The 144,179-nt window shown below is 31.6% G+C and overlaps 2 protein-coding genes across 2 annotated transcripts in view; both read left to right on the forward strand.

The window, feature by feature from the left end:
- Window positions 1–1,113: 1,113 nt before the first annotated feature.
- On the forward strand, window positions 1,114–83,856 carry LOC135951083 (lipase 3-like). The gene is made up of 6 exons (XM_065500661.1): window positions 1,114–1,336; window positions 67,444–67,621; window positions 67,713–67,924; window positions 67,990–68,139; window positions 68,251–68,409; window positions 83,064–83,856. The coding sequence occupies exons 1-6, from the start codon at window positions 1,166–1,168 to the stop codon at window positions 83,781–83,783; spliced, it is 1,590 nt and encodes a 529-aa protein (XP_065356733.1). The 5' UTR covers window positions 1,114–1,165; the 3' UTR covers window positions 83,784–83,856.
- A 56,680-nt stretch (window positions 83,857–140,536) lies between these two features.
- The window catches only part of LOC135950416 (uncharacterized), a 6,659-nt gene continuing 3,016 nt past the window's right edge, over window positions 140,537–144,179 (forward strand). Inside the window, exon 1 of the mRNA XM_065499960.1 lies at window positions 140,537–144,179. This exon is cut by the window's right edge and continues 9 nt beyond it. Within this exon, the coding sequence (XP_065356032.1) occupies window positions 140,537–144,179 (3,643 nt within the window).

A 144,179-nucleotide genomic window follows, 5' to 3' on the forward strand; every position in this document is an offset into this window, starting at 1 on the left:
TTTGTTATGAGCAGTAATATATCTACTTTTTCTGCCGGTCAAAATCATAACAAGTAAAAATGTTAAGTTTTGCATAAATTTAAGCATAAAACCTCATTTAAAATCAAAATTTCTAGAAGTTCCCATGTAATTTGTCATATTTTGTTTTCATTATTTTCAAATCTGTTGTATCTATTTAATAAAAATTGTCAAGATCAATCAATTGGCATAAATTAAAAATTTAAAACCATCTAGCATCATAAAGATATTGTACATGATGATAATGATTACGATGATTATTTAACCCAACAACCCAGTTACGATACTAATTCAGCTACAACATTTGAAGCAAACATGTTGCATTGGCAGGTAAACAACATCAAACTACAGCATGTATGAACGCTAGCTAGCACAGACAGAGATCTCTAAAAACAGGTGAGACTTAAAATCAAGCTTGACTTAAGTTGAACAAGCATATAAATGTAGTCGATGTTGAGCATTCAAGACGAGCGGTTTATAAACTAAAAAATTTTGTAAAAAAAAATAAGCAGAAAAACGCGCCAAAGAAAACGAAAAACAGCCTTTGAATGCATTCAATTTGTTTTGTTTGTTATTTAATGTTTTGAGACTAAAATAGAGAAAATTGTTTGTTAAGAAATTTAGTTGAAATAAGGCTGGCAAAGAGAAAAGTAAAAAAAATATTAAAGAAATACAAAACAAATAAAGGAAATAAACATTAAAGTGGGAAATAATAAACAAAACATTGCCACCTATTTCTGTTTTTAAAAAATTAGGCAGTTTCTAAATATAAAAAGTGTTTTTTTGTGAATTTTTCGTAATCGGGCTGCTAGAAAAAAAGTTTCGAAACTTGTGTCTTTGCAAATATTTTACCAATAACTTGCTGCAGTAAAAGTAAATGCCTGCAGCTCGCTCTGCTCTTTTTACCCACCAACTAATAGTGTAATTTCTTTAGTTTTAGCAGCTATTTTTTTGTTGCTGTTGTCTATGAACATTTTGCAATACTGCAACAAGCCATAAAAAATAAAAGATAAATAAAATGAAAATGAAAAATCCACCCAGCTGTAGTGGCAAAATGTGGAAAAAAAGTGAAATTATAAATCGTTTATTTGGTGCTCGTTGTCATAGTGGCCTTTGGCCAATTGCCATTGTGTATGCGGTATTTGCCATGCAACTTTTTGGTAGTTCAATGGCTTTTACCATACTTTCGCCCTTTAGTTACACATCTTTAAGTTTTAAGAATCTTTTAAACAGTGTGTTGCTCTCCAGCAATGCCAATTTGGCGGGCGGTGGACGTAATCTCAAATCAGATGTTTTGGAAGATGCTTCACTGATAACGGTAAGTTTTGCAAAGTGCAACTTTTGAACTTTTTTCTTACAAAATGAAAACTTATTGTAATAAAAAAGAAAACTTATTTCTGATTTCCAGTGAGAGTTTGTTTTATAATTTTCCCTGTTTGTTGGTTGTAAAAAATACAACTAAAAAATAGTGTGTGTATAAAAAGAATTGGAACGTAACCAATTTGACTTAATAAAAAAATTAGTCCATCATTATATTATATCTTCTTTTTAATCATAACTTGCTATATAAAAGAATTTAGAGTTTCATTTTCTTTTGTGGTTTTTCTAACATTTCTTACGATTTCAAAATCATTAAGTTGTCAAAAAACAATTTTGAAAAATTCTTGTACAGGTTTCAATTGTATTGTTTAAAGCCATTAACCTTTCAATGTTTTGTTTTAAATGTTTTTCTTCATAAATTGTGTGCATTTGTTTGGAATACACTCAAAGAAAAGTGTTAGTAAGGGTTTCAATTCCAAAAAAAAGAAAACAGGTCAACTTAAATAATTTAACACGTTTAAATTAAACTTGTTATTTACTTAATTAGAGTTTCAGGGTATTTTTAAAAGGTTCTTTGGTAAAAAGTTTAATGCGTAATATTTTGCATAACGATCGCCATGATTCATATGTGAAATAAAAGGAAACTAGTACAAACAAATAAAACCCTGAGGGATCTTCTCAAGTTGGTTCGAATTTCATGTTTATACCAATAAGCATTTTTACTTCAATTCAAGTTGAAAGCAAGTCTAAATTAAGCCTTGATTTATAGTCAAACAATTGAATTACAGTTGTATTACACTTTATTTCAATAGCATTCTCCACTAAAAAGAAAACATAAATTCAAGCCATATGTTTTTTGTATGAATAATATTTAATTTTTCAAGTTTAAAACATTCAAGTCAAATTACAAGAAAATGTTCAAGTGCTTGAATTTTTGGGTGTTTGGAGCTTACTGGGTATTAGCTCTAGAGATTCATAACCAATAATCATTTTTACTGAAAATCAAGTTGAAAGCAAGTGTAATTCAAGCCTTGCATTATAGTCAAGTAAAAAGGAAACATAAATTCAAGCCATATGTTTTTTGTTTGAAAAATATATTAATTTTTAAAATTTTGTCAAGTTTAAAATATAATTACATTTGCATTCAAGTCAAATTCCAACAAAATGATCAAGTGCTTGAAATTTTTAATATTTATAAAACCCATTAAGTGTTTGCTTTATCAGTTTCCGTTGGAACTGAGGCTGGAATTAGAAACCTTTCCCAATAAGCATTTTACTGGTATTCAAGTTGAAAGCAAGTGTAACTCAAGCCTTGATTTATAGTCAAACAATTGAATTACAGTTGTATTACACTTTATTTCAATAGTATTCTCCAGTAAAAAGGAAGCATAAATTCAAGCCTCATGTTTTTTTGTTTGAAAAATATTTAAATTTTTCAAATATTTTTCAAGTTTAAAATATAATTACATTTGAATTGAAGACAAATTCCAACAAAATTTTCAAGTGCATGAATTTTTGGTGCTTATTGAAAGTAATTAAAAAATTTTTGATTTTTATTTAAAGAATTTATAATTTTTTAAAAAATTTTTAATTTATTGACTTAAAAATACGATATTTCTTTAACTTTTATTTTGAAGCATTTGTACAATATAAATTAATTCAAAGTATTGGCCATTGTTATCTATGACCTTTTCCTTTCTGGCAATATATGTATGTATTCCGAGCCAAAAGAACTGCTCATCTTTTAAGGCCACGAACGAATCAAGCCAATATCGGATACTCTGTTCCAAAGTGAAGCGTATCGCAGAGGCCGCGTTCTGCTTCGATCGAAACAAATAGTAATCGGATGGAGCAAAGTCTGGACTATAAAGCGGGTGAGGAAAAACTGCCCAACCACTTTATTCTAAATAGTTTTTAAAAAGGTATTGCAATATGTGGCCGAGTGTTGTCATGATGGAATATTACAGTCTCATATACATATGTCTGCATTTTGGCCAATGCTCGCTTTAAATGAATCGGTTGCGTTCGGTACACGTTCCCTGTGATGTTCTGGCCAGATATGAGCAGCTCATACAGAGCAATAATAGAGCGCCATAGATATTTGGTTTTACTGTCGATTTGGCTGGTTGGCCAGGCTTCACATACGATCACTTATTTCTGGTTTCCTATTTTCCAGCTTTCGGGTGAATTCTGCAATATTTAAGGAGTAATTCCTCCAATTCTTGGTCTTCAAACATTTTTGGCTGGCCTGGGCGATCTTTGTCGACCATGTCAAAATTAGCACTTCTGAACCGCACAAACCATCTCTCCAGCATTGTAACCGATGAAACACATTCAAGCTTCAAGCTTTGGTGAGCAATCGGTGTGTTTAAGCGGCATTTTTATACCCTTCACCTTCGTGAAGTTTGTCATTCCGTTTGTAATTTACACAATATAATTTTCCGACCCTATAAAGTATATATATTCTGGATCCGTATAGATAGCGGAGTCGATTAAGCCATGTCCGTCTGTCTGTCTATCCATCTGTTTGTTGAAATCAATTTTCTGAAGACCCCAGATATCTTCGGGATCCAAGTCTTTAATAATTCTGTCAGACTTGCTTTCGAGAAGTTTCCTATTTAAAATCAGCAAAATCGGTCCACAAATGTCCAGGACAACCTCGACTTTTTTGACCTATTTTCTGGATATACTAAGTCATTAATAAAGACAATATGGATATCTAATGATAGATATTTCAAAGACGTTTGCAACGACGAATAGTAAGTTAGACCAACAATGGGTCAAAATCGGAAAACATATTTTTTAGCTCAAATTTTTTTTCACAAAAAAAATTTAAAAAACAAAAAAAAAATTTTTTAATTTAAAAAAAAGATTTTAAAAATTCGAAAAAATTTAAAAAAATTAAATTTAAAAAAAAAATTCAAAATTCGAAAACATTTAAAAAATTTCAAAAAAAATAAATTTTGTTTACATAAAAATATTTAAAATTTGTATTTTGAAGCATAATTAGGTGAAGGGTATATAATATTCGGCACAGCCGAATGTAGCCCTCTACTTGTTTTATTTTTCAAATTAAAGAAGTAAAGCAAAACTTCCCGCATATGACGCTGTATTGGCACAAAATTCGACATTTTCGATGCAAATATATACTGTTCTTTACACTAAACCCTTCAAAATGATATATAACTTATTAAAAAAAACCGCATTCAAAAGATAAATCTTTCATTTTTAAGTCATACCCAATTATTTTTTTAAAATTGTAGATTTTTTGTGGATTTGAAAATTTTACATATTCAATTTAATATTTAAGAATTTGTTTGCATCAAATGAATTTTATCATAATATTTGAAGGTCGAAAATAAATGCTATTTAAATGACCTTTACGAAAAAAAACAAGTAAGAAATTTATACCGAGAAGATGATTATTAACAGTTTTATTTTAAAATGTATATTGGAGCTATAACTAATTATGGACCGATCGTTATAAATTTTGGTGACTTGAGTCTTGTAGAGTCTACAATGTGGACATATGGGGCATTTCATGTCAAGTGAACCAACTTTTGAAATCGATGTCTTCCGATCGGGATGAAATTTGCACCAAGGTTAGAACAATTTTTCAACAAGATCGGTCGAGAACTCTCTGAGTTAGAGGGGGTCAAAGTTTGACATTTTGGTGAAGCAAAATTTAACTTATTACCTATTGTTCTTAGCAAAATGTGTCCCAAATAGTTCAGAAAGCTCAATCTTTCGTAAAAAAAAATTAAAAAAAAAATAAAAAATGTTTAATATTTTTTTTCCGAAATCAAAAACTTTTTTTTTCAAAATGGGCCCTTTTTTTCTTAAAATAAAGCTTAGATATTTTCCTTGAACACCTATTTGGTCACTTAGTGGGATGCGGGAGGGATATCTATCAAAATAAATATTTTGTAACTCAAAACATACAATTTTTGACTTTTTTTGCAAAATCAAAAACTTTCTTGACTTATTTTTTCAAAATGGACCCTTTTTTAATTTTTTTTTTTAGCTCAAACAAAAGCATAGATATTTCCCTTGAAGACCCTTTTGGTCGCTTAGTGGAATGCGGGAGGGATATCTATCAAAATAAATATTTTTTAACTCAAGACGTACAATTTTGACTTTTTTTCAAATTCGAATTTTTTTTCATGGGCCCTTTTTTAAAAATTTTTTTTTAGTCAAATGCTTAGGTCCATTCCTTTAAGATATTTTTGGTCGCTTAGTGGGATGCGAGTGGGATATCTATCAAAATAAATATTTTGTAACTTCTTGATGTTGAATTTTATCTGAATACCGACATTTGTAAGATATTTATGCTAGTTAAAGTGATGTTTTATCAGAAATTTTTGTTGATTATTACAGCTATGATTACTTTATCTTAAGCCTCATTAAGTGAAACAACAAACAATTTCTAAGGTGTCATTTAATTAAATAAATTATTAGAAAATGATCATTAAAAACAAATTTATTGACTTCAATGACTTTACGTTTTTTTTTTTAATTCTCAAATAAAATTACATTTTGTTTACTTGTAGTCATTTGCTGCATTTTCTTTTATAAAGGCCACAAACTTAGAAATTATATTTTTTCTATAAAATAAAAAAATGCTAAACTACATAGTACTCTTACTATTGATACTCGATATACATATATCTATATATAAAAAAGGTAAATATATCGCGTGTTAAGCTCAACTTAACCCTCTTCTTTGCTGCGGTAATAATACTATAGTAGTAACAGCAAAGACTTGCTGCATTGACTTCCTAATAGAATTCACTCTATGAGTACCCAACACAATACTATTCATACCGGTAAAAGTACTTGTACCTTGTCTAGCAGTAGCTCCAGTAGTTTACAAATTATATTTGCTAGATGAAGTTTTGTTTTTCTTTACTTTTCATTACAATATTAAAGAAAAATAACAAAAACCATAGTTGTTTTTCTTTACTATAACTGAACTAAACTGAAGTTCAGTTCATAATAATATGGTCAATGAACTTCTTGTCGTTTGTTTTTTTTTCTTCTTCTTTTTTGTTTGAAAGACAAGTAGAAAAAAATACAAAAATACAAAATCCCAACAATAACACATAGTAAAACTGAACCAAATTGAACTACAGCGAGATTATATTGAACAAAATCCATATTAAAAAAAAAGTGTCATAAAAAAGAAGTTATAAATACAACAGGTAGAAAGCAACATGCACTGCATGTTGTCCATGAGTCTCTCTAGAGGTAATAAAATAGTGAAATGTGTGAAATTTTCTGACAGCAAATGTGAGAAGATTGTATATTAAAATGGCGAAATGAAAATGAAGCCATAATGAGTGGAGTAACGATAATATTCAAAATTTATATTTTTATATGATGTTAAATCAGTCATTAGTTTGATTTTATTAAAGTAAATAAGTTATTGATCGAACTCCGTATCTTATCAGTAAAAATGAAATATGACAGTCAACATAATATTGTTAAATAAACTCGTAAAAATTTTGAAATGGTTATGGTAAACATGTACAAGTATAGTTTTTCTCTGTGTGTATCTATATTAGGGTGGCCCATAATAAACGAAAGTTGGATTTTGGCCATTCTCACCCCCAGTTTGCTGAACATTAGTAAACAAATCATCCTGAAACATTTTATGTAAATCGGTTGGGGTAAAGACGTGCAGCAAGCCCTCTGAAGTTTTGAGATGCATTTACAAGGGGAAAAATGCATTTTTTCAGTTTTTGTAAAAATTTTGCCATTAAAAAATTACTTTTGCAATTTAATGTGTACGCAATTTGCAGGTTAATGAAAATACAAGAACAAATTTACATTAAGATTTGAGGAATGACCTATTCTAAGCTTAATTAATGTAACAGAGACAAGTTTTGTAATAGAAAAATGAATAGCGCCGCAGTCGAGAAATAGTTTGTAACAAAAATCGCGGCGATTTTTGTTACAAACTATTTCTCAAAAGTTTTTTTTTTTTAAAAAACAAACACAAACTACGAAGAGTTTTGCTTGTCTGCAGATACACCCAGAGTCTCTGCGGGAATCGAACCCGCAACCAACACTCTATCGTCTAGTAGTCCCATTCTAATGCTATTAAGCTGCATTAAAAATATTTTAAGTCGATCCTAACGGTTTCTAGTTGTAACACAAGTTTTAAAACTCTTAAAAATTTGTCAGCAAATCATTTTTATGAAAATGAAATAAGGCCCAAATAAAATGAAATAAAGCCCAAAAATATTTTAAATGAAGTAAACTCCAATTTTTTTTCTTTTTGAATTTACTTCATTTGGGAGTTATTTCATAATGAAATAATTCCCAATTTAAAAATGAATTAACCCCCCCAAAAAATTAAATAAAGCCCAATTTTAAATTTTTCCAATTTTATTGGAACTTATTTCATTTTCCTAATTGGGCGTTATTTCATGTCGCCATCGCACCCGTTTAACAATACTGTATTAAGTCAAAAACTTTTAAGTGTTCAGGAGAGACAAAAAACTGTCTTCCTAATGCTTAAGAAACTATTCTTTAACGAAAATTCAGCAATATTGACAAAATCAGTCAATTCTTGTATTCCGCAGTTATATAATTCTAATGAATCAGTTTCTCATCAAAACATGTTAAAGCTTAGAAGATCGTTCTTGAAGAAAGGATATCTCTAAAAACACAATTTAAATTTGTTAAAAATATTGTCTAAATAAGAGCCATTGTATGATTAACAAGTTAGAAAGGTATATTCGGCTTTGCCGAATCTTAAATACCCTCCATCTGCATACATATTTTTTAGGTTGATATATATGGGAGCTATAGCCAATTACACAGAAAGAATTATTGCTAAAATATTTTCAAACAATCGCCTGTCTGAATTTAATTTTATTTTCTATAAATATTTTAATAGATTCTATTAATTTTTTTGTTTGATTTTTATTTTAATACAACACTTGGGATAAAACAACAACACCAGTAAAATAAGAGTTTTTGTTGTTATCATGTGCATATTAGTCACATTGGGTAATTTCGTTTGTATGTGTATTTTTATGATGTGTGGATATAATTCTCATTTGGTTAAAAATATTTCATATATAAGTAGTTTTGATTTTGTCAAAGGCTTGCAAAAATATGTGAATTGTATGATGAATGGTAAACATCTAAATACATATGCACAATTCACAAATGGTGTCGTAGCGTTGTTGCATTGTATATCATAAATATTTTTCAAACAAATTTTTCGAAACAAAACATTAATAAAAAAAATACGACATACAACGATACAAAGCTACGACACCATTTGTGAATTGGGCAATACTGTTTTAGATATTTATTAGTTTTTTTCATTACTTTGCTTATTCTTTCTTTATTTTCTTATTTGTAGTTTTTTCTTCTTTATTTTTGTTGTTTTTTTTTCTAGCATTAATATTTTTACAAATTTTTTTATTGGTTCTATACCAATTTTGCTTAAAAATATTTTTTTGGACCTAACAAAAATTTTACTGTTTTAAACTAATTTTTGTTTGAAATTGTGTTGTAAATTCAAACAACTTTTTTATTTAATATCATACATTTTTTAATTGAAAAAATATTGATTTTTTTTCAATTAAAATTTTGCAAAATTTCTTGTTTGAATTTACAAATTTTGTGATAGGTCCTAATTCAAACAATATTTTGTCTGATTGAGCAAATTTCTTGATTGAATCAGAAATTTAATTCTTTCTGTGTATAGGCCGATCATCATATAATTAGATATATCGATTTTGGTATATATGGGGATTATTTATGACGAATTTCAAGTTAATAGCGATTTATAAGATATTTAGCTAATTTAAGTGATTTTCGGAAGTGAACTTTATATGGGGGGCTATGGTCAAATATGGGCCGATTCACAAAAAATTTAGTGTTGTGATTTCTTTTAGCACGAAACTTATTTTTGCTGAATCTTGTATGGATACTGCAATTCTGAAGTCATTTATAGACCATAGAACCATATTTCGGGAAAAAAATTGTATGGGGGCAAGGAGAAATCATGAACCGATTCTTATAGTTTTCACCAGAGCTAGTCCTTTTATTAGAAAAATAACGTGTGTAAAGTTTTATGGTATTATCTGCAATATATTTACACAAATAACCAAAAATATGTAAAATTGTCAATTTTTGTTTAGGTTGTCTCACATTTTGGTTCATAGCTCTGGTTCTACTGAACCGATTTTGCTAATGTTCAATACCAAACTTCTTAGGACAACAATAAACATATTTTTTGCAAGTCTACCAATTTTGTTTGCGTATTTTGGACGTGAGCGTGTTTTACACAGACACACAGACGGATAGACGGACATGGCTCAATCGACTTAATAAGGATCAAGAAAATATATACTTTGTTGGGTCTCAGATGAATATTTCTCAATGTTAGACATGGAATGACAAACTTATATATACCACTTGTGGTGGTGGAGGGAATAAAAACATATATTGGGTATTACTTAAAAATACGAGATTTTTTAAAATTTTTAGCTTTTGTTTGGATACATATAAATTTATTGAAAGTATTGGCTATGACATTTTCCCATCTTTCTGGCAACATATGGATTCCAAGACAAAAGAACTAATCATCATTTGAGGCCAAGAACGAATCAAGCCAATATCGGATACTCTGTTCCAAAGTAAAGCGTATCCCAGAGAGCGTATCTACATCGATTGAAACAAGTAGTAGTCGGATGGGTCACTATCTGGAATATACAGCGGGTGAGGCAAAACTTCCCAACCACTGCACTCAAAATACTTTTTAACATGTATTTCAATTTGTAGCCGAGCATTGTCATGTTCTGGGTGTTTTTTGGCCAATGCTCGCTTCAAATGAATCACTTGCATTTGGTACAGGTGATGGTCTGATCAGGTTTCAGCAGTTCATAATAGATAGGAACCTTTTGCTCCCTCCAAATGCAGAGCATTATCTAAGCGCCATGGTTGGCCGGGCTTCACATATGATCTCTTACGCTTCCGGTTATCGCAATGGTTCCATTTAACTTGGTTCCTTTAAACTTGGTTCTCAAATATACTGATATTTTTATACCCTACACCACCATAGTGGGGAGGGTATAATGCGTTTGTGCAGATGTTTGTAACGCCCAAAAATATTAGTCTAACACCCACCTTAAAGTATACCGATCGACTTAGAATCACTTTCTGAATCGATTAAACGATGTCCGTCCGCCCGTCTGGTCGGCTGGCTGTCCATGTAAACCTTGTGCGCAGAGTACAGGTCGCAATTTTGAAGATATTTCAATGAAATTTGGTACATATCATTTTTTCGAACCAAGGACCAAGCCTATTGAAACTGGCTGAAATCGGTCCATTATTTCACCTAGCCCCCATACAATGTCCTCCCGAAATTGGACTTTATCGGTCAAAAATGTTTAATTTATATATGTATCTTCACAAATTCCGCTCCAAATAAGTTTTATATACACAAAATTCATGTCAACAAATTTTGTTACGATCGGTCCATAATTAGTCATAGCTCCCATATAGACCCGCTTCCGAAAATCACTTTAACGTGCATAAATCGCTGAAAATAATTTCATGGTGATCGGTCCATAATTGGTCATAGCCCCCATATAAGGCCCACTACCGAAAATCACTCAAAAATATAAATTATTGAAATTTTAAAAGAAAAATGTTTTTGCTCTTTTACTTAGTGTAGGGTGTTATATGGTCGGGCTTGACCGACCATACTTCCTTACTTGTTTTTTTCTAAGAATGTTATATAGCTTGCCAAAAAAAAAACACCGTCGAAGCCCGTCCAATGACTATATACATAATTTAAAGAAACTTCTGGTGAATGTCTTTGTAAAAAAATTGTAGCCGCCAGCACCCGCCTAAATACTTTTTTTTAATTTTTACGGAATGGAATTTTAGAAATACTTCTTTATTTATTATTGATTTTTATATATCTAGACCCTACTGTAACTTGAAAAAAAGTTTATATTGATCTTTTAAACATTTTTTTTGGAATCGGAGATACCAATTCTATATAAAAAGAGCGCCAAATAATTTTGTCCATCTAGATTTTGATTTGGAATCACAGTGAACAGGGGCGAAAATCTCATAAAAAAAAAAAAATTTGTTTAAACATGAATGAAAGGGCATTTTAAGCTTATCAAAACGGAACCAATATTTCCTTTCTATCACTAACCATTCAAAAGTTATTAGGCCTCAAAGTTATTTATTTAACAATAAAATCATAATTGGTAAAACGATAGAAAGGAAATATTGGTACCGTTTTGATAAGCTTAAAATGCCTTTTCATCGTGCATGTTTAAAAAATCAAAAATCCTTTTTTATTTTTTATGAGATTTTCAATTGTATTATTTTTTATGCAAAATCGACTGTTGAAATCAGATTTGCAATATATTCAACCGTTTTTGATCTATAGAAACATGTGCTCAAAATCCGCGTCTTTAGTTGCGTTGAACCACCACAAGGAGTGAAAATTTTCCAAAAAAAAAAGGACGCAAAAACCTTCAGAAAAATTATGATACCCGAAAAACAAATGAAGTGATCTGGTCACAAACGAACTCTAATATTTAGTCTTAGCTCCCATATAAGGCCCGCTTCCGAAAATCACTTTAACTAGCATGAATCTCTTAAAAATTTTGGTATACACATAATATTCTTCAGAAATAAGTTTCATATAGACATAAATCACAAGACCTAATTTCATGACGATCGGTGCATATTTGCTCTAGGACTCTAGTTATTTTCAAACTGGTTGGATTTGTTTGAAAAGAGTAGTTACCCTATCAGAATCTTATCTGAAGTTTTAGCCGCAGATGGTGCAACAGTGGTCCAAATTTTGCCACTTCGGGTATCAAAAATATTTCGGTAACTATTAATGTGACCTAGATTGATTCATATCAAAGAATGTATGAATCTGAAAAAGTCATTCTTTAGATACAATTTTGTTGCTTTCCTATTCATGTTACATAAGAACAAATTTGGTAGGGGAATTGGCCACAACATAAATACTTTCCGATACACTTTTATTACTTAGATCTTGATGGATACATAAAATAGTATACATTCTATTTCTTTTACATTTTAATAACATATCAAACTTGTAACTCATCCTTTATACAACAAAAGAAATTCTTCTAGGGCAAATTTGCTTACAAAATGCACAAATTTATATTTTGTAACAATTCATTGAACATGCTCTTTAACTGTCAAAGACAAAAACAGTAACAGTTGAGTAATAATACATAAACATTTTCAATATACTCTAACTGGATTGCCAAAAATGTCATAAAATGTTGCAACAAATTTACAAACAAACTTGACACTTGACATGTTACAAATACGCTCTGAAATAAATGTATTGATTGCATGTGTTTCTTATTTGCTTTGATTGAAAACTATATTAGTATGCCAAGAAAGGAGTAATAAGTAATAATTTCAATATATAGATATGCCAGTGGCATTACACATTTTAACATACTACACACATGAAATAATCTATTATTATGTTTCAGTTACTTACAACAGGTGTATGTAGTAAGCGAGTATAGTTGTATGTAATGGAATATTCATAGAGCATTTTTGTATCAAAAACCTATTGACCAATATTTTTGATATTCAGTTTTATTTTTTTAATTTTTTTTGATATTTTTATTTTGAAAAATCACATGTACCCCCAGTTAAATAAATAAATGAATAAAAATATGTTCATTTCCTAGATATTATATAATAAAAAAATACAGTACATGCCCGTACAAACAGACAGATACAATACAGTAATAAATAAAATACAAGAAAACAAAAATAAAATAAAATAAAAAATGAAAAAAATAAACACAAAAAGAAAAACAAAATTATTGATAAAATATGCATCAAAATAACTTTTACTAGCTGCACTGCGCTGCGTTTGTGTGTGAGTTTGAGTATCTAGTATCTACAACTATGATTGTAATGAGTTTCCAGCAGTAATATTTACACCCGAAAAATTATCATCAATAAATCCAAACACGCACTAAAACAAATACAATTTATTGCCAAATTATTCTTTGTTTACGATTTACACAGAAAAATAAATAAAAAAAGAAAAGAAAAAAATATATAAATTTAGGTACAACACGAAATGCTAAAATAAATATAAATAAAATTGTATAAATTTTGTATAATTTTTTCGTATTTTTGATGTGACTTTTGTGTGCAAAGTTAAACTTTATTTGTATAATAAATTATACCCTAAACACACTAACATACTTGCAATTGTAGATAGTGGTTAAATTGCATAATAATCCACAAAACACTTTATTATGAATAAACAATTAACATGTGAAATTGAAATTATGTAGACGTCGTACAATATACACACGTACTTTATGTCATACAAATAAACAAACATATGTGTACATATTTGTACACAGGGTCAGCTGAAGGGTTAACATAAGAAAAAAGACCTAACATTCATATTAAATAATAATTTACATAAAATAAAACTGTTATTACTTATGAGTTATTGTAAGATAGATGTGTTCACACTTGTCTTGCCAAAAATTTTATGCTGCCCACAATTTTTGTTTTTGAATTTCGGTTGCAAATCAAGGTTGGCCACCGTTACCGATAAGCTACTAAAATAAATAAATTTTTAATAAATTTGTTAAGCTTTGGAGTAAAATATACAAGGGTGGGTTAATAACTCCGTGACTTTTTCAATTTCCCAACTCTTAACTGAAAGGATAACACTGCTCCTGTCAACAAGCATAAGTCTGTTAACTACTGCCAAAATTTGAAAAAGCTGTGTTATATAGTTTGTGTTTGGCAACCATTGATAGCAGACTACTTCGTGACTTGAGGAGACTATGATAACTCTTCACAATCAATTTCAATGCTAAAGGTAGGATCACACGATTGCCGCAATGCACCAATTATTGGTCTATTTTATACGTCAATCGTGTGATTTCACAACTTATTGGCTCATATGTCAAACCACAACAATATTGTGCTTATTTGGCCCAATCAAATGCAACCCTGGTGCGGCAATGCTTGATAGGCAACATGCACCAATAAAAAAGTTAAAAATACACCAATATTTATTGTGTTCTAGTGCGGAAATCAAAGAAGACAATTAGCGCCAATATTCATTTTTGTAAATGAAATATTCTTTTTGTTAGCCACTCTTTGGCCCACATACATCTTTTAACATTTCTTTATTATTTTTTTTATACGATAATTAAGTCCGACGCAATTTTCTTTTTTTATTTAACAAATAATTTTTTCACAATTAGATTTTTTTACATTTATGCAAACAAAACAATATTTAACATCTAGCACAACAGCTGTTTCTCTGAGTTGCCGTAAACTAGAACAATCGTGTGACTGGAATGCGACAATTATTGCCACTAAATCGCTTTGCGCCAATTTACGACAATCAAATTTATATAAAATGAGGCAATCATATGACTGCAGAGAATTAGATTGGGACACTAACTTTATTGGACTCCTATTCAGCACAATAAAAATTGTATTAAATTGGTACATTGCGGCAATCGTGTGATTCTACCATAACAAGTAAGAGAGCTATATTCGGCTGTGCCGAATCTTATATACCCTTCACCAAATTATACTTCAAAATAAAAATTTTAAATATTTTTAGGTAAACAAAATTTATTTTTTTAGTTTCCAAAGTAGTTTTTTAATTTTTTAGAAAATAAAATTTTCCAATTGTTTTTTTAAATTTAAAAAAAATTTGTTGTTTTTTAATTTTTTTTTAATATTTAGCGAAAAAAACTTTTTGTGAAAAAAAAATCGGGTTAAAAAATATTTTTTCCGATTTTGACCCATTGTAGGTCCAACTTACTATGGTCTTATATACATCATTGCAAAGGTCTTTGAAGTATCTATCATTAGATATCTATATTGTATATATTAATGACTTAGTAATCCAGATATAGGTAAAAAATCGAGATTGTCCTGGTTTTTTCCTTATATCTCAGCCATTTGTGGACCAATTTTCTCGATTTTAAATAGCAAACGAGCCGGAAGAGTTGCGGAGATATTGATGTATGAATCGTGTATGTTAGTTATTTCGGGGGCTTCCGAAAGTTGATTTCAACAGACAGAGGGACATGGCTTAATCGACTCCGCTATCTATAAGGCTGCAGAATATATATGGGGCATTTCATGTCAAGTGAACCAACTTTTGAAATCGATGACTTCCGATCGGATTGAAATTTGAAACGGTTTTAGAAATAGTTTTTTCTGTGATTGGATAGTAACTCAGACACAATTTTTCAACAAGATCGGTGGAGAACTCTCTGAGTTAGAGATATAGATATCCCACTCGCATCCCACTATGCGACCAAATAGGTCTTAAAGGAAAAGACCTAAGCTTTCTTTTGAGTAAAAAAAAATTTTAAAAAAGGGTCCATTTTGAAAAAAGGCAACAAAGTTTTTGATTTTGCAAAAAAAGTCAAAAATTTTATGTTTTGAGTTACAAAATATTTATTTTGATAGATTTCCCACTCGCATCCCACTAAGCGACCAAATAGGTCTTCAAGGAAAATATCTAAGCTTTATTTTAAGAAAAAAAAAGAAAAAATATATAAGAATAATAGGTAATAAGATACATGGATAAGAAAACCACCTGCTTGGACAAAATGTCAAATGTTGCCCACTCTCTCTCGACCGATCTGGTTGAAAAATTGTGTCTGAGTTACTATCCAATGGAACTAACCTTCATCCAGATCGGAAGAATTCGATTTCAAAAGTTGGCTCACTTGACATAAAATGCCCGATATACTTTATAGGATCGGAAATGAAAAATGTAGAAAATACAAACGGAATGACAAACTTATATATACCCTTCTCACAAAGGTGAAGGGTATAAAAACGGGGCTTACTGAATTTCGTTGTGGCCGTATAAGCACGTAAGATTCCAAACCTTCTGGACACCCAGTTGAGATCTCTACACCCGAAATAATTGAAAAACAATATGGTGTTAGCCAATAGGTGATTGAAAATGTGAGAGATAGTGGAAGCCTATGGCTCAGTAGTTCCGCAAGATGGCTGCCACGTTTGCTCACAATCGCGGGTACACACATAAACAGTTTTCATGTACAAAATCCATGAATTAGGCTACAAAATGCTCTTCAGCCCTATTCTCAGGATTAAGGCCAGAGTACCTATTTCTTGAGAAAGAGATTTGAGTCCAACGATGAAATCATCTCACAAAAAATACCTATTTTAATGATCTAGACACATCTTATGTTTTGAGAGTGATAAACAAATTGAAGAAACATTGGACAAAGTACATAGACTTTGGACAAGTAAATCTTGGGTGTATGACTTAAATATGCGGAATTTGTTAACATTTTTAACTGTTATTTTGAAACATTTATACAAAATTAATTTATTCAAAGTATTAGCCATTGTGAACTATGACCTTTTCCCATCTCTCTGGCAACATATGGATTCCGAGCCTAATTATCTGCTCATTTTTTGAAGCCAGGAACGAATCAAGCCAATATCGGATACTCTGTTCCAAAGTGAAACGTATCACAACTACTTGCTTCTAAATACTTTTTAACAGGTATTGCAACATATTGCTGAGCGTTTACGATACGGTCTCATATCTGTCGCATATTCTGGTCGTTTTTTGGCCAATGCTCGAACGAATTATTTGTGTTCGGTACAGGTTCCCTGTAATGGTCTGGTCAGATATTAGCAGCTCATAATATATAGGACCCTTTTAGTACCACCACATACAGAAAATTACCTTAGCGCCATGGATATTTAGCTTTGATGTCGATTCGGCTGGTTGGTCGCCGAATCGACATCGGATTATCGTAATGGATCCACTTTTCATCGCGAGTACTGATTCGGTGCAAAACTGATTTTCTTTAGTAGCGTTCAACCAGCATTTCAGACATACAAAATCGTCTTTCAAGGTCTCTCAGCTTCAATTCGTATGGTACCCAATTTCCCTGCAGTAACGCCTCCTATTCTTGGTCATCAACCTTCTTTGTCTTCCGTTCAAAATCCATGAATTAGGCTACTAAATGTTCCCTCTTACAACCCATTCTCCAGATTTAGCCGCGAGGCACTTAAGTCATTTAAAGTTTTATGAAATTAATCATCTATCAAATTCTGTACACCTCGGACCATAACTGATTCAAGTCCACATAAAAGGCCAAAACTACATACTGATGGTGGGCAAGCAAGGGTTATTAATTTTTAAACAATTCCGAACAATAATTCCGAAAGATTTGTATCCGAAGAATTAAAATTTGGAAAAGATTTGATAAATCTGTTTTACTAAATTCCAAGAGCACAACAATTATCATGTATGAGATATTGGATTAGGGGTTTTCTCGTAGTCTAATTCAACAGGTTCGAAATTGAATAAAAAAATTGAAATTGCAAATGGAATGACAACCTAATATAGGGTCTTTCATTAAGCGATTCCTATCTTTAAATTTAAATAAGACAAAGCGTGTGTGAGATATCATTGAAATTGTTTATTTGTTTGAAAGGCCCATCGATACCACTATGTGTGGAATATAACGACGCGCTAATATCCGCCGCGGCTTCGTTGGCTGGCACGCATCCGAAATTTCCAATTTTTCATGACTCTGGCACATAAATCAGGCTGAATTTGACCGATGATTTGTGGTGTATTCACATAGAGCCAACGCACGATCTCGTTGGCCAGTTCACATCACCTTTACGTGAGATGACCATGCCCACAAATTGTGCTAGCGGTTGGCAGTGGACCGATGACGCCGCCAGCCCAAAATCCACACTAAACAGTGACTTTTTCGGTATGCATTGGACGCTCTTGGATCTCATGTGGATTGTTATTATCCTAAATACAACCATTTTAAATGTTGACGTACCCAGAAATGGGCCTCATTGTAAAATGGGCTAAACTCGCTGAACTTTGCCCATACAGATTACCTATTTTGATAAAACAATTTTATAGCCCATGCAAAGTGGGGAACTGAAAAAAAGTGGAAATAAATCTGTAATTTCTAAACGAATAGCCCGACTTTGCCAGAACAGAACTGCCATTTTTATAAAACAATTTTATCACTTGCACTTGTTGAACTCTATATCAGCCCATGCAAAGTGGGAAACTGAAAAAAAGTGGAAATAAATCTGTAACTTCTAAACGATTTTAATAAAATTTCAAACGGCTATAGAGGAAGTCTTTGTAAGTTTAAGTTTTGAATTTGGGCTTATAACACCAAGGGACACCTCGGGTATATCAAAAATTAAAAATGATGCCAAATTTTTGTTTGAGACCTGATTTGAAAGATTTTATATGTATGGAATCTACTGGATGAGATCTATCTGGATGAGATGAGAAAAAACATTGCTTTAGCCATATATTATCTCTTAAAGTTTACGAGTTATACGCATTTGAAAAGTAAAATTTTATTTTCTTTACCTACCATGGTCTGCTGTTTTACTAATAACGGATTCAATTCTCTCCCGATTTTCTTGAAATATCTTTTTTTGAATTAACAACAAATTTATTAATACTCGTAATAAAGAATTGTTTAAAACCTTTACCGAGTCAAAAGTTGGGTGCATTCAAACTTTGGCATCATTTTTAATTTTTGATATACCCGAGGTACCCCACATTGTGGCTAGGCCCCTCTTGATGTTATAAGACTAAAATCAAAACCGACTCTATGGAAATTTTATTAAAATCGATCTATTCGTTTAGAAGATTAATTTCCACTTTTTTTCTCAGTTCCCCCACTGTGCCCTGGTGATTTACCGAAACAAACAGAATAAATGACAGCCAATTCGACAGATGTAACTTCAACACTATGGCCGCTATCAACTGTGAAAGTTCGGTAGTGCCTATTTTCAGACCCTTTAGTCTGCAAGGTTTTGAAATCTGCAACTGTCTTGATCTTTCAATTACATAAAACTAAACCAATACTTAAAAATTTCTCAGCTAGTGTAAATAGTTTATTACGTATGAAGTGCAGGACAAACATAATGATTGAAATGAATTGAGTTAAATCGAATTTGTATGTTTTTAAACTAAATTTGAATAAACAATTAAGAAAAAATGACAGCAAAATTTTGCAATTGCTAATAGATAAAACTAATAAAAACAAATGACAAAAAAACCAAACACATAAAAGAAACGACACAATACAATTTCAACAAAAATATTACACCTCAAAATGATTGATATTGTATTGAAATGGTCAAAACATGTATGTGCATGTAGTTTTTTTTTTGTCAATTGTTTGTTTGTTTTTCTTATCATTAAATGCGAACATAAATCATGCAACAAACTGTGAACACATTACATTTCTTATAATTTCTTGTGTTTTTTCTTCTCTGAAGACAAAAAATAGCGCAATGTATTGCTTTGAAAGCAATTTATTGTAATTTGTAATGACAGGTAAATGAGACCAAACCAACCTTTTTAGAGATCAAGGGCCTTTTGAGAATTTGGTAAATAAGTTTAATAAAAATTGCTAGTAGATAAAGCAAATATTTGAATATTTTCGTGCCTTATGTTTTACATGCCAGTAATTAAATTCAAATTTCAATAATTTATAGCATGTACGTGTTTTATTGTTAAACTTCATAATCATGCTAATACATACATAATTCATTTATGTATTACTAAATACTAAATATTGATTAATTAAACAAATTAGCGATAAATCTTTAAGCACTTGGATCTACTCCCACACCCGCCCTTACTTAATTTCAAAGAAAACATTTGAATTAAAACCTCCAGTAGCAATAGATTAAAAGAATTTTTAAAGATAAGCATAATTAAAGCATTAAATGAATTACATATAGCCACAAAAGTCATGATTTTTAAATATTTGAAACTGCAAAAAACGTAATTTCAAGAAATATTTGGCAAAAAAAAATTCACAGAATTTGGCATTCATCTTTTCAACTATTACACACAACTAAAGCAAATTAATAAATGTACGAATTTATTTATTTTGCTTCACATTTATTTGAATGATTTTAATCATGATGGCAGTTTTTGATGTTGACTTTTGTCAATTAATCAAAACATTAAGACATACGAATTCACAACAATAAGCCCCAAACAATGACAAATAACGATGACATCAAACAAATTTAATAAAAACAAAAAAATCTCTGGCCCCCAGAGATGACAGCAAAGCCAAGACAATTCAAAATATAAACAAGAACAGCAAAGCCAAGACAATTCAAAATATAAACAAGAAATTAGCTAAAATATATGCCTCAATTATAATAAAATCAAAGAAATAAATGAGCAACATGTGTATGAGATGGTATTATTTTGTTTACACTAGATTTAATTTATTTTCTTGTAAATCATCTCCATTTATACTGGCTAATATATTGTAACAGAAATGCTGACCCTACCCCATTTGACAACTGTCAAAATTAAGGTCATCGCTGTTTTGACAAGTCATCTGACCTTTGGCATCAAGTTGTTTAATTTAGCTTAAAATTGACTCCAATTTTTTGCAATTTAAATAGTTGGATATTTGCAATATCAAATTACCCAGTAAATCATTATAATCCAAACAGTCGAAAACTAAATATAAATTAATACATAATGGACGATGATTATTTGACGAATTAGAATCGAATTTAGTTGAGATAAACTTGAAATATCGAAAAATTACATTTGACTGACTTAATGATATCACTGATTGGTAAGCATGGTTGGCCATGGTCGCTTTGGCCTTCATTTACTGGTCATTGGTCACTGGTATGTTGTGATGAATCCATGTTCTTCCACGGTTACGAAATGGCGCAAAACATTTTTGAATTGCGATAGAACATCGCCAAAGGCTTCTTTGAAGTAGTGATTATAACCGTGTTGGAAGCCGAAGATCCATAGAGCGGATATCTGTCCAAATTTACAGCCTCAGCAACCTCTGGCACTTTCATTCTCCGATCTTCTAATATCAGTCCATGGATTCAATCCATGATTTCTGGTTGGACGACCTCATTTGGGACGATCAGTATGTTTGGCATGGCTGGTACTAGTACAACCACAAAGGAACCACTTTTTTACCATTGAATTGATACAGAGTCCCCAAAGTATTTTTCAATGGATTTTCTTGGTATCGGTGCTTTGTGAATTACTTTGCATTTCAAACATCAATTGAATCCGATCAACAAAAATATAATAGAAACAAACATATTATGTATTTTAGTAGTTGGTCTGTGTGGTAGCTCACAACGCGTAAATAATTAATTAAAAATCAGAGGATGATGTGATATCAAGATGGAGTGCTAATCGAAGAGTACAAGATGCAATCTGTTGTATAGTAATATTAAATAAGGTTAGCTAGTATAGTTCCCGTTATCTCAGATATATGCAGTATATATTTATCTAAGAGCCAATGTCTTGTTGCTAGGCATTTACAGAAAATATGAGAAACAGTCCTCTTTTTGTTAAGATCCGGACAATTGCGACAATAGTCTTGTTCTTGTTTACCGATTGTCGTATTTCCCGTTAACACTGAAATAATCCCTTATATGCCTCTCCGATTACGGTAGGTCAGTTTGGTATCCATCATTTCCACAAATAATTATAGCTAAGTCATTTAGTAATTTACGTGGCTTCCTGATCATCTTGTCTGTCTGAAATACGCTGGATTTTTTAGGATCATCATAGAAGACCCAGGAGCCTACACCTTAACTCACCTTGTCACGTTAGTATAGTATCAAATGCATTATTGATCAATTCCTGATTAAATGAATATAGAACCTTGGATATAATATAGTCTGAAAATTGGTTCAGTAAGACGGGTAGCAGCCACAAGATTCTTTTATGAAGATCTACACAGAGGAAACATATTCGTAGTAGCAACCGAATTCGTTGTCAATCGAATGATTCGGAAGTACACTTAGCATTTTTCGGTTCTATCAACAGAATATCAGTTGCTAAAGCAGAACTTTGGTTGAAGCAACCAAACTTTTGTCACCCCTTCTATAATTTTGTAGCCACAACTGTAAAATTCGGTAAAAATCAGGCAAAATCATTCGATTGGCTACAAATTACAAAATACTACGATCAGTTGCATTCGGTATGTGATGGTTTGGCCAAATTTAGCAGCTCATAATAGATAGGACCATTATGGTACCACCAAATACAGAGAATTACATTAGCACCATGGATATTTGGCTTTGATGTCGATTCGGCTGGTTGGCCGGGCTTCATGTATGATCTCTTATGCTTTGTGTTATCACAATGGATCCATTTTTAATCGCCAGTAATGATTTGGTGCACAAATTATTTCTTTATATATCGTACTAGCAGAATTTCAGACATACAAAATCGTATTTCAAGGTCTCTCATTTTCAATTCGAATGGTACCCAATTTCCCAGCTTTTGGATGAATTCATGGCGTAATGCCTCCTGGTCTTAAAACTTTCTTGGCTGGGCTGTGCTTGTGTCTTCCGTGTCAAAATCATAACTTTTGAACCGCAAAAACCATCTCTGGCACATTGAAACCGATGGAACACATTGCCGATTTGAATGAAATTTAACATGCGCAAAGAGGAAGTATAGTTGAGTTTAAGTTTTCAATTTGGACCTCATGAGCCTACCGGGACCAGGGGTCCCCAAAGTAGGACAACTCGGGTATGTTCAATTTTAAAAATGAGGTAAATTATCTGCGAGTTGTTAAGTTTTCCCTAATTAATTTGCCACTTAAAAACATAAGGTAGACATGTTATATATCAGTGGATAGAGGATTTTGTCTACTTTTCAAAATATTTTTTAATGAAATTTCACAGTTATGTAGATTTTTCTATTTGAAATGGAAAAATAAAAACAAATTTTGAAATTTTGTATCAAGTATTCCGCAATTCCCAAAAAAGTCTTAAAAAATCCCAAAAATGGGACTTTTTGGTTTTTTGCCTATAATATCCACACCAGAGACGGGGTTATCAGAACCCTTTACAACATAATTAAGAACATATTGGGCCATCTAAAATAGGTTACTATATTTTGATAACGACTATGCGATTTGAGAATTTTTGCCGTAAAAAATAGGCGTTTTTTGAATGGACCTGGTCCCCTCGGTATCAAAAATTATTCATTTTTTTTAATTTAAAATATTTGGTGTAAAGTTAGCTTTTCAAGCAGTATAAATTCATTATACATCCTTTTAGAAATTTTTTAAAAAGAATAAAATTACTTTTTTACCAAAAAAATAGCGCAAATCGCCTTTTTTAATTTTCTTAAATTCAAATGCAAGTAACATGATTTAGAAACAGTTCTTTCTTTATTTGATATAAACGTCTGTTGTTATTCCTACAAAAGAAAAATGGAGAAAATCGGGAAATATTTGGAACCGCGGGTGGGTAAAAATGTTGAAAATTGAATTTTCAAATGCGAATATTTCTTATGCTATAAGAGATAATTGATAGCTACTATATGTGCAATTTTTTTTAAAATCGGAACACAAACGAAGAAATAGGATAATTTTTAAAATTGAACATACCGGAGGTATCCTACTTTGGAGACCCCTGGCCCAGCTCCTGGTGGGGTCATGAGGTCCAAATTCAGAACTTAAACTCGACTACACTTCCTCTCTGCGCATGTGGAATTTCATTCAAATCGGAGTAAGGGTTTAGAAGTTACAGATTGATTTCCCTCTTTTTTTCTCATACCACTGTGCGTTGTTGTTTACACTATTATGTTCAATAACTAAATGGGAATAAATGACAGATATGTACCCTTCAAAACAAAAGGTACTTTTTTGAAAATTTAAAAATTTTGGGAAATTGTTTTTTTCTAGAAGATTTCAACCCAAATATTTGTAAAAAAATTTGAAAAAGTACCTTTTGTTCTGCAGCTCCTCATATATTGTAATAAATCCCGCATTTTAAGTCATACACCCAATATAACTTTCTCCAGCTAATTAGATTGTAGTTTAAAGTAAGGCAGAGTTTAAAATTTTTGTGAAACCATGAGATGGTGAAGTTCATTTCAACATACTCGGTAAAATTCCATCACCCCCATAACTAGTATGGGGAAAATTGTCCATCAGCCATGATATTCGATTGGAGAAATTATGTCTTCCCATTAGCTACATGGTTTTCCGTTAAGAAGTTAATTACTCGCAAATTAATTAGAAACTCTGCCATGCATATATTCCCATCGGGCCAGAGCATTCGGGAGCACATCGAACTTTATGAGAATGTTTTTACAAACATTTGAGATTGACTATCGGAATCGATTGGAAAAATCTATCACTTAGTTTGTGGTAACTAAACAGTTTGAACATCCCACCGTCTGATCACGTTACATACCTTGGTATTCACTTAAATAGACGCCTTACTTGGAGTCGTCACATAGAAGACAAGTAGCTCCACATGAAACTAAAATCTTCTAATTTACACTGGTAAATCCACCATCAATCGAAATTAAGCCTTAAAGCAAAGCCATCACTTATAAGGTGGTCTTAAACCCAATTTGGACATGCGCAGAACAGCAAGCAATACCAGTATATATCTCATACAGAAGGTACAATCCAAAATTCTTAGAACCATGACGGGAGCTCCACAGAGACTTAGATGTGCCTTTGGTAAGGATGAATTTGGAAAAACTCGTGAAGTTTATTTGTCAAAATTACATCATCATCATCATCAGAACCCGTTCGCAAGGTTACTTGCTACTGATTTATCACTCATCTGATTTGAGGCTAATTTGCCAAATATGATTCTCCACTGAGAGAACAATAATTGTTTTAGTGAAAGTATTTAATTACTTATTGTAAGACCTAGACATTAAAGACAGAAACAATATCATAATTTGAAAAAAAATCTCTAGAAATTTATACAGAAGCTGTAATATAATTTATAATCTGTGAAAATAAGTTTAATGCCTAAGTAATCATTCATATACATATTAATAATTCATCGTAAAAAGACTTTCATAGCTTATAATTGGATGATATTTTTAGCTTTCGCGATAGTAGGAAAGCAATCTAGTTTAGAAGATCTGATATCCTGGAAATAGAATATACAATTCTTATAAAATATTTCCAAATATAATGAGTTGATGCGCCTAAACCATCCACTTTTTCTCATATTTGGATACGTCTTTGAAATACTCTCCATAAAATTTTCAATGAATTTTTACCCTCAGAACGTCAATTATTGAGTCGTCGTAAAACATTGACCCCGCATTGTCCTATTTGTTTTGGGATCTATTGTACTTTTTATTACAAACATATGTATGTAAATAGCGTCCTTATTAGGTCTTACATTACCAACTCCTAAGTAAATGTCTCATATCTTGCAGTACCATTCAAAAACGTACACCAAGAGTAAGGCCACTTGAATTTAATCAACAAAAAAGTTTGTATTGTTTTCTTTGGCAAAATACAAAACTATATTTTAGTCATTGTTTGTGTTCATCACCAAATCACAATCACAATAAAAAGGCAAAGAAAACAATTGCCATCGTGTTGCTCGTACATAAATTTTCGTTCAGTCTTTGAAAGTTTGGCATGCATGACTTTGAAATATGGGTTACCATACCAAAAAAAATAAAAAAAAAAATTATAATAAAATAAACATAAAGCTAAAATAAAAATATATACTAAAACAAGATACATTTACTCAAAGTATAGGTACAAAAAAAACCCATTATTTTCCCAGTTTTTTTTTAGTTTTTTTCTTTCCATAGTGCCAGCCCCTTTCTTTAATAAAACTCGGTGTTTGAATGCAATTTTATGTTAAAAGTGCATTCATTATCATACAAAACTTTTATTATTGTTTACTGCACAAAATTGTAAACAAAAAATTAAATAAAAATACAACATTAGGTTAGAAAAAATAAGGAAATTGTTTGGTGGTAGAGTATTTTTTTGTTTATCTTTCTTTCTTTCCATTTTACCAGTTCGCTTTTTATCGCTGCTACTGTTAATTTTATTAGTGTAAGTTTACAGTGTGTATTATTATATTGAAAGCAGAGGATAATGGGTAGTTTTTTAAACTGGGAAGAGAAATATCGTGCCTTGCCGAATCTTAAATACCGCTTATCTTACATTTAAATTTTTGCCCAATGTGGGCTTGGTGAAATCATGGACCGATATAGCAGATTTTCAATACCAAACAAACCTAATCAATAGAGAGTATTTATGGAAAATTTCAGCCAGCTAGCTCCTTCCATTTGGGCTCTATCGTATTTTTAAAAGCCGGACAGATATTGAGATTGTCTCCGAATTTAGTTCATAGCTTTTTTTCTGCAAAACCGATTTTACTGAATTTCAATACCGAACTAGTTAAGACAATAATAAACATTTGAGGTGAATTTCATTAATTTCGGTTTTGTAATTTGGTCGTAAAAGTGTTTTACACACACAGACTGATACAGTTATTTCATGACCAGATTATAATAACCTAGAACTTAAACCCAGTTAAATGTTTAACCATTTGATATAGAGTAGAACAAGAGAGGGGTTTGTTTTCCAAACACTCTTCCTAAAATCCCCCTGCCCCTAAACCCATAACCATCACTGTATTTTACACTTTGCTACATGATTTCATGCCAGTATTTTTCTTTCTTTTTTCTCTTCAATGAAAACAAGAAAAAGACCAAAAACTCAAAAACACATTTCGGATTTGCAGCAAGAAAATTAAACAAAAAAAAACGTGTAATAAAAAACCGAAAAATAATATGAAAAAAAACAAGACATAAAAACTACAACTGCAAAAAGAAAAGAAACATCATTTCTTCAGTAGATTTGTTTGAATGCAAATATTATGAAATCAATTCCGCATTTTTGTTTAATTTTTTCTGTAGTTTTTTTTTGTTGTTGTGTCTCCTTTTTGTTGAAAATCTGTTTATGGGTTACATTAGTAACCCAATGACAATTAAAGTTAATCACATTAAATGTTGCAGCAGTTGGTTGCTTCGCGGGATGGATGGCTGGCTGGCTGACTAACAAACTGACTGAGTAGCTGGCTGAGTGGTTTGCTGGATAAGATTGTTTCACTGTCTATTCCATAATGATATTTTCTGGTTGTTTTTTCATGGTTTAATATGATTAAAGAAATGTGTAAATGAGTGTAATTTTGTTATTAGTTTCGTAATTTAAACTAATCGATTTTTATGAGTGTAATAGGAAAATTTTAGGCAGGATTTAGGATTTTAGGGGAAATTTAATTGGATGCGGTTAAAAGGCACAATTTGTTCGATAGGGAATTTTTAATAGGAAATAGAACTGAGACAATGACTTGAAAAGTATGTTGCATAAGAACTAAAAAAACACAACCCCTGCTTGATATGAAATTGATATTTTAATACAAACATTAGCTGGTCAGTTATTTTATTATAATCGAAATTATTGTTATACCACTGACTAGCCTAAACAAATTCTGGCAATTAATTCATCTCAACTAATTGTTTTCAAAAACCGAGGTGGTAGGCTGCAAATCAGACTCAAACCAAAACATTACGAAAGTATGGTCAGTTAATAATACCCTACACTGAGTAAATGCACAAAAAACTTTTTTTTTAAATTTCAATATTTTATTTTAGTTAATGATTTTCGGAAGTTAGGTTATATAAGAGTTATAGGGGAGCTATGACAAATTATGGACCGATCATCATAAAATTAGGTGACACGACTTTTGTATATATAAAACTTATTTGGAGCGAAATTTGTGTAGAATAAGTCGAATAAAGTCCAATTTTGGGAGGTCATTTGTATGAGGGCTAGGTGAAATAATGGACCGATTTCAGCCAGTTTCAATAGGCTACTTCATAGAAATATCTTCAAAATTGCGACCTGATATGGAAAGCCAGACGGACGGACGGACTTTTTAGTGGGTGCTAGGCTAATATTTGTAGGCGATACAAACATCTTCGCAAACCCATAATACCCTCCACACTATGCACAGTGGGAGAAATGGCCAATCTAGTGGCGCTTTAAGGAAATTTTAAATTTTAGAATTCTGCAAATTTTTTTTATTTTTTTGGTAACTAAGAAACCAAAGGATTTTTGGTTTTTTTTAGGATTTTTGGTGTTTAAATTAAAATTATTAGGTATGTATTAAATAAAAAAATATGTTTGTGATTTGTGTTATATGTTTTTGTTCTTAAATGTGGTAAACAAATGACCTGTGTAAAATAGTGTTTTATTATATGTAACTTAAACTTCTGTGGAATAAAAGTTGGGAGTATTCGACGAATTCCGCTCCAATGTTTGGTTTATTTGTTTCTATGTTCTGTTTTCTATGTCCATGTGAAAAATTAGCTGCAACTTTTTGCAACTTTAGATGCAATGTCAGAGTCTAAATGCACCCTTTTTTAATTTGGCACTCTGAACCAGTACTAGCAAAAAAGTTTTTGGCGGTGGAAAATCATGTTTTTTCTAATGTTATTGATCCATATAACGAAGAGCAATGTCAACAAATTCGTCAACAATTAAGAAATTTTGTTAATAAACTGCGGTACAAGTGGACAACTAGTCACAGAATCATGACAAAATTCACGTATATTACAGGGTTTTCCAGCAGCATTTGAGGACCTCGTAGTTGAATGCAATAACAACGATTGCATAAAAGCCATTTATAAATGGGGTTGTGATGGAAGCAGTGGTCACTCTACTTACAGGCAATGCTTTAATGTTCCCGAAACTGGAACTATTGATCAGCATTTATTTGCTGTGTGTATTGTGCCTTTGCTAATAAAAAATGGATCGTCAATACTATGGGAAAATAATCGACCTTCTTCAACTAGGTTCTGCAGACCTATTAAACTAATTTTTGAAAAAGAGTCAGCAGACTTAGTTCGGTATGAGGTTGAAAATGTTAAGAGACAAATTGCTCAAATTTTACCTACAACATTAAATCATTTGAAAATACAACATGAATTCCATTTGACAATGATTGACGGAAAAGTTTTCAACGTCATAGCGGAGTCATCATCACAGACTTGCGGAATTTGTGGAGCAACTCCAAAATTGTTTAACAATCTGAATATGATTCAGTTGAGACAACCAAAAGAACATTTGTACGAGTATGGATTATCAACACTCCATGCGTGTATTCGCTGCTTTGAGTGTATAATAATTCATATCGCGTACAGACTACCAATAAAAACCTAGCAAGTTCGTGGACAAAATAAAGAAATTTTTCAAGAAACAAAAACAAAAATTCAACTAGAACTAAGAAAACAAATGGGCATCCTGGTGGACATTCCAATGACGGGCTCAGGGAATACAAACACGGGATATACTGCCAGAATATTTTTTATGCAACCGCTTTTGGCCTCTACAGTAACTGGCGTACAAATGGAATTAATTAAAAGATTTGGACTAATTTTGCGCGCAATGGCTTGTGGGTATACAGTAAACACAGAAGCTTTTCGCATATATGCTTTGTAAACTGCAAATATATTTGTAAGTGAATACCCCTGGTTCTACATGCCTCCATCCGTTCATAAAATATTATTGCATGGCGCAGATATTATTAAAAATGTTTCGTTACCAATTGGAATAATGTCAGAAGAAGCACTTGAGGCAAGAAATAAAGATTTCCGTAGCTATAGGCTTAACCACAGACGAAAAACCTCAAGACTACACTATTGAGGACTTAATACATGCATTGTTGGTTTCTTCAGACCCTTTCATTACATCTAAATCTAAAAGTACCTCAAGGTACTCAAAAAAACAAATTGAAATAGATGATGAGGTCAAGCAACTTCTTTTAAATGAGTATGAGTTACCAGACACCCATATTTCGGAAAGCTCTGACTCAGAATAATTTTCCAAATAGTTTCTTCTAGAACATGAGCAAATATAAAGTAGGATCTTATTATTTAAAAAATATTCCATAATTTACATCAAGAATTTGTTACTTTAATTTTTTTAATTAGAAAAATAAAAAAAACAGTAAAAAAAATAAAATTACAAAAATAAAACACAACTGCTTTATTTAAAAAAATACTATACTTAAATTTAGCTATTTTCTTAAGTTACATATTAACAAAGCAATGCGAAATTAGCAATTTCTTGCACAGACCACAATAAATCAATAAAAACAAATTAAAAAAGCATTTTAAATGAAAAAAGAAGAAATAATAATTACAAAAAAATCATCAAAATAGAATTTAGCATGTCACATTATTCTTATTTTACTTCTCATAAATTTGCATGAATTTCTGATTTTAAGTACTATTATTGGTGCATGCTGAGTGTAGGGTAAAATTCCAAAAAATAAATAAATATAATAATGACTAAAATCATAATATAACAATAAAAGGTAGAATCACTACAAAATATGTTCTCAATTCTACATGCCTTGAATTGTCAGACTAATATAAAATAAAAAATAAAAGTACAATTGAAAAAAAACATCAAAAATTAACTAAATTGAAAAATATTTTAAATTCTATTTAAATGTTCATTTGAACAAAATGTCGTAAGATTTATAAAATGTCCTGAAAATAAAATTAAAGTATGGAGTGCAGCCTGCGGTGTTGAGCTGAAGAAACACTCACGGATTTGCATGCATCATTTCAATGACTCCGATTATATTGAACTGTATTTCAAATATAAACAAAATATTTCTCAATTTTCATTTGTTATTTTCGTATTTTTGGATTTTTGTTTTTTATTTTTCTATTATTTGACGTAACAAGGCATAGCATTTTAAACTCTCTCCCTAGTGTTTCTACCTTCTAATGGTTGTATCATGGACTAAAATATAATTTTGTTTAAAAAAAAGTTTTAAAATCGAATGTAATACAAAATTATAAACATACATACAACTATTAATATATTAATTGTCGATGAAGAATGATACAGCATTAATGGCGCACACTGTACTGAAGCGGCATGTCCCAAAAAAAATTTTTTTGAAAGAGCATATCCTTGGCTATAATTTCACTGAACATTTGTAATTTGTGGGTTTTACACTAATATTTTTGGGAGTTACAAACATTCTGCACAAGCCAATAATACCCTCATCACTATGGTGGTGTATGGTATAAGGAGTAATCTTTAAATGATAAAGTTTTTAAGACTTATTACCTTGAACACAAACTCGAAACTTCAAATAAAATGCGCAACGTCCATTTTGTTTCAAACTATTGGGTGTATGACTTAAAAATGTGGGATTTCTTCAAGTTTTTGGCTTTTATTTTGAAGTATTTGTACAATATAAATTTATTCAAAGTATTGGTCATTGCTAGCTAAGACCTTTTCCTATCTTTCTGGCTACTTATAGATTCCAAGCCAAAAAAACGCTTTTTTTAGGCCAAGAACAAATCAAGCAAATATCGGATAATCTTTTCCAATGTGAAGCATATCCCAGAGAGAGCATTCTGCGTCGATCGAAACAAATAGTAGTCAGACGGGTCTGGACTATAAGGCGAGTGAGGTAAATCTTCCAAACAACTTCAGTCTAAATACTTTTTAACAGGTTGGTATTGCAACATGTGGCAGGGCGTTGTCTTGATGGAATATTTCGGCAAATGATCGCTTCAAACGAATCAGTTGCATTTGGTACAGGTTCTCTGTGATGATCTGGGCAGATTTCTGCAACTCATAATAGATAGAATCCTTTTGGTCCCACCAAATACACAGCATTACCTTAGTGCCATGGATATTTGTCTTTGGTGTAGATTCGGCTGGTTGGCCGGGCTTCACATACGATCTCTTACGCTTCGGGTTATTGTCATGGATCCATTTTTCATCGCCAGTAATGAGTCGATGCAAAAATGATTTTCTTTTATAGCGTTCAAGCAGCATTTCAGACATACAAAATCGTCTTTCAAGGTCTCATAAGGTACCCAATTTACCTGCTTATGGATGAATACTGCTGCTCACACACGTTTTGAAATTGCTGATTGAGTAGCTCTGAATGATTTTCCAAGCTCTTGTTGAGTTTGACAACAATTTTCAAGGAGTTTATCAATTCTTGGTCTTTAAACTTTTTTAGCTGACCTGGGCGATTATAGTCTTTCGTGTCAAAATTTTCAAATTTCGGAACTGCACAAACCATCTCTCTCACGTTGAAACCGATGAAACACATTCACCATAATCTTCGGCGAGCTGTCGGTGTGCTTCAGCTGCATTTTTTTCAAATTAAAGAGGTATAGCAAAACTTCCCGCATATGACGCTTTTTGACACAATATTCGACATTTTCGAAGCAAAAAAACTTTTTTGTTTACACTATAATGTTCAGTATACTGATAATATAACTAAGTGAGAATAAATTACAGATATGTACCCCTCAAAACGACTACTAAGTTATTAAAATCAAAAACCACGTTCAAACAATATGCCATTTTTCCGCAATATTACGCTCTACTGTTTACATTCGGGTTGTGTAAGTGTAAATTGACGAAAATCTTCGTAACCTAAACAATATGAACGCGTACCACTGTTCTGGATTTGCATGAATTGTCTCATCTAAATTCCATGTTTTATAGCAGTGGACGTCATAAAGAGAACATGTAACATGAATTATGAAAACAGTGTATTGTCTTTCCCTGTTGTATTCTCACCAGCCATTGATTGTAATCTTTGTTTTTTATTTGTATAAACTTCGTTGACGTGTTCGGACCCTAGTGGCTATGCTTGCTGATCACTGTTTTATATAGATCCAATCACTAACATTTACTTGGCTATCATTGGCACTTTGCATTTAAGCTGTTGCATTATCCCCATTTAAAATTGCATATTAAATAGTTTAATCACCTGGTTTAACTATTAATATTTGAAAACAATAATTATGCAGAAAACCCAGAAAAAAACCTCATTATTATTTAATGCAATTAAACAAAATACTCAATTATACACGTTGTTGTTTAAACATTATAAACGTTAATGGTTTTTATTTTGAAAACTATGTTTTGTTTGTAGATATTTAAAAAATTTTAATTAATTCAGTATTGGCAGCGAGCGGCATTTAACCTTAAATAAATGTCAACGAAAATAGCGAGACATAAAGATTAAAATGTTAAATACCCGCTAAAAATAACAGTTCAAACACAACAACATGAAATTAAATTAATTTTTAGCAAAATTAATTCCAGCAATTAAAACGAAAATCCCACTAAATTAATCAGCTATATAAATAATTGATGCAAAAAATAAAAAATAAATAAAAATGCATAAAATTTAAATTTTAATTAAAACAGGCAGGAAAGAAAAAAACGTCAATATTAAAACTAAAAATACTAAAAAAAGAAGTAACAAAATTTTAAGTTAAGACCAAAACTATGAAAAATAAAATATGTAGTACTACAAACACATAAAACCGGTTAAATTGTATAGAATTTACAACAATTTAACGTATTTTTTTTGTCGATTAAATCGACTGGCCAACAAACCGCGTTGAAAAAAAAAAAATACAAACGAAAAATGAGAGGAAAAAAGAAGCTGTACGGCTAATAAAAAAGTGGGTTACAAAGTCAATATCAAGGTCAGTTACAACATAAAATTTTTTTAAACGAAAACAAAAAATAAAATAAAAATAAATACTTGTACTCGTATAATCACTGGTATTAAATCAAGAGAAGTGAAACAAAAGCTACAGTGGAATTTTTTGCTTTAGTTTAAGTTTTAAAATTTTTCTTAAATTATAAATGCTACATGTATAAGCGGAGTATGAAGTGCAAATTGCAAAATTGGCAATTACTTAAAGCTATATAATTTAGTATTTGAATGTTGTAAAGATCATTTGCACTTATTATTGAATTCTACAATGAACTTGAAAATTACAGTATATACAAACGTTTTAGAACAAAATATCAATGTAAATGTTTTACTAGTATAGATCAAAAATTGATCATATTCAACTGAATATGTACGCCTAGCTACCTGAAACTCTGAAGGATCAATAGCAAAATATTAACATACATATATATAAATTTCTAAACTACTGTTGCGATTAAAAACCAATGCAAATCAGTAAACGGCACTGATCATGATCGGCTATTTATCTGTAAGCATTAATAATGCCAACGAAGTTCATATAAACAATCAACTAATAAACAAAAATCACAATCAATAGCTGGTCTGATTACAACAGCGAAAGAAGGTGCAGAACATGTTATTATGCATGTTATATTTATGCCGACCACTGATGTAGAATCAAATTAAAGACAAATGCTTAAGCTTTTCGATAATTCAACTTTTTTTCAATGTGAAAAATGTGTTAGGGATACTATAGTAACTTTTACAAATGTGTTCCGAATGGTATTTTAATACCCTACACCACCATAGTGGGGAGGATATATTCTGTTAGTGCTAGTGTTTGTAACGTCCAAAAATATTTTTCCAACACTTACCTTAAAGTATACCGATCAATTGAGAATCACTGAGTCGATTGAACGATGTCCGTCCGGCCGTCTGCCTGGCTCCAAGTAAACTCCAAGAAATTTTAAAAGCAAATTGTTTTGCTTATTTACTTAGTATAGGGTATTATATGATCGGGCTTGTCCGAACAAACTTTCTTAATTGTTTTAAATAAACATTTTTTTCAACAACCACTTTTTTCACATTTTTTTCAACAGAAAATATTTTACACCAATTTCTTTTATAGCTCAATTTTTTTTTCACTTTATTGTTTCTAATATTTTTCTTAAAGTATATTTTGGTAAAGGTTATATAAGATTCGGCACAGCCGACTTCAGCATCAGCTCCGAAATCGGACCTGTTAGCTTTTGTTGCTGAACACATATTCAGAACGTCATCTCTAAATGGTCGAAAGTTGTCAATACCGATTACATAAAGTCCGTTACCTATATATAAAGTAACCAATTGACTTCACCATGCACTACAAAGAGCACGTATGTGTCAAATTACCCAAAATATATAAATTGGTGTCAGCCAAGTGGTCAGACTTTAATGACAATAATTATAGGCACTCCCCCCCAAAACCGAAAGTTTTAATATAAAAAAGGAAAAATGTGAAATAAATTTTAATTTACTCCCCCCTTGCTATATGGGATATATTGACTACTTGCTTAACTGCTTGGATGGTTCTAACAGATATACGGAGAGTTTAATCGAAAATTGATTTTCATAAGAACCCAAATATTATACTTTGGATCTGAGATGAATATTTTCAGGTGTTACACTTGATACGAAAAATATTATGAACTGTGAACTGTGATCAACCTCGAAAAAAAATTCATGCTTTTCCCAAAAAGATTTCCAACTTAATTATATTAGCATAGTTTGTTGTTGATAGTGTTTATAAAAAACCGGTTTGTCGTTTAACCGAAAATTGGCTTTTTTTAGAAAACCGGTTTTTCGGTTAACCGACATCGATAAAACCGGTTAACCGTCATATATGTGAAGAAAGCATTAAAATGTCCAATACAGTATATACAGCTTTAAAATTTGTTTTTAGTAGTCAGGAATGGTTAATATTAAATAACTATGAATATACAAAAGTGCTAAGTCCATTTTATTTTATAAAAATTTCAAAATTATTATCTCTGTCAAATGGAATTGATTATAAATATGTTAATAAATATATAACACTTGTTTTAATTATTGGTTTATTTATTAAATTTCAACCAAAAAATGTAAATAAATTTTTTAATTAAATATTTGATATTTTTGAAATTAATTATCACCTCGACTTTCTGATATAGACAGAAAATGTTACAAGTCCCAAACCTATAAGATGCAAACGCACTTCTTCTTAGCTGTACTTATTTGTCATTATAAATCATACCAAATATGTAAGTAAACTCAATTATCAGATTTTATAAATATTTAAAATTATGGATTTTAGAACGTTTTTTGTCTCTCCTGTAATACTTCTGAAAAGTACTTTGTACACTAAGCTAACGATAAAATAAAATTTTAAGAACAAACCACCCTAATGAAGTCAAATTAAACTTAACGTTTGGTTTAATCATCACTAAGTTTATAATGAATCATTATTAAGATTTAGCTTAACTTCTACACGCAGAGAAAAAATATAGTTGGGCATGGTTACTGTAACCATTTCAATATTGTTACAAGTTTTTTAACTATATTATAGTCACAGTAACCATTTACATGATTGTGGTAACCATAATATGGTTAACTTACGATTCACATGATTGTCTCAACCATATATATGGTTACAGTAAACATATATATAAACATATATATGTTTGTGACAACCATTTATATGATGAAGGACTTATCATATTATGGTGCTCTCGGCTTAAGGCTTATCATAATCTGAGAACAACATATTATGATAAAATTATTCATCATAAATATGGTTGCCACAAACATATATATGTTTACTGTAACCATATATATGGTTGAGACAATCATGTGAATCGTAAGTTAACCATATTATGGTTACCACAATCATGTAAATGGTTACTGTGACTATAATATAGTTAAAAAACTTGTAACACTATATAAATGGTTACAGTAACCATGCCCAATTATATTTTTTCTCTGCGTGTAGAATTATGCGGAATTTAATTTTTAATAGTTTCATTATGTGCAATTTATTCTGAAAATGTTTTTAAGTAAACTCATCGTCCTCTACTATTTAGAATCATTATAATTCTTAAAAATATCAATCTAAATAGGTTTGTAATGTAAATCAGCAGTATAGGTTTCAAATCACACCAATAATGTGTGTACAATGAATATAAAAAATGCACAAAACCATGAGATTTCCTAATTTCAGACCTAAATTTTAAAAACCGGATAAACCGGTTAACCGATAATCAACATTTTAAATTAACCGGTTCGCAAAAAACCGAGATTTCGAAGAAAACCGGTTTTTCGGTTAACCGGTTTATAAACACTAGTTGTTGAGCTATGATTGCTGTTGTTCCCTTTTTTATGCGAACGTTGTGAATGTAATCATTCATACTTTCAAAAATTCTGCATAATTTTATTTTAGAATTTTTGCTTTTGTAAAGTTTTGTATACATTAGATTGTTGTCGGATGGTTTAATAAAAATCATCAATAACATGAAAATAAGGTTTGTGAGAGCTAGTGAATGTATCTCATTCACAATGATGATTGTTTTCTATTTTTAATCGGTACTTTCGAATATACTTAGCATTTTAATTTATTTAATATTAAAATCAGATGAGAACCCAGATCGTGTAAAAATAGCATTAGGCATGTGGCAAAGACTGATCTGATTACAATTCTCAGAAGTTTATAGGTTTGCCATTGGAATAGTAATTGCGAGCACGACTTCACATAATGATTATAAATATGTGTAGCATTTAAAAAACAGATTAACTTAATATTGCTTTACAATGATCGACGAATCATGATAAAATTATGCCTGCTGCTGTTTATATTTAATAAGTTCCCATAGAATTAAAAAGTTCTTGTATTTAATGTCGCCCAGTAACGGAATTATCTGTGAGGGAAGAAATAAATTTTTTCGACATCCAAATTTATTGAAATTTGAAATACGGGTTTTCTGTGTTAATACGAAATTCGAAGTTCCTTAAAATGTTTAAATTTTCTATGGTATAGAATAGTACCAACTTGTGCAGTTTCAATTGTGTATAACTTTTTAACCGCTCATAGTAATCCCATAGTAATGGTAGTGTACCCTAGTTTCAATATATTTTCCTAAAACTCATTTTCCTTTGAACACAGGATATTGAACCAAAAAAATGTTCCAAGGGATATCTCAAAAAAGTCATCAACCATTTTCGAAAGCCGTTCCTCAATTTGAAGCTATTGGATCCCCAGTAGTTTGAAAATTGCCATTTGGAAACCTTAAAGTAGCTATATTACTAATTGTACAACGAACTAGTTCGCTGTGACTGCTAAAGTGGTAGTTAAATGGTTATAATTTTCACTATATTGCGTCGGCAAATTCAGATATTCGCCTTAACTTTTTGAAAATAAATTCAAATAAAATAAAATCCTCTAGAATATACCACTTCTTTGACCACATGTAATGCTGAATGTGGCCGTTGGTATACTGATGATTCGAAATTTCAAAAATTGAGATGCAATTCTTTATAAAAAAAAATAGAGAACAGTACAAATACGAGCTCTGTGGCTTAGTGATTAGCTCATTTGACTATAAAACGAGAGGTTATGAGTTCAACTCGGCTCACTGAAATTTTATTTTAATTTTTTCTCAAATGCTGGAACATTAGTACTATTGAATTTAATAATGTGGTGTTATGCAAAGTATGCCAATCGGCCACCTGGAATGATATCACCATATTGAATTCACAACTCAATAACGTTGTTCGTGGGTTGAAAAGTCACTAGTTGTAGATCTCAGTGACTAACTAATTCAAAATTCAGAGTTGGGCCATGAGATGGTCTCCAGATAATAAACATTTAGTTCAAAAATCTTAATATTTCAAAGCTTCTAATATATTTTAATACATTTATTTGTAACTACACGCAGAGAAAAAATATAGTTGTGTATGTATACTGTAACCATTTCAACATTGTTACAAGTTTTTTAACAATACTATAGTAACAGCAACTATTTACATGATTGTGGTAATCACAATATGGTTAATTTACGATTCACATGATTGTATCAATCATATATATGATTACAGTAAACAAATATGTATATCGAGCCCTTAGCGCCAAATTATCGTAAGCGACATTTTCAAATTTTTTTTTTATTGCAAAAATTAAAATTTTATGGACCGACTGATGTTTTAGCGTTCTCAGAATATCAATATTGTTAATAACTTCAAAATTATAGGGGGTAAGATTTTATCGTAAGTCAATGTTTACATTTTACAGTAAACGAATTTTATCGTAAGCGACACATAGTGGTTAGAAAAAAAGAGGGATATAAATGTGTAACTTCTAAATGGTTAGATTGGTTTGAATGAAATTTCACATACGCAAAAAAGAAGTGTTCCCGAGTTTAAGTTCTGAACGTGGACCTCAGTTGCCCACCAGGGCAGCGACCAAGAATCCTCAAAGTAGGACACCTCGGGAATATTACATTTTTAAAATTATCCAATTTCTTCGTTTGTGTTCCGATTTCAAAAAAATTACACACATAAAATCTTTTCATCGAGTGCTACAAAAGACCTAGTCGTAGCTATCAATTGTCTCTTATAGCTAAGGAGATATTCGCATTTGAAAATTAAATTTTCAACATTTTTACCCAACCTACTTCAGTTTTTTGATAACATCGTATCCAAATATTTTCCGATTTTCTCCAGTTTTCCTTCATTGGACTAACAACATACGTTTGTGTCAAATAAGGAAAGAACTGTTTAAAAATAATGACTAAGTCCAAAGTTATATGCGTTTGAATTTAAAAAATTTTGAAAAGCCGATTTTTCGCTAATTTTTTGGGAAAAAAGATCTTATTTTCTTTTTAAGTTATCGCAAAAAATTTCTAAGAGGATGTATAAGGAATTTATACTTTCTGAAAGCTAAGTTTTCATAAAATATTTTGAATGAAAAAAAAATTAAAAATGTTTGTTACCGAGGGGACTAGGTCCATTCAAAAAACACCTATTTTTTTATGTAAAATTAAACTTTAGGCCAAAAATTCTCAAATCGCATATTTGATATCAAAATATAATAACCGATTTTAGATGGCCCAATATGCTTTTAATTATTTTGTAAAGGATTCCGACAACTCCGACCCTGGTATGGATATTATAGTCAAAAAACTAAAAATTTCCATTTTTGGGATTTTTCAACACTTTTTTGGGAATTGCGGGATTGCTGATAACAAATTTCAAAATTCGTTTTTATTTTTCCATTTCAAATAGAAAATTCTACATAACTGTGAAATTTCATTAAAAAGTATTCATAAATAAATATTTTATTTCAATTCAAAAAATTTGTATCTATGCAAAAATTCAATAAAAAATATTTTTTGTCATATTTTTCAATAAAGTATTCCATGAATTTTTAATTGTCAAAAGTTATAAATATTTTTGAAAAATAGACAAATAGCTTGAACGAAATTATAATATATCGCATCATAAAATTTTTAATTCTATGTATAAATTTCAAAATAATCGAAAAAACCTTCTCCTGCAAAATTTGTGTTTTGTCGCTTACGATAATTTGGCGCTAAGGGCTCGATATGTTTGTGACAACCATTTATATGATGAATAATTTTATCATAATATGTTGTTCTAAGATTATGATATCCATAAGACGGGAGCAACATAATATGGAAAGTCCTTCATCATATAAATGGTTGTCACAAACATATACATGTTTACTTAAGCAAAAATAAAATAAACTGTACGAAAATTATACCAACCTAATTTGTATGAAACCACTTTACGAACTACTCACATAAAAGAGCAATACAAAATAAACGTTTAAAGTGACTACGCTCTAGATTACTTAGGGACACCTAAGTGACAATTGTCTTCACGGTAGATTACATGAGGTGTATAAAGTAAAATCTTTGAAAAATGGAATAAGATCTACGATTCATTGGCTCCAAAGTTATTAATAGTTTTACTTTAGGTATTACAAAATATTAACTTTGAACATATAGTAAAACCAAACTAAAGCGAATTTCTAAATTCTGGATAACTTCAAATTTTGTATGGCCATGGAGAAGAGTTAAGGTTCAAAAATATTTTTTTTTTATTAAAATTGTTCATTTCATACCGTGTATTAAGTGATAAGCTATTCATATTTATAGTTTTTTTTTATTAAAATATGTATTCAACTTTTATAATTAATATGTTTTAAACAACATGTGTACATTATGTTTATCAAATAATTTGTTCCCAAATTCCGCATTATGTTCATAAATTAAAAAACACGACTCCACAACAGTTAAAACGGACCGACTAACTGAAATAAATAATTAATTAACACTATCGGTTTAATGACCGGGTATAACAACGTTCCCAACACTTTAACCCTGTCCCAGTCTCAGATGTAGGGTAGCAAAACAAGCTATAAATTATAGCATAAATTTGTCTTTAAGATTATTAATGAACTTAATCAAAATAAATATCATAACAGCAAGATAAATAAAACCCCATGTTATTGACACTTTTTGCACAAAAATCATCATTTCTTTTAGAAACTGAAAAAAGAAAAAACAACACAAAATTTGCATAAAAAGTAAACTTAATTTCCTAAATAAAGACATTAATGAAAAATGAATTTAAACAAAATTTCTACTTTTTGAACACACAGTTTGGTTTCTCATTTTGTTAATGGCAAAAGTGGGTCATGATAAAATATATTTAAAAAAAACATGCAAACATCAGAAATCAAATCTGGAAAAAAACTCACATGTCGCTTATCACTCTCCGGGTTGATTTTTGTTTCATCAATCTGTGACTGATGCTGGAGAAGATGATGATGATGGATTTTTTTTTATTCACACATAATGATCGGCTTTATATTTTCAACAGCAAAAATTCATCATGATTTTAATAAAAATGTAGGCCTAATGGAGATTGTGTTTTGCATTAAAAAAAAAACATGTTCAAGAAAATTGCTGTAAAAACAAAACTCATGATAAATTAAAAACTACAAGAAAATACTTAATAATATAAAAACACACACTTAAAGAAAAGAAGCATAAACAAAACGTAATGATGGATAAAAAAGTATTCATTTAAATATGAAACTATAAGATACTCGTATGTATAGATAGGTATTTATAAAAATCATTGAGGTAGGTCGTGGTTAATATTGCAGAGGAGGTTTGTTTTGTTTAATCGATTGTTTAACTGAATAACTGACTGACAGATTGGCTGATTAGTTGACTGACTGACTGACTTACTCATCATGGGGAAGTTTATGCATTCAAGCGTTAATTTGTTTATTGTTTTTATTTTGCTTTACAAATGTATTCTTTGCACCGCCTCTTTTTATATTTTTATATTTAACATTTATGGGTTAAAAAGATAATTTATTAAAGTCTTTAATTAGCTTTTTTCAATTAACAAAAAATAATTTTTTAATAACCTAAAATTTTAGTTAATAGCTAAATATTTCTGTTTCATTTTATTTAGTAAACAATTTAATTCTAAATTGAAATTTTGTAAACTTTCCTTAAACGTGTCCATAACAGCTTGACGTTTTATTGAAAATCTTTCTTAAATCAGCAATACTTTTGAAATGGTTTTAAGCTTCAAGCTAAATTATAATTGACTTTTGTAGCTTTTTGCTTACTGGACTTGTGCCAGAAATCACTATATAATTAATGATTAACTTGACGCATTGAAGTTAATTGATAAGCAAATTGAAGTTATGATAATTAATTTTAAGCATTTCTAAAGTTTAAATCCGTGGGTAGCAGTCAACACAATTTTAAAAATTTTAGCAAAATAGCATAGACATCATAATGAAGGATTTGAAGAAATGGCGATTTTATGGTTAATAACACTGTCCAACAAATTGAGACTTTTTGATTGGAACAGTAGAGACCCAATGATTCTGAAAGTGCATTTTGAGTAGATAATTTTTGTAGAATAAACTTATAGTCCAGCTGATCTCTCTATTATTTTACAGTGGGTCAAAGATTTTTATCAAAGAGAGAATTATACTTCTTGTGGAAGATCTTAACCCTCAAGATCCTCTATTTAGGGGTCAATTTTAACCTTTTTTTTGAGAAAATCAAAAAAAAAAAATCCTTTCAAAAAGGACATTTAAGGATATAACTCTGACAATAAGAATTATCTCGGACATTAACTCCATTCGATCAAAAAATAAAAATTCAGGCCAGCTGAACAATAAATTTATTCTACCAAAATGATCTACTCAACATGCCCTTTCAGAATTATAGGGTCGGTATTATGTTCCAATCAAAAAGTCTCAATTTGTTGGACAGTGTTATTATAAGAAAATTATGAATGTTCAAGTCATTTTCTGAGGGTGACCTTGTTTGGGGACTAGGGTCAAATGTTATATAATTTCAAATTACATAGAACTAATTTGTACAAAATTGTATCAGGATTGCCGCATAATCAAACAGTATTTTTGGGGAACATTTATATAGGGCTAAGTGTAATCATTGACCGATATTGCCCATTTTCAATACCAAACAAACTTTATCAACAGAGAGTATTTGAGAAACATATCAGACAGCTAGACTTGCATTTGGGTCCTATCGTATTTTCATCTGACAGACAGAGGGATGAACATTAGGCCGGGTCGAATTGTATGGACGATCAAAAAGTAAAAAATCGTATAGCAGAAACGCAATTTTACGGAAAATTCTAAGAAAGTTTCCTGAAGAATCCATAGGTCTAAAAGCAAATCCTATCTTGCGCATTTCGTCTTTTATCCAATAAAAAAAACTACTAACAAAAATGATATTGAAATATCATTGGATAAAAGACGAAATGCGCAGATAGGATTTGATTTTAGAACTATGGTTTCTTCGGGAAAAATTGTTAGAATTTTCCATAGAATGTGTTGCTGCTATACGATTCTTCGTGAAAAAAATCGACCCACCCTAATGGACATAGATATATCGTATTGGAATCTTATGAGGATCCTTTTATTTTTGTGCGTCTGCGATGAAGATTTCGATGTGTTACAAACGGAATGACAAAATAAATATGTAGAAATTAAAACTTAAATATTTTTTAATGTCTTTACTTTCCCACTTACTTTATAACAAAGTTTCACTCATTGAAATATTGGAATATTACTCGGTATTTATAAATTTATTCACTTTTTTCAGAAATTAAAGATTTTATGGTTGCTTTCGTTACCTTTTTGGACGAGGTGATCCACTTACGCTTAAAATCTGAGATACCTTTCCCGAGTTCTTTAATTATTTTTTTCAACAGCCCAATACTTTCCACAGAACGAAATTCTGAACAGTTGGGTGGATTTGTGGTACAAACTTGACATTATTGTTTAAATACCACACAATGGCCCTTTTTCATTAGTGACAAGATGTCAAATCGTGCTAGAAATATAGTTGCAGTTTAAAGAATGATAAAAGTCGTGTTGGTAGACACTCCGTAATATATATTTCTGTGTTTATTGTGCCTGATGTGGCTTCTTTTGCCACAACTGCAAATGGCTTGCCACACTAGAAACATTTTGGGGAATTTTGTACGTTCTTTTTTTTCGGTAACCATTTCGACCGAAATAACTGACATATTTTAAAAAGCTAACGTGATTAAAAAAATAATTGTTTAGACCAAAGATAACTTTTGGCTGGAATATTGTTGTTGTTCAGATTCCTGAACAATATTGTTGGGGGCCAGCGTTGCCCCTCAAAGTTGGTCATCTCGGGTCTCAATTTTTTTTAAAAATCCATTTATGATCCGAATGAGTTGAAATTTAAAATATAAATAGTGCTTAAAAAGACCTAGAAATATGCTTACATGTGTAGGTTATATCTATTAGTTATATTTATTAGAGATATTTAGGTTTATTGATTTATTTTTTTAATTTTGTTCGATGTTTTTATGGTTCTTTAGATATGGCGGGTCAACGGACTGTCGAAATTTATTTTTAGAATATCTGCTGTATTGGTGATGAAATTTTATCTTTTCCTTTTAAAAAGTTATACGCTTCCAAAGTGGGAACTTGCAAAGATGGCCGTATTTTTTACGTTTTTCCTCAAAAAAAATCCATATATTTTTTCTTTTTTAGAAAAAGTTTTCTTAGGAACTATATACAATTTGTATATGATCCGGAAATATAACTTAATGCTAAAGCCTGTAAAGTAAAATTTGGTTCACTTAAGCGGACATAACACCCAGCAGATCTATCCAAACTTGGCCCATTTAAAAAAAAATCGGTTTGAGTATAAATTCTGAAAAGACAAAGCACCGATCCATGAAAAAGCTCCATATTTGTATAACTTGCAAAGTTTTTTTTACTATCACTCGGTAAACAACGTCACAGTATGTACTTTTCTAAAAAAAACTCAGTTTTTGGAACACATTTTCCCCGGTTTAGTAATTTCGGTATTTGAAAATAAAAAAATTTCAAAAACTATATGCCATTAATTTAAGTACATTTGAGGCTATATTAGTTCCAAATTTTGTTAAGATATCTTTAACCGTTAAAACTTTAAATTAATTCAAATTCAATATTTGTCTTTATGGAAAATTACCATATTATAATTTGTTTAGTTTTTAAGGTAAATGACATCCCAAAAATTTATAAAATTATTTAATTTTACTAAAATATTAATCTTGAAGTCCTAAGGTTATCACCAATATTAAATACTTATATAAAATGCCTTTATTTACTACTCAGAAGTTCCACAAACATTGTTAACTTTGAAAAATTTTAACATTTTCTCATAAATTGCATGCGGCGGATATGTCCTGAGATACCTTTTTTATTTCCAAATACCGAAATTCTTAAACTGGGGAAAATGTGTTCCAAAAACTGAGTTTTTTTTACAAAAGTGCGGTAAATAACGTCACAGTTATTTACCGTGTGAAAAAAAGTAAAAAAAACTTTGCAGATATTTAGAGAAATATGAAAATTTTAGACCCGAGGTGACCAACTTTGTGGGGTCACCTCGGAAATAAATCTGTAACTTCAAAACGGATAGCCCGATTTTAATAATATTTCCCATTTCTATAGAGGAGATCTCACTTGAAAATTAAAATTTTGGTTTGTTTACTAGGGTGATCGGCTCGGTTTTTTATAACCGGTTATAACTGGTTTTTTAGGTAAGGTCGGTTTCGGTTTTTTTGAAAAGCTCACATTTTGAATATCGAAGAAACCGAGTTTTTCTTCTCGAATAGCCGGTTTTTTCTAAAAGTGTGTTTTTATGAGTTTTTATGTATTAAAAACTTTAAAAAATATTCAAAATCCAAAAAAATTTAAACAAATACTCCAACTATTTTAGAAGACTTTTTGTATTTAGAAAATCTCACAAATGATCTGGAAAGCCTGAAAACTTACTCAATGCTTTGTTTTCTATATGTCCTACAATACACCAAGTAAAAGATAATTTTCAATGTCTTATTTCAAATTAAATTAAAGTCATAAAATATCAAAAATATCAACCACTCATTTTTAGAGAAAATGCAACTTTAATTTCAAAATGGGTAAAATTTTACCCGAAGATCTTATGAAGGATAAGAAAAACATAGCTTTGGTATTTACCCGGGGAATCCCAATTTTCATTCGAGTTTAGTGTTCAGCAAGTATGTTGAAAAGTGACAGATATATATCAGAGCTACCAAAGATATATTATAGTGCTACCAAAGCTCTGAAAAGATGTAACTTAAATATTAGAAAAAATTAAATATTAATTTCAAAATGGGTCAAATTTGAACCAAAGACCTTGTGAGTGATGGAAGAAGTAATCAAAATTGTTTTAATCAGCATTATTTTAATAAATAAAACTTTTTTCTTCTTATTTCTAGGCGTTTTAATATTTTTCCAAAAAACCGTTTAACCGGTTATTATAAAAAACCGAAACCGGTTTAAATTAAATTGCAATTTTTCGAAGAAACCGAAAACCGGATTCTAAAAAATGTCGAAGAATCGATCACCCTATTGTTTACCTACTTTAGTTTGCTTTTTTGCTAATAACGGATCCAAATCTTTCTCGATTTTCTTTAAATAAATTTTTTTTAATTAAAAACAAATTTATTAATTTTCGTTAGAAATATTTGTTTAAAATGTATCATAGTTATGTACATTTAAGTTAAATAAAAAGTCGGTTTTTTGGCTTTATTTTTACAAAAAAGTACTTACATTAATTTTAAATTATACGGAAAATAATAAAAATATAAATAATATTTTTCTAAGAGATAACATTTCGGGAAATATTATAAAAGCAAAATAATATCAAAATTCGTATTACTGCTTGGTCCAGAGCCTTCCGAAGTAGAACATATTTTTTATGTTAATATCAAATTTAGACAACATTTTCTCTAATCGCATAGCTTCTTTCAAAATATTAAAACCTCTTTTCTATGCCCCAATATGTCCTTAGATATTTTGCAAAGGAAATTTATAGCACAGACCTCGGTACCATCAACAGAGTCAAAAAACTAAAAAATATCAATTTTGGGATTTTTGAAAAGTTTTTTTGGGAATTGTGGAATTTTCATTAACAATTCACAAATTTCTTCTTCTTTTTTAGATTTTGATCAAACGGTTCTACTATATATGTATTATTAAAAACGACTTATAAACAAAACTTCTATTAGATTTTAAAAATTAAAATTTTCCAAAAAAAATCAGCTACCATTTTTAATTCCTATTTTTTTTATTCTTAAATATTGTAGATATTTTTGAAAAGAAAACACAATTTCCTACACATTGATATATAATTGGTGTATTCACACGGTATGCTATCAGTCATATTGTCATAATATATTATAATAGTTGTTGTTGTGTTTTAAACAAGAAAAACTATTATTTGATGACAAAACAATAAACATAGTTCAAACAGTCTTATTAGTTTAGAACTTTTTTGTTTGAAACACAACAAAAATTTGATTAAACTATCATAATATATTAGGACATTATGACAATATGACCAAATAGTAGACCGTGTGAATACCCCAAATATGTATATTAGGGATATAAAAACAATATATAGAATTTGAAGAAAGAAAAAAAAATTGTTTTCAAAACAATTCAATTTTTGTTTTGAATAAACTTTAATTAGCTTTGAAAAAAATTTAGTTTGTATTTAAAAAAAAAAACATACTTTCAATAAAAAACAAGTAAGAAAGTATGGTCGGTCAAGCCCGACCATATAATACCCTACACTAAGTAAAAGAGCAAAAACATTTTTCTTTTAAAATTTCAATAATTTATATTTTTGAGTGATTTTCGGAAGTGGGCCTTATATGGGGGCTATGACTAATTATGGACCGATCGTAACAAAATTTGGTGACATGAATTTTGTATATATACAACTTATTTGGAGCGCAATTTGTGGAGATACATTTATAAATTAAACATTTATGACCGATAAAGTCCAATTTCGGAAGGACATTTGTATGGGGGCTAGGTGAAATAATGGACCGATTTCAGCCAGTTTCAATAGGCTTGGTCCTTGGGCCGAAAAAATAATATGTACCAAATAATATGTACAGCCAGCCAGCCAACCAGACGGACGGACGGACATCGTTTAATCGACTCAGAAAGTGATTCTAAGTCGATCGGTATACTTTAAGGTGGGTGTTAGACTAATACTAACACCACTATGGTGGTGTAGGGTATAAATAGTTAATTTGAGAGTATAAACCTATATGACAAAAAACAAGTGAGAGAGCTATTATTATACTTCAAAATACAAATTTTAAATATTTTTAGGTGTCGAACTGAGAAGTTGGGTGAAGGGGGGAAAAGGCTGGATAATTGGAAGAGATGTTCAAACTCTCTGAGCCGAAACAAGATCGTTTAGATTTTGTTACTCAGAACAATTGCACAAATAAATATGGAAAAAAGAAAAGAAATAAAACAAAATAATTAGGATATTTTCGAATTATTTATTCAATTGCTTGAAGGATGGATTCTTATTAAGTAGAAGAAGTAGGAGTAATACAGCGATGTGTAAAGGTTAGAGTTAGATTTGTATCTCTCGCAAAAAGAAGTATTTATGACTATTGACGTTTAATTTAGAACTTATGACAATTGGAAGTATACTGCAACACATAGCATTCTGCATTAGTATATATTGAGGAAAATAGGAATTGCAGGGAAATTAGGAAAATCGCTAAGCGTTGTTTTTGGCGTAAACATTAGGTAAACAAAATTTTTTTTTTCAAAGTTGTTTTTTTTAATATTTTTTTTCGAATTGTTATTTTAAAATTTTTTTTTTTAAATTTAAATTTTTTTTTTTTTTTAATTTTTTTGTGAAAATCGGTTTCCGATTTTGAACCATTGTAGGACCAACTTACTATGGTCTTATATACGTCGTTGCAAAGGTCTTTGATATATCTATCATTAGATATCCATATTGTCTATATTAATGACTTAGTAATCCAGATATAGGACAAAAATCAAGGTTGTCCTGGATTTTTCCTCATATCTCAGCCATTTGTGGACAGATTTTGCTAATTCTAAATAGAAAACTTCTCGAAGGCATGTCTGACAGAATTATTGAATATTTGGATCCCGAAGATATCTGGTGAAATTACAAACGGAATGACAAACTTATATAAGTATAACCTTCTCACGAATAATTGATTTTATATAAATAAGTATTAAATGAATTGCAAAGATTCTATTTAATCGAAAGGTTAGAAATTTGTCAGTTATTTCCGGCATTAACATTTGACCCCTAGGTTTCAAGGATTTCAAATAATGATCATTTTAAATCGTAACAATTATTCAATGATTTTGAAAGCTGTTAACCAATTACAAAAATTAACTACAAGATTTTCTTGCATCAATGGAAACTATTGCCAAGCGACATTATTATTTAACACACAGATTACTTAAGATGTTGCAAATTAAAAAAAGCACAATAAAAACTCAATGTCCATTGCTAAATTCAATAATAAAATATGAGTAAATGTTTCTTTCCCGAATGATTCAATGTTGCTTTATGGACAAAATGCATAAAATCTTAAGCTCGTACAAGTGAATGTTTTAGTTTTATTTTAATTTTCATAAGCTTGACATACATTTGAATATAAAAAAAAATTTAACTGAAACTGAAACCAAAACTGCAATAAGCAATAAAGTCAACAGATTTTGGCCAATGGAAGATATATGTAAATGTATGGATGGATGGGGATTATTTGTAAGTCCGTTGGTCTGTGAGATTATTTGTTGATTTCTAAAATCTTTTGTTTGTCTTACTGACCATCAACAGCAGAAGCAGTAATTGCTGCAACATCTCAAGTAAATTGTGTTTGTAAACAGTTGTGTTAAGTGTTGCAAATATTCATATTTGTGTGTGTGTTTATTTTGCTACTTGGTGTTATACATATTTTATTTTCCACTTTTTTTTCATCTCAGTTTTAAGCCTTTAAGCCAACCACAAATGTTTTTATGGCAATTTTACAATATTTTTTTTTATATATTTTATTTTGCTATAGCTGTTGCTATTTTTCTAGCTGCATGCAGGCAGGCAGTAGTAGCGACCAATAGTCAGTAATAACTGCAGCAGCAGCATTAACAACATGTTGTTAGTAGTTTGTGGCTTTTATGGTTTGTGTGGTTAAATATTTTTCACCCGCTTTTATGTTTTATTTATTTTTTTTTTAATTTTTTTTTTATTATTTTCTATTGAAATATTTTTACACATTTTCATTTTCTTTATTTTCTCTACTCTGTGGTTGTTTTGTTTTTCTTTTTATGCGCTTTTAGTTGTTTGGTTTTTTCATTTTGTTGTCGATGACATAATATTAAATAATTACAAGTGTTTGTTGGTTATGTTGTTGCCGTTTCTGTTGTTGCAGTTGTTGCTGCTGTTATTATTGTTAGAGAAGCGACATAATCGTGCTGAAAATTGTATCATACACTGCAGTGCACTGCACTGCACTGTGCACAGCACTCGCCTGAGCTCTGTTTGTTTGTACTAAAAATAAATTGCAATTGTAATTGTTACGTGTGTGTTAATCAATAGTTGTGTTTTAACTAATTTGTTAATTATATGGATTATTGCAACAGCAGATAGATAGAGATATTGATACATGTAATTTTATTGATGATGGATATTTTGTGAAAATCTAAAATGAAGATCTCAAATGTCAGTTATTTATGTATGTATAAACTATATGATTAAAGAGATTGAAGCAAGTGAATGTGTTGGATGTAGAGTATTCAAAAACAACTGCTGCTTTTTAGAGCATTTAAAAAAAATATTTTTTAATTATTATTACTTTATTTTCTTCTTTTAAAGCGTCTTGAATATTTCGAATTTAAATTCGAATTTTCGAACATATTTGAAAATTTTTAATTTTTTTTTTTCAAAATTTTTAAGTTCGAAATTAAAAATGTAGGAAATTGGCCTCAAACAAATCTAAAAGTATTTTTTGAAATCTTTATAAATTATAGGTTATAGAAACAGCTTTAAAAAAAAATTTCGAACATAAATTTAAAATTCTTTCAAACATAACTTCAAATTTTAGAATTTTATTTAAAATGTTCGAACATAATATTGGTTTGCCATCAGGTGTACTATGTGTATTATTCTTATATTCTGAGACTATATAAAAAATACTTTAAAATTCATTAAAATTTCGAATTTTTTTTTCAAAATTTTTATGTTCGAAATTGGAAAATAAATCAAATAAATCTAAAAGTATTTTTTTAAGAATCCTCATGATATAGAGATTATGTTAACAGCTTTAAAACATTTTCGAATAAAACATCAAATTTTCGAACATGATATTGCATTGTCATCTGGTTGTTGCATGATCTAGAAATTATTTAAATAGTTTTAAAAAATTTTCGAACATAACTTCGAATTACTTAACTTCGAACATAATATTGTATTTCAGCCTATTCGGGCTACCAGAACTGGTTCAAAATTCATTTACAAATTTTGACCTAAACTAACCAACAAATAAAATAACACAGCAAGTTCAATAAAATCTTATAAAAACAAGTAGGAGAGCTACATACATATATTGGTTTTGTCGATTTTAAATAGCAACCGAACCGGTATTATATCAGATATATTTATGTATGAATCATGTATGTAAGTTATTTGTGGGGTAAGGAAAGTTGATTTCAACATACAAATGGCTAGATGGACAGAAGTACATGGCTATATTGACTCCGCTATCTATACCGATCCAGATATATCACAAATGAAAAATTTAGAAATTACAAACTTGCCACTCATGGTGAAGGGTATAATAACAAATTTGTCTACTTATTGCATCGAGCAATTGTTTTAAGAATATTTAGATATTCTTCATGTGCTGAAAAAATCTGGGTTGTAACAAAATTTTAATTAAACAAGTAAGAGAGCTATATTAGGCTGTTCCGAATCGTATATACCCCTCACCAAATTATAGTTTAACATACAAATTTTAAATGTTTTTAGGAAATCAAAATTTAAATTTTTTTTTTCAAAATTTAAAAAAAAATTGTTTCCAAATTGTTTTATAATTTTTTTTTTTAAATTTTTTTCCAAATTCATTTTAATTTAAAAAAAAATAATTTTTTAGTGAAAAAAATGTATACAAAATATAAAATATATACATCGGGTGGTTTTTGTGAAAGGGAAACATTTTTTTTCTTAAAATGTTTAAGTGCTCACATCTAGAATTGTTCCTTTTAGTGTATAAGGTTTTAGCTCAATCGGACTTTAGCTTCCCGTGCCGAAAGAGTCCTGAAGTTTATAAAGCGGAGATTCCCAGAAGTTGTTTATCATCTCATTTGCTTACCAATATTGCAACAACAAAACTAAAAAGTTTTGCACACAAAAATAAAGCTCGAATATTTTTCTTTTAAACTGTGTCCTCAAAAGTAATGAAAATCGTGGATCTTGACAAAGTTATGAATAAAACTCAAAAAAAGGCCGACAAACCCGATTTTTGGCAAAAACTCGATTTGAGCGACATCTAAACCACTTCCGAAAAATCTGAAAAAAATCTCAAAAATACTCTACCCTATAAGCTTTCAAATTATGCTTGAGCACCCATGAAAATAAGAAAAAAAAACTTTTTTTGGGACACACTAGTGAGCATCTATAAAAATCGGAAATCGATTTTTTAAAACCACAATATACATCGTTGCAATGAAATTTGAAATATGTATCTCTCATTAGATATCCATATTGTCTTAATAACTTAGTAATCCAGATATAGATAATAAATTGACCCGTCTCTACCTGAGACTAATTACGGGAATGCTCTTATATTTCCTACGTGGCTGCTGAATTACATCTGCAAGAAAACTGGCCTTTTTGCTATTACAATTAAGAAGACGTGAACTCTGTTATTGAAAATGTAATTGTATGAAAGAAAGTCCTATGAGGACTACTGGGTCAGCATGTTGTGAGCACGTACAGGGAAATAAGACCGTGGATTAATTTATACAGTCTTCTCGCTGACATAAGAACCAATTCAAATTTAATTCAGATTTTACTTTAACAGAATTTACTCAACCTTTGGAAACCTTACACAACTTTTGTTAATTCAAATCTAACACTCTCCGAAGATGAGCCAAAACTTTTTTTAAAAGCGTTTAATTAAAGTTTTCAGTTATGTATAATTTATTTTTTAAATACTCTTATATTGTTTGTTGCAGATAAAGATTTTTACAGAAATCATAAGAAAATCTTTAAGCATTTTCTGTACATCAAGGCGTATGATTATTGATAATTATTTTTTAGTTAACTTTCTATTTCTATTGTATTTTGAAATTATGTATCACTATTTTCACACCGGAAATCTACAAAAATTGCACATTGATGTGCTGAATTTTAAATATGTATCTTCAGCTCTTTACATCCTATTATAAATCTAAATCTCAGTAAAGATTTTTTTAAGAAAAATTTATTTTATTTTTATTTTGAATCCACTTTCCAAATGATTTATATTTTTTTTATTGAAACAATTTTATTTCATAAAATGACTTTTAGTGTATTCAGCAGAAGAAAGAAATTTCTGTATGTACCCAAATTTTATCATTTTACTGATGTCATGGTTTTCAATCTCAAGATCATAATTACTTTCAATTTGAGTAGTATTCCTACACGAATTTGTTCTATGGAACATTCTACTGCATAATGAGTACAACGGGATTTGTGACTGAAGTTATAAATAGTCTTTCAATAAACGCTTACTATCTTTCAGTTTAAATAAAAGAAAGTGTGTATGAGATATCATCGAAATATTTTATTCGCTTGAAAAAGGTTTGAAGGTCTATCGCTGTCAATATGTATGTATATAACATCCTGCAAATATCAGTCGTGTATTTTCAGGATGGCGCCCATTCGAAATGTTAAATTTTCCATGACTTTGGCGCATAAATATGAATTTGACCGATGAAATGGACTCTGTTGGCTTTGAGAGCCGCTGTGTTTTGTGGCTAATTATATACCTGCGACTTATGAAAACCACACAAGATAAAGTCTAGCGGAGTCAAATCACACGATCTTGTGTGGCCAGTTCAAACCACATTCACGTAAGACGATGCCATCAAATCTAGTGTGCATAATGTCCAATCTGGCAGGCATGAGCTGATTGACACGTAGCCTCGTCCTGTTAAAATCACATGTCTCAGATAAATATCGACCGATGACGGTGCCAGCCAAAAATCGAGAAAAAAACAGTGACTTTTCCGGAATGCATTTGATGCTCTTGAATCTCACGTAGATTTGTATTGTCCTAAATATAGGTTATAGGTTTTTACTGGAAACTAAACATGAAAAATCATGCCATATCATGTTTCGATATTTATTTAAATTATTAAGACACTCTCCAAAAAAATACTTTGATTTTTAACAAAAAATTAAGCACACAAACAAAACTTATCAAATAATTAAAATCAATATTAATAAATTTAACTTCCTATACAAAAAAAAAAAAAAAACTAACAAAATTGCATTTCACATATTTCATAAATTTTTTTTAAAACAAATTGCTATTTTTTATACATATTTTTAGGCAATTGTTTTGTTTTGTTTTTGCATTATAACCAAATAATAACAACATATTTTTGGCGTTTTCGTTGTCAAGGTTACAACATTTTGTTGCTGGCATTGTTGCAATTGCTAGTATTGTAATACTAGACCATTATGAGTGTTTGTATGTAAGTACGTGCTGCACAAATCTAGTTGCCATATTGTGGTTTTTCAACTTTAGTCATTATTGTTTTTAATGGACTTGAACAGCGCGTTACGAATGAGTACGACCGACCGAGACCGACCGACCAGTAGTAAAATAGTTGTATTAGTCTATGATTTCAGAATTTTATTTCTCTATTGTTTTTGTTATTTATTTTTACAATGTGTTTTCTGTTGGTTTTTTTTCTGTGTTTTGTCGGTTTTTAACGTTTTTTTTTTCAATACAATGTATAATAATTTAGATGGTTGGCAGACAGTCAGAAAGAAGGCCGTTGTTATTTTGTTGCAACAAACAAACTAGCACTCGCACAGTGGAATTAGTTTAAAGGCAAATGTTGTGCGCCTAGAAATACAATATGAGGTGAATATCAACTGCAACGGGTGCCGTATAAACTAGTGGTTTTCAATTAAATTCATTAAACTCAAGGAAAATTGTGTGTTATTATCAGACTAAGTTTTTCAAGCTTTTTACTTGAAATGTAAACTATTGCATATTTTACAACTTTTTGGAAAAAATAATGAAACTTGCATAAATATGCATAATCCACACTTCGTATATAATTTATTTAAAGCAAATATTGAATTTTTAAGAATATACCACTGAGCTTTTGCCATCGAAAGTGTAAAAATATTTTCCGCGATGATATAATAACAAATAATCTATAAAGAGTTATGATGTCAAATACAAACGTCGAAACGAATAAAGAAAAAGTATCAATAAACCCCTTTGTATTCTCATTCACTCAGAAGCATAAATGCTATATTTCTAGGTAAATTATTATAAAAACATCAAAAAGTACCATTAGAAGAACGAAAAAATACCATAAGTTCTCCCTATGTTTGATTCTAACTTTAAGTTTAATAACGTATAATATAAAAAAGTACCATTACGATTAAAAGTACCAATTTCCCTCTTCACCCTTGATTACCCTTTAAGTTTGACTTTTCCAAATACTCCATTTAGTGGACATTTTTTGTGATACAGATATGTATCAAACTATAAAAATCTGTATCATATTTTAAAAAAGTACCAAACTGTTTACTAGAATTTGTCTACTAGATATTTGAGTTTTTTATACTAAAACAAGTAAGAGAGCTTTATTCGTCTGTGCCGAATCTTATATACCCTTCACCAAATTATACTTCAAAATAAAAATTTTAAATATTTTTAGGTAAACAAATTTTTTTTTTCCAAAGTAGTTTTTTTTTAATTTTTTGGAAACATTTTTTATTTAATATTCAGTGAAAAAAAAATTTGATGAAAAGAAAAATTCGGGTTAAAAAATATTTGTACCGATTTCCGACCCATTGTCTATATTTATGACTTAGTAATCCACATATAGGTCAAAAATCGAGGTTGTCCTGGTTTTTTCCTTGTATCTAAGCCATTTGTGGTCCCATTTTGTTGATTTTAAATAGCAACCGAGCCTGATGAATTCCGGAGATATTGATGTATGAATCGTGTATGTAAGTTGTTTGGGGGCTTCGGAAAGTTGATTTCATTAGACGGACGGACATACAGACGGACATGGCTTAATCGACTCGGCTATCTATAAGGATCCAGAATATATATACTTTATAGGGTCGGAAAATTATATTGTGGGAATTACAAACGGAATGACAAACTTATATATACCCATACTCTCATGGCGAAGGGTATAACTAGTTTTTTCGTATAAAATATGAGTGAATCGCAGTATTTAATGAGTTATTAACGATTTTAGATATTTGAGTTTTTATGCTAAAAATCGATTTTGGTAAAACAAATTTGTGATCCCAGATTGAGCATATTTTCCCTAAAGTTTCAGTATTTACAAAGTTATTATCGCTTTAAAATATTTGAGTTTTTTATAGTAAAAATATACAACCTCACACTCGAGTTCCAAATAGCATCCAGTTAGTTAATTTTTGTATGACTACAGGAACCAATGTTTTCCCGTATTTAACCCTTTTTGGTACCTTGTTTGTCCCCATAGGTTAGGTTAACAGGTAGCTGTCTAATAGAAGCAAGAAAGAACAGTGCACTTGGGTCCATTCAGTAGGTACCTTTGTCAGATAGAGATGAAAAGAGAAAGGGAAAGTCAAATAGAATAGTAGTTTTGGGCATATATAGGAGAAATATAGAGGAAGAGGTCAAATGAGAAGTAAGATGGATATTGCTAGGCTCCAGTCATTTGTTGGACAATAGGCCATACCGAAAAGATTCCCGTGTTTGGCGTGAGTAGCCAATTGCTATTCCTTATAATGGCGTTGATGCATTTCAACTTCTTATCCGAGAGTTCAGAAAGACTAGAAACCTAAGGCGTAGATCTACGATGAAAAAAGGTCTCATCCATCACTTCATTCTGACTGCTTCTACAGAAGTCATTATAGGGCAGGCCAATACTCTTTGTATGGTTTGTCAAATTTGCAGTGTCCGGTTATCACCGCCTCTGCATTACTTAGATGTGAGCTTTGTAGACCAAGAAGATATGTTGTCCGCCTTTGGTTTAATCGAGGACATATCATTCTCAACCCCATCTTGTCTTAGTGAACTTATGAATTTGGATAAGAAAATCCCGCATACGAAGTGTATGTCTCAAATTTATACAAATTTTGTTTAAATAAATTTCAGTATCATAGTCATAATATAATATAAATTTTTAGAATAGCATTACTTTATGAAAAAGTAGCAAAAATAAGTACAATTTTTTACCCCTTAATTGCTCGAATTTATAAAATTGAGAAGCAAAAAAAAAACAGTTTTTATCCATTTTAAAAAAGTAACAATTTTTTTCTTCGAGTGTAATATTGGCTGCAAATTTAGAGTTTAATGTGTGTGTAAGTTCATTCGTTTGAGTTTATGAGTGTGACTGTCTGTCTGTCTCTATTTCTGTCTACACTAGTGCCAGTATCAAACAACAGCTGTTGTCTAGAGTGCGGTTAATATTTATTGGCTTTATTTTATTTTAGTTTTTGAATTTTATTGCACTTTTTTTTTTGTGGCCAAATTTTCTATATGAATATAATTATTAGTTGTTTGTACTCACCGATTATATAATGGTATTTTAGTGGCAAAATTAGTTATTAAATAATTTATCAGTGAAAAATAACAAAATTTAAGTGCTAAAATAATACAAACTAAAACTAAATGTAACTATCAATACATATTTAAATTATTTACATCAGGTTCCCTTTTAATGGATCCTACTTTATAATAGTACCGCTAATTTCAGTCACAATCAAATTGGCCTAATTTCCTTCCCTGGGCCTAGGATCACATGTGTGTAATTCATGTTTTTTGGTTTTCATTATTAACTATAGAACACTTGAAAGGCACTATTTGAAAAAGGATATTCATGATATTGAGCTTAATTTTATTTTCCTAGGTTCACTATACTGAAAATTCCTAAAGTACCACTAGTAGAATTACAGTATCTAAGTCTCGCCTTGTGGTTTTCCACTCACTCGGAACCATAAATGCTTAATTTCATGTTTCCAATACCCTGTTTTAAGAAGTTTACGAATTGGAAAAACATTTTAAAAATTTTTTGAAAATTTTATGTGCGTACAAGCATGAGTGTACATTTTACATTTGTTTTGTTTTTGTTAAAATTATTGTTACAATAACAAAACACATGTAAAATTTACACTCAAAGTTCACACTTGTACACACATACAATATTCTGAAAATTAGTGAATTCACTTAATTGTTAATAAATTCGAAAACAATCCATCGATTTTTATGACCGGTATCTCATTTTGTTCCTATTGCATGTGGCTTTGAGATAAAGCAACAAATCTAAACAATTTCTGCCGTTTTCGATTTTTCATGATTTTTTTAAAACAAAAAAATTTGCTATTTTCTCGTAAAACATATGTTTTTTGCTTTAATTTGTTATTATAACTCCGAAACTACTGAGCCGATTGAAACGCAATATATATGCGAAAATTTATAAATAGAATGGGGAAAATAATTTTAAAATTCAATCAATCGAAAGAAGAACATTCACTACTCAATTTTATGTATAGCAAACAAAAAACTGAAATTTTGTGAAAATGAGCGAATTCACTTAATTGTGAATAAATTGCAAAAGAATGAATTGATTTTTATGATTAATATCTCATTTTGTTGCTATTATATGTGGGTTAGCGAAAAACCATTAGACTTGAACAATTTCTGCCATTTTCGGTTTTTCATGATTTTTTTATTACACAAAAATTAGCTATTTTTACGTAAAAAATATATTTTTGTTACAATTTGTTATATAACTCCGAAACTACTGAGCCGGTTAAAACGGAATATATAAACGGATTAAAGGTTATGTAAATATAAACTCTCCTAAGTTTATTTTAATAATATCGGACTAACCCCTTTTGAGTTATCATAAACTATGTGGAGAAACGTCTAAAAAAATTCACAAAATTAAAAAAAAAAAAAAAATTTAATGAAAACTTCTCCATAGAATTTAAAATTTGGACCATATTTGTACTACTGGAACCACAATACATCAAAATTGTCTAGAGGTTTAAAAAGCCTCTAAAATTTTTTCGATTTTGTTGCCCTGTGTAATTGTTAATGCAATGGAAAATAGTAAAAAATACATAGCTTTATTATTATAGGCAGGATGATTTATATGTTCAAACAAAATGCGTGGTACAGGAATGCAAAATATAGGGCGGGTCAATAAGTCCGTGACTTTTTGAAATTCCCGCCTCATAATTGCTCCTGTTAACAGCCATCTGCCAGTTGACTCCAGTAAAAATGTTAACAAGCTTGTGTTTGACAGCCATTGATAGAAGACTACCGCGTGAATTCAGTAGAAAATGGCAAACACTTAACTTCGTGTGCTCTTTATTTTTTGTGGAAAAAAACCATCATTCAAACCAAGGCTAAGCCTGATAAATAAGGGTTTTAAAAGTGGCATATTTTTGAATCTAATTGAAAATATAGTTCGTAATAAATGTGGATCAAATTGTTCCTAATATTTGCAATCTTATTAAAATTTTGATACGAATTTTAGATTTAGAAACTCAATAAATATGTTATAAAATCTCTATTAACAAAACTCAATGAAATTTTCAATGTTTTTTACAAACTGTAAAAAAACTTGTCAAAAGGTCAACAGGAATCCCGTAATTCCTAAAAATTGGAGCGAAAATCCGAAAATGATATTTTTTACATTTTCGCCCATAGGGTCCACATTTTCTTCGAATCTGGGAAAATACTTTGGGGATAACTAGGTAACACATTAAGGTTTCCAAAGCTGATTTCCGTTTTCTGAACCCAGCTTTGGGATTTTAGAACATGTGGTCCAATGTTGAAATTTTGATAAAAAATAGGTCAATTTCCGAAGGGCGTAATATCGACGTATTCAAAAATAGGACATGTTTTTTACACCAAAATGTTCTCCGTAAAGATACCTTACAGAAAAACATAAACTTGTTATATATTCTTAAAGAAAGTTTTTTTTTAATAAAAAAAGAGTTAAGTCACCTTTTCGCCCAAAAAACAGCAAAAATCTACTATTTTTTTTTAATTTTTAAATTGAAAATCGTTTATTTTTGGATTGGTAATTGATATTACTCTGAAATCTTTTGAAGCCGAGGGCTTTCCAAACAAATAAATGGCACGTGTTTAAAAATTTTACATGTCGAAGGTACCCTACTTTGAGCTCCCTTAACGATGCCACTGGAGCAATTTTAGGGCATATTTTAATAACATAAACTCGAATACTCCTTGGCTACGACCACGTCAAATTTTATTCGGATCGGACTAGCCGTTTATATTTATTTCCAAAAAATTTCGATTCTGCCCCACTTTGGAACGTTCGGGATACCCCATTGAGGTCTTTACACTCGAAACAGTTTAAAAAATTCACGATATAGTGTTGACCTATCAGAGATTGAAAGTGCGAGAAAGTGACTCAGTGGTTTCAATTTTGAATGATCACTTGGTTATAAGAAAGTTTTTCGCAAGATGGCTGCCGCGTTTGGTACACACATGTACAGTTTCCATGACAAAAATCCATGAATTAGTCTACGAAATGCTTCCTCTTCCGGCCTGTTCTCCGAATTTAGCGCGTAGTGAATATTTCATGTTGCCAAACCTGCAGAAATGTCTCGACGGAAAGAGATTTGGAGAAACGTTTGACAAAGTGCATAAAGCTCAAAGGAGACTAAGTTGTGTTACCGAAATGAAATGCTTGAGATCAGGGTAACAAACAGATATGACTTGACTTCAAACTATTCATACAAATCGATTAGTTTTTGGAGTAAGCCTCATCTTAAAATCTTTTGCTCAAAATCGATTGCACAAAAGGGTTCACACATGTGCAGTTTCCGTAGCAAAAATCCATGAATTAGGCTACGAATTGCTCCCTCTTCGGCCTTATTCTGCAGATTTAGCACCGAGAGACTATTTCCTGTTTCCAAACCTAATGAAATGGCTCGGCGGAAAGAGATTTGACACCAACGATGAAATCATCTCACAAAAAAAGATATTTTGATGAACTTGACTAATCTTATTTTCTGCAAGGGATAAAAAAAATTGCAGATACGTTGGACAAAGTGTATTGAGCTCAAAGGAGATTATTATAGAAAAACTATTCCAAATATTTAGTTTAGAATTTTCCTAGATTTCTTTCAATACAGTTTTAAAATTCCTATAGAAATACATATTGTGAATGTATGATTTCTTGTTTTATTTCTCTCTATTTTTATTTTAACAACTGTCATTTTGTCACTCCAACTATTATTGTTTTGCATATTTCATTATACTTAATTTCGATCCCCCTTTTTAGTTGTGGTTGATTGTTAATTTTGTAAATTTGTAATTTCGCCCCACCATATTTGCGTGTAGTTTGTAATTTATTGCTTCCTTATCATGATCTATAAAATTATAAGTGCCTGAGTCTATATTTAGTTGTTGTTTTGTTTTTTGTTTTTTTAAGTTTTATTATTTGATTATAGAGGAATGTGTGTGTGGTAATTTAATGATGATGACAATGGTGAAGATGATAAATTGATAATTTTTATATTCAGTTTTTAATTTCGCGTCATAATTCTAAATGATTTAGGAGGTGTGCATGTGAAAAACATGCAATTAAATGCTAGATTTCTTGTTAATATTTGATACTGAAATTGGCTATAGCAATATGGCAATGTTTACACAGCCTTTGGACTTGCATGTACTGCAATATAGACTACTAAAAGTAGCTAAATAATATGGAATAGTATCATCTAATCTCCTTTCTCACACACTCCTAAAATTGTTCATTACTTTTCTAACTATCTAACACAAATAATAAACACCAATCATATCTCTCATCGGAAACTTTACCTTATCATTACAAATTGTAAAAAAACGTCTTTTTAAGTTTTCTTTTCATCATAAAACTATGATGACACCTTCATTAGTGAGCATCAAACCAGCAATCAGTTCAACATAAAACTTATAAAACTCTTATTAAAACCATTGAATTGTAAATGAAAATATCATTAGTAATATTATTTACTTCCAATGACTTTATTGTCTAATTACTATTCGTAATATGCAAAGAAAAGTTCCATTACACATTGCATTTAAATTTTTGCTTGCAAAACTTACTTCAATTACATTGGAAATTGTGATTAAACTTGATAGAAAAGAAATCATTACAAACTTATGGCTTCAAATACAAGTCACAGAAAGAAAAAGGAAAATCATATTAACTAAAAGGAATAATTAAATGACTTTTATTTATGCAAATGACACAAAAAATATAGAAAGAAAGAAAGGGCGTGCAAATTGCATTTCCCACAAATCAGGTTAAAAATGAATGAATGACAAAAGCAAAAAAGAAAAAATCGGCTTAAGAATGGAAACAAAATAACTGAAGGAGGAAATACTAATTAAAAAAGTAACAACTTTATATATTAATAAAAAAAATAAATAATACGAAAAGTATTTGCAAAAGAGAAGAACTATTTTTAAATAGAAAACTTTGATTATCATAATTGGGAAAGTGAGTTGTGACAGTGAAAGCTAAAGGAATAGGACAACGGAATTATCATGGAATTATCAAGTCATGGAAATATAGCCATATACGGATACCAGTAAGATAAAAAGACCAAAAAATAAGAGATCCGTGTCTCTCAGTTTTGCCCAAAGTCATTCACTTTTTTATGGGCCCCCAAAGATTTGGGGCTTAATGTCATTTTTGCAAAAAAGTGATAATTTTGTCAGGGTCATATCTTGCAAACAGTTCGCAATTTTGATTTACTCTATGAGGCAAAGTTGTAGCCCTTGTCATAGCAAACAAAAATTGTGATCCAAATCGCAAAAAACTTTAAATAAGTGCATGACTTTGGGAAAAACTGGTGACATGGGTCTTTTTCTCGTCTTTTATCACGTACTGGTGTCCGTATATGGTTATAATATAATATTCCCTCTTCCGCCCTATTCTCCGCCTTTGGCCCCAAGTGATTATTTCTTGTTTGCAAACCTAACGAAATGACTCAGCGGAAAGAGACTGGACTCCAATGATGAAATCATCTCACTTAAAATACTTATTTTGATGACCTCGAAAAATATTATTTTTTGGAAGGGATAAACGAATTGATGAAACGTTGGACAAATAAGGCATAATGCTAAAAAAAATAATTTATTATCCTAAAAGTCACGGACTGTTTGACCCATCCTCGTAAAGAAGAGAGTCTTACCAAACTAACCAAATGAAATGGGTAGGAGCAACACATGTAAGCTCTAAGTGACGCGGTACAGGTACTCATCAATTGAGTTCATTATTTTTAAAATCTTAGAACCAAAAACAAACTAATCAAAGTATGATTAAAGAATTTATGACTGTAAAAGTAGGATGGTTAGAAGTTAGAGTAGAATATGACAGAGACAAAGAGACACATACAAATAAGTTTATCACATACAAAGTCTCCTTCATTCACAGACGCGAAATACTCTTTTGTAATCGGCCATTCAACTAAAATTACCTAAATTATCTGTACAGGTTTTCTTCCATGTCCAAATTAGCATTAGTATGTTGCATAGTAGCAGTCGCTAACGATGCTGCTAAAGGGATTTCAAATCGATTTTAAGGCTTCTGTGGTTAGGCTGAATATCTGAGAAATAAAGTCACAATGTGGAGGTTGTCATCTAATATAGAGAGATTCCTACTGAAGCTCTTTGTATCACACTGACAGATGCTGGATCTGTTCGGAATAGAAATTACTACTCCTCGATCATGCGAACAAACCATAACAATGATTTCTAATATTTTACATCACTCTGACAGACACTGGATCTGCTTCAGAAAGAAAAAGGTTACCAATCTTACAATTCATTTACTTTTGACTGCATAGTGGAGCAACTATATTTTAACAGTACATGATCGGTTTTGATATGAACAATATATTTTGGTGAATATCTCTCTAGAACGATCATACACTCTGAGTACTAGTCAACATGTGATGTTCTGGAGCACATTATCGTTGTCACAATCCAGCATTTCTCCTGCATTAGAAAGTCGTTACTCTCTTTGTATTGTTGAGACTTTTTAATAATGCTGTGGACTTCGCAATTGATCAATTAACTGTAAATGGTCCAGTTGCAGAATAGCCAAAGAAATACTGAAATGAGTTGCATTAATTCGTTACCTTTATCTTAATAATTTTGTGGTTGAAATATGTACCCTATAATACCCCAAATATTTATAATGGACAGACAACGAAGAACCTTATTTGGATCGTTATTTAGTAATGCTCGGATTTATCGAGTTTAAGTCGAATCAGTTGTACAAGGTGGTCCAATAACAACGACCCGGAGTTGTAAAAACGGGCAACTTTATAGGCAGCTGCAATCGCCGAAACAAGATATTTCGTGATCTGAAAATTAATCCTTCAAATGTGCATTGTTGTACGAGGAATGTGGTCAGTTGTACATTGCTGTTGGAACCACATATTGTTAGGTTTTATTTTAATTTTAAAAACGGTGGTTTATTTCCTTTAAATAAACCGGATACTTTTTATTGCAAATAAAATTAGTTTAGCAGTTTAAAATTTCAGCAACTTTTGTAAACTCAGACTGCAACCGCAGCCACATTTAGACACAGCGCCATCTTCCTTTTAGTAGCATCATGAAAGTTCTACTTCTACAATAATCAACTCAAAGCTTTTATTCAATGTTGTATGTTCCAAAGTTATGTTAATTGCTGTTAATCGGCCGATAAACAACATTGTCCACAATTAGAAGCCTCCAGAAATAGAAAGGTTGATGAAACATGATGTAATTTTAAACCAGCCGTTAAAACCTTTATATTTGAATTATACAAATCATCTATTTTCAGCAATACAAACTTATTGGCTATTGTTCTGTATCGATCACTAGTCAGAGTAATCCTGTAATCCACATCGGCTGTGACTTGGAGTTAAGTACTCCTTGTGAATGTACTACTGTCCCAGAGGCGATAATTTAGTTCATCTATTCGTTTAGATGAAAATATACCTTTACATTGCTCATACTCAATATAAATTTCTCACTGCAAGGTTGCCTTGTCGATTGCTTTTTCATGACATCTTTAGCCACGGCCGTAATATTCTCATCAGAAAGAACGCAACGAGCGAAGTAAATTTCTGAGAAATATAAACCTTCGTGAGAAGGTTTGTCATTCCGTTTGTAATTTCCACAATATAATTTTCCGACTCTATAAAGTATATATATTCTGGAACCTTATAGATAGCGGAGTCGATTAAGCCATGTCCGTCCGTCTGTCTGTCTGTCTGTTGAAATCAACTTTCCGAAGCCTCCAAATAACTTACATTCACGATTCATACATCAATATTTCCGAAATTCTTCCGGCTCGGTTGCTATTTAAAATCGAGAAAATCGGTTATTTACATAAAAATATTTAAAATTTTTATTTTGAAGTATAATTTGGTGAACGGTATATAAGATTCGGCCCAGCCGAATATAGCTCTCTTACTTGTTAATAAAAAAATATTGTAGTAAAAAGTATTCCCCGTTATTGTAGCTGCCCTAATTTGCTAAAGTTATATCTTTTTCTGATAGGGCGATAAATACTGAGTAATTTGTTATGATTTGCCAATTTAATCTCCGATCGTATGAAACGATCATATTAAGGTTAAGTGTGTCAAATACGATACTGACTTATAATTTTATCTAAGAGAGATATTTTATTGAATAACTTATCAGTTATTTTCTTTAGCCATAAGTTTTAATATATAAGGAAAAAGTAATTTAAGAATTTGCGAAAAAAATCTAGCATGTCTATACAACTCTAAATAACACCAAACAAGGAATGCAATAGATCACCATTCGCTATAGGAGTGCGGACCTGTGTCAGGCGCGGATCTAGGTCAAGCATTTTAGTGGGTGGAGGGGTGGTGTTGTATAAATTCAAATTTGTTTTACATTTTGCTGTTTTTGCCTTTTAATATGGAAACTTTTCGGTTTTGAATTGGGATTAGTATTTCATCTCCCTGGAGCCGCGTCTGACCTGTGTAGAGTATTTCCTTGCGTAATAGAAATTGACAAGACCGAATTCGATCTTAAATTTAGATGTGGAAAGTTGTGGAACATATTGAATATTAAGGAATATCAAACAGGGATTTGAATACCGTACTCATAGGCCAATTGATCGCGGAAATTATTTCAGATCTAAATAGTAATGACGATAAGGAAAGTCGTCGAACATATTGAATATCTGGGGATATCAGACTGCAATTTTATGATTTCATCTTATATTCCACAAATGAAAACAATGTTTTTCACAGGGTTCCCGGAAACATTGACCAAAAAGGATATTGGTTGGGTAATGAACTTGAAAATTCTTTTTAAAACATTGTCAATTATGAAACTATCTGAAATATTGAAAATTTCCCTGTCATTACAAGCAAATATTAAAAGAGCTCACAGATCACTTCTAAAGAAAGATCAAGGGTTTAAAAAATCTTTTTTAAAGTATATGAAGATTAAGTTTAAACCAAATAAGGCCACTTGATATCTGAAATAATTTCAGAATATCAGAAGATATCAGACTGGAACTTTATGATTTCATCTGATATCCCTCAAGTAGAATCAATGGGTTCTACAGCGTAAAAAAGGACAAAAAAGGACATTTGTTGGGTAATACTCTTGAAAATTCATTCTAAAACTTTGAAAATATTGAAAAATTCGCTGGCCTTACAAGCAAATAACAAAAGAGCTCAGGATCACTTTTAAAGAAATATCAAGATCTTTCTACGAGTATATGAAAGTTTAAACCAAATAAGCAACTTTATAAATTTGTCCTTTATCTTCAACTTTCACTGTTTGCTTATACCTTAAGGGAAACACTGATTAAAAAACTAAAACCTACAACTTTTACAACAATTTCCATAAATAACAAATTCTCACGTACTATTCTATCACTCTAACTCAATATCTAATATTTTTTTGTTCGTTTTTCATTTCTACTTTTAGCCCAAATTAATACGCAAATATGGCTATCCCTCCGAAACGCATACAGTGGTAACCAAGGATGGTTATATACTGGAAATGCATCGCATACCAAAGAAAGGAGCACAACCAGTGCTGCTAATGCATGGCATCTTAGATACCTCAGCCACGTGGGTGTTAATGGGTCCCAAGTCAGGTTTGGGTAAGTAACAAAACTAAAGAAAATAAAACCTTAAAGAAAAAAGAATGTTTGGCTATAAATCAGTTACCTTCAACCATGTCATTGCATTTAGGTTACATGTTATCAGATTTGGGCTACGATGTATGGATGGGTAATGCACGTGGCAATCGTTATTCGAAAAATCACACCAGCCTTAATAGTGATTATATGGAATTTTGGGATTTTACATTTCATGAAATGGGCAAGTATGATTTGCCAGCGAATATTGATTATATTTTAGCCAAGACCGGCTATGATCAACTGCACTATGTGGGACATTCACAGGTGGGTTTAACTATTTAATCTAAAATTTCATTTATTTTTTTTATACGTTTTTCCATCATCTTTAGGGTACTGCTGTATTTTGGGTTTTGTGCTCGGAGCAACCCCAGTATACGCAAAAAATACTTTCCATGCATGCTTTAGCGCCCATTGCCTACATACATGACATGAAGAGTCCCCTCTTCCGCACTCTGGTATTATTTTTAGATTTCCTAACGGTAAGTTTCAATTTATTTTCGTGTTTTTTTTTTTTGTTGTTTCTGTTCCTTTCCTGGAATCCACTTTTGTTGGGATTTTCATTTAAAACGTTGTTGTTTCATTCATTGCAGGCTGCCACACGCATGTTACGCATCACGGAATTTATGCCAAATACAAAATTTCTTGTTGACCACAGCCAGGTGGTGTGTCACGACAATGCCATGACACAGGATGTATGTTCCAACATTCTCTTCTTGGTTGCCGGCTATAATTCTGAACAATTGAATAAGGTTTGTATCGTCCGTCACACATTAACATTCACGTTCACGTTGAATGATGATGGCATTTGTTTGTGGACAGTAGTTATAAGTGGAAATGTTTCATTATTTCAAGTGGGCTTAAAGAAATTTGCTGCAGGAGGTGCTATAAATATTTTTAGTAGGTGTTTCCATGAGGTGTTTGTTTAGAAACAATAAGAATATTTTGATTTTTAGAGTATTGTTGAGGAGAAATTGTTTTAACAAAAGAATACAATTTAGAAATTATTTTTAAGTATTTCCTGGAAAATATAAATAAATATAGTAGTACAACCATAATTATTTGGTTGTACACATTTTGAAGAAAGCTTTCTTAGACCAAAGTGCTAAAATAATACCAGGGATACTGCTTATTTGAGATATAGTAACACGAAGTGTGATTCCCGCAGTTTAATATTTGACGTTCTTAATTCTAACCGTGCCCGTACATTTTGTCGTACCAAAACTTCCAACTGTAGATAGATATTTTTGAGATTCTCATACTATAAAACGAAACGACAAATATTAAAAAACATATGCAAAGTATTCAAGTATCAACACAAATTTCTTACGTTTCAAAACGCTACCATTTATAAAATGGGTAAACAAATGGAACTTAGGTTAGGTTAGGCTCGATGGGCAGCCACCCGTCAAGCAGGTCACTTGGGACCATTCCAAACTGATCCCATTGTGATATCTAAGTAAAAAACAGCAGAATATTTACAATACGTCCATTGTTTTCAAGGTGAAGGAGTGGATGCATCTTAGATTCATCGTTGATAACTCATCTAAACACGATAGGAAAGGAGTTCCGAGGATACGTTCCCTCAAGTTCCTCTTTTTCATTTCGTCAGCTTCTACAGTACACAGTGGGGCGGAATCAATTTTTTTTTGGAAATAAATCTGGCATTTCTAAACGGCTGGTCCGGTCGGGCTAAAATTTGACAAGGGCGTAGCCATGGAGAATTCGAGTTTAAGTTATTAAAATGGGCCCTACAAATGATCCAGGAGGACTCGAATTTTTTTTGTTAGTTAGAGAACTAAATTACTTACAAAAGATTTCAGAGCAATATCAATTATGGATCCAAAAATAAACGATTTTCAATTTAAATACTCAAAAAATAGTTGATTTTTTTTCTTTTTTGGGCGAAAAGGTGACTTAACTCTTTTTTTATTAAAAATAAACTTTCTTTAAGAACATATAACAATTTTATATTTTTCTATAAGGTATCTTTACGAAGAACATCTTGGTATAAAAAACATGTCCTATTTTTCGAGTCGCCCCTACACCCTTCGGAATGTGACCTATATTTTATAAAAATTTTGGGCCACATGTTCTAAAATCCTAAAACTGGGGTCTAAAAACGGGAAGCAGCTCTGGAAACCCTGATATGTTCCCTATTTGTCCCCAAAGTATTTTCCCAGCTCCAAAAGAAATGTAGATCCTATGGGCAAAATTGTACAAAATACCATTTTTGGGATTTTCGGTCAAATTTTTTAGGAATTGCGGGATTCCATTTGACAAGTTTTTTTACAATTTGTTATTTAGAATGACAATTTTAAAAAACGTTGAAAATTTCATTGAGTTTTGTTAATAAATAAAGATTTTATTACATATTGCATATTCATTGAGATTCTAAAACTAAAATTTGTTTCAAAATTTGAATAGGATTGCAAATTTTAGGAACAGTTTGATCCACATTTATTCCGAGTTATATTTTATTGTTTAGATAAATTAATTTTTGGTCTTACAAAGTCAATATCTCAATTATATTCAAAAATTTGCCACTTTAAAACTCCGTCCATCAAAAATATTCCACTTTTTCATACTAAAAAGTGACCCTATTATACAGTGTCCTGTAATAAAGGAAACAATTAGCTTTATTTTTGCTAACGAAGGAATTCCATGAGTAGATTCGTCCTGCCGGCATCATATACGGTCGATCTCACGATAACACAGGTGGATTCATTAGTCCACCTGTTCAGTGCAGTCTCATATTGTCTCTTCTGTACAACCATCTTACATTTTGCAAGGGAAATACGAGAAAAAAGATCGATCGCCTTCTCACCCATCATCGCAACATTATTTGCCAATTCATGTGCTACACAATTGCCCTCATTTCCACACCATATAAGAGTTATCCTAGAATGTCTCGTCTTCTCATTTAGGGATACTAGGCTTTCCTCGGTTAACCTAGATGTTGTAAACACAATCGCTAATCGGTTAAAGGCAGCATTGCCATCTGTAAATATACATATATCATCAGACATTTGATAATACCTCATCAAATTTGATGCATGTTTTATAGCACTAATTTCCCCCTGAAGAACAGTGCAGAATAATCAAGTATCATTTTGTCTTATACCCTTATGAAATCGTTAGGGCGTAAAGTACGGGCAGAGATATATCCTGGATAAATTAATTAACGAAGGAGATGAATCATTATCCCGAGTTCTGCTGGTTGACAGAATCGAATTGTTGTCCTACTTCGCCCAGGTTGTTAAAAATCGATTGATTTGTACGAACAACAGCGCTGATGTGTGCTAAATACTAGGTCGTAATATGACTTAGTCTGAGGATATGTAAAATATGTTACCATCTGACGAAACTAAACAACAATCTAGAATTTTCCACCTATGCAATTCGTAGCCTGTTTAGGACAAATCGGACAGTTAACTGAAGTCGCGATCGAACGGGAACTTCTACTTTGGTGAATATTTAGTGTATTAAATGGTTGGAGAGCATTGACAGCAAAACTGAAACTCTTTTGTTTTACCGGAAGTGAAGAGGCTTCTATACCTAAGCAACGATAATATTAAATCTCGGATTATTTAACAATGATAGAATTAAATAAACTGTTTCTCCAATTGCGAAATTCTCGGATACCAAAAGACTTACAAACTATCCAGGATATGATTATGTATGGAAACCATTACCCTGGCAAATGTCAAATTTTCATACGTTTAAACTCAAAAACTAGCAGAACTCTTCAGTCAACAGAACTACCGACATTAAATAGGGAAACCCATACCTAAAGAGGATAAGGGAGTTTCTGAACCTAAATATTCTATACACAATACGATCTATATCAGTAGAGCCCGTGAGGGAGAGGACGAATAGCAGCAACATTATCTGAGCCAATGTCGAATTAGACACGAACACTTTTATATGAACACCATGTCAAACTTGAAATATCTAAGTGGAGTAGGTTCTTAACCTAATCGATAGTGCAGGCGATATTGTAAAGTTTTCTAGATAACTGTTTATCTGCATTACCTCGACATTTTTGTTCCATCAACTAACTTTTAGTCTTTGAGCAACCAATTACAAGCACTCGGCTGGTTAACGTCATCCATAGATTTTTGTTAATGAAAAATTGTTTCATTCGCTAAGCCAATTAACTATAAATGGAAAAACGTGTTTAATATAAAACAAGTAAGAAGTATGCTCATTCTTTTACAATATCAATAATTAAAAATTTGTGAGTAATTTTCGGAAGTGGGTCTTATATGGGAGATTTGACCAATTATGGTCCGATCACCATAAAATTAGGTCGTGTGATTGATGTCTATGTGAAAGTTATTTATGGTGAATTTTGTATATATACCAACATTTTTAAGACATTTATGTACGTTAAAGTGATTTAAGGAAGCGGGTCTATATTGTAGCTATGGCTAATTATGGACCGATGGTAACAAAATTTAGTGATATGAATTTCGTATATATAAAACTCATTTGGAGCGAAATTTGTGGAGATAAATACATAAATTAAACATTTGTGACCGATAAAGTCCAATTTCGGGAGGACATTTGTATGGGTGCTAGCTGAAATAATGGTCCGATATCAGCCAGTTTCAATAAGCTTGGTCCTTTGGCCGAAAAAATTCAATGTACTAAACTTGATCGAAATATCTTCAAAATTGCGACCTGTACTTTGCGCACAGGGTTTACAAGGTCATCCAGCCAGCCAGACGGTCATCGTTTAATCGACTCAGAAAGTGATTCTAAGTCGATCGGTATACTTTTTTTGGGCGTTACAAACATCTGCACAAACGCATTATACACTCCCTACTATGGTGGTGTAGGGTATAAATAGGAGGATAAAGTAAACCAGTTCATAAAAAATACAACACTGCAATGAAATTCTAATGAATAAATAGTGTTCGATACCCTCAAGGATAAGCACATTTGCCCTTGTTTTCGCTAAATATGATCGGAAATAATTATCTGATTTTATTATATTATATTGGTGCTCAAGCAATGCAATATTTAAGATCTATATATATACAGTCGTGGCCAAATTTAATTTAAATGCGACCCTGTCTAATACATATTGTGTATATCTACTTACGTAGCTCTCTTACATGTTTATTTTGATTTTAGTTTTCAATTTTACATACACTTTACTCAATAACATTTAAGGCACCAAAAACTATTAAGTAGACCAATTTAATAATAATAATGTCTCAATTATGTCATAAATATTACAGCAACAATAACAGAAGCAGAAACACTTTATACAAAACCTCAACTTAAAAACAATAAAAATAGCAAAATTAAACTACTCATATAAGGAGTGAGATCGAAAAATTCTTAACACACGTTTTTCATTACATTTTTTAACCCAAGTATTATTTGAATTTTTTTTTGATCAAGTTACCTTTGAAAAACATGTCAGTTATTATGTGTAATGTCAATTATATTAATTTTTTTGTTAATCTGATTAAAATGAGTGACCAGAAAAAAGTGCGTACTGAAATTATTAAATATTTTCAACAAAACCCAACTTGGTCTTACAAAAAGTTGGCCAAGCATACAAAGGTCTGCCGTCAAACTGTTTCCAATGTTATTAAACAGTACCGGGAGAACTTGTCAGTTGATAGAAAACCTGGTTCAGGTAGAAGGAATGGTCCACATGATGTTTCTAAAGCCAAAAAAATAGAACGCATTTTCAAAAGAGCTCCCAACACATCCGGTAGGAAAGCAGCCCGGTTAGCTCAGTGCTCGGACTATTTGGTACGAAAAGTTAAAGCTAATGCAGGTTTAAAAACATACAAGGCTCAAAAAGTTCCTGACAGGAACGCTACTAAAAATTTAGAGGCCAAAAACAGAGCACGGAAATTGAAGTCAAGTTTTATAAAAAAATATTCTTGCTGCATAATGGATGACGAAACGTATGTTCTGGCAGATTTTTCGCAACTTCCAGGTCAAAAATTTTATGTTGCTGATGCTCGAGGGAATGTTGAAGAAAAGTTTAGGACCCAAAAGCAGACAAAATTTCCCAGAAAGTTCTTGGTATGGCAAGCAATATGCAGTTGCGGCAAAAGAAGCCACTCATTTGTTACAACGGGCTCTATAAATACCGAAATTTACATCAAGGAATGTTTACAAAAAAGACTGCTTCCATTCATAAGACTTCATAATGTGTCCACTTATTTTTGGCCTGACTTGGCATCCTGTCACTATGGCAAACAAGCCCTTGAGTGGTACAAGAACAATAATGTGGTATTTGTACCAAGAGAGGCAAATCCTCCAAACTGCCCGGAGCTAAGGCCAGTGGAGAGATATTGGGCTCTTGTTAAAAGAGAATTGAAGAGTACAAAAAAGGTGTCCAAAAGTGTGGTAGATTTTAAACGGAGATGGACTACATGTTCGAGCAAAGTGACAGAAAGCACTATAAAAACGTTAATGGAAGGGTTTCCGAAAAAGGTTCAAAATTTCATCACTAGTGATTAAAACTATAAAAATAATTTTTTTTGTAAATTGTAATAATAATTTCAATCAAATAAAAAAAAAATTAAAGCTGTAAGTTTAGTGGTTTCTTTTTTATAAACATATATGTATGTTAAGAATTTTTCGATCTCACTCCTTACAACAATGAACATTGACAATTACCAGGCAAAAATAGAAAGATATACGAAAGTACAGTGTCTGTTAAAAAGGTCGAAAAGTAAACATTCAGTGATAAGCTATGAATATTTAACTTTTAAACATAGTTAAGTACTTAACTTAAATCATATAATAGTTGTGGAGAAAAGTATGTTAAAACGAGAGAAAATATAACATATATCCAACACAAATTTGTCAAACTTCAAAGGAATTATATTTTATTGCAATAAATAAAATTTGAAAATGGGACGATCACAAATGAATTAGCAAGAGCTACATGCAATTATAGTAATTTTCGAGGACCAGGAATCGATACTACACAATATAATTGCATTTAATTTTTTGCTGTACTGAGAAAATCCTGGTTAGGACAGTTCTTAAATAATCACTCAATGAAAAAAAACATTAAAAAAGAATGATCTACAAATTTCACATATCCTAATCACTTTCCGAAATATATTTATACAAAAGCCAACATGATACTCCAAAATTTTCTCATATTTTCAAGAAATGTCAGCAATAATATTCTATTGAGGACAAATGTATGAGACAATAATGTCATCAGATCTTTTTAACACGAACGCCGTTGACTAGTAAAGTAATACTGAATACGAGGCTTGTTCGTATTCACCCACCTTTATCTCAAATTTCAAAAGAATTTAATTTCATTCTAATAAACGAAATTTGAAATGAATTAGCATTAGTTAGGAATTTTTCAAGAAATAATAGTCTGTTACGGTTCGAAGGACCATAAATCGAAACCCAACAATTAATAGACTTTGACTTTGCAGAATTGAGGGTAAGAAATTCTTCGATCGATTCTTAGGTGACTTATCTGACATTTTGCAATAAACTTCCTAAATTATAGTAAATTTTGAGTGCCCTGGTTGGCTAATTAATTGTACTGTGGTAGTCTGTGAGTTTAGGGCGTTGCGGGTTCAATTCCTGCTGTAAAATATGACGCGGATATCTCACAGAAGCAATTCGGATTCCGGAAAGCAAGGTCAATAATTGATGCCATGAATCTGGTAGTAGAGAATGCGGGAGGGAGTGCAAGAAATTGCTGAGCTATAGTTACATTGTATATCAATAATGCTTTCAACACAGAAATATGGAACAATATAATCCTATCGCTGCAGAAACTGAACGTGCCGGAATATCTGGCTAGAATTTACGAACTTGAAACTGGCAGATCTGCAGGAGAGCAAAAGAGGATACAAGTACGAAGAAGTGAAATTGTCTCCGCGGAAGCCATCAAATATCTGGGTGTGATGATCGATAACCGATTAAATTTTAAACAACACACTGAATGTTCCTGGCAAAAGGCTACCAACGTCGTAAACACATTGGCTATATGATGCCACATATCGCAGGCAGTTGTGAGCCGATTTTCCCGAATATAGCAACATAAGCTGGACTATAGCATGTATATTGATTTATAAATCATCTATCTATGCTTTCAATCCATTGAGCGCCATTGAAAATGTTACCACAGACACGAAATTTTGAAGTAGATTTTAATTTCACCGAAATATTTACAACATTATAAAAAACAATTTTATTTTAAAATGTTTTAACCCACACTGTACATAAATTTAAATACATATGTTTGTTTGAGCGACATACATAAATAAATGAACAATATGACATATTAAATGGTAGTGAGAGTGTCATGTCATGTGGCATATGTGGTATTCCATAAGCCAAACTAAAAACTAAACATAAAAATACACAAATTTGTTGGCTTCCTATTTGTTTAAACACTCACACACACAAACGGACTGACTATATATGGGAATGGGTGGGTCATGTTGTTCCAAGAGAAGGAGGGGTATACAAAATAAAACTCTAAAACAACTGTAACAACAAAACACCGGAAGGGCATCATGTCGCAAAATTTTGACATACAACGCCGTTAGGTTTATGAGCATATACACAGCTATATCCCAGCAAATAGGGATGTTTGATCTACAATTGGGAATATTTGAATTAAACTTGATTTTTTACATGTAATTATTTATTTAAGTCTTAGATTTTATTTAAGCTACATTTTTGCTGAAAAATTAAATGAGAAATCATCAATGGTTCTTGAGTTATATCTGAAAAGCTAAGCAAACTAACATAAAGACAAGAAAAAATTCGAGAGTGTGACATAAGTCGGTGACTTTTTGAATTTCCGGCCTGTTAAATATAAGAGCAACACTGCTCCCGTCAGCAGGCATCTATCAGTTGACTGTTATCGAAATTTGAACAATATGAGACTACCTCGTGACTTTACAAGAAGTTAGAATAACGTGAATTTCGTCTGTTCAGTAAGCAATATTTTTTGCGGAAAAAACATCACTCATATGAAGGCTAAGCTTGATTAATACTAAAGGAACTATCCATCATCAATTTCACATTAAGTTGGAATCTCTCACCCCCCAGATGGACTGTTGCACTGTGTAATCAGAGGTGTTTTTCAAGTTTTCTTAAATATTTATTATTAAATGAAAAAACCTTAATTCTTCATACATTCAGCTTTGTGTTTGCTGGGATGTAACTATATATTTGGAGTAAAGTTCATGTTTTTACGTGTCTCTAAAAAATCTACATAACATTGTCTCCATTATGTAAAGTATGTACATTAGGTTGGCCCTTGTTTTTCACTTTTGCAATTTACGCTGTTTCCAAGGTCTGTAATTATTCTCTATCATCTAATAATCAAATGCTGAAAATTTTAGCAAAATCGAATAACGTTTAGAGTTTAAATAAAATGTCGAAACATTTTCAGGCATCGATAACCATTACAATTTGATAAAAAAAAACAAGTAAAAGAGCTATATTCGGCACAGCCGAACTATTATTCAAAATACTAATTTTAAATATTTTTTGGTAAACAATTTTTTTTTTCAAAGTTGTTTTTTCATTTTTTGGAAAAAAAAATGTTTTGAATTGTTATTTTAAATTTAAATTTTTTTTCTAAAAATTGCTTTTTGGTTATTGAAGATTTGGATCCCGAAGATATCTGGGGACTTCAGAAAATTGATTTCAACAGACAGACGGACATGGCTTAATCGACTCCGCTACCTATAAGGATCCAGAATATATATACTTTATAGGGTCGGAAAATTATATTGTGGGAATTACAAACGCAATGACAAACTTATATATGTATACCCTTCTCACGAAGGTGAAGGCATAAAAAAAAGTGTACCGACACTTGTTTTGCCATTCTATGGGGTTTTAAGTCAGTTATGGGCTGAACTGTACAGAATTATATTGAGTGATTCATTTTTTTAAAACCTTAAATCATATATTGGGTGTACGTTTTAAAAATGCGGAATTTTTTCAAATTTTTAGCTTTTATTTCGAAACACTTGTACAATATAAATTTATTCAAAGTATTAGCCATAATTGGCTATGACCTTTCCCTTTTCAACACATGGATTCCGCACCAAAAGAACTGTTCATATTTTGAGGCCAAGAACGAATCAAGCCAATTTCGTATAATATGTTCTGAAATGAAGCGTATCCCAGAGAGAGAGAGAGTTCTGCATCGAACGAAACAAATATTATTCGGATGGGGCACAGTCTATACATTAAGACGGGTAAGGCAAAACTTCCCAACCAGTACCTTCCAAATAGTTTTTAACATGTATTTCATAAGGTGCCAAGCGTTGTCATGATGGAATATTACGGCATCATGTCTGGCCGTTTTTGGGCAATTGCTTGCTTCCAACGAATCAGTTACATTCGGTAATGGTTCCCTTTGATGGTTTCGCGAGATTTCAGCAGCTCAAAATAGATAGGACCCTTTTGCTCCCACCAAATACAGAGCGTTATCTTAACGTCATAGATATATGGCTTTGGTGTCAATTCGGCTGGTAGGACGGTGCAAAAATGATTTTGTTTTATAGCATTCAATCATCATTTCGGACATGTAAAATCGTCTTTCAAGGTGTCTCGTATGGTACCCAATTTCCCTGCTTTTGTATGAATCTTGCTGATCGCAAACGCTTTGAAATTACTGCTTGAGTAGCTCCCAATGATTTTGCAAGCTCTTGTTGAGTTTGAAAGATAATCTTTATGGGGTAATGCTTCCAATTCTTGCTCTTACAACTTTTTTTTGGCTGGCATGGGCGATCTTTGTCTTCCTTGTCCAAATCACCACTGCTGAACCGAAACTTCCGGCATATGACGCTTTGTTGTCACAAAATTCGACATTTTCGGAGGAAAAAAACTTTGTTTAGAGTATAATATTCAATAACTAAGTGAGAATAAATTCTAGATATGTACTAGGATATTCATTCGACTAATGATCGTTCGATTAATCGAATAATTTCTTACGAATAATTATTCGAACAATTTAAAAATGGCCATTTTCGAATAACGAATAATTCGAACAATTTTATTTAGAATAATCGAATAAAACGAATTAATGTTCATATACATATATTTAAATTTATTAAAATGCTTAAAATTGTTCATAATTTCAAATTTAAATAAGTAATAATGACACACAAAAATTGTATTGTCTCTGAAATTCGACAAATAACTAAAGACAAAGGGACTTTCGATCACTGTAGATGAGTGTTCCGATAGCTCCTTCTATAAATATAACTTATTAAAATAAATATATATATAAATATAACTATTCAAAATTGTTAACTTATTACTTGAACCAATAAAAATAAAAGGTACGGAATAAAATATTTGTTATTTAGCTGGCGAAATATTAGAAGAATCGAAATTAATAATCAAAATTTTAACGTAGATTAAAGTGGAGTTGAATGTGATTTTGAAACGGTCGTCGAAAGTGATATTGAGGACGACATTTATAATGATTTCATTGAAATAGATGAAAGCCATGATCTTAAAATATATGTATATAAGTGATGCTATTAACCGCGTATGTAAGTGTTGCAAAATATTTAATAAATCGAATGATAAATACAAATATTGCAAACTAACGTTTTGTTGCAAGAAAAGCATGGAGTTCGTCTTACACATGATTTTGAACATCGTTGAACAGCTTTGTCTAACATGGTAATAAACTTTTTGAGTATTTATAAATGCGTCAATCATACACTCTCTGACTTGAAATTAGTGACAATGATATCAAACTTTGGACAGATTCCCTTTATTGTGTAATTCCCCAAGACCACTTTATTAAGCAAAGATCAGGCAACGTTGATAGAGCTTGATAATACAATTTGTTATAAATAATTTAGAAATAGTGAATAATTAATTTACTAAAGAATTAGTTACTCAATTTAAAACCCGAATTAATGAACGACATAAAAAAGTTCTTAATACGTTTATATTGTATTTGAATTCAGGATCATGTCCAACTAGCTCAAATTTTTTAAAGCATAGCTCCAAAACGGAAACTAAAGGGTTTGATAGTCAATTAGTTTGTAGATTGTTCGGTAGTTAATCTGATCAGAATATTTCTGTTGAAAATTTAATGATGGACTTTGTTTTCGAATGTTTTTTAACATTATCAATACTTGAATTTTTTTTTTTCATCTTTTATTTATTGTATCTTCATTATTTAATGAACTAACAATATCTGTACTCGAATTGATAACTTTTACGTTATTTTTTGTTTTTCTTTAACAATAAAATATTAAAAAACCGACGTCAAAACTTCATTCTTTACTTTATTAAAAAATTTTAAATTATTCGAATAATTCGATTAATTTTAAACGAGTGCTCGAATTATTCGAACAAGTTAATATCTCTTATTCGAATTATTCGTTTTATACGAACAAGAGAAAAATCGAATAATTCGAATACCCTAATATGTACCCTTCAAAATGACAATAAGTTATTAAAAACAAAAATCGTCTTCAAAAGATCCAGAGGGGGTGAATTAGGAATTCCCCCAAAAACCGAAAAGTTTTCATAAAAAAGTTAAAAAAAAGAAATATGTAGAACAAATTTTCAGAGTCTCTGGTGGGAATCGAACCCTAAACCTTCAAATTGATAGTCCAGCGTACTATCGTCTAGTCTTTAAATGTTTTCAACATTTAAAATCAATCAAATAAAATGGGCAACCTTTTAACATTATCCGATTTTGCTCAAATTTTTTTAGACAAAGAATACCAGTTTTAGATCTTGAGACATCGAAAAATATCAAAATTTCAAAATAAGAGCGACCCTAATATACATACAACTACAATACAGCAACTACATTTATAATTGTTTACATGGCCATGTGTTGTAATTTTCGTATTCTTTTAGTTAAACGGAAATTTTGTTGTTTTGTCACAGTTTTTGGTAACATGACAAAAAAAAAAACATCAGAGCTGCCTACAGTATTGCAACATTTTGCCATCACATAGTCGCGTGAGCTTCCGAGTATTTTGACCTCTATAGTTAATTATGCTACAAATAAAATTCTAACTCTTTATGGCTCTTTGGCAAAACTCCCTCGCAGAAAATTCTCATACATTCTCATACATATTTCCATTTAATTGCAATGGCCTCAAAGGCGGAAGTAATACATTAACATGTGACCACATATTGCTGAGTCTATCACTTTGGCTCATCATTGCGGCCATAGTCATTGTCATCATCATGTGTCACCACCAAAAGGATTGTAAATTTAACTTTATACTGACAATGTGTTAAATTACAAGAAGTTCCACTAACGTTTCATGACTGTAATTATAGTAATGAATTTCAATTGAGTAATCAAGGGCAAATGGATTTAATTTGATTGTTGGCAAATAATTGGAGTCGGGGTTAATGCAAGAGATTTGTGGTTTAGATTTTTGCCGGTGTATTGTGTAAAACGTAACAAATGGTTTTTTTAAAGGAAAAAATTAAAGCATCAAAATTTCCCATTTGAAACAGAAATCCTCTTCTGTTTCCAAATAAAATTTAACACAAGGTTAGTTTATTATAAAAAGCAAGAAAAAACAAGTAAGAAAGTATGGTCGGTCAAGCCCGACCATATAATATCCTACACCAAGTAAATGAGTAAAAATATTTTTCTTTTAAAATTTCAATAATTTATATTTTTGAGTGATTTTCGGAAGTGGGCCTTATATGGGAACTATGACCAATTATGGACCGATCACCATAAAATTAGGTCGTGTGATTTATGTCTATATTAAAGTTAACTATGTTGAATTTTGTGTGTATACCAACATTTTTAAGCGATTTATGCACGTTAAAGTGATTTTCGGAAGCGGGTCTATATGGGAGCTATGACTAATTATGGACCGATCGTAACAAAATTTGGTGACATGAATTTTGTATATATAAAACTTATTTGGAGCGAAATTTGTGTAGATACATATATAAATTAAACATTTATGACCGATAAAGTCCAATTTCGAGAGGACATTTGTATGGGGGATAGGTGAAATAATGGACCGATTTCAGCTAGTTTCAATAGGCTTGGTCCTTGGGCCGAAAATGTAATATGTACCAAATTTTATCGAAATATCTTCAAAATTGCGACCTGTACTCTGCGCACAAGGTTTACATGGACAGCCAGCCAACCAGACGGACGGACGGACGGACATCGTTTAATCGACTCAGAAAGTGATTCTAACAAACATCTGCACAAATGCATAATACCCTCCCCACTATGGTGGTGTAGGGTATAAATAGATCAAAACATAAAAAGACCCCATTCCACGGTATTTTGTGGAGTGGGGTGGTTAGTTTACTAACCACAGTGGCGTTTGGTATTCAAAATAATTATGATAAATTTTCTGACTAAATGAAATAGCAAACTAACACAGAATTCGATGAACAATAAACACTATTTGCTAAACAATATAATTGTTTAGCAAAATACCAATAGATGCCAATAATATACATATAGAAAAGGTGGTTAGTAAATTGACCACTACACCGCAGTTTCTATTTAAATTTTAATATCTTCTCCCTTTAAATTTATTCGGCTGTGCCGAATCTTATACCCCCTTCACCAAGTTATACTTCAAAATACAAATTTTAAATATTTTTAGTAAACAAACATTTTTTTCCAAAGTTGTTTTTTTAATTTTTTGGGAAAATTTTTTTTTCGAATTGTTATTTTAAATTTTTTTTTAAATTTGAAATTTTTTTTAAAGTAGTTTTTTTAATTTTTTGGGAAGAACTTTTTTTCGAATTGTTTTAAATTTTTTTTTAATTTTTTTAATTAAAATTTTTTTTTAATTTTTTGGTGAAAAAAAAATTCGGGGAAAAAAAATATTTTTTTCCGATTTTGACCCATTGTAGATCCAACTAACTTATATACGTGATTGCAAAGGTCTTTGAAATAACTCTCATTAGATATCCATTTTGTCTATATTAATGACTTAGTAATCCAGATATAGGTCAAAAATAGGTAAAAAGTCGATGTTGTCTTGGGTTTTTCCTCATATCTCAGCCATTTATGGACCGATTTTGCTGATTTTAAATAGAAAACTTCTCGAATGCATGTCTGACAGAATTATTGAAGATTTGGATCCCGAAGATATCTGGAATTTTCAGAAAATTGATTTGAACATACAGACAGACGGACATGGCTTAATCGACTACGCTTTCTATAAGGATCCAGAATATATGTACTTTATAGGGTCGGAAAATTATATTGTGGAAATTACGGAATGACAATCTTATATATACCCTACTCACGAAGGTGAGGGGTATAAAAACTATAAGCAATAAAGTGAAATTAAGTATTTAAAAGTATCAATAAGCACTAAATACCATATTTCTTAAAGCAATTACTAAACTAATTACGTTTGTTTTTTAAACTTTTCTCTTGCAGACCATGTTGCCCGTCATGCTGAGTCACACACCCTCAGGCGCATCGATCAAACAGCTTGAGCACTTCGGTCAGCTAATGAAGTCGGGACATTTCCGTAAATTTGATCGTGGATATTTGCGCAATCAACTTGAATACAATCGCATGACACCACCCGATTATGATTTCAACAAGGTCAAAGTACCCGTGGCCCTCTACTACTCAATGAACGATATGCTGGTGTCGACAACGGGCGTTGATCGTTTAGCACGTGAATTGCCACAAGTGATAGACAAGTATTTGGTGCCCATGGAAAAGTTTAATCATTTGGATTTCCTATGGGCAATTGATGTTAAAACACTTGTCTATAATCGTCTGGTACGGAATATAAGACGTGTAGAGAATTTCAAATTGAAGCACAGCGCTAATTTAGCAGCGAATCTACAACAGCAGCAACAGCAGCTGCAGCAGCAACAACAACAACGTCAGGAATTATTAAATAATCAACATACACTTGCACTGCCTGCGTTGCAGCCACCTCTACCACCAAATCTATCAATTGCCAGTGTTAATGCTCCAATTATGGCCACCACAATGGCCACTACAACGGCACGCACTATAACTACGACCACTCATATTCAGGCAGTTCAACAGCAACAGACTCAGTCGCAGCCCATACAACAGCAGCAGCAACAACAATCGGAGCAATTACAAACCTTGCCAAGTGTCATGACAACTGCGTGAAATTTTAAATGGGCAGCGTGATTTTTTGTTAACGAAAAAAAAATCAATATTTAATAATTATGTTTCCTAGACATACAAGTACACATATATTATAATTAAGGGCATTCACAGTTTATAAGCCAAGAAAATATGGTTGATTTCCAAATATGGCTTAAAAATAAACTAAATGCTACATACAGTGATTTAAAAATATTACTTAGCCAAAACATCAAGAATCATTTCAAATCTGTGAATACCCTTAACGTTTATAAACAGAATTATTAAAAAAGTTTGATTTTTTCAGTTTACAAAAAAATCTATGATGAGACAGACATGTAAATGTAAAATGTATATTGACTGTGATGACAAATTTCTACCAAACTTTTAAATTTCTTGTACTCTTTCAATTTTCCCTTAAAAAAATATATTTATCATGAAATTTACTCTTACATTTTATTTCAGTTTATTTTTAGCTGACTTTACATTTCATCGTTCTTAATTTTTTTATTTACTTATTCTATTCATTTTATTTATATATCTTGATTATTTTTTTTATCGTATTTTATGTTTTTTTTATTTTATCATGTACAAAACTAATTTAGTTTTATTAAGTTCCAGTTTAAATCTCAAGATGATTGAAATTGCACAACAATTATCTAGATTTTTGTTTTTTGTATTTCTTTTTTATTTTTTGTTTAGTTTGTAAATAGTTTGTAAACAAATTTAGTTTTTTAAAGAAAATTGTAATAGTTTTTTTTTGCAAATAAAAATTATTAAATAAATCGAAAATATTTTAGTAATGTTATTTATAGCCTGTTTCGTTCGCATTCTAAGCGAAAGAAATCTGATTTTGGTTCCCTAATTTTATATTTATTTGAACGAATTAGATTTCTTTCGCTTAGAATGCGAACGAAATCTTTCATTCGCTGTTGTGAAACAGGCTATTATTTGTTTAAAATATAGACTTGATAAGATAGACAACTGGAATTGGATAATCCATTGTAATACCTTTCATTTGATATACATACATATTGTCTACGTACAGAACTGTACAGTATCCGAGATATCGTTAGCTTAGTGTAGCAATTATTGTTATTAAAAGTCAATAATTTTCAATACGCGGAACTACTCAATAATTTAATGTTTTTATACCCCCATCAAAAAAGATGGGGGTATATTGATTTTGTCATGCCGTTTGTAACACATCTAAATTTTTGTCTCAGATATATTCTGGATCCTCTCTGCCCATCTGCCTGTCTGTTGAAAACACTATAGAGTTTAAAGGAAAGAAATTAGCTGGCTGAAATTTTGTTTTGGGTATGGCATACCCAAAATTTCTGTGCTATCGACCACAGATCGCCCATATTTTTATAATTTTTTTTTTCTATATCAACCTTGACTTCGTTGCAGAGGTTGTTTCACCGTCTTCTGAATGAACCGCGGATTGTACTCTTGTCCGATAAACAATGGTTCTGCCATTTCGTCCTATCATATTAATTTTTATTTCGTCACTCCATTAGACATTTTTCCAAAAATTATGGGATTTTCTTTATAGGCTCCAACGAAGACTAATCCATTTGAAATATTTTTGGTTTGGGGTGCATTTTCTTGGCATGGGTCCCCTTATAAAAATCACTGGATAAATGGACAAGTTTTAGTACTTCGATATTTTAAAAAACCATGGAGTGCATTCGATTCCTCCAGAGTTATTTGAAGCCGACTGTATGCTAAGCGCTGAACTCATGCATCCGCTCATATCAGCTTCTGGGATAGCGAAACTCTGCCGATTGAACTCACTGTGTGGAATATAACTCTGCTGCCAAAGAAAGGCAAACTCTCTAATTGTAAGAATTGCAGAGGAATACCGGTATTACGCATGGTGAATAAAATAATAGCGCATAGTCTACGGAACGGACAGGCTGGTTTTAGAGCGCATCGGTCATCCGTCGACCATGTAAACGCATAATAGTGGAGCAATCCGTCGAATGGCGCACATAGCTCTACCTGTGCTTTATAGATTTCGAGAAAGCGTTTCACAAAATGTAATCTTGAGATCACTAGATACAAAGGAGTCCCGTGCAAAAGCTTGTACGGCGGCGCCAACTGCGGAATACGTCACGAACAGCACCTAAGTGGCCAAATTCCATTGGAGAAAGGTGTGCACCAAGGATGCATCCTCTTTCCATTGCTGTAACATCGTACTTGATGTCGTAATAACCCCTCTATTTCAAAATAACAGAGGAATTACTTAAGGGCCTACAAGATAATCTTGGAGACCTAGCATACGTCGATGACATCTGCCCCCTCGCACATAAACACTCTGCGCTAGCTCGAGTTGCATAAACACAAATAACCCCCGAACAATTTCAGTAGGTCCATTTAATAATGTGTACTCATTATGTTATTTAGGCAACCTCATTACTGCCAAAGGTGGAACAGCTGAAGACATCAGATGACGAATTAATAAGGGGCGTGCAGCATTCAGCTCTCTCGAAAAGATAATGAGGTCCACATATACCAAAATAAACACAAAAATTTAAATAGTTAGCGATTATTTACGGCTGCCAGGCATGAAATACAGCCAACAAAGAATTACAGGCTTTGCAAACCTTTATCAACCGCTGCTTACGGAAAATAAAGCGCATCTTCTGGCCGAACACCATCACCAATGCGGCATTATGGTTGGTCACGCACCAGGAACTAATATCATTAGAAATCGGATGACGTAGTTGGATGTGAATTAGCCATACCCTCAGAAATCCCCATGATGATATCGAACGCTCAGCTCTGGATTGAAATTATCAGGGTAGTCGCAGTTGTGCTAGACCGGCTAATACGTGGAGGCGACTGGTAGACGTAGAAGCACGAGAAGCAGGCTACACAATGAAAAACTTAGCTTTAGACAAAGTAGAATGGAAGGAATTTGCTCAGGAAGGAATTTGATCCTCCTAGGAACTATGGATATCTTTTAGACTATAAGAGATGACTTAGTGAAATAAACAGGAATTTCATTTTATTCCAACTTTCTTTATTACAAAGTTTCATTTATTGAAATCTGTCCATAGTTGTTCAAGTTACAAGTAGTTTTCCTAACAAGAGATTGTCTCACCTTGTATTCTAAAAGGGCGGTCTCTGCAGTATATCTGCAGTAATAGACAATATGTATTTAAAATCTGGGTCCTTCGGGAAGGACGTTTCAAAAATCACGCAAAATTTTAAACTGTCGCCATTTGTAGAGTTAAATGCTGTGACTTTACAATTTATAATAAACATTGATTTTCCATTTAAATGTTACCCGTCTGCTCAAAAATGGGCCCAGTAGAAGAATAGCATTAGTAGAAGACTAGAACAGTATTAGCATAAGACTAGTATTAGCAGAAGAGAGACTAGAACTTCAGTATAATACTTTAGGAATTGGCTCCTTAATTGAAATCATTTACCCATCCCCTTTTTCTCTGCAAAATTATTCAATATTTAATATTGAGTTCACAATAATTATAACCTTTAACAGCCAAACGTTTTTAATGCTGCCATTCTACAGAGAACTTAATTTCGAACGAAATCAACTTGATATTTCGATATCGAATATAAGAGTCGAAAAAAAAGAAACCGAATTTTGTATGAAATCGATTCAGTTTCGCCCTACTCCAATAAAAGCCTTTATATTTTCGCTTGACTTTTCGTTCTAGTTATCTTTGGCAGATACATAAATGCAGTTAATCAATGCCAAATTAACTTTATTTTTGTTTAGAAAACGAAATTGATTAAAATTCTTTATACTTTGTGATAAAAATATTACTTAATCTAATAATTCAAAGAAATTAAAATACAATATGTAATTTAAAAGTATTCTTCTTATTTTGACTTGATTTATTGACGACTTTGAAAACTCACCTTTAACGATTTAGCACCCAAATCATCTGGTAAATACTCTTACAGTAATGCAGCATATAATTAAGCGGCGCATGGTTCTGTAATTAAATCCATAATTTGATTCTTTTTTATAAAGAAATTATTTGTGACTTTTGATACCAGCATATATTATAGATTTATACCATAAAAAGTGATCCTCAGGATCACAAAACAATTCATGTTAAAATGTTCAATTTTTAAATATTTGTTTTAAAATTCATTTCTATCTGGCAATACTGAGATGATACACTACATTATCATTTTTATCAAAGCCTAAAACCATGCTTTACATTTTATTAAATTCAACAATAATGCAAATTTTGCGTTTTTAAGCGCCCACTTAATTCTTAAACGTATTTGTATAATATCCAATATGTTATTCACACCTTCCTATACATAGCAAAAATATTAAAATATCTTTAAAATTGTTTAATCCTTCTAAAAACAATTAAGAAATTCAATTACCCTCAAAATGCCTGCACTAACATGCAATAACATTTCAAAACAGTTCTCTTATAAGAAAAATAACACATTCGTTATTAAAACTTAAAAACTTTCGTAGGTGACATTTAATGACGATTAATAAAAAAAAAATAAAAAATCAGCTCCCTGGCTGCCGGAATGACAATGATACATTGAGTGCAGTTTAAATTGCAAAAATGTCTTCTTGCTGTCATTCTTATTGTTGTTATTGTTTTTTGCCGCTGTTCGAAATGTCTCTTAAAACAATTCATTAAAGTTTGTTTCTTTCTTATTTCTTCTGGTGTATTTTCGTATTCGTCTTCTTTACTTTTAATTGCAGTTTTTTTTGCTCCCATCCTGACAACTGCATCAAATAATGAAAAACTTTATCCATTTTTGCTGGTGCCAGTTCAACCCTCGATTTCACAAAAACCCCTTTTTTGCAAAAAGCAACGAAACAAACTAATAGAAAAGTAAGTAAATGAAATAAAATTGAAAGAAAAATTGTCTTCAAGGTATTTATTACTCATTCGTATTTTGAAGTTTAGAAAAGAAACTGCGAAAGAAAAGAGAAAGTTTTTAATGTTGCGAATTTTACACAAAATACAATTAAGTGCGTATAAGAAAAACAATACAACGACTTATTTGTTGTTTTCGTTCGAAATTAAATTCTCTTTAGATGACAGCAGGAGGAACGTATGACTGTTAGAGGATTTAATTATTGTGAACTTAATATTAAGTTTTGAATAGTTTTTTAGAGAATTGGGGGATGTGCAAATATTTTCCAATAAGGGGCCTAGAACTGAGATTCTAGTCCCCCTTCTACTAATACTAAGACTAGAATAGTCTTCTACTAAGACTAGAATAGTCTTCTACTAAGACTAGAATAGTCTTCTACTAAGACTAGAATAGTCTTATACTAAGACTAGAATAGTCTTATACTAAGACTAGAATAGTCTTATACTAAGACTAGAATAGTCTTATACTAAGACTAGAATAGTCTTATACTAAGACTAGAATAGTCTTATACTAAGACTAGAATAGTCTTATACTAAGACTAGAATAGTCTTATACTAAGACTAGAATAGTCTTATACTAAGACTAGAATAGTCTTATACTAAGACTAGAATAGTCTTATACTAAGACTAGAATAGTCTTATACTAAGACTAGAATAGTCTTATACTAAGACTAGAATAGTCTTATACTAAGACTAGAATAGTCTTATACTAAGAATAGAATAGTCTTATACTAAGACTAGAATAGTCTTATACTAAGACTAGAATAGTCTTATACTAAGACTAGAATAGTCTTATACTAAGACTAGAATAAACTTCTACTAAAATTGTTCTAGTCTTATACTAAAACTTTTCTAGTCTTATATGAAAGCATTTCTAGTCTTATTCTAAGACTTATCTATTATTATACTAAGACTACATCTAGTTTGAAGAGGTTCGCCTTTCCGGCACTCCTTGTTTTTATTTGATTAGTATTTACAAAGTTAAAACAACACTTTAAAGCTCGAAAGATAAATTACGTTTAGTTTCATCTTAAGTGACTATAACGAAATTAATATATGTCCTGATACTGCCACTGCTGCTCAAGATAATGACAATTTTTTGCAGCGAAAGGTGTGTTCTATTTACGAAATTTGAAAACAATTTCAAAAGAAAATCTTGCCAATGAAAACACCCCCCAAAACAAAATTAAATAAACTTACAAAATATAAACTAAAGTTATTAGAATATTAATTTTGTAGGAAATCAAAAAGTATAAGGCTGCTGTCCCTAAACACTAATTATTCAAAAATACCTGGCACTAAATAAAATTTGTCTTTCTTTGGAATCTTTTATAAAAAGCAAAACTAATTTTCTAAAACGAAAACACCAGCACGAAATATATGATGGCATAAATTGTACTACCTTCAACTAGAGTTTCAACTCTATTGAAAAGGTCTGAGAATATGAGACGCTAATGATGTTATTGAAGTTTCTTTCCATAAGTCTCCCTGGCCAAAGGTTGTGTTTTGTTTTCAGGTTTATTTTGTAGCCCAAAATAAACTAAACTTCAATGTACTTGAAAATTTGTCTATGCAGCAGGAGGTGTTTCTATCATAATTTCCATTTATTATTGTCCTTTGCGAAACTCTGGGGATGTAAATGTTTGTAGACTTTATTATTAATGTTTTTGTTTTCCTACTGTTTTTCTCCTTAGTTGCCAGCATAATTTTGTTAAGTCTCCTTTAAAGTCCTTGAGTAGTATTTATTAGAACAAATAGTTTTCTTTTTGGTTGGTTGTTTTTTTGAAACCGGAATGGCGGGGTGATGGGGGAGTGTTGAGTGTGTATAAATGTTAAATAAAAGCAAAATTAATATTTGCACCTTTTTGTTGAAGTATGACACTCAGCCAGAGAGCTATAACAAAACATACAGACATTTTCATACAGTTCTGTTAAAAGAATATCAATTGTTTTAATTATAAATGTATGTAGAAAGTTGATTTCCTCCCTTGCTGACTTTCTATACCCTTCTCCATGGAAATATGTAGTTTCGTTATTCCGTTTGAAATTTTTGATCCTGATAAAGTCCTTCAAGATAGGTTAACCAATTTAATGAAGTCCGTAGGTATGTTGAAATCATCTTTCTGAAACTCTTTTATTACTTAGAAACATGTCTGATACATCAACGTATCGGGTATGCTATTGGTATATAAAATCAGCAACATTTTTCCATAAATAACCGATAGTAGATGTACAAGAAAAAATGTAAATTATGTCGAAATTGTGAATGTTGCCTGTGAATGTGAGTTTTTTTTATCTCCGGATTAAGGTGAATAAGTTTCGTCACAACCCAATGAATCACTTTTACTTCCATTACTTATATTTAATTTATTTATTTTCCCTATTTTTTGCTTTTGATAGAGTCACTTAAACTTCTTATATAGAAAATTACAAGTAGTAAATTCGAGTGCTGTAAGTAAAAGTTGAAATATTCTTCATTAACTTTATTAATTTAAGCTCTTCTGCAAATATGAACTTGGTGCTTTCTTTTGTAGTTGACAAACTTCTTTGAACAAGGGTTAAATTATGAATTTCTATTAGGAAAATGAAATTATGAAATGTATTTGAGTCTTAAAGTGTTATATGTCATGTTTTAAGATGAAATGAAAGTTGTAAGAATTTTTAATTGTTTTTTAATTGTTAATTGTTGTTTAAGTGATTTTGTATGTACAAGAAATTTTAAAACGTTTAAGAATGACAAACAATTTTCATATTTTAAAGATGTCTTACAGTTATATGAATATAAAAGAAGGTCTGCATCAACTGAACACCAGGCGAAATTTAAACAAAAACATTTTCAGTCTTACTACCGAATTCTGCCACTGACAACTCTTTTGCTTTACACATGTTAATATAAAATCCGTAAACCTAAAAATAGGGTTATTCATTTGGATCTTTTTCTGAGTGCCAAGCGTATATATAAGATTGTTTGTAATTCGTTTGTAATTTCCACATTAGCACATTTGCGACCCCATAAATTATATATATTCTGGAAAGTTATAGTTAGCAGATACAATATTTCCATATTCGTCTGTCTGTAGAAATTAAATTTTCCACCATTAAAACAGATTGGGGGTATATTAAATAAATATTCTGGGTCCTCGTAAAATTCTAAGGCGATCTAGCTATGTCCGTTAGTCTATCTGTTGAAAACAGGTTATGGCCTAAACGATAAGGTTTGTTAGGTATTGAAAATGGACAATATCGGTCCATGATTAAACCTATCCCTTATACAAATGTGCACCCGGAATACTGTTGGAGCTGTCATAAATATATCGATTATGTATATCCAAATCTTGATGGTGGGCATACAAGATTCGACACAGCAGAATATAACACTCTTACTTGTTTTCTGTAAAGTCAAAAGTCGCCATTCGCGAAATACATGTAACAATGCTCGAAAATTGGACCTTCCGAATGGACCACCTACAGCGAGTCGCTGCCAACATTTCTATGAAATTAACGTTAAAAAGTAATAGTCAGTGTTAGATTCTGTTGTAATACCTTGCGGCTAGCAGCCCATTATTTGTTTATCATCGACTCTCCATCCATTCTGTTGTTCTAATGGAGGTGTGGATCCTACTCAAATCACCCTTAGAGAGACAGGCCGTGTTAACAATATGCGTCCTAAAATTCCGCAAGAAAAAATTAAATAGTTTAGAAGTTCACAGTTTAGGGTTAGTGCAAATATTGCAGAGAGAAAAAAATTCAAAAATAATGAACGTTTGGCGGCTACAGTTTTAATTTTTCGAATAAAATCATTCTAATAGGGGGGTCAGACGGCATGTATTGCTTGTGTATTGGGACATGTATTCGATACATATGGAATTCCATGTGTATGTCAAAATTCACGTTATACATACGATTCATAATTTCCACGTTCAAACGTACATATGTAATTGCATGTGACATAACCTCTATTAGTTTATATGTTTGTTCTTTTTAACAATATATTTATTTAAAACGTTTTTAAATCACAATAAATATATTTAATGTAATGAAACTTATTTTGTTATGATTTTTCTTTACTCGTTTTTGTTTTGTTTTTTTTATTTTGCACTCACACAGTGTTGTATTTCAAAATACAACACTGTTATACACACGAAAATAGAACATGCTCTAATTGCCAAAAATGTCACGAGTAATACACATGTATTTTACATACACAAAGTTTCATATGGATCACACGGTATGTATATGTTTACATATGGAAAAATGTCCCAATACATGGTACAAAACACAAGCAATACATGCCGTCTGACCCCCCTTTAAGCGATGAAGCAAATTTTCACCGAGATGTATTTTTTAATCTTTAAAATTACGGCCATTTGGATTCGAAGAATTCACACATAAATGTATAAATGTAGACACAAACCGTGAAACATTTCAATTAGAGCATGAGGCATTTCCTGATCGTAAACTCTTTCGTTTTGGCACCTAGATTTATTGCATTTCTTTTTCTGGAGTTATTTGAAGTCAATGGTCTATGCCAGCAAGCCAACAATCACAAAAGTCAATTCAACTTTGCATAAACGAATTTTCAACATATGAGTGCATACGTGTCAAGAAAGTCGTGGAGGCCATTTTCGCGATATGCTATTTCATACATGAACCTATCTTGTGTATTTTATGAATCAATACAAAAGTCACAATCTAAAGGAAAAAAATTGTTTTCATTTAATTCAAATCTTACTTAAATTATGTCACACCCTTTATTTATTGACCAAACATTCTGTGTATTAATTCTAAAATCGGACAATTAAAGATCATTTGTCTCTCCTTTGCTTTGTCGTTGCAACTTTTACAAATGTTGCTGTAATTGAGTGGAAAGATGAGAGCGTATGTAACTCGAGAATACTCAGGCGGAATCTAGGCAGATTTATCACAAATCGTGTTCTCTCCACAATATGCCAAATTTTGTCAGCTCCCTTGCGAGTGAGCTCACTCCCATCTTTCGTTGGCAATAAAATAAAGTTCACAATCGAACTCATTTAAATCTAGGGTGGTGCTGGCATTCGAAAGTGACTCAGGTTTGAAGTATTCATCTTTCTAAATAAACAAGGCGTTTTACATTTCAATGTGATATACACATTGACTTGGCATCTAATGACCGCTTTTTTATCAGGAACTTCCACAAAAGACATTATAAGGGAGAAGTTAAACATGTGCATCTAGAGGACAGTGACCAGTAATATTGCAAGTCGTGTCCTGTGTCATATTTGGAAAAAAAATGTTTGGTCTCCTCTTTTTACGATTATTCCAGGTGAGATGGGTGTAAACATTATAACCGCCGACATTGGCAAGTGCTTCAGCTCTGTAGTTTCTATTAATTTCCACATAACTAGGATCCCATATAAGGGTGCTTGATGAATGTCCCGCTAACTTATATAGAAAAACCTGGCATACTATTGCTACTTTTATATCCATAATTTAGTTTTAAATTGCGCTATCGTAATATGGTAGCCTGAGATATAATATCAAATCCATCTTATCCGAATTGGTCTCTGGTCTCCAAAGTGTAAAATGTAATCACATCGTTGATGCTCCGGCAAAGAGACTCCGCTCTTAGAAGCGCAAATTGATAACTTTGTCACATATCACTTTCATTTCGTAAGCGTATGATTCTGACAAGACTCTACGACTTTGCAAAAATGAGAAGGACTACAGGACTGCTTTTAGGGCAGCAGAGCGATTTGCACTTATCATGGATGGATTACTCTAAATAACATTCAGCGGGCTGTACTCAAAAATCAAGTTGCGATGGTAATTGCTTATTCACACAAGATTGAATGATTGTGGAAGAGCAGGACGTTAGGTTGCCTTCTTTCGGATTTGAAAGCCAGAAGGATAAATGCATTCGTTCGTGAAACTGAATGGTTTGATTCGAAACTCATAAACTGAATTCTTTGTTTCAAGTTATAACAGCCAAACTGATGTTCCGGTCTCATTTTCATCACTATTTGACATTACATTCCTGCCGTTCTTTGATGTAATCTTATTATTTGAATGAAATTCTCTGGTAGGCACGAGCCATTGTCACAGCACTATATCTACGAAATATTCTTCATATAACCTGGATAAAAACGGTATTGCTGTGGTACTAGTTCAGAATATTAAGCTTGACTCTTTGTTTCCAGGTATAGTATCGGGACAAATGTTGAAGCATTCAATTTTATCAATATTTGATACGGTATTGCATAATCAACAAGAAGATTCATACTAATGACGCCCACACATTTGGTACGAACATAGTTTTCATGTTTCTATGTTCTTGTGGCATTTAGTCTCTCTCATTGGAGTGTTCGGGGCTTTTTGTTCTGCCAAGATATCTGCACAGAGAATACAGATTAGTGATAGCAACCGAATTTGTTGCCAATCGAATGATTCGGTTGTACACATATAATTTTTCGATTCTATCAACAGAAAGACAGTTGACAAAGAAGAATTTCGATTAAAGCTACCAAACTTTTGTTGCCCCTTTTAAAATTCTATAGCCACAACTGTAAATTTCTCTGTGTGGTGATTACCAGTTACAACGACTTCGAACTTCAACTAGATCTCCAAAGCAAATCGCCGACCGGTAGAAGAAAACAATCCGTTTAGGGCAATTGCTTTTTACTGCGGTATATAGAAGTTGACGCACTAGTGATGCTGGATTGAGTATTCAGGTTCCAATTTAGTTTATTATCCATGGTATTTCCAAGTACTTTTGCTGAATGTTAGTGTCACTATTTTAATGCTAAAATAACAAATTGACGGATTTTGTATTGTCTAGTAAAAAGTAGGCTAGTTCTGTTTTAGTTGAATTTAATACCAATAATTCGGAGAGTAGTAGAAACCGCATTGGCCATTGTATTCATGGCATCAAGCTGAGTGTTGATGATAAGATTCCATAGCAGAGTGGAAATAACTTCTTGTATTGTATGCCGAGCAGCTAAATTGGAAATGTTAAGGTACGGTCACACACAGCTAATATTTGACGTTTGTCGTCAAATATTTCATTGCCTGAATCTGACCACAAATAAAATTTAGAGCAAACAACAAAACAGATGATTTTAGTCAAACAAAATTATTTGTCGGCAAACAAAATATTTTCTTAATGTGAACAAAGTGTGACCACTAGCTACATAAATACCTAAAAAATATATAATTTGATCTTGCAAATATTTTTAAGGTTAAAGCACTTATTTCGATTTGTAAAGTAATCATTTTATTAGAGATTTATTGAATTTTGTTATCATATATTGAATTTAATTTTTCACTTTTTGTTTGACCAAACTGCTGCGAAAAAGAATCAGTAAATATATTTGCCGTGTGGTCACACTATATCAAACACTTTCATAAAATAATTGTTTGATCAAATAGAAAAAAACAGAAAATTATTTGCTCATCATGGCGGAAAAATAAGAGGAGATTATTTAAATATTTTCGTACTAAATTAAAGACACAAATTCACTATTTTTTTTAAACATAAATACATATTCAATATTTCTTGAATATTTGTTATTTAAATTATTTTCACTAAATAATTGCATCAATAAATGAAGTCTTCTTCTTCACATAAAAGTCATTCAGCCTAGGATGACATAATGGGAGAAAAACTAATTGAAGACATGAAGTCTATGTTGCGATTTTTGCAATTTTATGCGATTTATATTTCTATACGTTTAACATAGTATGATGTTTGATTATTTTTTATTTATACATGGAGTTTGTCTATTTTCAAAATTTAAAATTGCTCATATGTACATATGGAATATTAACTGAAATTTTATACAGATTGAACTTAAAATCAAAGAAAATTTTTATACATACATAAATAGTATGAATTGATTGTAATTAAAAAATAATTCTTAAACAGTATGATCTGTTTAATTTTTTTTTTTACTGCAGAAGAAGAATATGTCTAATAGCATTTTTCACTTTTCTGATTTTAGTATCATACAAAAATTTTTATTATAAATTTTTAGATAATGCGATTGAATTGGAATTAATTAAAAATTTATGTAAAAAAGGTAAACATTTCCATAAAATTTAACAATATTTGTGAACATGTTCTTATTCTGAATGAAAAAAGTTTGGAAAAAGTCGTGTTCGATTAATAATATGTATTAAAAAACCAATAAGCATTTTTACTGGAATTCAAGTTGATAGCAAGTGTAATTCAAGCCTTGAGTTATAGTCAAGCAATTGAATTACAGTTGTATTACACTTTATTTCAATAGCATTCTCCAGTAAAAAGGAAACATAAATTCAAGCCATATGTTTTTTGTTTGAAAAATATTTAATATTTCAAATATTTTTCAAGTATAAAATATGATTACATTTCCATTCAATTTCAATTATGAATTGTGATAGTAATATAATTTAATAAATAAACATTTAATAATTATATTATTAAATTGTTCAAGCTTGTGTTCTTTTCGCGATTTGTTTTCATTATTTAGCGATTTTTAATTTAAGATATAGCAACACTACTTTTGCGATAACACATGATACAACAGCTGTTATTTGACGCTGTTTGATCTTGCAAATGAATTGCAAGATCAAATAAAAAAATACCCAAAATGCAGGAAAATATTTGCTGTTTAGTGGTCACACATTGGTCACATTACAAGAATGTTTTCATATTGGCAAATAAATTTGTTTGACCAAATTCAGCTGTTTTCTTGTTTGCAGTGCAAAAATATTTTGTGTTCAAACTAGAAACATAAAATATTTGACGCTTAAATAAAAGTACTGAAATTTCATAACTCTTTCAAATGTAAAGCAAAATCTGGTAATATTTTACTTTCTAGAAATGTTTTTTTTATTGATGAAAGAAATTAAAGTTGTTTTGCAGCTTTATTTAATAATTATTTAGAACAAATATTACCATAAATGTGACCACAAGTCAAATATATTTTCCCCTTTGTGTGTTTAATAGTATTTCGGTGTAGTTTGATTAAACAAATATGGCAAATAAATGTGTACAGTGTGAACACAAAATCAACCCATGAATTATTTGATGTAGTTTTGATCAAACACATGAAACATCTTGTGTCAAATAATTTGCGTAGTCTGACCCTACCTTTAGAGAAATATTAAGGCTTTATTGGCACTATGTTTAATACCTAGATTGCTTATAAAATTCTTTTTCGATTTATAAAATTAAAAAGATGCAGAATCTGTACGGTCCTCTGTAATCTCTATGACCTACTTGTACTTAAAATCTTCCCATCGATCAACAGTTATAAATAACCCCAATATAAATAAAAGTTATCTTTAATAAAGCAGTCCTCATCCAAAAAACAAAACATGGTATCTTTAATTTATATCCAAACAAATAACCTCAATTATTACATAAAATATTACCAGAATCGCCGATAAAATATATAAATAATCAATATCCTTTGTAATGGTGTTAGACACCAACAAACATAAAAGCCAACCATTTTAATAGTTAAACTGTCATAAGTACTTTTTACACTATGAGTAGAAGTACCAGGGCAAATACAGCCATTAAACATTTTTTATATCTCTAACAAAAACTATTCTATTTGATTTTTATTTTTTTTTGTCAATTCTGCAAAAACCAAAATCAAAAAACAGCCATTAATACAAAAACAACTAATGTTTTGTAAAGATTTTTTTTAGCACTCCCTTAGCCAATTCTCCCATTCCTTGTCCTTAAACACATACAAGAGTTTAGTAACAAGAATTAAATATGATAATACCATAGTAACACACTAGCACATTGATATAAATACAAAAATCCATACAATCACTGCTTATTTAATACATAATACAAATACGGAGAACTATATATGACAATCAGGAATGGAAAATTGAGATTATGAAATAGTACCGAATGGTGTAAGAAAGAATAATGCTGAAAACTGGAAAGTACTACGTTTTTGTATATTATAAAGCTTCCCCCAGAAGCTAAATAGTAAATGCTCGAGAAATTTACTGTAGGTAGTAAAATTTGCAAAACTTAAGGTGGTACCAGTTCGGCTGCAGAATTCTTTTTCTTTGGGTCATACTAATGGTCTCTGTATGCAGAAACGTCCAGATGATACGTACACTGAATCACCGGAGGAGACCTGCAAACATTTCCAGGATACTCACTTTTCTGGTTCAATGCCTTTCATTCCAACTCCGATTCATAGGTATTCCTTTGGTTATGAATACCTATCTTTAGATGACTGTCATTCATTATGGGACGACGCTTATCGAGAAGGCCATTGGTGCCAATTACATACATATGTTTTCAGGTGGCCTTCGACAATAAGTCACTAGCATTGCGTAAAGAGGTTTGGAAATGCTATGAAAAGGGGTTTGGAAATGCTATCATCGAGGGTTATTAAGTTGGACTTAGGAGGAGCATCGGAAACCATACGAGCAACTAGGAAACCATACGAGCAACTAGGAAACCATATAGCAGTGCATCCAGATTACCGGGGATATCACGTGTAATGCCGGGTGATCTGGGTGATCACCAACTTTGGTGTTACATAAGAAGTTTAGAGTCCTTATACTTGAAAAAAACGAGTGGATAAATCAATCATGGTTGCAGGATAATGCCGATCAAGTGTGGTTTACGATTGGTTCCAAACAGGCTAATGTGAATATTAGGGCTGTTATTTATGGTATCCCAATGGGAAAATTCTAAAAAAAATACATCCTTATATCCTCTAATGAATGTTAAAGAAGGATATTAAGGAATAATAGGATGTTTGTTATGTCGGATAGCCATGCTGCTCTTAGAGCATTATGGTCATGTATTCTTATGGACAATGAACTCACCTTTTTTTGGGTACCTGGCCACGAAAGCTACGCTGGTAATGCACATGCTGATTGTCAGGCCAACAGGGGCGGCCGACGCACTTTCTTTGGAATCCCACGAGGATACACAGTGGAACGTATTTGTTTTTGGGTTGATTTGGAATTTGCCCGATTTTGGGGTAATTTACCTCGACTTAGGCAGTCAAAACGGTTCATTACTCTATCCAAACGTAGATCTCAATTACTACTATCGCTCGGTAATTGCGAATTGAGATTTACTACAGTATTATTCACTTGGTTAATACCAGTCTAATGAAATAACTTGTACTTCGATAAGTACACCAAGTGCGATTGTGGTTTAGCACCAATCAGAACTTCCTTGAAAATTTCCTACGAGTGGGATGGTTATAAATTCAAACTTTTGTAATCCAATATGTAATCAATAGCAAGAACAAAAGCTTAAACACAATTAATGTGTGGGAAGAACTACGAGCTTCTGCACCGACATTGTAGTTAGAACAATATTTGATTACACTTCAACAATTCTTGTGTGACCATCTTTACAAATATGGACTTTAACCACACGATTTGTTTATCCGAACTTATTTTTGAGAATAATTTTCTAACAGCCGATTTGTTTCTATTAGATGAGACCAAACCAAATCCCGTCAAAATGGCTCTCATGAGCTATAATGTCCCCTATCATCTTATGCCTTGAACCGTCTTTGAACTCATAATTTTTTTTTCTAAAAATCAGCTCCAATCATCCAATATAAACAGATCCACTGGTAGAAAACCATGGATCTGCCATTTGAAAATCTAACGTAAATTACCAGTTAATTTCGGTAGTAAAAATGGCGACATATTCAATTTAAAATCTCTATTAATGGGAGAGCCCAATGTCAGATCACATTCTCTCAAAGCAGGACTAGCTGTTGAATCATTTAGTGCCGAAATGCAGACATTAGTCGCTCTTGTTATCAAATTCAACCTATTTTGCAGTTTCTGCGAAATGAATCTAGTATGTGAGCCGGGATCAGTAATTTCTGACCACGAGATACGATATTTATCAAAGCAGTAGCCAACAATATATTCTTTGAAATCGTAGCAAAACCATTTTCTGTCGTAGTATTATTCCCTAATACAGAAGGAATATCATCTAGATTTCAATTGCTACTTTCTGGTGCAGAAATATTAACTTCGTTGTGAAGAAGATAATGGTGTTTAATATAAGACTTTGAACAATTAGAATTATTCATAAATTCACTCAATCAATGGCCTTCATTTATACTATATATAGTAAATTTACTATAGATAGTAAATGTTTGAATCATTTACTGTAGATAGTAAATTTACTACTTATAGTAAAATTATAAAATTTACTATTGATATAGATAGTAACTTGACTGTCTATATTAAATTTACTATCTTATCAGGGAAGGAAATTTTACTGTACATAGTAAATTTTCGAATATGTACTATCTATAGTAATTTTACTATAGATAGTAAATTTACTATATGTAGTAAATTTACTATAGGTAGTAATTTTACTATAGGTAATAATTTTACTATAGGTAGTAAATTTACTATAGATAGTAAATTTACTATAGGTAGTAAATTTAATGTATGTAGTAAATTTACTATATATGTAGTAAATTTACTATAGATAGTAAATTCACTATAGGTAGTAAATTTACTATAGATAGTACATATTCGAAAATTTACTATGTATAGTAAATTTTTAAAAACAACAACATAATATAAAAAGTACTGAAATTTCCTTCTCTGATAACAACTATAACGATGAATAGCTGATGATGACGACGATGATGACATTTTAAGACAACAACAATAAGAACAACAACAATAAATACTCACACATAGACAAAAAAAACTATCTATTGTTTTTTTAGTGCGCGTTCAGCAGAAAAATTGTTTTAGTTTTTCCAACGCTTTAACAGCCAGCGAACACAATGTGATAAAATTCTATGGATGAGGAACTTTTTGTTTTGTTTCCCTCTTTTTTACGAGTATTTTCTGTTGTCCTGTTTTATATTTTTTGTTTATGTGGTTTGAAAGATTATATTTTGATTCTATACACAAAATGTATTACAATTTTAGATTTTCTTTTGTTTGTATTTGCTTGGCTGGCAGCTCTCGCTTATAAAGATTAGCATAGACTAAAGATGATGCTTATGATGGCCAATTTTGTTTTTTTTAAGAAATAGGGATTTGTTTTACAGAACACAGATTTAAATAAAACAATTAAAATTTTATAGGTGATTTTTAGGACAATTTTTTTTCCAATCTCTATTTAAAATCTTTAAACGTATTGAAAGTGTCAAATCCCAACCAAATTGATTTTTGATTTAACAAAATGCTGGAACAAAAGATGTTTAAGTATTAATATTAAAGCAATTAACTACAGTCAATTGATTTTTAAGGAGATCGAATTGGGATCTTATTAAAAATAAAGCAATAGAAACGAATACAACAAAAAAGGGCCAAAATTAAATTAATATTGGAAAAATGCCTTTGTGTCATAAAAAATCATAGCAAAAATAAAAAAGACAATATCTCTAGAACATATAAGTAAGTAAGTACTAAAACATAAACAAGTATAAATAAAAGAAAATTTGCATTTTCATTTCCTTTTTCCGGCCAACAAATTGTAAATGTTATATAACGACAACTACAACCAAATAGTCAGCAAGTCAGCTATCCAATACAAACAATTTATTCCTTTTTTTTCATCATCATCGTCTTCATCCCACATAAGCTCTCTTAAATACAATCTTAAGCTATTTTTTGTGAAATTCTCATACACATCAACGCTTTTCAACAAGACGAACCTCATTGTCAGCAGCAACCCAGGAAATAAAAGAAAATTAAGAGTTCAGAAGTGGGGCGGGGGGCACATGAAACTCTGTACAATTACTGGAGCCAAGTGCCAGGAGGTGGCTTAATTTATTGGCTATTGTCTTTCTTGTTGTTAGATTTTATTGCCATCGAGAGGGAAATTGAAAATTTTCATTTAATTGTATTTTTATTTTATTTATTTAACATAGAAAATAAATACAAGTTAAAATTTTTAAAAGTGTTTTTAAGAAGACAAATTGCAAATTACTACGGGGAAACTTATGCAAATGTATTGGCTAAATGGGAGAGTAAATTCTATATAGGGATCACACATAGATTTTCCATAAACATACATATACAAGAAAGTAACGTAACTTTAAGGACAATTAACTATGTTATTGTACATAGACCATCTCAAACGGCTAAAGCTAAAGACTAAAGCTCTAGTCTAGGTTGGGTAACGCAAGCAGGTACTTTTTGAAGCATCTCACTTTGTTCAATCAAGAACTGATAGCATCTAGATACCCAAAGTGTAAAGAGCTGGTTGCACAAGTGTCAAGCGTTGTTTTACTTAAAAATGCGGGATTTTCAATAGATGGAACGCGGTTTTTGTTTTTTTTTTGTAATTCGTTATAGTGTAAACATCAATGTTTTTGTTTATTTCGATAATGTGGAATTTTGTACCAACAAAGCGTCATATGCAGGAAGTTTTGCTTTACTTTTTTAATTTAAAAGTGCCGCTGAAACACATTGATTGCTCACCAAAGATTATGGTGAATATGTTCCATCGGTTTCAATGTGCAAAAGATGGTTTCTGCGGTTCAGAAGAGGCGATTTTGGCACGGAAGACATAGGTCGCCCAGGCCAACCAAAAAAGTTTGTAGACCAAGTATTGTAGGCATTACTCCATAAAAACAGTTGTAAAACTCGATAAGAGCTTGCCAAATCAAAAGGAGCTACTCAAGCAACAATTTCAAAACGTTTGCGAGCAGGTTAATCCAACGATAATCCGAAGCATCAGAGATCGTAAGTGAAGCCCGGCCAATCAGCCGAATCGACACCAAAGCCAAATATCCATAGCGCTAAGGTAATTCTCAGTATTTATTGGGAGTACAAGTGTCCTATATATTAAGAGCTGTTGAAATATGGCCAGACCATCACATGGATTCGTTTGAAGCGAGCATTGGCCGAAAAACGCGCAGAATATGCGGCCAGACATGAAACCGTAATAGTACTCCATCATGACAACGCTCGGCCACATTATGCAATACATGTTAAACACTATTTATAATGAAATGTTTGGGAAGTTTCGCTTCTCCCTCCTTATAGTCCAGACCTTGGCCTGTCTGACTGCTATTTGTTTCGATCAATGCACAACGCTCTCTCTGGGATTCGCTTCACTTTGGAACGAAGTCCGATATTTGCTTGATTCGTTCTTGGCCTCAAAATGTGATCAGTTCTTTTGGCGCGGGATCCATATGTTGCCAGGAAGATGGGAAAAAGTCATAGCTAACAATAGGCAGTACTTAAGTATAAGATATTTCCTTAAATACCCCGCCAAGTATGAAAATAAGTATGAACAAATTTAAATTTCCTTAGAGATGTCTGAAGAACACAAATATTAATATTATTCAATAGATCAGGGCAGTCAATGGTACCACAAACAATACCATGAAGGAATAATAAAGAAGAAATATTTCTTCTAACTTCTAAGGACTTCATTCAATCCAGATACATACATCTATTTTCATAGGAAGAAAGAGGAGGAAAAATTTAAAGAAGAAAAAACTAACTTTAAACATTTTATTTGGATCTTTTCAAGACGATTAATATGTATACAAGCATTTGAACTCAAAATAAATGAAGCATATCGTTAGCTTAATACGCAAACGTGCCAAGTCCCATTTTTTTAATTTTACAGGAGAGACAAAAAACGTTGTATCTTTTTTTGCTTTCAATATTCTTTAGATCTGTAAACGCAGTTCTCTCCAGTAGAAAAAATAAAATAATTGAAATGACTTTGGAAACTGAAGCCATTTTTATGGACTTAGCTCTTTTGATTTTTATGATTTTATGTTTTTTGGCTGGACTTACCACATTTTCTTATAATAAATTTTAATTTCTCGTTTTATTATTTTACAAATTTTTTTTATTATTAAATAATAATATTAAACATAAAAAAAGAATTATTTGTGTGGTAAATCGTCATAAAATTTATGATAATCTTTTGGTAGAGTGGTTTTTAAAAATTTAAAGTCTTCGTATTTTTTGACTGTTATTTATATTTCTTCTTTCCAGGTAAAGTTGCTGCAAATTAGGAAACTCAATTGCTTCTATATTTTTATTAATCTTCTGCGGCGTACTACGCCGTCATCAGATGTATTTTCATAATCGTCGTTATGAGTAAAATTATTATAAGCACTAATCCATAATTTCTATATTATCTGTTAACAGATTACGTTATAATACCGATTACCAAATATGTATATAATGTATAATTACCTCTTGTATTTGAAATTAATTTAAATAAATTAGTTTTTTATTATTATTTCTTCAAAATTTAATTTTTCTTTATTTTACACTGAATTGTGTAACCACACTGTAGTGATTACATCGAAAAATGTTAATCTTCAAAGTATTATAGCAAATAGTATTGAAAAAGTAGATTTAAATAGCATATTCAATGTTTTTTGCTGGACTTAGCACGTTTACTTATTATTATTTTTTTTATGGACTTAGAACTTTTGCGTATCACTGAAAAATCATCAGTTAGAAACAAAATAACGAAATTTTTTTTTATTGCAAAATATGTATCTTATGTTTTACTATCTTTCTGCATCAAAATCTTAATTTCAATCAAAAGTGGACTTGTTACGTTTGCGTACTAAGATAACGATATGGCAAATTATATATCAAAGAGTGGCCTCGTATGCACTAGTCAACATTTATAAGTATAACCCTATAGTAATCCTTACCAGACCGTGAACCTCTAGCCTCTGCTGAGGTCAGACGCAGACCACATAGCCGCCAATGTGAATGATGATGGAATTCACGAAGGCATCACCTTTTTTAATCGGCTATATCGATCTATCATTGGCGATTAATTGAAATCGAATAATAAAATATATATAATTTTTATTCGACTAAAGTAAAACTCGAATAATTGACAACATTATTCAATACTATAGACGTTCGTGGTCTTATTATAATTTACTATTTCCTTTATGACTTTTTCATTCACCCAATATTATATCATCAGTGGCATTATAATTTAACTGAAAACTGCAAAGAAGTTTTACTACAAATGTAACTTTCGTTTAAGTGTTAAAGTAAATATTTATAAGGGAGTGGTGTGTTTTAACCAAAAATAAACTTTATTATCTAAACATTGTTTTATTCTAATTGACATTAATTACTTTTGTTGTTGCATGTATGTAGTTGTTTAATGGAAAATGTTTCTTACACTTGTTTCTTACAAACGCAGCATACATACGAATTAATTGAATGTATTTAATAAGGAAAATTGATGAAAGAAAAGTTTGGGAGATGAAGAAAATTTAAAGGAAGCACAAGGAGTAAATAAAAAATTAAAGTTCCAAGTGGTTTAAAAATAAACAAAAGTTCGTATTATTAATATTAGAAAACGAAATTGAATAGCAACATTTCAATTAATGAAACCTGGGTCATAGATTGCAGCTATGAGCTGCTTTTCTTTTGACTTTTCTTATCCAGCCAAGGCCCAAACATAAATCCTACCGCTAAAAGTGGAATATGTGTGGCTACACGAAAATATTACCAAACTTATCGAGGAAGTTGAGACACGGCGATGTTTATGGGACGCTGGTAGCGCTGAGTATAAACTTCCCAAAGATATTTTATGACAAAAGGTTGCAGATACCATCCAGGTTTCCATCGGAAGACAATGATAGCCCAAGCCAACCAAAAAAGTTTGAAGACCAATATTTGGAAGCATTACTCCATGAAGATAGTTTCCAAAACTCAACAAGAGTTTGCAAAATCATTGTGAGCTACTCAATCAGCAATTTCAAAACGTTTGCAAGCAGCAAAAGTATTCAAAAAGCTGGGAAATTGGGTACTATATGAATTGAATTTGACAGATCTTGAAAGACGATTTTGTATGTCCGAAATGCTATAAAAGAAAATAATTTTTGCACCGAATCATTACTTGCGATGAAAAATGAATCAATTACGATAACCTGAAGCGTAAGAGATCGTATACAAAACCCGGCCAACCAGCCGAGCATTGTCCGAAAAACGCGACCAGACATGAAACCGTAATATTACAGCATGACAATGCCCGGATACATGTTTCAATACCTGTTAAAATGTATTTAGAATGAATTCGTTGGTAATTTTCGCCCCACCCGCCTTATATAACAGACCTTGCCTTGTCTGACTACTATTTGCTTCGATCTACGCAGAACGCTCTCCAGTACAGAGTTTCCGAAATTTGCTTGATTTGTCCTTGGCTTCAAAAGATGAGCAGTTCTTTTGACTCGGAATCCATATGTTGCCAGAAAGATTGAAAAAGGTATAACTAACGAATGACAATAGTTTGAATAAATTTATATTGTACAAATGTTTCAAAATTAAAGTTAAAAAATTTTAAAAATCCCTACATTTTAAGTTATACACTCAATATATTCGATGCGTATCATTACAATGAATCAACATAATTCTCAGTTAGTTAAAGAATATTACGTCACCTTTCGTTTTGAAGATGAAGATTTCTTAGCATCTGTTATTGCAGTCATTACTTGTAATGTTGCATTAAAATAATGAGTTATTTCGGTCTCCATTTGTAAAATGTGCTTAAGTAGTTGTCTTCCAATGATATTAACTTAATAAAATACTGAGTTAAATTTCAATGGGAGCGTCAATAAGTCCTTGACTTTTTGAATTTCCTCTTAACTGAAAGGGCAACATTACTCCTATCAACAGGCTTCTATCAGTTGATTCCTGTCAAAATTCGAACAAACTGCGTCATTAAGTTTGTGTTTGAAAGACTACCATGTGACTCGAAGACGAAATGTAAAAATTACTTTCATGTGATGAAAATGCATCACTCAATCCAAAGCTAAGTTTGATAGATAATATGGGAACTCTGAACCATCAATTTCAATGGTAGAAAAGTAGTTTATTGGATTTCGTTGTGGCCGTACAAAATTCCGAACTTTCTGGACGCCTAGTTGAGGTCTCTACACCCGAAACAATTGAAAAAATTCACGATACGGTACACCGCGGTGTTGAAAGTGCGAGAGATTGTGGAAGCTTAGGCATCTCACATGGCTCAGTGGTTTAAATTTTGAATGATCACTTGGGTATGAGAAAGATTTTCGCGTTTGCTCACAATCCACAAATGCAATCGTGCACACATGTACTCAAATTCATGAATTAGGCTACGAATTGCATCCTCATCTACCCTTTTCTCTGGATTGACTACTTCTTGTTTGTACAACGAAGAATTCATCTCACAAACAGAATTGATGACCTCGGCAAATAAATTTTATTTTTTAGATGGGATAAATAACTTGGAGAAACGTTGGACAAAGTGCTCAAAGGAGACTATGTTGAAAAATAAAATAAATCCTTAACCAAAAACCTGTGTTTCGTACCAGTAGTGACGTATCATTTTATTAACATTTTTACCCATTATTTGGCAATGAAATTGGTTACTAGGGGTCTTATGAAGTATGTACTTAACCAGACAACACCAAATCGGTTAATTTTCTTATTCTGTAGCATAGTGTATTTTGCTTAAAACTACCACTTGTGATCGTATATTTAAATAAATTTTCTTTGCCAAACAAAAATTCACTAATTGGCAAATTGCTGGTATTAAACCATAGTTTAAAATAATAATTAGAACTTCAGAGCTTTAAAGAGAAACTCGAAAAAAACCCCAGTGAAATCTTCGATTTGAATTACAAACAAAACAATTTCAAAATATCATTCAAAGATCATTAAATGTCATAGAGAAACTAATTAATTTTTAGCTAAAATAGATTTAGAACTTTTAGAACGCAAATAATTATACATTTTCAAATCATTTATTTCAATTACACTTTCTAAGCTAAATTCACTAAATTCACTTTCTAAGCTTAACTATAATTGTGTAAATAAATTGGAATCGTTTGAAAAATCATTGATAATAAATTTTAAAATGCGTCAAATAATTCACTTTGATTATGAAATTTAATGTTGATTAGTTTTTTTATACTTTGGCTAGAAATTTCATTAAAATATTAATGTGTGTGAAGATAAATTCGTATTTAACTAGCACAGACAAAAACCACATTTTTTAACATTGCTCATTTTACAGTCAACAGAGCACTGTTAATCACTTAACAGTCTTGATAATTGAATTATAATACCAAAATACGTCTGAAATAGGTATCAGAAATAATTTCAGAAACAATTTCAGAAATATAAAAAATTAAAAAAAATATTTCAGATGTTTTTTTTATAATAATATTAAAAAAAAAAACATTTTGAAAAAAGTCACTTTTATGATGAAGTTCAGGCGACGAATTTGGAAAAATATGGAGTTGCACACGTAACCCACTATATAAGAATGGTAGTCCAATGGGTCCTAAATGCGACTGCATAAGTCGAATTTCTGAAATAATTTTGGAATTTGAGAAAAACAGTTTTTAAAAAAAGTCTATTTTGAAAAAAGTCACTTTTATGATGAACTTCAGGCGACGAATTTGGAAAAATATGGAGTTGCACACGTAACCCACTATATACGAATGGTAGTCCAATGGGTCCTAAATGCGACTGCATAAGTCGAATTTCTGAAATTATTTTGGAATTTGAGAAAAACAGTTTTTAAAAAAAGACTATTTTGAAAAAAGTCACTTTTATGATGAACTTCAGGCGACGAATTTGGAAAAATATGGAGTTGCACACGTAACCCACTATATACGAATGGTAGTCCAATGGGTCCTAAATGCGACTGCATAAGTCGAATTTCTGAAATAATTTTGGAATTTGAGAAAAACAGTTTTTAAAAAAAGTCTATTTTGAAAAAAGTCACTTTTATGATGAAGTTCAGGCGACGAATTTGGAAAAATATGGAGTTGCACACGTAACCCACTATATACGAATGGTAGTCCAATGGGTCCTAAATGCGACTGCATAAGTCGAATTTCTGAAATAATTTTGGAATTTGATTAAAACAGTTTTTAAAAAAAGTCTATTTTAAAAAAAGTCACTTTTATGATGAAGTTCAGGCGACGAATTTGGAAAAATATGGAGTTGCACACGTAACCCACTATATACGAATGGTAGTCCAATGGGTCCTAAATGCGACTGCATAAGTCGAATTTCTGAAATAATTTTGGAATTTGAGAAAAACAGTTTTTAAAAAAAGTCTATTTTGAAAAAAGTCACTTTTATGATGAAGTTCAGGCGACGAATTTGGAAAAATATGGAGTTGCACACGTAACCCACTATATACGAATGGTAGTCCAATGGGTCCTAAATGCGACTGCATAAGTCGAATTTCTGAAATAATTTTGGAATTTGAGAAAAACAGTTTTTAAAAAAAGTCTATTTTGAAAAAAGTCACTTTTATGATGAAGTTCAGGCGACGAATTTGGAAAAATATGGAGTTGCACACGTAACCCACTATATACGAATGGTAGTCCAATGGGTCCTAAATGCGACTGCATAAGTCGAATTTCTGAAATAATTTTGGAATTTGATTAAAACAGTTTTTAAAAAAAGTCTATTTTAAAAAAAGTCACTTTTATGATGAAGTTCAGGCGACGAATTTGGAAAAATATGGAGTTGCACACGTAACCCACTATATACGAATGGTAGTCCAATGGGTCCTAAATGCGACTGCATAAGTCGAATTTCTGAAATAATTTTGGAATTTGAGAAAAACAGTTTTTAAAAAAAGTCTATTTTGAAAAAAGTCACTTTTATGATGAAGTTCAGGCGACGAATTTGGAAAAATATGGAGTTGCACACGTAACCCACTATATACGAATGGTAGTCCAATGGGTCCTAAATGCGACTGCATAAGTCGAATTTCTGAAATAGTTTTGGAATTTGAGAAAAACAGTTTATAAAAAAAGTCTATTTTGAAAAAAGTCACTTTTATGATGAACTTCAGGCGACGAATTTGGAAAAATATGGAGTTGCACACGTAACCCACTATATACGAATGGTAGTCCAATGGGTCCTAAATGCGACTGCATAAGTCGAATTTCTGAAATAATTTTGGAATTTGAGAAAAACAGTTTTTAAAAAAAGTCTATTTTGAAAAAAGTCACTTTTATGATGAACTTCAGGCGACGAATTTGGAAAAATATGGAGTTGCACACGTAACCCACTATATACGAATGGTAGTCCAATGGGTCCTAAATGCGACTGCATAAGTCGAATTTCTGAAATAATTTTGGAATTTGAGAAAAACAGTTTTTAAAAAAAGTCTATTTTGAAAAAAGTCACTTTTATGATGAAGTTCAGGCGACGAATTTGGAAAAATATGGAGTTTGGAAAAATCTGGGAGAATATGAGTGTACCGTTGATGAGTTCAATTATATAAAAAATAAATTTCTATTACAACAGAAATTCCGCAGTGTGCAACTCCATATTTTTCCAAATTCGTCGCCTGAACTTCATCATAAAAGTGACTTTTTTCAAAATAGACTTTTTTTAAAAACTGTTTGTCTCAAATTCCAAAATTATTTCAGAAATTCGACTTATGCAGTCGCATTTAGGACCCATTGGACTACCATTCGTATATAGTGGGTTACGTGTGCAACTCCATATTTTTCCAAATTCGTCGCCTGAACTTCATCATAAAAGTGACTTTTTTTAAAATAGACTTTTTTTAAAAACTGTTTTAATCAAATTCCAAAATTATTTCAGAAATTCGACTTATGCAGTCGCATTTAGGACCCATTGGACTACCATTCGTATATAGTGGGTTACGTGTGCAACTCCATATTTTTCCAAATTCGTCGCCTGAAGTTCATCATAAAAGTGACTTTTTTCAAAATATACTTTTTTTATAAACTGTTTTTCTCAAATTCCAAAATTATTTCTGAAATTCGACTTATGCAGTCGCATTTAGTAGGACCCATTGGACTACCATTCGTATATAGTGGGTTACGTGTGCAACTCCATATTTTTCCAAATTCGTCGCCTGAAGTTCATCATAAAAGTGACTTTTTTCAAAATAGACTTTTTTTAAAAACTGTTTTTCTCAAATTCCAAAATTATTTCAGAAATTCGACTTATGCAGTCGCATTTAGGACCCATTGGACTACCATTCGTATATAGTGGGTTACGTATGCAACTCCATATTTTTCCAAATTCGTCGCCTGAACTTCATCATAAAAGTGACTTTTTTCAAAATAGACTTTTTTTAAAAACTGTTTTTCTCAAATTCCAAAATTATTTCAGAAATTCGACTTATGCAGTCGCATTTAGGACCCATTGGACTACCATTCGTATATAGTGGGTTACGTGTGCAACTCCATATTTTTCCAAATTCGTCGCCTGAACTTCATCATAAAAGTGACTTTTTTTAAAATAGACTTTTTTTAAAAACTGTTTTAATCAAATTCCAAAATTATTTCAGAAATTCGACTTATGCAGTCGCATTTAGGACCCATTGGACTACCATTCGTATATAGTGGGTTACGTGTGCAACTCCATATTTTTCCAAATTCGTCGCCTGAACTTCATCATAAAAGTGACTTTTTTCAAAATAGACTTTTTTTAAAAACTGTTTTTCTCAAATTCCAAAATTATTTCAGAAATTCGACTTATGCAGTCGCATTTAGGACCCATTGGACTACCATTCGTATATAGTGGGTTACGTGTGCAACTCCATATTTTTCCAAATTCGTCGCCTGAACTTCATCATAAAAGTGACTTTTTTCAAAATAGACTTTTTTTAAAAACTGTTTTTCTCAAATTCCAAAATTATTTCAGAAATTCGACTTATGCAGTCGCATTTAGGACCCATTGGACTACCATTCGTATATAGTGGGTTACGTGTGCAACTCCATATTTTTCCAAATTCGTCGCCTGAAGTTCATCATAAAAGTGACTTTTTTTCAAAATAGACTTTTTTTAAAAACTGTTTTTCTCAAATTCCAAAATTATTTCAGAAATTCGACTTATGCAGTCGCATTTAGGACCCATTGGACTACCATTCGTATATAGTGGGTTACGTGTGCAACTCCATATTTTTCCAAATTCGTCGCCTGAAGTTCATCATAAAAGTGACTTTTTTCAAAATAGACTTTTTTTATAAACTGTTTTTCTCAAATTCCAAAACTATTTCAGAAATTCGACTTATGCAGTCGCATTTAGGACCCATTGGACTACCATTCGTATATAGTGGGTTACGTGTGCAACTCCATATTTTTCCAAATTCGTCGCCTGAACTTCATCATAAAAGTGACTTTTTTCAAAATAGACTTTTTTTAAAAACTGTTTTTCTCAAATTCCAAAATTATTTCAGAAATTCGACTTATGCAGTCGCATTTAGGACCCATTGGACTACCATTCGTATATAGTGGGTTACGTGTGCAACTCCATATTTTTCCAAATTCGTCGCCTGAACTTCATCATAAAAGTGACTTTTTTTAAAATAGACTTTTTTTAAAAACTGTTTTAATCAAATTCCAAAATTATTTCAGAAATTCGACTTATGCAGTCGCATTTAGGACCCATTGGACTACCATTCGTATATAGTGGGTTACGTGTGCAAATCCATATTTTTCCAAATTCGTCGCCTGAAGTTCATCATAAAAGTGACTTTTTTCAAAATAGACTTTTTTTAAAAACTGTTTTTCTCAAATTCCAAAATTATTTCAGAAATTCGACTTATGCAGTCGCATTTAGGACCCATTGGACTACCATTCGTATATAGTGGGTTACGTGTGCAACTCCATATTTTTCCAAATTCGTCGCCTGAAGTTCATCATAAAAGTGACTTTTTTCAAAATAGACTTTTTTAAAAACTGTTTTTCTCAAATTCCAAAATTATTTCAGAAATTCGACTTATGCAGTCGCATTTAGGACCCATTGGACTACCATTCGTATATAGTGGGTTACGTGTGCAACTCCATATTTTTCCAAATTCGTCGCCTGAACTTCATCATAAAAGTGACTTTTTTCAAAATAGACTTTTTTTAAAAACTGTTTTTCTCAAATTCCAAAATTATTTCAGAAATTCGACTTATGCAGTCGCATTTAGGACCCATTGGACTACCATTCGTATATAGTGGGTTACGTGTGCAACTCCATATTTTTCCAAATTCGTCGCCTGAACTTCATCATAAAAGTGACTTTTTTCAAAATAGACTTTTTTTAAAAACTGTTTTTCTCAAATTCCAAAATTATTTCAGAAATTCGACTTATGCAGTCGCATTTAGGACCCATTGGACTACCATTCGTATATAGTGGGTTACATGTGCAACTCCATATTTTTCCAAATTCGTCGCCTGAACTTCATCATAAAAGTGACTTTTTTTCAAAATAGACTTTTTTTAAAAACTGTTTTTCTCAAATTCCAAAATTATTTCAGAAATTCGACTTATGCAGTCGCATTTAGGACCCATTGGACTACCATTCGTATATAGTGGGTTACGTGTGCAACTCCATATTTTTCCAAATTCGTCGCCTGAAGTTCATCATAAAAGTGACTTTTTTCAAAATAGACTTTTTTTATAAACTGTTTTTCTCAAATTCCAAAACTATTTCAGAAATTCGACTTATGCAGTCGCATTTAGGACCCATTGGACTACCATTCGTATATAGTGGGTTACGTGTGCAACTCCATATTTTTCCAAATTCGTCGCCTGAACTTCATCATAAAAGTGACTTTTTTCAAAATAGACTTTTTTTAAAAACTGTTTTTCTCAAATTCCAAAATTATTTCAGAAATTCGACTTATGCAGTCGCATTTAGGACCCATTGGACTACCATTCGTATATAGTGGGTTACGTGTGCAACTCCATATTTTTCCAAATTCGTCGCCTGAACTTCATCATAAAAGTGACTTTTTTTAAAATAGACTTTTTTTAAAAACTGTTTTAATCAAATTCCAAAATTATTTCAGAAATTCGACTTATGCAGTCGCATTTAGGACCCATTGGACTACCATTCGTATATAGTGGGTTACGTGTGCAAATCCATATTTTTCCAAATTCGTCGCCTGAAGTTCATCATAAAAGTGACTTTTTTCAAAATAGACTTTTTTTAAAAACTGTTTTTCTCAAATTCCAAAATTATTTCAGAAATTCGACTTATGCAGTCGCATTTAGGACCCATTGGACTACCATTCGTATATAGTGGGTTACGTGTGCAACTCCATATTTTTCCAAATTCGTCGCCTGAAGTTCATCATAAAAGTGACTTTTTTCAAAATAGACTTTTAATAAAAACTGTTTTTCTCAAATTCCAAAATAATTTCAGAAATTCGACTTATGCAGTCGCATTTAGGACCCATTGGACTACCATTCGTATATAGTGGGTTACGTGTGCAACTCCATATTTTTCCAAATTCGTCGCCTGAAGTTCATCATAAAAGTGACTTTTTTCAAAATAGACTTTTTTTAAAAACTGTTTTTCTCAAATTCCAAAATTATTTCAGAAATTCGACTTATGCAGTCGCATTTAGGACCCATTGGACTACCATTCGTATATAGTGGGTTACGTGTGCAACTCCATATTTTTCCAAATTCGTCGCCTGAACTTCATCATAAAAGTGACTTTTTTTAAAATAGACTTTTTTTAAAAACTGTTTTAATCAAATTCCAAAATTATTTCAGAAATTCGACTTATGCAGTCGCATTTAGGACCCATTGGACTACCATTCGTATATAGTGGGTTACGTGTGCAACTCCATATTTTTCCAAATTCGTCGCCTGAACTTCATCATAAAAGTGACTTTTTTCAAAATAGACTTTTTTTAAAAACTGTTTGTCTCAAATTCCAAAATTATTTCAGAAATTCGACTTATGCAGTCGCATTTAGGACCCATTGGACTACCATTCGTATATAGTGGGTTACGTGTGCAACTCCATATTTTTCCAAATTCGTCGCCTGAACTTCATCATAAAAGTGACTTTTTTTAAAATAGACTTTTTTTAAAAACTGTTTTAATCAAATTCCAAAATTATTTCAGAAATTCGACTTATGCAGTCGCATTTAGGACCCATTGGACTACCATTCGTATATAGTGGGTTACGTGTGCAACTCCATATTTTTCCAAATTCGTCGCCTGAACTTCATCATAAAAGTGACTTTTTTCAAAATAGACTTTTTTTAAAAACTGTTTTTCTCAAATTCCAAAATTATTTCAGAAATTCGACTTATGCAGTCGCATTTAGGACCCATTGGACTACCATTCGTATATAGTGGGTTACGTGTGCAACTCCATATTTTTCCAAATTCGTCGCCTGAAGTTCATCATAAAAGTGACTTTTTTCAAAATAGTCTTTTTTTAAAAACTGTTTTTCTCAAATTCCAAAATAATTTCAGAAATTCGACTTATGCAGTCGCATTTAGGACCCATTGGACTACCATTCGTATATAGTGGGTTACGTGTGCAACTCCATATTTTTCCAAATTCGTCGCCTGAAGTTCATCATAAAAGTGACTTTTTTCAAAATAGACTTTTTTTAAAAACTGTTTTTCTCAAATTCCAAAATTATTTCAGAAATTCGACTTATGCAGTCGCATTTAGGACCCATTGGACTACCATTCTTATATAGTGGGTTACGTGTGCAACTCCATATTTTTCCAAATTCGTCGCCTGAACTTCATCATAAAAGTGACTTTTTTCAAAATGTTTTTTTTTTTAATATTATTATAAAAAAAACATCTGAAATATTTTTTTTAATTTTTTATATTTCTGAAATTGTTTCTGAAATTATTTCTGATACCTATTTCAGACGTATTTTGGTATTATAATTCAATTATCAAGACTGTTAAGTGATTAACAGTGCTCTGTTGACTGTAAAATGAGCAATGTTAAAAAATGTGGTTTTTGTCTGTGCTAGTTAAATACGAATTTATCTTCACACACATAAAATATTATCATCTTTCAAAACTAAAATTAAGCATTAAAATCTCATTATATTTTTCTATATACATATTTGTTTTTCATTCTTTTGATAAAGCAGACGACACAGAAGCCATTTTTTATTTGTTGCAACAATACAACATGTAGCAAACTAACTATACATAGTAAGTAAGTAACTGAGTACAGAAAATCCAATTGAAAACCACTTAAAAAACTAAGTTTCTCTTGATGATGATGATGATATTTTGTGCTGTTACCAACCAGTACCCAGCAGCAGCAGCAGTATGTAATAAAATGTTTTGTTTACCATAAAAACAAGACTCTGCCGCAAAGTTTTTTCCACACAGTTTTTTAATAATTTTTTTTTTTTTATTATTTTTTGCCGATGTTTCTAGTTGTAATATAAACTTTATTTTTAACGATAATTTTATTTTAAGTGGCGCTTATGACATTTTTGCAACAAATGTTTGCCCTCAGCAAATGAAACAAAGAAACTAGTAAAAAAAGAAACTAAAACCGGAGGAAGCAATAAGGATCGAAACACCAAGAAAAGTGGATTATTACATTTTCATACTCGTAACAAGTTGTTCTTAACTGCACTCACTACATCGTATCGAGGACAATGAGGAATGAAAAGAAAACATGGTTAAATAATTGAATGGAAGGAATGGGAAAAGGGATGCTTTGGATAGGGGCGTAGAAGTCATCATATTTAACTAAAAACAATAGTAATTTATTAAACATTATTGTTTTATATCGTATATAAGTACGATCAGAGAGGGTGAAGAAATAGGGGTTTAATTTTTTAGAGGATTAGAAGATATCGTAAACATTTGAAGTTTGTCATCATCCTAAGCGATGAAGCATATTTTCACCTTTAGACTTTGTCTCGAGAACCCACATTTCATCGTCGAAAAACAAATGGATTCACAACGTTTCACTGTTTGGTTCAGATTTTAATCAATGGGGCTGGTCAATCATTGACTGTTAGTTACTGGTGTTCTATAAGGGGACATGATAACAGATTTCTTCGTGTCTAAATTGTATGATATTAATGTGGACGACACAAAGTGGTTTCAAATATTTGCTTTTTGGAAATAATTCAGTATTTCGGTAACTTTAGGAGATATCGTAACTATCAAAATGTTGGAGCTGTGGTGTTTTGGAGTTGAATCGTGTAAATTATTATAGGGACGAGATACGTTTTAGGAAATTTTTTTTATTCAGAATTTTATCGCCAATAATGCTGATATCTTATAAACATTTTTCGATCCTCAGTGGGAACTCCATATCCAAAAAACGAGAAAAAGATCGATCTAAATTTAAAAAGAAAAATAAACCTAAATATCTCTTGAAATAAAAGAGATAACCTATTTTTGTACACCATTCAGCTCATTCGGATCGTAAATGGATTTTTGGCTATTTTTTAAAAAATGTGAGAACTGAGGAGATCAACTCTTAGGGGCACCCACTGGCATCCATTCCTCCTACGAAGCTGAACAACAGTAACTCAACTCGAAAACACCTCTGCTCCAGCCTTGTGAAATTTCGTTACGATATCTCCAATAGTTCACGATTTGATTTTTCTTCTTGAACCAGCACTCAGGAGATTACCCCTAAGCATGCAAAGCATTGTATTGGAACTAGGAAAGTTGGTTTTGTGAGGGAGTAGTGTTTGTGTAACTTTCCTACTTTGAAAGTGACAGGAAACACTTCAGCGGGAAGTTTGTTTCACATACGGACAGTACGGATAAATAACGAATTTTCCCTGTAGTGTGTTGTGCGGTCCATTTGCTAGTCGAACACAAAGGAATGAGTTCTTGAAGCTAATTTCATTAGAACACATTCCATTCTTGTACCGATAGAACAGTGAAACGCTGCCCACATTGCGTTTGATACATTACTGTCACCAACAATCACCCTACTGTCACCAATAATCTCGGGTACGCGGCCAATACATGCGAGTTTTATTCCATTTTCGGTCGGATATAGGTGGTGTAAATAATGAGGAGAGCAGATGGAGTAAACTAATTCCTACACCGTTTCCGAAAACCGAGACACTTGAATGCTTCTTTCAACACTTGAAAAATGTGTTTAGACCAGCGGACATCACATTGTATTCTCATGGCCAGAACACCAAGAGCGTCTGATTCCACAACATTTACACCACCCATAAATACAGTCGAAGCGACACGGTCTTGCGAAAGTTGAAAGCAACACTATTCACATGACTCTATTCAGAGACTGTCACAAGGTCTATTTTAAGGGAATTATTCATGTTTTGCCTCATTGCCCCAATCTCCAACAAGATTTGTCTATAACTGAATGAATATGAATGGCATATGGTGCTGTCATCTGCAAAAGAATAGATAGAGTTGGTCGTTTAGAAAAATAAATAAGAGAGTAGGAGAATGAACGGAGCAGTGCGGTACCCATGAATTTATCTTGAACTCGTTTCATGAGATCCAATCTATAACAACTCATAGAGTGTGATCTCTGAGAAAGCTCGATATAAAACGAGAGCCAAAAGCGATAAGTTTTGATGAAATTGCACCAAGCCACACTCTATCGAACACCATGGAAATATCTAGAGCTACGACATTACTTTTGCCAAAAAGGTAAATGGAACGTTAAGTAAATTGTTGAACTCCAAATATTTGACCAGATGGTAATTGGTGCAACACAAATTGCACAGTCGCTAATACACTTTCGAGTTCGGTCAGTGGCTGATCCGGCAAGTTGGTTGGTTGGTTTACGTGGTAGTTCACTACGTGCGAACAATCAAGTAGAGTCGAAGGGACCCCGTTTTGATGAGACCACACCACTCGTCAGATGTATTGTCGTTTACATCACAATGTAACTAAAAAGTGCTAGCTAGACCCAACCTGTAGCTGTGAGATATCTTAGTAGGTCATTAAGTTTAGACCCGGCTACCTCACCAAGGTTGGTCAATGTATAGTTGCCCATGAATTTATGTCTCTTGACACTCAGAGCTGGGCATTCGCAGAGAAGGTGGAAAGTCGTTTCCTCCTTGTCCCTATCCTTACAACTGCGGCAATGGTCGTTAAAGGGGAGTCCCAGGCGATTTGCGTGCTTGCCTAACGCCCAGTGTCCCGTTAATACTGCCATCAACCTAGATATATCCCTTCTATTCCGGGTTATCAGTTGCATAGTGCGTTTTTCGTTAAAGGATGGCCACATCAACTTGGCTACCCTACATGTGTCTAAATTACGCCATCTATTCTCAGCCTTTGTAAGAAAATGTCTGAAGATGATACCTTTTATAGTCCCCAGTGGAATTGCTACTGAGACCGCATTGGAGATATCTAAGGCAGATCCCATTCTGGCTAGTTCGTCTGCCTGTTCATTACCGTAGTGGTCCCTGTGCGCAGGTACCCAAACCAAAGTAATATCAGATAGACGACCTAGCCTTGACAGAGAGTTCCTACATTGCCTAACTAGTGAAGATGAATTTGTGTAGGCATTCAGCGAGAGAAGTGCCGCCTGACTGTCGACAAAAATACCTATATTGCCGCGGGTGTTATGATCAAGTAGTATATTACAAGCTGCCATGATTGCAAAAATTTCCGCCTGGAAAACACTACACTCATTCGGAAGACGATACGAGATACATATCTCGGGTTCGTCACAGAAGACGCCAGAACCAACACCAAAGCTCATTTTCGAACCGTCTGTATATATCCTAGTGTCATATTTGTACACGAGATTACCCATACCCCACTCACTCCTGGAGGGGATTAAGACCTTAAAAACCCTATTAAAATCTGTAGATGGAGTAATATAGTCAGATGGTTGGAGAACGATCGAAGGCAACTGGCTCAAAATCCCCGCGTGCCCATATGTTCTCGATCTCCAACAGCCAGAAGCTCGAAGCCTCACTGCGCTACATGCAGAGGTGGCCATTATGTGAAGGTCTATTGGCACAAGGTGCAATATAGTGTTCAGTGCCTCTGAAGGACTAGTTCTTAGTGCGCCGGTTATACCAATACTTCTACGACATACTTCCTTTTAGTTGCAGTCCACCATACAAGAGATCCGTAAGTAAGAATTGGACGTACTATAGCCGTATACATCCATTTAACTATGCTGGGACTAAGTCCCCATTTTCTACCAAACATCTTACGACAGGTATAATAGGCCACCGTAGCCTTTTTTACCCTATGTTGAGTATTTAGCTTCCATGACAATTTAGAGTCCAGTATAATACCTAGATATTTTGCATTATTTGAAAGGGGGATTTCGCAGTTTTTCAACCGTGGAAGTTTGAAGCTTGGAATCTTGGTCTTTGTTGTGAAAAGTACGAGTTCTGTTTTGCTAGGATTCACCCCAAGACCACTTGCCGTGGCCCAGTTATCGAGCAACCCTAAAGCAGTGGACATAATATCACTGATCACGTCCGGAAACAGACCTGATACGAGTATCACCACATCGTCCGCATAAGCGACAACTTTTATCCCTTTTCTGTCTAGATCAATGAGAATCGAGTTAATAACGATAAGCCACAGTAGTGGAGAGATCACCCCACCCTGTGGTGTGCCTCTGCCAACTTGCTTGGACTTGACGCTATTACCAAGATTTGCTGTAACTATTCTTGATTTCAGCATGTTTACTAACCAGTTATTGATATATTCTTCAACGTCTAGGTCAGTAAGAGCTTGCTGAATTGCAAGAGTGGTAACATTATTGAAAGCACCCTCTATATCCAGAAAAGCTGCCATTGTATATTGTTTAAATTCGAGAGATCTCTCTACAACTCTTACGACCTCGTGCAGAGCTGTCTCTGTAGAGCGGCCCTTAAGGTAGGCATGCTGACTATTAGAGAGCCGTGTCGTACCCTCTAGGCGATGCCTAATGTGAGCGTCAATGAGTCTTTCCAACGTTTTAAGCTGGAAAGAAGAAAGACTAATTGGACGAAAGTCCTTCGCCTTCTCATGACTTCTTTTTCCAATTTTGGGAATAAAAACGACCTTTACGCCCCTCCAGTTAACCGGAACGTGATTGAGGGAGAGACAGAGCGTAAAAATTCTATGAAGCCAGGGAATGATATGCCTTTTTGCACTTTGTAGCATCTTTGGCAATATACCATCCGGCCCGGGTGACTTGAAAGGTGCGAAACTGTCAATCGCCCATGATATCCTGTCATAGGAGACGATATAACTATCGATATTGAATAGAGTCCTACCTTCCCTCTCAAAGTCCGTAGCAACATCCTTACAGCCTGGGAAATGAGTATTCAGTAGGATGTCAAGTGACTCTGCTGAGGATTCAGACCAGGAGTCATCCTTCCTTTTGATATAAGTAGGATTGGATTGCCCCTTGGCTAGAATTCTACTAAGTCTTGCAGAATCTTTTGTATTATCTATAGATTCGCAGAAGCTTCTCCATGAGTTTCTTTTTGCGACTACTATAGCTTTCTTGTAGGCTTTCAATTGATCACGATATGTTAAAGGCCCTACGAGTTTCCCTACGTAGTTTAGATAGCTCAGAATTCCACCATGGAGGGAAGCTTTTCTTAGCCTTAGTGACTGGACAGGAAACTTCGAAAGCCTTGACTAAAGTTTTACTAAAGTTTTCCTCTATTTTCTCAAGACCAGTTATCGAATCTTCTACAACTGGCATATACTTAAGTTTGTGTTTAAGGATCCCATCAAGTGAGAATTACTTGCGAATAATTCATCTGATAGAATTAATCGGGTCAGCGAATGTTTCGTCATCCTTTACTATTTGCTTTTAATACCCCGGGTAGCAAGATGAACTTTAATATGAAGGCGTTGCTCGTATATAGCTTTTTAGCGCCTTAATACTTTCACACCAAGATTTCGCCTTTTTTTGTATAGAATCAGTTTCTGTGTTCTGAATGCTTCCTCTCTGGATCTGATTGCTATTTTGCATGTCGGATTAAACCAAGATTTTTGTCTAGGTCTAATCGAAGATTTCTTTGATGGAATGAAATAAACTTTCTCAAGCACTTCCGCTATGACATTGACGTTATTGTCTATCGTTAAACTCAGTCCAACAAGCCTTTTCGTAGATAAAAATTGAACATTTCGTAGCTGTTTGTGTAACATTGCGAAGTTTCGAGAGCGAAAAGGTGGCGGAAATAGTACAATGATCCGAATTACAGAGAGGTGCAAGAACATCCACTTCATACTTTTCAGGGTGTGATGAAAACGTCAAAAGTATTATGTTGGAGCCCTTCAGCACATGAAATGCAAGGTGGTTGTGCACATATTGGCCTTCCGTAGTCGTGTGGCCAGAGTGGCGAAGCCTAGAGGAGTTGTGAACATTGAAATCACCAGTAACTACAATTTCACTGCTCGGACAACTCTCAAGAATCTTCAATATGGAATTGAAAATGGCATCGAAGCTTGATAGTGTTGTATCCCTTCCCGCATTAGGAATTCTGTAAAGAAACTCAAAGTGCGAATACTATGCCATGATTTTGAACTTAAACCAGAGACAGTTACATTCTGCATCATATGTACCTAAGGATTGCTGGCATTGGTACATAACTTCATCGCATATGTACATTGAAATGGAAAAGCGATAGAAGGTGATACTCAGGTATATTCAAATCCTGTGAATTTGAATTCTCAGATACCTGGGTTTCACATAATGCATAAACATCCGGCCAATGGAAACAAATGTAAGAATACACTGAGAAAAAATTCGCCATAAATTCTGAAGTAACCTGTCATTATAGAATGAATGAAACCTCAAATCAATTGAGACTCTAGATCGTGCGATTTAACATCATTAAATTTTCATTCATATTTCATACAAAAATATCTTGTAGACAAATCGGGGAAAACAGTTTTAAAAATATGAATATAGATTTGAATCGTTTATGAAAAAAACTGTATCACAAAATGGAATATATTGAAAATTCAAACCTAATGAGTGAAATGGGGAATTGGTAACTAATAGTCCAGCCTTTATCCATTTTAATTCAATAAATACATAAGAATAGCCTTCTAAATTTCAATATTATAAAGACATAATTTTAAGTTATCATTCATTTATCACTATTTAAATTACGTTCTTTTAATATTTTTTTCCTTTCCCCCAAACTAAGCCACCTCTCTGCCACACAGTTGAGTCAGGCTACAATTTTAATTTAATATTTCTGTTTGACTGTTGTTTATTTTTTTTGTTTGAATTCAACTGCTTTTGTTTCAGCTAAAGTATGTTTTTATGCATAAAAATGTTTGTTCGATTGGATCCGTCTGGGTATTTGAAAGTGGGTGTGTGCGTGTGATTGTTTGCATTTGGCATTTATTTCATATTTGAAATTCAATTAACATTAATAAAGGATAATGGTTCAATATTATATTTATATTGTGCTATTTATTTTTATTTTTCATAAGCCGTTTGTATGTGAAGGCATACAAAGTAGAAATTGTGTTCGAATTCTCTGCGAGTAGTGATTACACTGTTGCCACAAAGAAAATTAAAGTTACAAAATGAACTCCTACGTATTTTTTATTTTATACAGAAACAGTTATGGGACTCTTAAGGAAAATGATTCATACACATACCCTCCATAGTCCCTGTTCGGTTGCAATTTAAAGTTGATTTCAACATAAAGCCGGACATGACTATATCGACTCCACTATCTAAAACGATCCAGAATATATTGTTACGTTTTAACCTTTTCAAAACGTTTGTTTATTTCCTTTAAATAAACCGGATACTTTTGATTGCAAATAAAAGTCGTTTAGTAGTTTGAAAATTGTAACAACTCTTTATTTATTCAAATGTACAATAACAACAGAATTAAATAGTCACACAATGTTTTTTTATACACGTTTATAAATTCGCAGAAATACAGACACAATTTATAATGTACACGAATTCACTTGAAAAATGCAACACACTTTAAGGCACTCAGTTGATGTTTATTCGAAAAGCGTCTCTGATAAACTCACTAACGACTACAACCTCTGCCACTATTTATAACACTGCCATCTGCATTGTAGATTGCTCTTTAACTGTCTAGAGGTTTCTAATACATACGCCATCTGTGGTGTACTTTCTACAATGTTCTTTAACTGAATATTCGAATTCGAATATACGGTCGCAGCAAACAGCGTTGCCAACTTACGATCAATGGTCAACCGAAAGCTTTTATTCAATGTTAATAATGCCCACAGATATGTTACAGTTTTCTATTACAGCACTGCTATTTGGAAGCATTCTGCTACTTTTAAATCAGCCGTTAAAATCGTCACATTGGAATTCAAGTACAATTTCGTAACAATATAGACTTTATGGGATCTCAAATGAAAACTGGTCTTTAAGTTCTGGTTTTATACAAGAATGTGTTAATTTATTAATGTTCCTCGGATTTGGTGTAAATAATTTAATTTGTTTATATTCAGTTTATATTTTCAAATGGATTTGAAAGCCTATATATACAAAGTGCACGTATGTTCAGAGGGTAAAGAGACTTTTAATGATATTTAATCCTTAATTAAAATGGTTGTTAATGGTCATGCATGCTTTTGTTTTTAAAATACATAATTTTTTTATATTTTTATTTGCCATTTGCTTTTTAATGAACTTAAGTTTATGATCAAATATATAAATTGTATGAATATTTTAAATTGCTAAATTTTAAATGGAAAAAAAATGGCAAAAAATTTGAGAGCAAGGAAAAATTATGTATAAAAACATTGCTTTGATCAAAACCGCAATTGTTGACACAAAACGATATATGGGACTTTTTAAACCCAGCTGAAAAGTACTTGACCCAAAAATTATTAATCTATAATAATCTTGAAGCTGGAATGTGTGAATAATTTGGTGGAATAATTTACTTTTTCCAAATATTCTCTAACATATCAATACTTTTGGAAAAGTTAATGTTTTTTTTCCAAATCTTCAAAATAAGCCGTTTTTCTTATATGACGTTTAAAATCCCTTTCTGTCACAAATGTGTAGTAGAGTCTACCAAGCAAAAACTTTACTTACTTAGTAAGCCAGCAAGTAATATTGGAGCCAAGACATAACTGCTTATTATTTGACTGAAACAATACTTACCTTTGTTCGAGATTTTTAAAAAAATCATGGGTCAAGATTACAAATGTACTTACAATCAGTTTAGAAATAAGTAGTAAATTCACAACAAGAAACAAAAAAAAATACAAAAAATATTGCCTTGCGTGGTAATCGAACAGTCACATTATTTGCTTGTGTTTGATAGTCAAGCTGCTAACTCACTGCTCCATGTACGAGTTATTTTACTGTAAGTTAACAATAGTTTTAACATCAACATATAAATGAATATGATATAAACAAAAAAATGAATGGCATTGACAGGTGGCGAACCCCTAACCTCCCGTTTTCCAGTCAAACACACTAGATAGCTGTGCTAAATGCAAAAGTTCATTACCAACCTGTATAAAAATAAGTACTTATTCTAGTAAATAAAATAATAACCACTCATTACAAAATAATGCATGAAATAACTAGTTGTCATTACAAAAATTCAAAAAATTTTTGCTGGGTAGGTTCCAGACCTGGAAATTAACATTCAAAATAAGTATTAATATTAACACCAATTTTTTCGAGAACGCCAGAGAAAGGTTTTCAGGTTAAGATGGCCCAATATGTTCTTAGTCATTTTGTAAAGGGTTTCGATAACCCAAATCCTGGTATGGATGGATATTACAGCCATTTTGGGATTTTTCAAAACAAAAATAAGTAAGAAAGTATGGTCGGTCAAGCCCGACCATATAATACCCTACACCAAGTAAAAGAGCAAAAACATTTTTCTTTAAAATTTAAATAATTTATATTTTTGAGTGATTTTCGGAAGTGGGCCTTATATGGGAGCTATGGACCGATCACCATAAAATTAGGTCGAGTGATTTATGTCTACATTAAAGTTAACTATGTTGAATTTTGTGTGTATACCAACATTTTTAAGCGATTTATGCACGTTAAAGTAATTTTCGGAAGCGGGTCTATATGGGAGCTATGACTAATTATGGACCGATCGTAAAATTTGGTGACACGAATTTTGTATATATAGAACTTATTTGGAGCGAAATTTGTGTAGATACATAGATAAATTAAACGTTTATGACCGATAAAGTCCAATTTCGAGGGGACATTTGTATGGGGGCTAGGTGAAATAATGAACCGATTTCAGCCAGTTTCAACAGGCTTGGTCCTTGGGCCGAAAAAGTAATATGTACCAAATTTTATCGAAATATCTTCAAAATTGCGACCTGTACTCTGCGTACAAGGTTTACATGGACAGCCAGCCACCCTCCCCACTATGGTGGTGTAGGGTATAATAAAGAATTGCGGGATTACTGATAAGAAATTTCAAAATTTGTTTCTATTTTTCCATTTCTAATAGAAAAAGCTATATAACTGTAAAATTTCATCAAAAATATATTTATAAAAAAAATTTAATTTCCAAAGCATTTTCTGTCATATTTTTCAAAACATATTTTGATAAATATTAAAATAAAATCTCATTTTTACTTAAAATATATCTATATTTACTGGTATATGACTTTTTGTCTTAGTAGGATACTGTTAACCTATTCGCAGGTATGACAAAAAACGTCAGTTTCAAAACTCCATTTTCAAATTTTTTAAAATTTTGTTAAACATTTTCAGAATTTTTTGATCATCTCATTGGGATTTATTGAGAATATAATAGGGAATAAAAATTTGAAATAATTATGAAAATATCTCTTAAAGTTTTTCGAGAAAAATCAATTATTTGGTCATTTTTTGACGAATGAGCTCTATTTCCTTACTGTTATGAATATTAAGTAAAACCTATTCAGAATGTTATAGTCCAGATAATTATAAATATACTTTGAAAGTTTTACTAATATTGGACAACGTTAAACCTGAAATCGTGAAGGTCAAAGGAAAGATAGCGAAATGTTGTATATTTTTGGGCCGGTTTTGTTGGAACTTAACAAAAATATAACACAAAGCCTAATATTTACAAAAACTGCAGAAAAATTAATATTAACTCTAAATGACTCCAAACGTCTAAAACCATAAAAAAATCATGATTTTAAAATTTTTGGGTCATTTTAACCCCAAGTGCCATTAAGGGTTAATTACCATTCTTGTGCTGTTATTATTAATACTAGAGTTTATGTTCTATTTTTCTTAAGTTTCATCAAAATCGGCCCAAAAATAAATAACATTTCTATATCTTTTAATTAAAAATTCCAAATATTGAAAATTTTGACCTTTGACCTTCACGATTTAAGGTTTATCGTTTTCCAATTTTAGTAAAACTTTCAAAGTGTATTAAGAATTATATGGACTATAATATTCTGAATAGGTTTTACTAAAAATTCATAAGAGTAAGGAAATAGAGATCAATCACCAAAAAATGGCCAAATAATTGGTTTTTCTCGAAAATTTCATCGCAGGTACGGAAAAACTACAAGAGATATTTTCATAATTTTTTCACATTTTTATTCTCTATTATATTCTCAATAAATCTCAATGAGATGATCAAAAAATTCTGAAATTTGTTTAACAAAATTTTTAAAAATTTGAAAATGGAGTTTTGAAACCTGCGAGTAGGTTAACGGACTCATATTTTTTTTAGTTAGAACAATATCAATTATGGATCCAAAAATCAACAAATTTCAATTAAAATATTCAAAAAAGAGTTGATTTTTGCTGTTTTTTGAGCGAAAAGGTGACTTAACTCTATTTTTATTAAAAAAAAACTTTCTTTAAGAACATATAACAATTTTATGTTTTTCTGTAACGTATCTTTATGGAGAAAATCTTGGTATAGAAAACATGTCCAATTTTTCGAATATATGGAATTCGACCTATTTTTTATTAAAATTTCAAATTTGGGCCACATGCTCTAGATTTCCAAAGCTGGGATCAAAAACCTTGATATGTTTCCCATTTATACCCAAAGTATTTTCCCAGCCCTGAAGGAAATGTGGACTCTATGGGCAAAATTGTAAAAAATACCATTTTTGAGATTTTCGCTCCAATTTTTAGGAATTTCGGGATTCCCTTTGACCTTTTGACAAGTTTTTTTACACTTTGATATTTAGAGTGGCAAATTTAAAAAACGTTGAAAATTTCATTGAGTCTTGTTAATAAATAAAGATTTTATTACATATTACATATTTATTGAGTTTCTAATACTAAAATTTTTATCAAAATTTGAATAGGATTACAAATATTAGGATCAATTTGATCCTCATTTATTCCGAACTATTTTTCTTTTGTTTAGATAAGTTAATTTTTGTTCTTACAAAAAAAATTCAAGTCAATATCTCAAATAGATTCAAAAATATGCCACTTTAAAACCAATTCGTCATAGTGCTCAACAAAACTTCAAGAATTGGACCTGTTAACTGGTCACCTCGTTCATGTGATTTAATGCCATTAGATTATTTTCTCTGGCGATATGTAAAGTCCCAGGTTTATGCAGATAAACTGGAAATGATCGGGCATTTGTAAGCGAATATTCGACGCGTTATTGCGTGTTATTAAGAGAGTACTGCACTCAAGCTATGTTAAAGCTGTAAACAAACACACTTAATGTGATCGTTGAAAGGGGCTATAACCGTTACCCGATTTCGCCTAAATTTTCATCATTTGGTGTTTAAATGACAAAGAAGAATACTGAGAACACAAAGATCAATTCTTATGTGTCGTTTAAAAACCTCTTCTCTCAAAGGTCTTGAAAAAAATATCAAACGATCTCTAGGTTCAGATGTGGAAAATTAAACAAATTAATGTGATAATTCCTAATATACCTTCTCTCGCTGAATACCCCTACTATAACTTAATTCATTTCTATTGTTGTTGTTTTCACTTAATTAAAGCAATAATCTATTCATTGGCATTATTTGACTCTACTTATTTGCTTTGCATTCGTTTTCAACACATTTTTTTACTGCAGTCGCTTTAAGTGATCTTTTCTTCGTTGTTGGTCTTTCAAATCCAATTCAAATGATTCAAATGATAAGTATCTAACAGAGTGCGAGTGTGTGTAACAATGATTATTGTGAATTAATGATAAATGTGTCTTTTAAGCAAATAAAGGTGTTGTGTTGTGTTGTTGTGTTGTTACCTTAACATTAACAACGCTAAATAGGTATAATTCCACCAAAAACAATAAAGTAAATAATAGTTTTTGCAACACTCTATTTTGTTTGTATTTTTTTGTTTAACAAACAAAAAAATAAAACTGGATTCGGTTTTATTCATTCACCTCTTTCTTGGCTGAGTTTGATGATTGAAACAACAACAACAATAAAATATTGTCAAATTATTATTGGAATTTGAATTAAATTTGTTGTGATTTTGTTTGTTTAAGCACTTAGGCCAGAGTTTTATTTACAAGTGTATAGTAAAGTATTGTTGTTAGTTAGTACTATTGTTGGTTTTGTCTACCGGTTTTTGTTCAATTTACTGGAATTGTAATTTCATGTAGCTTGACTCACCTGTGTTTGGGTGCTGGTTTTTTTTAATGATTTGGAAAGGTGGAAATATTTGTTTTATCATTAAAGGTCATTAGATTATTTGGAAAGTCAAAAAAAGATTGAAGAAAATATTATTTGAGGAATAGTATGTTGAAACTTATTAGAATTCATTGCTAAATTACGGACATGACTAAGTGATAAAAGACCAAAAAAAATACCCTTTTCTCCCAGTTTTGCCCAAAGTCGTGCACTTTTTTATGGGCCCCCAAAGATTTGTGACATCGGTGTAATTTTTGAAAAAAGTGATAATTTTCTCAGACTCATATCTTGCAAAAAGTTCAGAATTTTCATTTACTATCTGAGGCAAGATAAAAATCGCAAAAAACTTTAAAAAATTGTTTACCTTTTTTCCCCTGTCAGGTCCATAATAAATAACTTTCTAGAACATAAGAACTTCCAAGGAATGATTCTCAACACCGTTTAGGTAGGTCAATATAAGTTAGTTAGAACAAGTAAGATAGCTATATTCGGCTGTGCCGAATCTTATACACCCTTCACCAAATTATACTTCAAACTAAAAATTTTTAGGTAAAGTTGTTTTTTTCCAAAGTTGTTTATTAATTTTTTTTTTCGAATTGATTTTTTAAAATTAAATTTTTTTTTAAAATTTTTAAATTTTTTTTTCGTTTTTTAAATTTTTTTTTAATATTTAGCAAAAAAAACTTTTGGTGAAAAAAAAATGACTAGGGCTACAACATTGCCTCAGAGAGTAAATCAAAATTCCGAACTGTTTGAGAAAATGATCACTATTTTGCAAAAATGACACTGAGGCCCCAAATCTTTGGGGTCCCATAAAAAAAGTACATGCCTTTGGGCAAAAAATTTTTTTGGTATTTTATCACGTAGTGGTGTCCGTAGGTTATATTTCCATGACTTAAAAAAAAACATACAGTGTTATTCAATTATTGTCATTATTTTCTCTAAATACAGATGAAGTCCTCTAGTTACTTAGAAGTTTTAATGTTAATAACAAAAGTTAATAATTCCTTTAAGAATTTAAAGCTTAAATTTGTATGAAGTTGATCTTCTAGTTCTAAAGTTAGGAAGATAGTCGCTTATGTGGATGACTTTGTGATTCTGATTAAAGAAAAGCTTCTCTCCACTATCATTGACATCATACAGGAAGCGCTTGGTGATCTCTAGTTCTGGGCAAAAAGTAATGGGCTGGGTGTAAACCCATCGAATACAGAATTGGTGCTCTTTACCAGGAAACACAGGGTAGAGAGTTCATTTTGCCGAAATTTATCAATGGGAGCCAAGTATATATGGACCTTCCTTGATAGCAAATTGTAATGCAATATAAAAACTTAGGAGAAATTAAAGAAGTGCCTACATATTATGTACATGCAGGAACTCCTCGTTAGTAAAACCATTGCGGTTAGGTCACACTAGGATATTGTGCGAATCAGGTCTTATCGGTGAGGACATTATTCCCACGGGAATCTCTGATCATAGGGTCGCGACCCTTAGAGTTCCCCAGTAGGGATGAATGAGTTGGATCCGATCAACTGTTCGATGGGGGTGCAGTTTTTACTAATGAATCCAAGATGAACTTTGGTACAGAGGACAGGGTTTATATGGTCGACTTCCAGACAGGGATCTTCGCGATCTGGAAAGTCACAGATTTAATAAAATCATACGTCACTGATGGCTCTATAGTAACTATTTATGTGGACAGTCAGGCGGCACTTAAATCTTTGAAATGTCACTAATACATTCTAGCTTATTGGAAGATTGCAGGAGAGCTCTTGAATAGTTATTGGTACACTACTTAATCAGATTGTGTTGGGTACCAGGCCACTGTAACATACAGGGAAATGAGGTAGCAGATGAACTGGCCAGACATGACTCTGATACTAGGGAAGACCTCCGATTTGTCTCTACTACAGGCTAATATTTGAAAGATTCCGTGATTCCGCCAACCAATCCTGGAATAGTAGGACTGATTGTCAAGGCCTTTTGACCAAAGCTGGATGCAAAGGCAAGCAAAACGCTGGATTGGCTAGGTGTAGTCTCAGAATTCTAGTATTAGTGATAACCGGTAGATAACCTAGATCATATCTAGCTATATACCTTAGTTCATCGTGGAATCTATATTATAGCTATTTTTGAACCCTCATGATAACACATTCCGAGTTATAGAGATGATAAAAATAAGCTCTCAAAATCTTCAGAACCATACATTACTGCAGCAATCGATATTAGACTTCAGACCATGGCTTATTCGAATCTTTAGGATTAATCAGCAATCAGGGTACATTCTAAAAGATGGAGGTTATCGTGTTGTTTATTCCACAATTCTACACAAGGTACAAGGTTAAATGACAAGTAATGTATTTCATCTGCTAAGTCGGCTCATAGACTCGATGAGACAGGAGGTCTAAAGCATCATCGAATTCATCCCATCATCCAACGAAATGTAGGCTACATCTAACCACAACTCTTCTGACCCATCCTTCAAGAAAATACAACTTCCACTTCACCAAAATAATTTACGAATATAAATGATACATCATTCAGCCCAATCATGAATAAAAACTCCGCGGGAGTGTTTCCCTTTCCCATTATTCCTATTCAATTTCAATGTTAAAAATGGGAAAAGGAAAAACAATCTTGGGACCATACCCGACATAACATGATTGGGCTGATATGTCGGGTATGGTCCCAAGATTGTCGCTATTATTACATCAAAACTAATTCAAATTTTAAATATCCGTTAGAAGTATTTGGAAGAATGCGTCAATATCAGTCAATTTAGCCGTACTGTTCGTATGTGGAACAAACTTCCAGCTGAAGTCTTTCCGGTCACTTTTAATGTAGCAATGTTCAAATTGTATGTCCACAAACACTACTCTATCTTTCCTCCTTTGCATGAGAAGCTATTCCATGAGTGCTATTCCAAGAAACAAAATCGGTCCATAAATTAAAGTGGAAAAATTTGTAGTCATTCATTTTAAGAGAATACCCCTAATATCATTTGACAGGGGCAAGAAGTTAAGTTCAGCAGCTTAAACTACATAATATTAAATTATAAACTATTGTATTAACTTTTAAAACATTATAATTGTTACACAAATAAACTGAGTCATTCTGTTTAAACTATAAATATTTGGCGGGTAAAACAAGTTTTCAATACTTTTGTTTCTATTAAACTAAATTTATCATATATTTTGTTACAAATCTCCACTGTATGTGTTTCCAAGAATATGTATGACTTTTAACGAAGGCAAAATAAAAATAATTCGCAGTTTATAAGTTATTGATAGAAGGGGTTTGTTTTTCGATATTAATGAACATATAACAAATAAATACTAAGACATAAAACAAGAATTTACAGGGTGAATGAAAAAGTAGTTTCGTTACAACTTACGAAAAAACATTTAAACGATTAAAATAAATTAATGACAAATGACCTTGATATATATTTGTTGAAAAGTATAAAATTTAAAGAAAAATATCGGCAAATAAAGCAGTGTAAAACGTAATAAATGTTCTATTACACAGTGCAACACGAAAAAATATAACCATATACGGACACCACTACGTGATAAAAGACAAAAAAAGACATGCACATTTTTATGGGCCCCCAAAGATTTGGGGGCCTCGGTGTAATTTTTGCAAAAAAGTGATAATTTTATCATTCTCATATCTTGCAAACAGTTCGGAATTTTTATTTACTCTCTGAGGCGAAGTTGTAGCACTTGTCATTAAGAACAAATATTGTGAACATATAAAAAAACTTCATCTTCAAGATCAAAATCTCCCTTAAAAAATCGATTTTTTTTACCTTTTTTCCCCTGTTTAGCTCCATAGGTAGCAAACCGTTCAAAATGACTAAGAAAAACTAACGGAACTAATTATTTTGAGCCATAAACTATTAAATTATTATAAAGCATACTTTTAGGTAGCTTTAAAAAAATTTATTTCGAATTTTTTAAAGTTTTTTGCGATTTTGATCCTGAAGATGAAGTTTTTTTGATTTTATATGTTCACAATTTTTGTTCTTTACGACAAGGGCTACAACTTTGCCTCAGAGAGTAAATCAAAATCCCGAAATGTTTCCAAGATATGAGCCTGAGAAAATTATCACTTTATTTGAAAAATGACACCGAGGCCCCAAATCTTTGGGGGCCCATAAAAGAAAAAGTGCATGACTTTGGGCAAAACTGGAAGACACGGGATTTTTTTTGGTCTTTTATCACGTACTGGTGTCCGTATATGGTTATATTTCCATGACTTAAAAAATTACACACAGTGTTATCGGCCATTTATTGCCGGTAATTTTGTTTTACTTTAAAACCGTTCCCTTAAAACTGTTCTTTAGGCATTTGTAAAGGCGCCATTTAAACTGTAACTTCTTAAAAGCTTTAGTTTACAATCCTGTAAATTACTTTCACCCCACACCAACACCTCAAACTGTATGGCACGAACTAAAAGGTGGTTTGGAACGCAGTCAAAGAATTACAAATGTTAAAATGCAAAAAATATATAGAGAAAAAAAATATTAAACAAAACTGGTTTGAAAATATGTAAAGAAAAGTGAATTTTTACTACTTCAAACTATAAAATTGAAACGAAAAAAATTCAACAATATTTTTTTTTTATTATTTCAAACTAATAAAGTCAAGAGAACATTTTGTTCAAATTAAGCACAAATAAAACCGGCTGGAGAATTAAATGAAACAGCATTAGAAAATATTGAAATTTTAATTTTTTTTTTCAAATCATAATTTACAAGTTTTTAAGGAAGAGTTTTTCCTGCTGGCTGGTTTTAAATTTTCATTTAATTTTCAAATCTGGTTATAATTAAAACGATCTCCATAATAAATATTTTCGTTGGTTGGTTTAAACTTTAAAATAAAATAAAAATGTTGTTGCTTTTGTAAAGTGTCTTTGTTTCTTGACGTTTTGTATTTTTTTTCTTTACAGTTTTTAAATGAGCATAAAAACGCTAAAATTCCAAACATGCGGTTTAGTTCCTCAAAGTAAATTCAAATAGTCAGACAAAAACCTGATACCAAAGTGGCTGCACGTTGTTGAGTTTGAACAAGAAAAAAAGATTTATACAAAAAAAAATAAAATAAAAAACAAAAGTTAAATATTAAAAAATACACCAACAACGAAGAAACAACAATTTGTATACCAAGCTTAAAGTAAAAAAAAAAAAAAATAAAGTAAATTTATTTAAAACGAGTAGAAAAATTTGTTAAAACCTAAAAGCGATTAAACGTTAAAACGACAAGATTTACAAATACGGAAGAACGAGTAATGAAAAGTTTAAAAATTATAATACAGTAGTATTAGTTATTAAAACATAATTTACAAGAAATTGAAAATTAAAAGTGTTAAAAAAGAAAGAAAAAATTTAAATAAAAAACATAAATTTAAAGGAAATAATTTGTGATACTTTTATAAAGAATCAAACATTTTTAAAAGCATAAAATGAAATGATATGCTTAAATCTATTTAAAAGTTCAAAAATACTAGCAAAACTGGATTAACTTAAAAACGATTGTAAAACAAATTGTTTTAAGTAAAAAAAAAAATAGAAAAAATTGTGAACAATATAAAAAAATATATTGAAAAATCAAAACTAAAAAAAAAACTTATTGAAACTTCACTTTTTTGTATAAAATTAAACACATTGTGATATAAATAATTATATTTGAAATGAAATGAAAAATTTCCATTTAAATTATTTAACGAAAGTGTGAACTTTAACCCTTTGCACAGTGGAGACGATAATAATAAATTCTAATAAATGTATTTCTTCTAAATATGTCTGAACCGGTTTTAAAAATATGAATAGAGAACAATTTAAGGTTCCCAAATATTAAATCAGGATTTTGATTATTTGATCAAAAGTAAAATTTGATTAGAGGGACAAATTTTAATATATGGGGGATTTCACGTCAAGTAAACAAACATTTAAAATCGATGTCTTCCGATCGGGGTGAAATTTGCACCAATCGACTAACAAGCTCTAAAAGGAATGCACCTAAGCTTTCATTTTGGAAAAAAGTTCGATTTTGCAATAAAAAATTGTATATCTTGAGTTACAAAACATTTATTTTGATAGATATCTCACTCACATCCCACTAAGCGACAAAATAGGTCTTAAAGGAAAAGAAGATAAGCTTTCTTTTGACCAAAAAAAAAATTAAAAAAGGAAAAAAAGTTTGGAAAAAAAATTATATTTTTCAAAAAAAAAAATTAAAAAATTGTATTTCTTGAGTTACAAAATATTTATTTTGATAGATATCCCACTCGCATCCCACTAAGCGACTAAATAGGTCTTCAAGGTAAAGATCTGAGCTTTTTTGAGCCGCAAGAGGGCCCATTTCGAAAAAAAAGTCAACAAAGTTTTTGATTTTGCAAAAAAAGTCAAAAATTGCATGTTTTGAGTTACAAAACATTTTTTTTGAGAGATATCGAACTCGCATCCCACTAAGCGACCAAATAGGTCCTGAAGGAAAATATCTAAGCTTTACTTTAAGAAAGAAAAAAATAAAAAAGGGCCCATTTTGAAAAAAAAGTCAAAAAAGTTTTTGATTTCGGAAATATTTTTTTTCGAAATATTTTTAAATATTTTTTTTCGAAAGATTGACGAAATAGCTATTTAAACAATTTGGGACACATTTTGCTAAGAACAATATGTAATAAGCAGGGAAACCAAAATATGCAAATGCATGTTTTTTCTGGTGAGTCTAATGAGCACATGGATAAGATATTTACACGTTTCAGAACTATTTAAGAATTTTGGCATCGATTTGTTAGTGCATATTTTTGCATATTTTACCCTTAAATACATATTTTTGCATATATTTGTTTAAGAGCATATTTATGTCATATTTTGCGTTTTTAGAGCATATTTTACTGTTTAATAGCATATTTTGAGTTTATCAAAAACAAATTTTGTCTTACTTATTTTTCGCAGTTTGTTACAGGTTTTTATTTCCTTTGTTTAAAATTCAAAATTGAAAAATAGATGGCTTTTCACCAAAAAAAAAAATTAAAAAAACAGAAATTTTTTTTTTTTAAATTTAAAATAACAATTCGAAAAATTTTTTTATCCAAAAAATGAAAAAACTGAAAAAATTTTTGTTCACCTAAAAATATTTAAATTTTTTATTTTGAAGTATAATTAGGTGAAGGGTATATAAGATTCGGCACAGCCGAATATAGCTCTCTTACTTGTTTTAATATAAAATAAGCACTATTTTAATAATAGCTCCATCTAAATGTCAAATTTTAGTTCTAATTCAAACTTAACCGTTCTAAGTGTTAAAGAAATATTGTCTTTTAAATTTGCTCCTGTAACATCAGTTGATGTCGTAAGAACATTTTCTATGTATAAAAATGTTTTCAGATCCAATAGACAACGATTTTTATTTGAAAATTTAAGTAAATTTTTTTTTGTTAAAAATTATGTAAAAGTTTGTTTTTTTAAGAGCATATTTTTTAAATTTTAAGAGCATATTTTAAAGTTTTTACTGCATATTTAAAGCGCCTAAAACGCTTTTTTTAGAGCATATTTCCGGTTTCCCTGGTAATAAGTTACATGGATGAGAAAAATCACATGTTTGACCAAAATGTCAAATTTTAATCCCCTCTAACTCCGAGAGTTCTTGACCGATCTTGTTGAAAAATTGTGTCTGAATTACTATCCAATAGGTCTAACCTTCCGATCATCCCGATCGGAAGACATTGATTTTAAAAGTTCAATTGACGTGAAATCCCACATATTCTAAATTATGATTATGAAATAAGGTTTCATTCCGATGTAATCGTTTCAAAAGTTCATATTTTTGTTAAAATATCTAAAAAATCATTCATAACAAAGCAAACAAAGGTTGGCTACAGTTACCGCTAAAATACAAATCACAATATTCAATAAACAATTTTAAATTATAAAAATAAAAAAATTGATTTCAATAATTCAGTTTATTGAAATCTAAAAAATTTACCACATTCGTAAACATCGATATAACTGTAATTACCATTACCGAAATAATCCAAATTAGCTAATCCAAATTAGCAAAACACAGTGGAGCAGAATCAAAATATTTGAGAAATAAATCAGGCATTTCAAAGTCCGCATGTCCGATTGACATGAAATTTCACTTAGGCGTACAACAGGTGCATTCGAGTTTAGGGTTTGACGTAGCGACGCACAGTGTAACTTTTGAATGAATAGAGATATTTTAGAAATTTTTTTTGATAGAGAGATATTTTCTTGAATTTTTCTCAAGTTTTAATTTCATTAAAAAAATGTGAATTTTTTGTTTTTTGAATCAACTTTACTTATAAAAAAAGTTTTAAACTGATAGAAAAAACATTTTAATAATACCCAAGATAATTTATCAATTCTAGAACAGGTTCCACTAGAGTAAGTTCGGGTAATGTGGTATAGCTGCTTTTCTCTAAAACTAAGAGCTAGGAGTAGCGGTACCAAGCTTAAGAGTTTTATGATCTCAGAAAATTAACATTGGGTGAGTGTACTTCATTTTTGCTGGTCATAGAAATAGTCAGTTGTAAAAAATCAGCATTATCTTGTGGTAGACTTTTTTTGTGATCTGTTAAAAATTAATTTTTTTTTCTAAAATCACGTGTTTTAAACTTCATTAATTTAATTTTAAAGTCAAATGGGAATATTTTGCTATTGAAGAACACATGCAACCATATAGCATATTTATGCCCGTAATTTCAACAAATAGATATCTCAGGGCTTAGTTACTTATGGAGTAAAAATATTTGGTAATTTTTACCCGTAGATATTGATTAGAAATTAATGTGAAGTTACCTTTTAGGTAAATTTATCTGCTGGGTATTTTACACCGTAGATATCTATTTGTTGAAGTTACGGGCATTAGTGTATATGTTTAATTTTATAATAATTTCAATAAACCATATGGTCGGCTAATGTTGTATATCTAAAGAATTTCAAGCAAATAATATGCCAAAGAAATGTGATGTATGAAAATGGGCAGCGGAAGATTTGAAGAACGCTATCTGAGCTATTAGAAACAACAAATGGACATTTTTTTCGCATCAGTCATTCAATGGAGGAGAGGAGCTTCTGGTCAGCTTGGTCAGCCGCCAACTTTAACCGAATCCATTGCAGATGATTTAAATAAAACGCGAATTAAGATTTTAAAAATTATAGTCAAATAAAAAATAGGTATACCACATTACCCGAACTTACTCTATAACCTAGAGATGAACGGATCTGACGTTGCCAGTGGTCTTCCTCTGATAGATCTCCAAGTGGTACTAAATGATGCTTAATGACATTTTCTCCATGAATACTTATTTTTCAATGAATATTTGGTTTTATATGTATATTCTTGGAATTTCCTTCGCTTAATCACCAAATTATCTAGCATCAAATTGTGCATTGCACATCGATAATTGTTTTATATCTTGAAATAAGATTTATATCAAAACCAGATGTTCTTTCTGAATCTGAAAATAATATTCTTGCTGTGTTCCCATCATTCCTATTGCCTGATCCTTGTTTTGGTTGATCTATAAACAACCCATATCTGAGAAATTCGTGCTGAACAAGTTTCTTTTTTAAACTTCTTAACCTCCAAATTCCAAATCATAACTGATTTTTAGTATGTGTTCCATGAATTGTATTCTTGTATGTAGCGGTGATATAATGATATAATGATTTTTCATGGACTTGGTTTAAGTGGCTTGATTTGGTTTGTTATATAATGTAGCTTGATGAAGCCTTTGAGTCAGTCAAAGTCTGGGCTGCTTTTCCATTTATCATCGTTAGCACTAAATGGAAGATTACTTCAATTGTCTGGCCGTCAAAATATAATTCGAATGGCTGTAATGTTGCAATTTGGGCACTAATATCACTGACTTCTTTTTTAATGACATCCAGAGTTTCCTTTTTAAATACAGATTAAATTGGTCCGCAGTGTTTGATTTTTCCAAATAGCCTTTGAATGCTAAACAATCTTCATTGCATGTCTAAGGTGCCGTATTTTGATCACCGGCCCTGAGGAGTCTGTGGGGTCCGTAGTCAAAACCTAAACTCGAATTCTCTGCTACGCTTATATGAAATTTCATGTCAATGTCGGAGCCGGTTAGAAATGGCAAATTTATTTCCAAAATATTTTCACTGTGCAAAGGTTAAAAATGCCTGATTACGTATTACCTTTTCTACAAATGTCACCACTGCGAATCTATGTCAAAGTACTCACTATACAGGAAAATTAAATAAATCTTCAAAAGTTAATGTAACAAAGAAAACTTTAAATAAATTTAAAAAGATAATTAATCAAAAGTGAATTAAAAAAATCAACATAAGTGAATAAAATAATGAGTGAACTAAGGACCACAATATATTTAATACAAAACTTAAATTTAAGTATTTTCAATGACAAAATTAATCAAACTTTTATCTAATTTTTAATAGATTTTGCAGAAATAGAAAATAAAAAAGAACAAATAAAAAAATCTTTCAAGATTTCAACGAATACTAGCCCTGGATTTCCAACAACTTTTGCTTCAAAAATAATAATTTACCAACACTGTGATTTAAAAAACTGTCAAAGAATTATTTCAACAAAATAAAAAAATATTGAAAAAATGAATTGGTTTCTGCTGCTTTTAATTCTAAAACTTTTAAACATCAATTGGGCGGCACCCATAGATCTGTTGGAGGCCAACGATGATTTACAGCAGGATAAAGAGATTCTAGACAATCTCATTAATAAAGGTTTTAGTGTGGCTGATGAAGCAAACAATCTATTTAAAACAACGGAGGATATAATCAACAGCACGGAGAACGCTTACAATTTTACAGCTTTAAGTGAAAGCCTTAAAGAAAATGTTCAACAAATTTCACAAGATTTACACAACTTTACGGTGGGTTTTGAAAGAGAAGTAGAAGTAAATCATGAAAAGCCAACAACCGAACAAACTGTGGAAATAACTACAATAAATCAGGAAAATGGAGATCAAGTTGCTGCAATTATTAACTCTGATATGCCAGTTGCTCAGGAAGAAACTAAACAAGAAGAGATTGCCACGAGCTCCCAAAGACTAGTGGAAAATACTACTGAACATTTGGAAAAACTCATGCAAGATCTTAACAATGTGCCAGTTGCTCAGGAAGAAACTAAAGAAGAAGAGGTTACCATGACCTCCCAAAACCAAGAGGAGAGTTCTACAGAACATGTGGAACAAGTCTTGCTAGATCTTACAAATTCCAGTAGTGACAATGTGCAGCCAACAGTTGCAGAATCTAGAAGCAATCCAGAAAATATTTTATCTATTAGCACAACAGAAAATGAATCAGCAGTTACTGAGAATATTTCCAACATGAAATCTTCAACTGAAAGCGATACTTTTACAGATCACATTGTCACTCCAGCTGATGAGGAAACCATGAAGGAGTTAGTGGAAATAACTGAAAATAAAACTGTCGAAGTATCAGAAAATAAACCGGAACAAAACTTTGATTTCACAACAACTTCAAGTGCTGCTAATACAGAACAAGTTTCCCAATATTCCGAAAACATTTCAGAACAAACCACTCAAGATTCAAAACCAGAAACTTCTACTTCAAATACCCAGTCGATTGTTGAAAATATTTCAGAGCAAACCACTCAAGATTCAAAACCAGTAACTGCTATTTCAAATACCCAGTCGATTGTAGAAAATTTATATGAAAATGTGGAAAATCTCTACAATCAATCTGAGAAATTAATTAACAATGTACTAGACAAAGCTACAGAAACAACTGCTCAAGAAGAACTTGCAACAAATACAGCCAGTAACCAAGACTCCACAACCTTTAATAATTTGGAAGAATCCTTAGCTCCCGTAACACAGGAAAATATAATTGAAGAGATGTCTTCAGTAGCTATTGATAATGTTACAGAGCACACCCCAGAAAATTTTGATCTTGTCTTGAATTCCAACAACCATGATGTTGCTAAAGAAACTACAATAGTAGAAGAGACAACAGTTTTTAATCCGGAAGAAACTTCCAATGAAACTTCCGCCCTCAAGCAAACTGTTGATGAATTTATAAATCAAGTTGCAGATATTGGTAGTAGCATAGGAAAGGCTGCAGAAGAATTAAGAATCGATGCTTCAATGATGCACGCAGCAGCGGAGAATTTCAGTAACCCAGATATGCCAATCATCAACCAGGAAAATATGAACGAAACAGAAGTACCAACAGTTGCTGTTGAAGATAATTCTGACAAGGCTCCAAGTTTTAAACAAGCTGTAGATTCCTTTATTGAAGATGTTGTGGAAATTGGTAGTAAATTGGGCTTGATTCCAGAGGAAACACCAAACGAACAAATTACAACAACTCCAGAGTCTTTGGGAGAGAATGTAAGTACGGAAACTTCTACTGCTGCTGAGGAGAAAGAAGATTCGAAACTTCAAGAAGTTGAAAGCTCTACCCTCATTTCAAATTTCGAACAGTCTTTAGATTCTCTTGTGGGAAAACTCGATGAAGTTGCTGGAAATTTGGATTCAAATAAAACAGATTTGTCTATGGCTCAAACAGAAGACAAAGTTGAAGAAATTGTTACTACTACTCCATCTTCTATGGAGAATTTAAATGAGAAACAGGAAACTAATACTGAAGCAGTTCAAAATACTGAAAATTCCAACTTTGGTCATTCTGTAGAGACCTTAATAGGAGCAGCTTCTGAATTTGGCAGCAACTTCGGTAAAGCGATCACTGGTTTATTTACTGTTAGCGAAAATAAGCCAGAATCAGCCACCGAAAGCCCCAATGACATGATAAAGGAAACTACTACTCAAGAAGAGCAAAACAAATTAGAAAATTCTGAAATTTCCAGCACCCACAGTCCATTGGAAATTTCTCAAGAAGACTCTACAAATTTCTGGATGGTAGATCATGAAAATAATGAAGTTTCTTCCACAACTTCTACACCAAATGAAAGTTTCCAATATTCTACTGAAGGAATGATGAAAATCTTGGAAGAAAATCATGAAGATAAACATATTGTTCAACAGGAAGGTGAAGACTTAACTAGCCAAGTTCAACAAGAGAACCTAGAGAACTTGAAACCTAAGGAGGAAGTGCATCTAGGCGAATATGCTGAATATATACCAGTAGCTGTAATTACAAGTCCTGAAGGTGATAACGAAACTTCAAAACCAATACAGCAAGCTGAAATCTCACAACAATTGGAAACAATTATCTTAAATAAGGAAACAAAAGTTACAGAACCGGAAGTGCAAGCCACGCAAGGTGAGGAAATAGTAATCAAAAACGAAGAACTAGCCACAAGAAATGTGGCAAACGAGAACGAAACATCTTCCACCACTGAAAGTCTTAATGATAACATAACTGCCGCAAAAGATTCAGAAGCATATACTACATTACCTGCCATACTAGAAGAAACTAGCACCACCACTGCTCCTGCTACCATTGAGGAAACTACCAATCCCCTAACTAAGTTTGAAAATACCATAAAAACTCTAATAGAACAAGAAAAACTCAAACATGAAGAGCAGCATTCAAACACCTTAGAAACCACACAACAAGAAACAACAACCTTAGCTCCCAGCACACTTACATCCTCTACACTCCAGGAAGAATTCACCACCACAACAGCTCTAGAAGAAACCACCATGCCCAAAAAGTTCGAGGAGGAACTACAAATGGCTGTTAAGGCTTTAGAGGAAACAACTCATCATCATTTCGAAGAATTCCAAAATAATCTAAAACAAGCTTTCAAAAAGTTCACCGTTTGGGGAGCCGAACATGAGAGATCTGAAGAAACCACCACCATGTTTAAGAACAACTTGAATGAGGCAGTAACTACACAACAGCCTTTAGCCGAACAACCCACCACCATGATGCCAGAACAGGAAACCAGTCAAGACAGTATTAATGTTGTAATGGAAGACTCCTATAAAACTGAAGAACCTCATCGTAGTGGTGTTATAAATCAAAATTTTGTTGACAAATTTGCTGACAACTACCAGGAGACTTCTGAGGTTGCAACCACTGAAATGTCAATGAAGAAGGAAAGTTTTACTAAATCAGAGGAAACTACTGAGACTCCTATTGCTATGACTACCATGTTGCCAGCTGTTGAGGAAGAGCAGTTTGAACTTAAGAAAAATGAGAATTTCGTGGAAGCTACTACCAGGCATAATGATGTGAAAGAAGATTTGCTAGCTACTGCTGAAAACTTTGTTGTTAATGAAAGTACTAGCGAAACTCAAGAAGCCA

This window comes from Calliphora vicina, chromosome 2 (genome assembly GCF_958450345.1).
Source record: "Calliphora vicina chromosome 2, idCalVici1.1, whole genome shotgun sequence".
Taxonomy (NCBI): Eukaryota; Metazoa; Arthropoda; class Insecta; order Diptera; family Calliphoridae; genus Calliphora; species Calliphora vicina.

Excerpts from the sequence above, each read along its gene's own strand:
- LOC135951083 (XM_065500661.1), top strand. The coding sequence starts at position 1,166 with ATGCAACTTTTTGGTAGTTCAATGGCTTTTACCATACTTTCGCCCTTT. Across the intron at positions 1,337-67,443 it reads AAGATGCTTCACTGATAACG|CCCAAATTAATACGCAAATA; the intron begins GTAAGTTTTGCA and ends TTCTACTTTTAG. Across the intron at positions 67,622-67,712 it reads GGGTCCCAAGTCAGGTTTGG|GTTACATGTTATCAGATTTG; the intron begins GTAAGTAACAAA and ends CATTGCATTTAG.